At 33.1% G+C, this 137,457-nt stretch overlaps 10 protein-coding genes and 1 non-coding gene across 11 annotated transcripts; 5 read left to right on the top strand and 6 right to left on the bottom strand.

Annotated features, from left to right (window-relative positions):
• Window positions 1-924: 924 nt before the first annotated feature.
• LOC117911150 (zinc finger CCCH domain-containing protein 13) lies at window positions 925-8,761 on the top strand. Its single transcript, XM_034825361.1, has 4 exons — window positions 925-1,074; window positions 4,793-5,054; window positions 6,683-6,743; window positions 7,868-8,761. Exons 1-4 carry the CDS (start codon window positions 1,007-1,009, stop codon window positions 8,509-8,511), a joined length of 1,035 nt encoding a protein of 344 aa, XP_034681252.1. The 5' UTR covers window positions 925-1,006; the 3' UTR covers window positions 8,512-8,761.
• Window positions 8,762-9,082: 321 nt separating this feature from the next.
• Window positions 9,083-20,825, bottom strand: LOC117911149 (dual-specificity RNA methyltransferase RlmN). Its single transcript, XM_034825360.1, has 8 exons — window positions 20,503-20,825; window positions 16,684-16,794; window positions 16,134-16,268; window positions 15,129-15,233; window positions 13,557-13,726; window positions 13,343-13,442; window positions 11,465-11,725; window positions 9,083-9,429 (listed from the first exon to the last, which is right to left on the bottom strand). The coding sequence occupies exons 1-7, from the start codon at window positions 20,755-20,757 to the stop codon at window positions 11,483-11,485; spliced, it is 1,119 nt and encodes a 372-aa protein (XP_034681251.1). The 5' UTR covers window positions 20,758-20,825; the 3' UTR covers window positions 9,083-9,429; window positions 11,465-11,482.
• A 22,960-nt stretch (window positions 20,826-43,785) lies between these two features.
• LOC117911507 (interferon-related developmental regulator 1-like) lies at window positions 43,786-50,544 on the top strand. The gene is made up of 14 exons (XM_034825911.1): window positions 43,786-44,151; window positions 44,806-44,868; window positions 44,999-45,079; window positions 45,253-45,335; window positions 45,421-45,536; window positions 45,645-45,752; window positions 46,222-46,331; window positions 46,796-47,078; window positions 47,501-47,578; window positions 47,681-47,731; window positions 47,839-47,937; window positions 49,086-49,142; window positions 49,391-49,468; window positions 50,158-50,544. The coding sequence occupies exons 2-14, from the start codon at window positions 44,834-44,836 to the stop codon at window positions 50,197-50,199; spliced, it is 1,221 nt and encodes a 406-aa protein (XP_034681802.1). The 5' UTR covers window positions 43,786-44,151; window positions 44,806-44,833; the 3' UTR covers window positions 50,200-50,544.
• An 86-nt stretch (window positions 50,545-50,630) lies between these two features.
• Window positions 50,631-51,487, bottom strand: LOC117911508 (EPIDERMAL PATTERNING FACTOR-like protein 4). The gene is made up of 2 exons (XM_034825912.1): window positions 51,094-51,487; window positions 50,631-51,017 (listed from the first exon to the last, which is right to left on the bottom strand). Exons 1-2 carry the CDS (start codon window positions 51,205-51,207, stop codon window positions 50,799-50,801), a joined length of 333 nt encoding a protein of 110 aa, XP_034681803.1. The 5' UTR covers window positions 51,208-51,487; the 3' UTR covers window positions 50,631-50,798.
• Window positions 51,488-51,599: 112 nt separating this feature from the next.
• LOC117911506 (probable beta-D-xylosidase 5) lies at window positions 51,600-54,743 on the bottom strand. Its single transcript, XM_034825910.1, has 5 exons — window positions 54,021-54,743; window positions 53,627-53,796; window positions 53,431-53,528; window positions 52,567-53,331; window positions 51,600-52,483 (listed from the first exon to the last, which is right to left on the bottom strand). The coding sequence occupies exons 1-5, from the start codon at window positions 54,711-54,713 to the stop codon at window positions 51,825-51,827; spliced, it is 2,385 nt and encodes a 794-aa protein (XP_034681801.1). The 5' UTR covers window positions 54,714-54,743; the 3' UTR covers window positions 51,600-51,824.
• Window positions 51,648-51,721, top strand: TRNAN-GUU. The gene has a single exon. It is a non-coding gene; the product is annotated as a tRNA-Asn (tRNA).
• A 17,311-nt stretch (window positions 54,744-72,054) lies between the features above and the next one.
• LOC117911232 (vacuolar-sorting receptor 3-like) lies at window positions 72,055-82,393 on the top strand. Its single transcript, XM_034825521.1, has 12 exons — window positions 72,055-72,602; window positions 74,787-75,479; window positions 75,569-75,657; window positions 75,810-75,879; window positions 75,947-76,030; window positions 76,149-76,225; window positions 76,303-76,384; window positions 77,769-77,851; window positions 77,954-78,020; window positions 80,144-80,272; window positions 80,384-80,493; window positions 81,882-82,393. The coding sequence occupies exons 1-12, from the start codon at window positions 72,275-72,277 to the stop codon at window positions 81,978-81,980; spliced, it is 1,911 nt and encodes a 636-aa protein (XP_034681412.1). The 5' UTR covers window positions 72,055-72,274; the 3' UTR covers window positions 81,981-82,393.
• Window positions 82,394-84,737: 2,344 nt separating this feature from the next.
• On the bottom strand, window positions 84,738-86,443 carry LOC117911808 (transcription factor bHLH84-like). The gene is made up of 5 exons (XM_034826231.1): window positions 85,828-86,443; window positions 85,493-85,741; window positions 85,335-85,400; window positions 85,172-85,237; window positions 84,738-85,074 (listed from the first exon to the last, which is right to left on the bottom strand). Exons 1-5 carry the CDS (start codon window positions 86,389-86,391, stop codon window positions 84,979-84,981), a joined length of 1,041 nt encoding a protein of 346 aa, XP_034682122.1. The 5' UTR covers window positions 86,392-86,443; the 3' UTR covers window positions 84,738-84,978.
• A 10,808-nt stretch (window positions 86,444-97,251) lies between these two features.
• On the bottom strand, window positions 97,252-105,241 carry LOC117911861 (zinc finger protein-like 1). The gene is made up of 9 exons (XM_034826285.1): window positions 104,979-105,241; window positions 104,560-104,640; window positions 103,565-103,685; window positions 103,356-103,450; window positions 101,531-101,602; window positions 99,099-99,398; window positions 98,801-98,912; window positions 98,219-98,405; window positions 97,252-97,642 (listed from the first exon to the last, which is right to left on the bottom strand). The coding sequence occupies exons 1-9, from the start codon at window positions 105,000-105,002 to the stop codon at window positions 97,555-97,557; spliced, it is 1,080 nt and encodes a 359-aa protein (XP_034682176.1). The 5' UTR covers window positions 105,003-105,241; the 3' UTR covers window positions 97,252-97,554.
• An 8,687-nt stretch (window positions 105,242-113,928) lies between these two features.
• LOC117909154 (mitotic checkpoint protein BUB3.2) lies at window positions 113,929-121,794 on the top strand. Its single transcript, XM_034823060.1, has 9 exons — window positions 113,929-114,125; window positions 114,210-114,340; window positions 117,042-117,124; window positions 118,498-118,764; window positions 119,267-119,342; window positions 119,492-119,572; window positions 121,193-121,271; window positions 121,362-121,462; window positions 121,549-121,794. Exons 1-9 carry the CDS (start codon window positions 114,006-114,008, stop codon window positions 121,622-121,624), a joined length of 1,014 nt encoding a protein of 337 aa, XP_034678951.1. The 5' UTR covers window positions 113,929-114,005; the 3' UTR covers window positions 121,625-121,794.
• A 6,346-nt stretch (window positions 121,795-128,140) lies between these two features.
• On the bottom strand, window positions 128,141-134,310 carry LOC117911411 (ATP-dependent Clp protease proteolytic subunit-related protein 1, chloroplastic). The gene is made up of 9 exons (XM_034825774.1): window positions 134,036-134,310; window positions 132,142-132,257; window positions 131,738-131,938; window positions 131,501-131,605; window positions 131,292-131,354; window positions 130,911-131,022; window positions 128,999-129,060; window positions 128,723-128,905; window positions 128,141-128,634 (listed from the first exon to the last, which is right to left on the bottom strand). Exons 1-9 carry the CDS (start codon window positions 134,271-134,273, stop codon window positions 128,548-128,550), a joined length of 1,167 nt encoding a protein of 388 aa, XP_034681665.1. The 5' UTR covers window positions 134,274-134,310; the 3' UTR covers window positions 128,141-128,547.
• Between the last annotated feature and the right edge of the window lie 3,147 nt (window positions 134,311-137,457).

Below are 137,457 nucleotides of genomic sequence, written 5' to 3'. Positions count from 1 at the left end.
GATGGAGCCATAACCCAAGAGTGGCAAATCCATGCCCTGCTCCTTCAACTTCCCCCCTTGGCTCAAGGGATGTAAATAAGGTTGGTTCGATAAGTTTTTAAGTGAAAAATGAATCAAATTGATATAATTGGTTTTCTACGTGATTGAAATCAAACCAATCATATTTGAAGTGAAAAAACCAAATCGAATCGAACCAAACTTTCTAAGGTCTATTTAGTTCGATTTTCGTGGATTAGTTTCGATCCAATTTAATGACCTTTTTGAGTTTTCAATCCAGTTACAAATTCGAGTTTGTTTTGAGTTTAAAACCAATTAATTTGAGTTTATATTATACCTTAAGTCTAATTATTATTAAAATTAATTTGAAACCAACTTAGATTTAATATTAAAAATATATTGAATGCATTTAAAATTAATTTTATCATAATATAAAAAACAATGAATCACTTTAATATAATCTAATATAAAAAAAATATTTATCAAATATCAAATAATTATGAATAAGTAGATTAATTTTACCATAATATAAAAAACAATGAATCACTTTAATATAATCTATTAAAAAATATATATATTTACCAAATATCAAATAATCATGAATAAGTTTTGAAATATCGCTTTGATTTGGTTTTATAGATAAGAAAATAAAAAACCAAACTGACAAATTCGGTTTTCAAAATCATCAAATCAAATCAAATCGACATTTTTTATTATTAAAAATTGAATCAATACGATGAATTTTAGTTAGTTTGGATTGGCTTGTGATTTTGCTAAATTCTTCAAAAAATTTCATCTATTCCATCATATCGACAAGAAGACCCTACGATTTGGTCATTTCCATTTAGTAATTGGACTGAATGGCTAGGATCATTTCATCGCCCTTCCTATATAAGCTCAAGGTGATAATTTGTATACCATCATATCTCATTCAAGCAAAGCCCCCTTATTAAAGTGCAGGTCTTCGTGGTTGTTTCTTCTGTAATCTTGCAAGGAAGAAGAAGACGCAATGTCTCGACGAGAAGGTCGAGATTCGGACTCAAAGCGACACCGTTTCAAGTACGATAGAGAATCCAGGTACCTCTTCGTCTTTCTCTGTATGCCCATGATTCTTCCACTGTTTTATCATTGTACGTGCAAAAGGGTGTGTTGTGTACCAAAAATTGGAACAACGAACGGTGGATATTGCGTGGATTGTTAATTTTTTTTTCGTCTTTTTTGGTTATATCATTGGTTAATTTGTGGGTAAGTTTTCAGATCGAAGTGGGTTTCTCTGGATCAGGTGTTTGGGGGAGAAAAGCTTCGTTCTTGTCTGCTCATCTGTTTATGATGTGTCCATAGTGGAATGTGGAGGATGACCCATTTTGGTTGTCTTTTATCATCTGTTTTTGGTGTTTTTGTGGGGATTTGTTTATTTCTTCGGGATGATTTGCTTGGGCTTGCTCCTAGTGTTTTGAGAATCATCCTAGGTTGTATGCATCATCACATGAAATTGCCATGTGATTAGGACTGGGAAGAGTGATTTTTGAGGCCGCATTACTTGCATGAAGTTGGGCCCTTGGAAATTGGAACTGAAAATTATGGTTCACATTCCGATGTTTGGTTGCATTATATGCCAATCAATTCGAAAGGAAGTTAAATGTTTTAGACCCCAAATCTACAAAATATTACTTGGGTATGATGGGAATTTTTGATTCCCAATCAAATCCAATTTTCTAGCTCCTATGCAACCTAAACTAGTTTCTTCTTTTTCTTCTCTTAAAAACTTATGCAACAAATGTCCTGAGAGGAAGGTTATGCTTTCAGTTGTGGATTCAGGGTTTCTTAAATAGAAAATGACCTGGAGGGGTTTGGAGCTGCCAGCCTGGACTTTATTTTCATGATTCCATCAGGATCAAAAGTTTTTCCAGAATCATTCCCATTATATGCAGATGCAGAAATAGATAAATTTTTTTTGGGATGCTATTTTCCAATGTTTAAATTTATGTTATGCTATTTCCTTACTACATTCATATTAGTCTTTAATTTAAATTAAGAACTTTTACTAAAATAGTTCATTTATAATCTGAACATGATAGAGGTTTAAAATTTATATATTTGTTGCTTCCACTGTAAATGTATTATTTTCCTTGTATATTCATATTAATGTATCATTTAATTATAGAATTTGAACTCGTTATTCAAATAAGCATTTTTTATATAAGAAGGTGCAGGGAGTGGGCTTTTGCCTTCGCATCTCAGTTCAACAGCATATATCTGAATTTTTTTTTTCTTTGAATCAACTTGGTTTAAGGGTTTTTAGTAATTATTCTCTGATGAATTTGCATATAACAAGAAATAAACCGCAGTTTTAACCAAAACTCTGACTTTTCAAATTCTCTAATGTCTTTGGTTTAACATTTCAATTGTGAAATGTGTTCTTTTATTTGTGAATTCTGATCTTCAACTGCTAACCTACCTAAGCTATAGGCATACACGTGAAACAACTTTTCCTCCTTTATTAGGTGCTTTTCAAAATAGTCTTCACTGCCTATTAGAAAAACACATTTGGAGCAGATTTGTCTAGTTCAGAACTCCAACTTGTATGGCCTTTAATTCTAATAAAAATCTTTGGGTGAAAATATACCTTGATAATCTTATTAAAAATACAACCTGGCAGAGGTACATTAGATATGTAAAATCTGAGGTCTTTCCACATTTTATGGAAAGTGCCATCTGCATATTGTGTTTAAAGATTGACCATGTTATCATCGTACCAACAATTATGGCAGCAACTTGTGGGAGCTCAACCTTACCCAACTTGGGCAACTCAATTTGCAAATTGGGTTAAGTTTGGGCAAAAGAATGTCAAGATGAATTAAATTTGGATTAGTCTTGGTTGGGGGTTCAAGCAATCCAATAGATAGTGTATATGAGATGCATTATTTAATATTTCAAACTCTTTTATGGTTGTCTTGGAAATTGATTACAAATAATCTGACATGAAGGCTTTTTTTTTTTTTTTCTTTTTTTTGAAAATTTTAATTCAGTCTATTGATAGTAGCAAAAATTTCTAATTATTGGATTGATTTAGCAAACTGTGGTTATGAATTTTACATGTTAATTTGCAAAAGGTTCTAGAGAGAATAGATGTTATTTATGGTTTTTCTTTGTTTAGTGTAGTTTGATTTGTAAAAGATCCTACTGAAACAGATATTAAATGTAGGTCAATTTAATATGATTTTTTTGGTTTATAATTCAGTTTCGCATGTTAGTTTTTTGTTTTGAATAATTTATCAATCCACCTTTTGGTGCCATTTGTATATTTTTTGGCGTACTTGGGATGTGTTCTTGATTGAATGTACGCCAATCATAGTGTCAGATGCAAGTTGTTAGTATTTTGATTTAATGTGATTTTAATTTAATAGGCAATAATTCATTGTTATGTAGATGTAAAATCCAGTTACTTGCTTTTGGGCTTAACCCAATCTGATTTCATGGCCCATCCTAACTTTTGAACCCATTCAACACTCACAGAATCCATCCAAAACCAAAAGCATGATAAATAAACAAATCCTACCCCAAATTTTAACCCAAGCTTAGAAAAATAGGTTTGAATTGGGAAAGGAAAGGAAGATGGTTGGTTGTATAGTATTGGAATTGGGATATTGACGACAGACAACAAAAGATTCCCTTTCCCCCACCTCAAAATTTTCATATATTTTTTTGTCTCTAATAACCTTGAGATCTCGTAAAATATGGTACCGGTAATGGCTGATGGGGTTGTGCACCTTATTGACCACCTTTGGATAAAATCCTAGCTGCTTCGGTGATTGTCTTTTAGTTGACCTTCCAGGTCATGCAGATTTTTCTTTTTTCCTTTTTGATCATAGACGCAATGTTTTCATTAAAATGGATTAAAAGTATAAAAGAAGGATAAGAAATCCTTCCCACAATTACAAAATCTGATCAAAACAGAGGAAGAGATAACAAAATTCCATTCCCCATTATTATGTGTTATTTATGTTAGAATAAGCCAAAATGTGTTGTTCACTTATTTTGGAGCCATTTTGATAGTGTAGCTTTGTTAGTATATGTGCATTGCAACAGAGACAACAACACTAGACACTGTCTTAGCTTAAAGACTTGAACATAGAATTCAAATGTGCTTCCAGAAAAGTGCTTCCTATCTTAATTTCTTTTCATTTTTGTGTTGATAAAGAAAAAACTTTTTGGTAAGAAAATAAGAAAAGAGGAAAACAAGGAAAAAAAAAATTCAAAAACAAAGAAAAAGAAAAGAAGGCATGAATAGCAATTTGAAATTGTTTGGAGCAATGGTACTTGGGTTGCCTTCCCTCTTTCTGTTAGGTGAACATTAATATATCTCCCTCTTTCTGTTAGGTGCACATTTATATATCTCTAATTTCCCATGAAAAGAAACCATCAGGAATACATAATGCGGGTTGTATTAGTTTCTTAGCCATGTTTATTTCATGAATTTAAACATCATAACTTCATTCTGCAATCCTTTTACCCTAATCTCATTGGGGTTAAACTTGAAAATTCTGGATGACTTTCTTCATAGTTGTGTAATTTATTACTTGTTTATTTTGTGGCCTATTGTACTGGATGAATAGGTTTCTTTTTTCAAATTAGGTTGTTGACATGTCTCAATCAGAATGGTAATGACTTGCGTTCTATACCTATCAAAAAAAAAAAAAAAGTAATGACTTGTGTTCTAACATTCTAGCAGCCTTTCCTTTTTAATGGGCTTGTAGTTATTACGGTGCTCATATGTCATTTGGTTGGTTAATAGTCCCAAAAGATCTAGGAGGGATGGAAAACCAGAAACAGAGAGAATACCCAGCAGTCTTAATACAAATAATGGAGATCATGTGGACCGTGATCAAAAGCATCGCCGCAGATTACAAGATGCTTTACCACTGGAGGCCCCATTGGCATCGGATTCCAAGGAGGAAATGGAGGCTGTGGGCAAAGAATCTGACAAGAAGACCAGTGGACCTCGTGACAGAACCAAACCCTCTTCTGATATACCGCGACATCGATCCTTTTTTCAGGTGTAGTGTCAATTTGTGAATATACATCAGTTTCAATCTCTTTATGTTATTTCATAGTTGATTGTTAATCTTTGCTTGTATGCTGATAAATGATCTCTGCCTTCTGTATCAACATTGGATCTCAAAGATTTTCAGAGAAGTTTGTTTCAACCTGCAACAGCGAAACACTGAATTGCTGCCAATTTTTTATTTTTATTTATTTTTTGATAGGTAAATACACAGAAAAAATATATATTAAGAGAAAAGAGTGCCTAAAGGGCAACCCAAAGCATATAGGGAGTATACAAGAGGTGCCTAAACGCAAGAATAAAAAAGAAGAGGGGATATAAAAAAACTCACCAGCCCTCATCTAGAACCCAACCAATCAAAAAAGTTGATTAAAGGTAAAAGTCCTACATCTATACATGACTTAGACCAAGACCAATGATTACATACAAAAAAAGAATATTTCATCCTTTCAATTGAAAGTTCCTCATTTTCAAAAGCTATCCTATTTCTTTTCTTCCAAAGCGACCAAAATAAACAAAGTGGAGCTGCCATCCAAACCTTTCTACATTTCTTGCCCACAAAGGATTCATGCCATTCTAGGAGGGTATCTCTAGCCGAAAGCGGAAGGACCCACATCACACCAAACAACCTAAATAGTAACTCCCAGAAAACCCTTGCCTTGAAACAATGGATTCCTCTTTAGCACACCAAAGGAAACATCTGCTAGCTATGGGCCACCCCTTCCTTTTGAGTTGATCCAAGGTTAGAATCTTCCCCCACGAAGCTTCCCAAGCAAAAAAAAAAACCCACCTTAGTGGGGACACGAGGGCTCCAAATGATGTTCCTCAAAAACAGAACCGCACTTCTAGGTTCAAGAGCACTATAAAGGGATTTAACAGAAAATTTTCTGTCCTTAGTCTCTTTTCCTATCCTCCAAATTGATGACTAGCCTCTTTCCTTGTAAAGTCAAAAGGAACCTCTCCACCACCTCCACCTCCCAATCATTGAAAGGTCTAGAGAACTGGGATTCCAGCCTCCCTCTTCCCCCAACAACTCCCAACAGTCCGCTACCCACGCCTCTTTTGAATCCACTAAAGCATTGCTGCCAATTTTATAACTATATGATCATTAACTGTCTTGCAGAATAAGTACTATTCTCTACTGCTTAACATGAAGCATTATCATATTAAAGTGAAGTTGTGAATTTTCAATTCCTTATTTGGTGCATTTGGAAGGTGCAATAATTGTCCTTGATTATTTTTTAAACTCTTTTTTGGATATCTTTTACTTAGTTTTTTTTTTGTTTCACTCTGAAAGATGTGCTGAGTTGTTATTTAGGCAAGGATAGATCCCACTAGTGGTATGGTAAGAGAAAACTGCCTTATTGGCTAAATACCAAATCTAAAACCAAGTTAAAATTTAAAAATTACAGGATTATCATAGAAAAGCTTTTGCCACATGTGAAACTTGATCATTTGCTGAATCAACCATCAATATATCTGATGAGTTCAATTACTTGGTTTTTATCAGTTTGTCAACCCTTTGTTCTCGGTCTCCTAATGGGATTGTTGTTCAATCCTGGTTTCAAGTGCCTCCATGTATATAAGCTTTTTAGTCTTGCTGTGGATGTCTTATGACAGCATGATGAGCGGGATGGTTCTAGGCAAGCGGGCCGAAGATTCAGTCACAGAGCAAATACTGGTAAGTACCTATTTATATTTTTTGTGAGAGTTTATTTATTTCAAGTCATTATTTATACTATTATCACTACTATTATGATGGCAATACTATTAGAACTTTTTTTTTTTCCTGATTAGAGCTACAACTGTTATTTTTGTTATTAATTTTTGCTTCACCTGTTTTAATGTGTGTGTGTATGTTGTGATTCACATCAATCCAGCATAGAAACATTTTCTATACAAATGGCTCTTGATTTGTAATAATTTTTCAAGTGGCAACTTCATTCCTATTTAAAAATAAATAAAAATTAACCCTTTAGTTCTCTAATGATCCCTAATTATACATGTAGGATAGGTTTTTGTGATTGGATATTAGAACGGGATGATATAGGTGTGTGGGTGGGTTGGTGTGTACATTACACATTTAAACATGGGGACATGTACTTATTTCATGAACATGCACATTTTTTACTATATAGTATTACCAATTTAGAAGTTAAACTTTTGTATCTACCTGTGAACTATTAAAGAATCCTTTATTTTGTTAATGAAAACCTATCCATATGAAAGTTTAAGATGTCATTTAGTAGAAGTCCTTTTAATTGTGGAAATCATATGTTCTTAAATCTGGTAAACTTAAACGTTTAAAAAATTAACCAGTTTATTCCTTTCATTAAAACTCTAGTCGGCTTCTCAGAACATCTTTCCAATTCTACCATGATTCTCTCCATTAATGCCTCATACATCTGTTGTTCAGTCATGAGTGTGGTTGAGCAATCAATGTCTCCATGTTCATGGTTTGTTTTGCAACAAAGGGATTTGGAATTAGGTTCTTCAGTTGGCCTTAGGATCTGAATATTGGAAGCTTAAAGGGTTTCTTATTATTTCCTTCCCTTTTAGCTGTATGATAATTGAATTTTGATTATGAATGATATTTGTCCTATTTTTCTGAATTGGATATCGTAATACCTTTTGATTAGAAAGTTATTAGGTGCAAAGATCTTTTCATCATGTGAATATGAACTTTCTCTTTGTTATCCTGTTTTGTACTAATTGCAAAGTTCAAGACCTAAGCATCTACTAAAAATCTTGAAACTTTAGCATTCTTTCCTATGACAAGTGTTATTCTCCCCTTTTCTTTTGAAGAGCGCGGATGGTGGGGGGACTCCAAGGATCAGCATGGTGATAGGGACCCGACGGATCAGCATGGTGATAGGGATTCAAAGGATCAGCATCGTGAAAAGGCAACAAACAAGACAGTGACTGATGATACACAGAAAAGGGATGAAAAATCTGAAGCTCAGGGCAGTGACAAAAACCGTGTTTGGCGCCATGATGGATTCTTTGAGATGGAGTCCAATCCACATCCACCTGCAAGGAAGAGGCCTGCATTTAGGGAGAAGAAGATCCCTGTGGACCATGAAATTGCTGACAAAGCGGCAACAGAGGCTGTTAAGCCAAGCCATCCTGACCGCTCCATGCTAAGTGAAAGAGGAGGCCGTAACCCCCGTCACTTAGGCAGACCGGAAAAGCCATTTTCTGGAGATGGGGCATTGCCCTACCGGGGAGAAGCACAGAGGAGTGGTGGCCCTGCACCAAGGTATGGAAGTGGCCGTGGTGGTGGCAATTATAGGGAAAGGGATAGGTTTGGTGGAAGGCAAGGGCAAAGATCAGGTGATGTCCGAGTCGAAAAGTGGAAGCATGACCTTTTTGATGAGGCTAACAGGAGTCCAGTCAGAAAGAAGGAAGAGGAGCAGATTGCAAAGGTGGAAGCACTGTTGGCTTCCTAAGATTGAAGTTGCTTGAGGATGTCCTTCAGCCTCTAGATCTTCATAGCAAATCCCTGTTGGGTTTGTTCAAATTCTCAGCCAACACAGTTTTCCCCTTAGACATCTCAAGACATTTTCTTTTATGAAAAGGTTGCTTGTACTTTTTGTTCATGAATGATATTGTAAAAGGAGTCTAAATGAATTGAAGAATTTTGATTTACAATTGTTCCCCATCTATTGACCCATCTATCCAGGTACATGTTTGATGCCATAGATGCACTGGTTGTCCAGAAGGTTGTACTTCAGAATCAATCAAATTTCCTCAAGTAGGGTTCGAAACTGAGCCACTGAGGCACAATAGGAGAGTGAATCTTATGGACGTCAGTTCCTGTCCCTAACCCATGATTAATATAGCTTGAAGCTTCCTCTGCAGGACCAGAAAATTTGTAGTAATTCTGTTTCATGCTGTCAATTTATTGAGTTTATCATCATGAGTGTCAATGGAAAATACTGTTTCATGACAGTATTCAACAGGCTCTGAAAGAAGAGAAGTGCAGAAGATGCGTATGAGACCAAGCAGAAGTAGTATTATAGTAGAAAGAAAGTCGCTTTAATTACTTTTCTGTATGGCCCTTATGGGGGGCACAGACTTAAAATTACAATCAGAGCAATATTCAATCTCAATGTTTGATCCCCCCCACCTTTTTTTTTTTTTTTTATTTCAGTTTCTGATCAAACAAGTGAAACCTCAGTGACCACATATTATGAACAAAGAACTGTCACGAATAGTCTCTCTGCCCTCTGATCCTACTAGTTTACAAAAAAGCCCTAATTTTATGGGAATTCACTCATTTAATTAGAAGAAAAATCATTTGGAACTTTTTCCGACATCAACTGAGGGCTACTTCCAAACTCAGCTCAATTCCCTCCACCAATAACCTGCATGCAAAATTAGAAACCACAGGCCTTATCGACTTTAATCATTCCAAAATTGCTCTTTCCAACACTCCAAAATGCAGGAATACTAGTGATAAGATACCTCATCCTCTGTCCTCCATCATAAGTTGAAAAAGAAAAAGAAAAAGAAAAAAGAAAAAAAAAAGAATTGAGGGACAGATAATAAAAGAATTAATAGAAAATTGATGAGATGAATTTTAATCTGGCTAAAAAATCACAAGGTAAAATTTTTCTTGGGGGAATTGCTCACTTTAAAGCAATAACAGAGCAAACACTTGGCATAGCTAATTAAGAATACCAGTTCATCCACCAACAAACCTTACCCAAATTATAGAGGTTTTGGAAAAAGTAGCTTTTCTTCAAAATATATATATTTCATGAATAGATTGGATTGCAAAATAACTGTCAATCCAAAATAATTGTCAAAAGTAATCCATGTGAAGCATGTGGACAAGAGGTGTTTGGTTTTTAAACTTCATCATAAAACCATAATTAGCATTGTTGGTTTTAATTTGAAGTTGAATAAAGCAAAAAACCAACATTGCCAAGTTGGTCTTAGTATATGAACTAAACTGCAGTAGCCAAAGTCGGTTCTATTATTAAAGCCACCATTGGTATTGTTGATTCTGGTGCACAAATATAAGCCGCATTTAACAGTGGTGGTTTTAAGCCAATTTTGGTTTTAGAACAATTTTGACAATTGGCTTAAAACCACCATTGCTAATGTTGGTTTTAGTGTTAATTTAAACTTTACCTTAAAACCACAATTGCAAATGTTGGTTTTAGAGCAATCTTGAAGTCATCTTAAAACCAACATTGCTTGGGTTGGTTTCTAAGCATTTTGTAATTAGCTTCAAACCAAAATTACTAGTGTTGGTTTTGCCACAAAAAAATAAAACAACAACTATCCACATGACCCAAAAGCATTACTTTGGCAATTATTTTGCAACCTAATCTATTCCTACAATATATATATATATTTTAAGAATTACTTTTTCCAAAGGTGATGTGGCCAACATCCTTCATCAAGATATAAGACTTCCACCAAATTCTCATTGGACAAGAAGGTGACATTGGAATAAACTTTGTTTTTAAAAGCAAAAAATAGTAACAACTAATATTTAAAATGTAGGAACTCAAACAAAATTGTATAAGTTTAGCTTATGCTATTCAAAATTAATTTTAAAATTCTTAAATTGTCATGTGATGAAACGTTTTTAAAACCTCAAGTTTTTTATACAGTTTTTAAAAACATTGATCTTTTTATGGTAAGTTATATCAGTTCCTATATTTTGTATTTACTCCTATTTTCTGTTTTTGTTTTGAAGACATAAAACAGAAAGTGCATCCAAATGACAATTGAATAACCTTCTTATTGCAATTTTTTTTTTCTAATATACAAACTCTCTTTCTTTTCTTTTTCCTTTTTTCATTTTTTTGTCCCTACCTAGGACTCAAAGGACTCAAACCTGGAACCTCTCACAACCCAACCTGACTACTTACCACTTGAACCTGCAACCTTCTTATTGAAATTTCATAAACATGGTGAGGTACTTTTATTTAACTTGAACAAGTAGAATGGACTAACTGCTGACAATTAGCATCTTAGTTCAAGCAAATGGATCATCCTGGTCAATCCCAGTGCATCTACGGATGTCGACAATAGGTGGGTCACTTGCTTGTGTGGTGCCACATTGTGCCAAGTTCATGACGTGCAGGGTTGGCAGTTCATGTGCATCCTCTTTAATTCATCACAATTACCAAATATTTATCAATCGTAATTTTAATCATTTCTTTACAGGGATGGCTTTTGCTAGACACTTAAGATATACCTAAAATTGGATATAAGTATTTAGGAGATTCTCGGTAACCTATAGTAATAGTTGGGATTATAGATAGACACAATAATAAAAGAATGAAGGTGCCTGTGTTGATCAGAGATAAATTTATTCCATCATACAAGTTTAACTGGAATTTAATGTTAATACTTCCTACAGTAAAAATAAATCTGCCTCACCTGAAATGAACTGCTGTATCAAAGATGCAAATCTTCAATGTCGGTTAAGAGACCAGCACTTCCCGTAGACCTCTTATCTGGTTGATTAACCACCAACTGACCACATGCACCACTTATGTCTTGACCCATTTGCTTGCGTACTGTTGTCCGGATGTTATAAGTACCTCTAAGAATTTTCTGAAATCTTGCAACTTTCTGTTCGCTACTGGTTTTAAAATAACTTAGATTGCCAATGGGATTGAAAGGTATAAGATTTACAACCTGCTCACAAAGGAACACAATCCACTGAAAAGGTTAGGAGTGGATCAATGCTAAAAATGATAAGACTCTTTTAGTCAATAATGACACATACAATTGGAAAAGTGAGCATTTGGCATGCTTATTGTAATGATTCCAAAATAGTACTGTTCCATTTCAAAGACCCCCCAAAACTATGTCTTGAAAAAAGAACAATGTATGGCCAGATCATTTCAGGCCTGCCAAAATTTCAGACCTTCTAAATGAGGATTATCAAATTGAGTATTCTGGAATGTCTTCCTAGAGTTTTCTCATATGTTCTAATTTCTAACAAGTTTCATCCATCATGGCCCCAAATTCTTCCAGTGCAATAGCAACTTCCATACTTGCCTATATGATATACAACATAGGCCTGATGAACGATAAAAATAGATCAGCTCATCACTTTCAAGATAATGGTGTAATATTCAGTAGTCATGAATAAAACAAGACTCAGCAGTTCTGATTCTGGAAAGGAAGATTTTTGTATGCTAAATTCCGAAGGAAACATGGGGCACAATGTATGACAACTATGCCGCATCAATCACCACATAGAAGAAGATATGAATTTCGGATATTTTTAATACGCAAAAATTGTACTATAAGAAAATGCCAAAAGGGAGCAAACACTAGCACACGGGGAATAAACAGGGGATTATCCAAGGGGAAGAAAGGAAAGACTGAACCAAAAGACATCAAAACTCCATAATGCGGGCGTAGTAGCTTATAGGGAATTACATTTGGTTTAGAATGTTTTTCCAGAAGTTATATTTAATTCTTAAATTGTTATTATTTTGTATTTTTAAATAAAAAAAAAAAAAATCTTCTAGGAAGAGGCTTCACTCAAACATTAACCCAATTCAACCTGATTATAGATGGCTTATATGTTTACATTTTTAAATATTTGAGTTGACTCCATAAGACTTTTCAACCTGCTATCCGTGCTCAGGGCTCTTTTTTGCCCTGGTCTTTTCTTTTGGTTTTCTTGCTCCTAGGTGCTCATTGTACACCCCTGACTATAAAGGGTTCACCCCCTTTGTAAACTCCTGAGTACAAGGGTTTGCCTCCTTTGAGAATTCTCATATCTTTACTTAATTAAAAAAATAATAATTCAATTTAAAAAAATAAATAAATAATGCAGAGAGAGGTTCTTCAACTTGATTATAAATGGGTTAAGTTCAAGATGGAGGCAACTTTAGATCTGGTCCGTGCTTGTGCCCATTTCCAACACTACCTTAAATTCCATAAGAAAAGTCTGCAAATCATTAGGGCTTTGGGAGTCACTGCTTAATATCCTAAGCTAAATCTGCAGCTTCAACGTAATAACCCTAAACCTGAGATTAACTATAAAACCTGTTGCCCAAAAATTTAGCAAGTGTCAACATTATGGTTTGTCATCCTTTGTCTCTGTTGGATAAGTTATTTGACTATGAAATCCACTCTGTGGGCCATACAAACAACTAATTACTTCCCACATATTTAAAAATCTGTTTAACTAACCAGTAATCCACATATTGAAAAATATGCACTGACTCATACTTCATAGCAAAAGCATGATGAAGCAGAGTTTCTGCATGCAGTAATTTGAAATATAGATCTTACCACTTGAAATGTCTCCAGCAATTTCCCGAGCTGGTGAGCATGTTGCTCTTCATCATTCACCTCATCAAGCATTATGTACTCAATAAAGATTTTCTGTCCACTGAAAATCCAACTAAAAATGAGATGTCGGGACTCTAAAAATGACTGGAAAAGAGAGAAAAATGCAAGTTAAAAGGATTTTTCTGCAGATCAGTGATGTAGATCTAATCTTCACCTATTTGTTTGATAGGTCCGCAGGGCATCCATGAGCTTTTCCAAAGGAAAAGCTCGAGCTGCAGGCATTATCTGACAACGGATATCTTGAACTGGTGCATGCAGTGATACTGCCAAGTTCAAATTTGGTAGATCACTTTGGAGCTTGTTGATAGCGTGAATAATCCCTACCTGAAGAAGATTGAATTCAACCAGTATGCTTTTAGTGTAGGAGTAGCCTTCACCTGAGTAATATTCATGGGTTATTCTAAATTTTTTAGGCAGCTTGAAATTATCCTCAAAAGTACACAGGTATAACTTTTCTGGTAGGACATAGAGAAAGGGAAAAAGAGAACAAAATAAGTTCAAAGGAAGAAACCCAAGTTCAGGGAGAAGAAGGGATCTCACCTTAGGTTCCCACTAACACCATGCCATTTCAACATCAAGAAAAGGATGATATCCATAAACTGATGTCTCATTTAGTACTACATCAAGCACACTGAAATTCAGCTCCATCTGATGATTTTGGTCTTTGACCTCAGAACTCAAACTATGGACAGTCAAAGTTTTTTTCTTTTTTTTTAATTTTCCACGAAACTAATGTTGTAACCAGAAGACTAAAAATCATCAAATGAAGCTGCCTTTCAAATGGTGGATTGTGATTTTTTTTCTTCATGCTAACATGGCATGAAAACAACTAACAGTCTGATCAAAATTAGAAAAGAAAAAAAAACTAATATACAAGTGGAAATCTAAGCTATATAACCTTGCCAATTTTCTGAAAAAAAAAAACTCCACTTTTTCCATTCCATCCAAAACAGGTGAAAAAGAAAAGGAACTTAGAGGCCATGGATAAAGAGGAGACTATAAAACATCCTATCCACTCCTATAATGTCTTTTAATGAAACAAAATTATTTGATAAATTATTCTCCTAGGATGCTTGACTCAAAACAAACTCAAAGACAACCAAGTAAACTCCCCACTCCCTTCCAATAATGATTTTAAGGCAAAGACACACAAGAACACATCACTCAATTGCTCTTCAGGTTTATAAATTCTGAAATTATACAGCTTCTTTCCATTTAACATATGAATGAAAGAGAGATGCACTTTTGCAACAGCTGTAGTCATCTTTTTATCTAACCTAGACCTTGCCGCCTTCATTATTTCATACAATTAATCAACGAACTTATTCTGCTTTTCCACTTTCCATCATCCAAACCCACATAGAATTCTCAGGTCAATTTATAGCTTCCAAGGTGGTAGTGGCATACAGTCCAAGGGCAGTAAAAATGTTATAATATCTATGAATAATACTTTGAAATTACAGTAAATATTGTGGAAGACATGTCCTTGTTGATCAGGAAAATAGGGCAACTTTATGATACCGCTTATAAGTCATGGTACGATGGTCAATGACAAGATTTCTGCTACATGAGCAAGCAGGATAATGATTTCTAGTCAATTTAGAAAAAATTAACAACTAAAAGACCTTCGACAAAAATAAAATAAAATGATCCAACAGGTATATAATTTTCATGGAAAATCAAAAGAAGGTTAGGCTTAGGCATATCATGAGTTTGCAGTGTATACCGTTGATACAGTGATTTTCTTTGGTGATAGCTGAAATGGAGATCCTTGCATGATATGGATAGCTTCCACTAAGGCAGAATAGTTATTCAGTGGTTCTCCCATTCCCTGCCCACAAAATGAATAATCAAGGAAAGGACAAACAATTTTAAGGATATTTGGGGCCAAAGTAGTTCTAGACTTATATTTGAAGGCTTACAGACTTATAGTTGAAGGCATTAGGTAAGGTTTCTATCAGAAAAACTATGGCATGCACAATGAGGAGGAAGGGTAGAAAATGGAAGAACTATATCCTCATTTCTGATCGTAATGTAAATATAATAATCATAGAAAGTATATTGAGACAGTAGCATGGGAAATTTAGTTCCAATTATTAAGCATAAGAATCATTGTGGCAATGTACATGCCACAGAAGCTGAGATGCAGAGAGCTCTTCTGCCTTGTTTCTACTGCTTATATATAGTAGCATTTTTTATTCCAATATCTAGAGATTGGTTCAAGTGCTCACACATGGTAACATTTCTAATTCCAAAACCTACTAGCTTCCGGCAGAAGTTCAAGAAAATTAAATATTAAAAAATAATGAGCAAGCTTGGTCAAATACCATAAAGGCTTCCATCAGTTTGCGGTTTTAAATTTGTTTGTTTGTTAGTTTTTTTTCAAAATAAATAAATAAATAACATAACATAACAATAAGATATAATATTTCAAGCTTCTAGAAAATTTATTTTACTTTTTCTGATATTTCTTGTGAGGATCAACTACAAACCCACTTATCAAGTGAATAAAATGGCTTCAAAGTGGCATTCTGGAAATTAGTCAACACGAAGTTCTGGACTCAAGCCAAAAATAGCTGGATTTATCCAAATTCAGAGTTGGAATCATTTCATTTGAGAAACACTGTCAAAAATGAACACTGAAAATAAATTGATGATTTCACAACCTTCACCCCTCAATACCCCCAGATCCGCACACACACGACAACAACAAGAAGAAAAAGGTCATTACCATGAACACAACATTCCGTATTTGCGAAAAGTGAGAAGCATGCACTAATTGTTCCACGATTTCTCCTGAGGATAGATTGCTTTTAAATCCCATGCTTCCAGTTGCACAGAATTTGCAGCCCATTTTACAACCCACCTGTAACAAAAGGAAAAAGGCAAGTGGAATCAAATATCTGTACAAGAAACTGACTCAAATTCGTAACTCATAAGTGGCAGGTGAAGACAGAACTCCAATGACAACAAAGAAAAGGACATGGAAGTTCCATTAGCTGAAATCAATAAAACATGACTAAAAAATTGTCTTGGTTTTGAATATCAAATGCAATAAAAAATTGAGTGTCATTGAAAACCAATATTATTCTCTACATTCCTTTCATAAAGATGCCTCAGGTATGGACCAGGGCAAACCTTCCAGCCATGAAAATGACATGAGAAGTGATTCAAATCTCACCAAAATAGCATATTTCTGGCCTTGGTTTAATGTAAGCAACAATGTCCAAATGATAAGGAGTACTTCTTGCCATGTAATAGAGGAAGGGAAAATATGATACCTGAGATGATATGCACAAGGTTGACCTTGGACCTCCAGGACGAGGTTTTCCACCATACTTCCCTAAACGTGTGTCATACCTCATAATTACAGCTTCTACAAAAGATCCATTCTGGTAAAAATGACATGGAACACACATCAACAAAGAGCCCAACTCACACTTTTATATGAAAAAGGCTACCAAAGCAAAGTCTATCAATTGACAAGAAAAAAAGAAACACTGCTTCAAGAGAGTGGAAGTGAATTTTAAATATGAGCTATCTATGGATATTAATCATATAAAACTATCAAGTGAAACTCCACAACCGCACATCTTGTACACACCTATGACTAAGAATTTGCAATGCAAAAAAGGTCGGTGTTTTGAATTAACCAATTTTCAGACTACACAAGATGAAAGTATGCAAGAGAATTCGTAATGGGCAGGATGTGAATATTGTAGTTAGAATGTGCATCAACAACCCAAGTTACCAAGCTTCATTTGTGTTTGTTTTGTTCCAGGTGATAGGTCCAATATTTATTTTTGGGAGGATATATGATGGGAGATCAGCTCTTAAGCCATCTTTTCCATCACCTCTATTCCCTGTTGAGATATAGTCTTCCCATAGCTAGTTTACTCTTTCATGCATGATTCCCCATCTACAAATGACCTAGCCCCATACAAAAAGAAACGCAAGAACAAGTTTTTGATAATCAGATCCAAATACTCTACATTTTCAAATGATCCAATATTTCCCTCCTCCTAAATGGTCTAGAAAAAGCACAATGGAGCAGCTCTGCATGCCTTCTCTCTTTTCTTTCCTATAAAAGTCCCCTGCTAACTTAAAATGGTCTCATGAACTATAGAAGGCATCACCCATGCTATGCGGACCAATAAAAAAATAGGTACCACAACAATTTTGTAGAGTGATTGGATTCTTGTTAAGGGAGGGTGTTGTTTTTTGTGTTCTCTCTTGTTCAATGAGCTTTTAGGCATTATTTGTATGCGTCACATGTACTTTGGTGTGTCGTCTTTTGACACATTTTAATATATTAGCATTTTTTTCCTTACAAAAAAAAATCAGGTACCACAATGTCCTTATTGTAGCACAATAAAGAAGGATGTTCTTAGCAGATTCTTCTTCAATCCTAAACAGAAAGCATCTATTTGCCAACGTCTAGCCCCTTCTATTTAAGTGGTTTGAAGTCAAAATCTTTCCCCAAGTTGCTTCCAATCAAACTCACTTTGTCGATAATTAAGGATTCCAATTTTTTTTTTTTTTTATAGACTTAAGGATTCCAAATTACCTTCACAGGGAAGTTATTATCTCTATCTAGCTCCATGTAAGAATAGAAACCCTTCACTGAAAATTTTCCATCCTGCTCGAGCTAGAATAAGCCATCCCCCTTGTCCCTCCACACTGATTTCTCTTGAAGCTTCAAGAGGAAAGCCTCTCCAGCATCCAACACCCAATCATGGAAAGACCTTATGAAACAAGACATCTAACGCCCTCCTTGTGAGGTGAGGGATGGGCATGATGTTCGCCTTTGGAAATCCATAAGAAAGGATTGAGATCTTTTGAACAGCAAAATATCTTTCTCAATGGGTAATGGTCAAAGAGTGAGATTTCAGAAGGACAAATGGTGTGGAGACGAACCGCTTTGTGTTTACTTCCCCTCCTTATTTGCCCCAGTTGTTTCTAAGGATGCATTGGTGGTGGATGTTTGAAACTCAATAGTCAAAGGGCAAAGGGGTCCAACACCCAATCATGGAAAGACCTTATGAAACAAGACATCTAATGCCCTCCTTGTGAGGTGAGGGATGGGCATGGTGTTCGCCTTTGGAAATCCATAAGAAAGGATTGAGATCTTTTGAACAACATAATATCTTTCTCAATGGGTAATGGTCAAAGAGTGAGATTTTGGAAGGACAAATGGTGTGGAGACGAACCGCTTTGTGTTTACTTCCCCTCCTTATTTGCCCCAGTTGTTTCTAAGGATGCATAGGTGGTGGATGTTTGAAACTCAATAGTCAAAGGGCAAAGGGGTCCAACACCCAATCATGGAAAGACCTTATGAAACAAGACATCTAATGCCCTCCTTGTGAGGTGAGGGATGGGCATGGTGTTCACCTTTGGAAATCCATAAGAAAGGATTGAGATCTTTTGAACAGTAGAATATCTTTCTCAGTGGGTAATGGTCAAAGAGTGAGATTTTGGAATGACAAATGGTGTGGAGACAAACCGCTTTGTGTTTACTTCCCCTCCTTATTTGCCCTAGTTGTTTCTAAGGATGCATAGGTGGTGGATGTTTGAAACTCAATAGTCAAAGGGCAAAGGGGGTGGATGGGTTCCTCGCTTCTCTAAGTTGTTTAATGATTGGGAGTTGCAAAGTGTGGAGCGTTTTTTGCTGAAATTTCAAGCAAAAAGGGCGTATAGGAATGAGGAAGACATGGTGATTTGGATAGTTTTGAAGAGTGGAAATTTTTCAGTCAAATCCCTCAATTCCATTTTGAAGCCCAATGACCTTTTATTGTTCTCATAGAGCATCATTTGGAGTTCTTGCATGCCACCCAAGGTGGCTTTTTTTGCTTGGAAGGCGACATGGGGAAAAGCCTTAAGTTTGGATCAAGTCCAGAGAAGGAGGTTTTCTTTGGCAAACAATTTTTTTTCCTTGTCACTTTGAAGAAGAAACTGTTGATCACATTCTTCTCCACTATGCAAAGATAAGGATTCTTTGGCAACTGCTTTTTACTCTCTTTGGAGTGTCTTAGGTTCTTTCCTTTTCAGTTAAAAGACACTCCTTGGGTGGCATTGGTCCTTTATGGGTAAAGTTCGTAAAAAGTCTAGGAAGGCTACCCCATTATGTATCTTTTGGACTATTTGGAAGGAGCGGAACATGCTTCCTTTTGATAATCCAGAGTTTTCAATCCAAAGGATAAAAAACTCTTTTGTTCATAATCTGTGGTCTTGGTCTAAGGTGTCTGTAGATGTGGACCCTACTTCTCTATTTAGCTTTATCGATTGGCTAGGTTCTAAATGAGGACAGGTGATGTTTTTTGTTCTCTCCCTCCCTCACTTGGTTGAGCCTTTTGGTGGTCGGTGTATACTTCCTATATGCTTTGAGACATTGTTTGGTGTTTCCTTTTAATATATATTCTTTGTTTTACCTATTAAAAAAAAATGCCCTCCTACACCCGTCTCCTCTCACAAATCCGAAACCCAAGAACCTTTGCAGTGGCAATGGCAAAAAGTGAAGGAAAGAAGGCACTCAAATCCTGTGTACAGTATTTTTCTTCTCCCCTTCCTACCCTGATGAAAGAAGTTGGACCTTGGGGCCTTGCGGTTTCTTTTCCTATAAATATTTCTCCCAACCCCTTTTAAATGTGGATTCACCTTCTCCTCTCCTCTAAACAAGCTGATTGAGAAATTCTAAAACCCCATAAAAGTTCAGGCCTTTGCTTGGTTGGTGGCTAATAAAAAGGTCAACAAAAATTATTTACTTCAGCCCAAGAGGCCTTATAGAGGGCTCTTGCTGTGTCTAAGCTTTTGGAGAGGAGAATGTGCACACCATATTTTCATCCACTGCCCGTTTGTGTTAGAGCAATGACAAAGTGGAGTGAGTTCATAAAATTACCTAATTAAAAAAAAAAAAAAAAAAAAAAAAACCCCATTGTCAAAATAAACTCAGTTCCACACAAAACCAAAATTAACTCATATTTTACGTCTTCGCCATAATCAGAATCACAAGATAATTAAAAATAAATAAAATTAAAATCATCAAATGGAGAATTATGAATGACGATCTTATCCATAAACCCTGGATCATAAAAGGCGAGAACCTGCAACTTGATGAGGAGTTTGGTGGTCACATTGTCGGACGAATCGATGACGGTGTGGAGACTGGAAGTAGAGGGTTTGAAGTGTGACCGAAGGAGAGGGTATGCAGCGGAAGGCAACGAAGGAATGTCATCCCAATCGCAGTTAGGGTTTTGAACCACGTACTTCCAAATGAAAGGGATGAAGTTAGGGTTTATTCCGGCACTGTGAAACTGCCTTCTGAGCTCTCCGCCGTCGAATATTGATGAGATTGCCATGAGATGAGTAGGACGGCGACTGTTTCTGCAGACCGCCGGTGGAAGGGCGGGGCTGGAAACTGGAAAGTGATATTACTCAGGCCGGCTCTACTACTTCCCGGACATTATTTATTTATTTATTAAAAATGAAAAAAAAAATAGTTTATTTGGTAATTGTGTTCAAAACTGATCTGAAAAATAATTTTAACAATTTTTAAAAATTATTATCTGATTTTTGTAAAGTTAAAATTTGTTTGAAAACTTAAAATATTTTTAACTTATTTTTAATATTTTTAAATATATTTTAAAAATAATTTTTATGTCTAGTATTTCATTTTTAAGCACTATATATGTTTATATAATTATTTTTAAAATCTCTTAAAAAAAAAAACAAATGAAAACAACATAAAATATTTAAAAGATGTTTTCTAAATTTTTTTTTGTTTTTAAAAACAAAAAACAAAAAATAATTTTTTATTGTCAAAGTGATTTTTTCTAAAGAACAAAAAACTATTCTAATAAACAATTACCAAATAAGTCCTAATTTTTTAGAATATGTATATTTTTTCTTTTTTTGAAACGTGAGATTTGATTAACTAATAAGAAAATATATGGAAAAAATTTCAAAATTTTAAATCAATATTATCTTCATTTATTTAAAAATAATTTAAAATACATATACTTTTTAACGAATTATCCAACTATTCCCCTTACTTGTCATGTCATCCAAATCAATTGACAATTAGTTTCCTCCATTTAGATATTTCCCATCATTTTAAATATTTTATTATTATTATTATTATTTTATTTTATTATTTAGGATTTTTTTTCCTCTAAAAATATTATAAAGTAAGAATTTGAAAAAAATAAAGAGTTTATTCTAGTATTAATAAGTTAAAAAAAATTGTGATATAATAAATTTGTATATATTATATAATATTAATAATTATTTAATATAATAGATAAAAAAAATTGTTGTAAGAGTTTTTCAAATATAAAATATTTTACAATATGATTTTACTTTGATATAATATAAAAATAAATAAATAAATAATTATTTTATATTAAATAAATTCATCATGATCAAAATAATTATATATTATTAAATTTATTATTTATTATTTATTATTTATTATTTAATAAACCATATTATTACTTTTTGAATTAATAACTATGATTAAATAATATTTGTTTGACAATATTTCCTTTTAAAATTTTAGAAAATAAAAAAAAAATATTAATCCTATTTAAATAGGATTTTTTTTGTAAAATATTTCTTAAACTTTTAGAAAACTAAAATAAGAATCCTACAAATTGTTTATTTCTAGAAAAAAATATTCAAATAATAGCAGTAATAATAATAATAATAAAATATCTATAAAAACAAATATCTATATAAATGAGTCTATTTGTGAATTGATTTGAAAAACATGACAAGTAAAATGATATTTTTGGAAATAATCGGATTATTCATTAAAAAAATGCAAATATTTCAAATTAATTTTAAATAAATGAATATAATACTAATTTAAAAAAATTGGGAGGTTTTTTTTCAAATATTTTTATATTAGGAAATCAAATCCTACTTTTCCCTATTATTAAAAAGAATTGAGTGTTATATAATTATAATTATTAAATACTTAGTTGAGTTTCTTGTTAGGCTCATGTTGTTTAATATCCTAATCAAAGTTGAACCCAAATTAAATTTGGGTTATTTTTTTTCTAAATTACAAAAAGATTGTCCAAATTCACTTAAAATTTGGTTGGGATAAGGGTGAGAGAAATTATAGAGATTGTGTTTGCCATTTAAGCTATGTTTTGTTGATTGGACATAATATGAGATAAGATAAGATAAAATAAAGTTATGTTTTGTTAATAAAAAATAATATGAGATAAAATAAGATAAAATAATATTATATATAATTCCATGTTTGGTAAGTGATAAAATAGGATAAGTTATCTTATTACAATTCTATTTTATGTTCAATCAACAATGAGATAAAATTAAAGTCGGGATATATCCCTTCTATATATGAGATATGTTAATCCTAAACTAATACATAGGATATATCATTACTTTATTTTCTTATCGATTTTTTTATATTACTTATTTTGTAAAATTAAATTTTGTTATTGTAAAATTAAATTTATGATTAAAATATATTTATTATAAGTATTGTTTAATATATATAACATAATATGTTCACTTATATTATATCCAAGTTAATATGGGGATATTGATGTTGTCCAATCTGAACTACATGTCCATTTGTGAGTAAGTAATGGAGGAGTTGCACCGATTGAGAAAGTCTAGAAGATTAGTACCCTTCAGTCCAATTCCAGCGGTTGTTGCTCTGTGTGGAGTTGCTAGTATGTGAAAAAATTGTAAACAGATTGTTACATAGTCAAACCTTATACACTATCAAATTTAATACTACTATTGAATTTATAAGGAAAGATACGAATTTTCCACAATGCAAATCCACGTTGACAATGCCATCCATTCTAGGAGCCCACCTTATTCTTGTTGGCCAACAGAATGATAGCAAAGTCAACTCCTTGAATCTTCATTCCCCAAATCCAACCCAATAATCACACGTGCCAAATTGCTTTGACTTTTACGGCTCTTCAATAATTAATACTAATGCCGTTAGCATGTAATAATAAAATCAGAAAATTAACTAAAAATATCAATTATTTCTTAATCAATCGGCTTCTCGTCCGAGTGCATACTTCATAACAATCCCAAGGTTGAATCTTGTGACAAAATGCACGTGACAAAAATGGTTGAATAGTGGCAAAGTATCCATTCTCAACCAAGCTAATGGATTTTGACCATCCATTCAAGGTGCCACAAAAATGAGAATAGCTTGGAGCAAGAGAATTTTAAAGGGATTCTTCCCAAAATGGATTGTATTTCATTCTTCAAAGCTTATCCTAATAAAAAATCTATGATTGTGTTTGGATAAATTATTAAAAATAAAAATAAAATGAAAATTTTATTATCCTAAAAATTAAAACTTATTGTTATTTAATGAATTATTAAAAAATAAAAAAAATAAAAACTTATCCTCATAAAAATTTGAACCTACTCATACTACGATTTAAACTTTCCTATTTTTCAGAACAAAAAAATCACTTACACTCACTTAAAATAAATTAAAATATTTTTCATCTTGTAAATCGAAAACTCTATATTGTCGAAAATAAGTTTCAACAATTTTATATATTTCCTATAAAAAAATTTTCAAACAAAAAACATCACTTGCACTCACTTAAAACAATTTAAAATGTTTTTCATCCTTAAAACAAATTAAAATGTTTTTCATCCTTTAGAAAATAAGTTTCAACAATTTTAAGAAATGGACTTGTATTTAATTAAAATTTAAAGATAAAATTAGAATTATCACTACGTGTAAAAGTCAACCCTTATCCCATTTTAATAGATTGCTCAAAGCACGGAGTTATTTTCCATATTCACCTCCGATCAAGGAATCTTCATCCAAACAGGCCATTACCATAACAAGCAAGAGGCTAAAGATCTAATCAATTATTTTTACAGAAAAAAAAATAAAATTGTGGAATCCGGTGAGGTCGTTTGCAGCATTGATTGACACAATGACATTGAGCCGAAACAATTGAAAATTGAAATTGAACAATTTTGAATTGGATTTATATATATGAACTACACAATTTGCAGAATTAAAAACCAGAAAGACAACACAGTCTTGAAATCGAACCCTCCACGCTTGTATACAATTACAACATCTACAGAATGAACTTCAGCTGAAGACGTCATCACAATTCAAACAATCGTAAACTCCGACACACATTTCAATTTATCTTCTTGGAGAAATTATTACTGAAACCACCGATCTGCCTTGAGCCTTCTGCTGCGGTACGAGCGAACGGAGAATCCTTATTAACGCTGAGCGACCGTACAAACCCTAGACTCGGCTGCCGATCGGTGAAATCATACTTGGGAGCCTGGAACTCCGACCTGGTTCGTCGATGAGACGAGCCATGGGAGGAGTCCGGCCCGGTCAACAGGCGGTAGCCGCGGCTGGAGCCTTCGGAGAGGCACCTGTAGCCACTGTGAGCCTTCTTGCTCTTGATGGCGTTGAAGAGAAATGGTATGAGACCTTCCATTGGGATTTTGGTATTCTCTCTTTGAAACTTGTTATTTTGTATACGGAAAATGAAGGCACAGATCCCTTTATTTATAGTGTGAGTAGTGAATGTGAGGAAAATTCAAGGGTGACGGGATAGTTGTTAATGACATTAATGTCCTTGATTCAGTATCCTAATCGGGAAAACAGGAATTACAAATTCGTCAATTGAGGAATTCATGGGGGCTTTGAGGTAATTTTGTTTGGTAAGTGGGGTTTTCGAAGGAAGTGAGCAGCAAAATATGACTTTTCCTTTTGAAAAATGAAAAAACAGTATGTGGTGGCAATTTTGACTGCTTTTTCTCCCTTCCCAAACGCGGCTTTACGCGCAAAAGCCCAAATCCAAAATCCATGGTGGTTAAGGAAAAAAATTAGTCAAATACTAATCACATAAATTCTATGTATACTAAAAGAAGGAAGAAGAAACCTTTTTATTTCTAATTATTATTTTCTTCATTTAATTAAATATTTATAATGATGTTAACTACTATTTTTTCGATGATGTCATTAGTATACTATATTCGCAATTTTCTTACTACTTATTTTATTATTATATAAATTAAAGTTGGAAATCAAATTTAAGAAATATTTTTCAAACAACAATTGCTTAAAATAAATTGGGAAGGGTGGTGTTGAGAAAATGCAAACACAAAGTGTAACAATAGATTATTTCAATCTTGGCCTATGGGCATTTTTATCAAATTCCAACCAAGTAAAATTTTTATTATCAAGGGTTTTTAAGCCAAAGTCCGCAAAGTCTTATACTTGGATCATGGTTTTAATAGATCTTTACAATTTCCTTCAAGAGAGACCTTGTATGGATGTAAGTAATTTGTTGAAATAACTTCTTAGTATTATAATTTGATTCAAGGATCTAGGATTGATGTGCACAAAATAAATATGTAAGGTTTTGAACAAAGGTGTACTAAAAAGCACTTTCCAATGATAATTAATATTAGATCCTTCAAAAAACCGAAGAAGGTTAATGACATCTTATGTAGAGATTGCAAACCAGCTAACAGTTAAAAACATCTTCCAAAAGTTTTGGTTAATCATCTAACTAGTTGTTGTACGTTTAATGTATTAAAGGTGATTGCTAGGAGAGATACGAGTGATCTAGTTGACCACCTGATTGAGCCAAAAAGCGCCAAAAAGGTCTCCGCAACTTATTACATGAGAACGAATAACACTACACAATTTGCTTCATTCAATATCTTCCTTGTCTAAACTTTGATTTTCAAACTAGTTGAAGCATTGGAATGATGATTTCCTCATCTTCAAATATCTTGCCTCATAATTATCATAGGAAGCTATCCAAAATTTAGTGCAAAATCAAAGTTTCATATTGTTTTTTCACTTGATTTTTGAATATTTTATTTCTCCTTCATGACTTCCATTTGATATATCTTCTTAAATGTCTCTTTAAAAATATTTATTACTTAACTAACACACTTAAAATATAATTATTATATTTAAATCTAGTATTATTATCATCAAAATTGAAATTAACTAGACCTTGGTTTTACGAAAAATCTATGCCTTAAAAAAAAAAGCTTATGTGAAGTCAGAAATATATTACTTAGGTGGTGTTTGTTTTTTTGGCTTTTTGTTGAAAACCATTTAATTTTAAAATTTAGGTTATTTGTTTTTTTACTTTTTTATGACTTATTATAAACTTTTTACTAAAGAGAAAAAGTCAAAATATATGGTTTTTTCTAAATAGAAAAAATAACATAATGATTTTTTTTCTTTTTAATACTTAATAAAAATAAAATACTACAAAAACAAACAACCTAATATTTAATATTATTAAGTATTAAGGTTCTATTTAGAATTAAGTAAAAAAACAAACACCACCTTAAACTTATATAAATTAGAAGTTAAAAAAAGATGGAGCTAACCTAAGTAACCAAAAATATGAAAAGATATATTTCTCATCATTTTTGCAAACATTTTCTAAATCTTTACCCTAAACATTTCATTCCACCTTCTCCCCTTGATTTTCCCTAGACCTTTTACAAACAATACACATATCTAATCTCTTTCATGATCACGTCTAATATTCACTAAATAAATAAAATAATTCAATAGCAAAATATAATATTAATATCAGTTTTTTTTCCCTAAATAATGAATTTTAAGTTTATTTTCAAAATTAAGTATGAATTTAAGAAAATTGAAAATTCAATCCAAATATTAAGTTATATAGAAAAATTATTTTTTAAGACATATTGTTTGTCCAAGATGAAGTTTTATAGAAACAAATCTTAAAAATTCTAAGTATATTGGTAATATTATCAAATAATAATTTAATAATTGGGAGCAATCAAATTAGACCCCTCCACATTTTAATGTTTTATTTTTTATTTTATATATTTTTCTATTTTTAAATTTAAAAAATTGCTATAATAGTAAATATGTACACTCATTGTTGGACTCTAACCACGTAGGACTACAATTTGGCAAGTTGGAAGACTAATTCTTGGGTTGGGAATTATTTGGCAAGTTGGAAGACTAATTCTTGGGTTGGAAATTCCCAACCCACATCAAACCTGTTGGCAATTCAAGTTCAAACTAGAGTTCCCACAGGTTCTTAGATAAAAAGTCAAGAATGAAATATTCTAATAAATAAAATAATTATTTTATAAAATATTTTATTAATTACTAATTTAAGATAAATAATAACCCATAAACTCAAATTTCAATATTCAAAGATATTTGAATAATTAAATCAAAATAATAAACTCATTAGTCTAATGTAATTGAAAAGTAAGAAATGTTAAGAGTTCGTTACTTATCATTTTTATATTTTTTTATACTTTAAATAAAATAGTAAATAATATAATTTAAAATTAATAATGTTTGGATTTGGGTGTTAGTAGGTTGCCCATACATTTAACACACGTCAATCCCAATATATGTAGGTTAGTATTTTTCTAAACCAAGTCTAATCTCAACCCTTTCAAACTTTGTTCATATTAACCCAAACCTCGAGTTGGGACATAATGTTTGGGTTGGATTTGTCCAAGTGATAGCCCTTTAACCCTTAATACTAGTTGGAATAACATTATTATTAAAATTGAATATAAAAAACTTAATTTTGAACCAAAAGTTCGTATTAAAACTAAATGGCTCAATCAATTAGATGAAAAATAATTTATATTAGAATAACATTATTATACATATTTTATTACAATATGTTTTAAATATCAATCAATCTAAATAAAAAGTCTAAGAAAATGAAAAGAGTGACACTTCCAAAATAGTAAAAGAAAGTTCCATCCATATGTTTTCATTTAGATCTAGAGACATTTGTGAGAACACTTTCCATTCTTTTTATTGTATAGGAATACAATAATAATAATAATAATAACAATATTGTAAAAATAGTATAGGAAATAATATTTGCGAGTATGCTATTAGAGATAAATAAAATAAGTGAATAATGTTAGAAAGGAAATAATTCTAGGAAATTCTATTTGCAACTATATAATTGCTACAACTTATATAAGCAAGAAAAAATCTTTAATAATCTGTCACATGAGAGAATTTCCAACGCTCCCCTTCAAGTCGAGCAATAAATATTTTTTATTCTCATCTTGCTTAAGGTATGGGTACTTCATCACATATTGATGAAAACTCTAGGTTTGAATATGTGTTCCTGGTATATAGGAAATTCGATGTCTTAGGTATATTTACTAAATTTAAGGTGAAATTTGATAACCAATTGGGTAAACATATCAAACACTTTGATTGAATTGAGGTAGTGTGTGTAGTAAATTTGATTCTTTCCATAGGGAGCATGACATTATATTCCAATTCTTTACACCAGGAGCTTCAATGCAAATGGAATGAAGGAAAGAAGTTTGATAGATATAGTGAGATGGGTGATTGGTTTCTTATCATTTCTCATATTCTTTTGGGATATGTATTAGAGACTGAGTTATACTTTCTTTACTTAATACCATTCCTATGACTTCTAGTACACAAGTGTCTTATCATAGTGAAAGGTTTGTGTCCTATGGGTTATGATAAAATAGTGAGCGATATTAGTGCTCATTCTTGATAAGGAACTATGAGGGGATAGTTAGAATCCTTTTGTTTTAACATAGTTTGGGTTCCTATAGAAACACTTGAATGAATAAATGCCATAAGTGTAAGTTAGTCTACAAGAAGAATAGATGAGTTGATGGAAAGTTTGAGTTTTATGTGACTAGTTAGTAACTAAAGGTTATAGTTTGAAACTTTGTTTCAATTGTGGAAAACTTTTTCATCAGTAGTCATACTCAAACTCATCAGAGTACTCCCATCCTTTATAGGGCTTCTCATTTATGAGATAAAATAACCAAATATTTTCATAGCAAAGGACTTTGAGTGTACAAGAAGGTGCATAGAAGCATAATGTTGCTTTAAAATCTTATACGTGGACGACAATCTACTCATTGGGAATGATGTAGAGACATTGTCATTATTCAAGATTTGGTTGTATACTTAGTTCTAGATAAAAATCTAGAAGTGATGTAATATATCCTTGGGATTAAGGTCTTTTAGGACTACAAGAATAGAAAAATTATGTTATGTCTCCTACACTGAAAAACATTTGGTCAAGTGCATGATGCATGACTCCTTTGCTACTCTTAGGTTTGGAGTTGTCTATCTCATGATCAGTGTCCTTAGGCATCTGGGAAGAGAAATTGTATTAAAGTAGTATCATATGCTTCTACAATAGGTAACCTCATATATACGATGTTATGTGCTAGATCAAATATTTGCTTTACTATAGGAATGGTGAGTAGATATCAGTCCAATCCATGATTAGAGTTTTGGGTAGATGTTAAGCATATACTCAAGTATTTTAGGAGAACCTAGTTTCAACTATGAGGGTACCTTCTCATCAATAACCATGTTCAAATTCATCATAATAACTCTTATCCATTGCAACTTATCTTGATTATGAGATATGACAAATGGGAGTCAAGACAACATTCTTGAACGATGATCTTGAAGATAGCATCTATATGATGCAATGAAACAAATTCATAGCAAAGAGCCAAAAACATCTTGTGTGCAAGTTACATAAATCCATTTATGGATTAAAGTAAGCATTTTGCTCATGGAATAGATGTTTTGATAAGGCTATCAAGACTCTTAATCTTGATTAAAATGAAAATGGGTTTTGTGTGTACAAGAAGATGAAGGGAAACATGGTGGTGCTTTTGAACTTGTACGTTGATGACATTCTAGTCATTGTAAATTATATAGGGTTATTGTCATCATTTATTTGGTTATCTACTCAATTTTAGATGAAAAACCTAGGTGAGGTGCAATATATTCTTAAGATTAAGGTTCTTTAGGATCATAAGAATAGGAAGATTGCATTGTCTTAAGCCATTTACATTGATAAGCTTTTGGTTAAGTATGTGATGTAGGACTCCAATAAGGGTCTACTACCCTTCAGGCATGGAGTGCATTTTTCTTTAGTAGGAGGTAGCCTGATGTATGCAATGTTATGTACTAGACTAAACATTTGTTTTGCTGTAGGGACGGTGAGTACATATTAGTTCAATTTGAGCATAAATCATTAGACGACGATCAAACATATACTCAAGTATCTTTGCAGAATAAAATATTATATGTTGGTGTATCATTGTGATCAGTTAGTACCCCTTGGGTACAAGGATTTAGATTTTCAATCTGATAAAGATTCTCATAAATCTACCTTTGGGTTTGTTCACTCTAGATGGTGAGACAATTAGTTGGAGAAGTATGAAACAATCTTGTTTTGTTAATTCCATTATGGAAGTTGAGTATGTTACTGTTTTTAAAGTAGCAAAGGAAACAGTTTGGCTTTGGAAGTTCCTAATGGGACTTAGGGTAATACCCTTGGTTGCATTACCCCTGGTACTGTTTTGTGATAGTAATGGGGCAGTGACACAATCTAAAGAACCAAGAAACCACTAGAATGGAAAATACATTGAGAGAAAGTATCACTTGATATGTGAGATAGTTTTTAGAGGAGATGTAATTGTGGAGAAGATTGTTTCTATGGAAAACCTGACATATCCTTTCGTGAAGACTTCACGAAGACATCGTCTAATTTGTAACGACCCGCACCCAACCATGTGGATATTGTCTGCTTTGGGCCCAAGGGGTCCTCACGGTTTTAAAACACGTCTACTTGGTTAAGAGGAGTCTCTACATATATAGCGCTAGGAACTTGCTCCCCTATCCGATGTGGGACATCACAAATACCCCCCCATGCAGACACAACGTCCTCGTTGTGTCCCATGAGATTGCGGGGCCAAACAGATAAACACCCCTTATGGAGCCAAACAAACCCCCACACCGGGGTCGGAGATCAGCTCTGATACCATTTGTAACGACCCGCTCCCAACCGTGTAAATATTGTCCGCTTTGGACCCAAGGGGGCCCTCACGGCTTTAAAACGCGTTTACTTGGTTAAGAGGAGTCTCTACATATATAGCGCCAAGAACATTCTCCCATATCCGATGTGGGATATCACAAACACCCCCCCATGTAGACACAACGTCCTCGTTGTGTCCCATAGGATTGCGGGGTCAAACAGACAAAGTCAAACAAACCCCCACACCGGGGTCAGGAATCGGCTCTGATACCATTTGTAACGACCCGCACCCAATCATGTAAATATTGTCCGCTTTGGGCCCAAGGGGCCCTCACGGTTTTAAAACGCGTCTTCTTGGTTAAGAGGAGTCTCTACATATATAGCGCTAGGAACATTCTCCCCTATCTGATGTGGGACATCACAAATACCCCCTCATGCAGACACAACGTCCTCGTTGTATCCCATGGGATTGCAGGACCAAATAGACAAACACCCCTTATGGGGCTAAACAAACCCCCACACCAGGGTCGGGGATCGACTTTGATACCACTCTGTCACACCCCAAGACCCATTCCAAGGGCATGACGGTCAATTCACACTGAAAACGTGAAGGCTTACAGTGTAACCTGACCCAAACAATTATCTTGTAATTGGAAGTTACCAATTACCAAATACCTGTTCAGAGGAGCGGAACAAAATCTAAAATCCTTAAAATTCAATTTCAAAACTAAAACATCCACTATCCAAAATCCATTGTCCAAATATTTGCAAACTTAAACAATTCAAGTACTAGAACAAATTTCAAAATCTCCAAAACTCAACTTTGATCCTCTTAGATGGTCATAGAGATAGCTTAGGTGTCAAATGTGTTCCTACCATGCTTTAGGGCTAGTGGGTGTATGTTGGGATTAAGCCTTAGAAATCATGACATGATGTAATAGATTTAAATTCATTTATAAATGTATTTATTTATGTTTTTTGTTTTCCCTCTTATTATCTTATATGCATTAGTTGGACATCTGAGCATACACACTTATATATCTTATATTGTACGTGACTTGAGTATATTAGGAGTTACAAAAAAACTACAAGTAATGAGTTCCTTGTAAGTAGATAATTTGTCTACAACCTGTTCATGGATTTGAATAACCTAGTAGAGATTGTAGTATAATATCTCATAATTAGGATGATGACTTGTCTTGGTTGTTGGAATAAATTTTTAATGGTTAATGCACTAGTGTGTATGGTTACACATTGGACTGGACATATGTTAAATCATGATGCAAGGTTATCAACTATCATGATTCACCAAACTACTTTATTGCATGGACTCTTAACCTTGAGAGAATATTGAGTCTGTGTCAAAATCAATAAGAGGCTTTGACTTATGGGTAAGATCCTAATATGGTCATATATTCCTATGGATTGAGTTATTATTGATGGAGGTGGAGGTTGGTGACAATAGATATTCTCAATAGAGACACTATGATATTTCATGGTATTGGGACAATTTGTCCCATTGGATGATCCAAAGGGCATATGATTTAGAAGACTATGGTTGTAGCATTTCACTTAGTGGAATTTAACATATGTTCCTTTGAACTAAAGTATGTCAATTGATCATATAATAAAAAGAATTTGGAGCTCAAAGATTGGAGAGGTAACTTTGATAGGTGATAATACTACCTTGTTAAATTACGAACACCAACTTATGGGAAGTTTGTATGCAATGGATAATAGGGCACAAACCTAAACATTCACTTTGTTGTAATTACATAGGATACTAGAGTGCAATTGATTTTCTTTAGTGGAATGTTGAATAAACTTCAAAATTGGATTATGAGGAAGCCGATATTTTCCTTTGGGTCCTAATGGTTTTCACTCAAGCTCATAAATGAAGGAGACACTTATGTTGAGGACTGTGGGTCTTAGGTTCATAAGTGTGCATAAAGATGTTTTGGTAAAAATGCAAAGTTGCACTGAATCTTATGAATTGACTTTTTGGCATAGGCTAATTAATTAATTGGAACTCAATAGAGTGAATTAATTAATTAGGAACCAAGTAGGCTGAATTAGGTGACCCAAGCCAATTAGATTCAAATCACTTAAGCCTACTAGGAGCCATATATCTATACCCCTTAGGGTTAGGCTTTCCTACACATTTTTATTGTCTTTTTCTAGATAGCCTCTAAAGTTGAATCTTACTTTTTCTTTCGAGATATAAATCCATTATTTTTTTGTGCCTAGAGCCTTGTGAGAAGTGATCGGGTGGAAGAAAATTGGGTAGACATGTTTTGGAGGAATTTTCTATGGTTGTAGAATCTTCTACAACATCACCATCAATTTGAATATGATTTGGGAACGTCTAGATCAAAGTATGATTTTTCTGTCTCTAGATGATTGTTTTATTTGATTTTTTAAAGCTATTGTTTCCATTAAAATAGTTTCTAGAGAAGCCTAGGGTAGATTATATGCTCCTTATACGATCCACAGTAAGAGAATGAAGAAATTTGGAGTTCCAAGCAAAGTAAGGGGTCAATTATGCCTAAAGAGAGATTCAAGACTTATGGAGCATGATGAGACCTAATTAAGGGAAAAACAAGTGATTCATTAGCATGAAAGAAGAACAATGAATTTTATGGATAGATTTAGAGAGCAAAGAACTATCAGGAAGAAAGTTTGAAGCAAATGCAATCAAACTTAAAATGGAATTTGGAACTTAAACTTGGCAACACCACATGCCTTGACTTTGAAGTGAATTTTAAAGCGCTTTCTATGATCTTTCTAGGGTAAACCACATATGAATTTGAAACTCAAGAAGTCATAAATCGAACACTTCAAATGATTTGTGAATCGAAGGTGAAACGAGGAAGATAACAAATTAAAAAAATTGCACAGAGTTGAAACAAGAAGTATTAATATAAGGAAATTAATATGATTATTATCAAGATATAGATAACTAATTTTGAATTGTTGAATAATAGTATATAAAAATGAGACTTATGTATAAAGAAATAAGACCTAGAAAAAATGGGACTTAAGTATAAAGAAAATGATATAGTTGTTATCAAGATACAAAAAAAAAAAATTGTTTTTTGTCACATGACCTATAATTTTAATGGAATAATACTTTTCTATATGGAATTGAAAAGTGACTTTTGTTAGTTCAAGCTCTCAAGGATTTCTTCAACATGCTTTCTAATGTCCAATTTAAAAATAAAATGAATTGCTTAGGTCCTTTACTTGATCAAAGTAACATAACATTATTTAAGTTGTGGTATTTCCTAAGTAGTAAAGTTTATTTTAAGGTTATTTGATCTAAAATGTATATATCAACTATGAAATCTTATATCCATCAATTTTGTTATCAATGTAAGAAGAACTAAAGACAATTCTTCTTACTTCACATTGAGTTGAAATATATTCTCATCATTGATATTCATCTAGTTGGCTCTCTAAACTTTAAAAACTCAATCACAATCGAAGAAGATATGTGCGTATATAATAGAGCAAAGATATAAAATGTTGCAAAATAAAATCATGGTTACGTTAGGTTTTTTTTGTTTTGTATTTTTTTAATGTTTTACTGTGAGATTGAGATGATGTTTTAAATTTTTTTAATGTGTAAGGTGATGATCTTTCTTTAACATTACTTACTATTTGAATATTTTATAAGATAGTGATGATTAATGGATAGAAGAATTCCATCAATTTGTGTGTTTTTACTATATATATGTTGTATTGATGATTCTGTTATATAAATATGGAAGTCCACTATATATTTTTTTATTGTTTTTGAATATTATTTACAAAAATAAAACATGATCATAAAACATTTTTGTTTTTTGTTTTTTGTTTTTTTTTTGTTTTAGGTTTATTTTATAACTGATAAGTTGTTTTAGAAGTTTTAATTAAAAATAAAATTTTATAAATGAAATAATTTATAGGTTTTATTAAAACACCTTAGTGAGTGAGGATTATTTGGTGATCCTTTAAAGCTTTAGCAATGGCTAAAAAAGATTTATCATTAAAATAATTTTTTTAAATAATATAAAATTAAATAGATAAGAAATTTGTTTTTCCTTTTTCTTTTTTCATAACATTCATTAAATGACTATCATTGTAACCTTTTAGTCCATCATTGAAAAATTTAGTGAGAATCAATAAATGACTTTGATTAAAACCCTTAGGTTATCTAATTATCAATTAAATTTTTTATTAACACCCTTTTTAATGACACTCTAATTATGACTATTATCAATTATTGATAAGTGATAAATCTTATCCTTATAATGACCAATAAACGTCATTAAAACCTTAGTTTATTTTTGCATTTAGATTTGGATATTTGAGATACGTTAATCTCATTAGAAGTAGATAAGTTAGACTCTTAGATAAAATGTTCATATGTATTAAACTCTTAAGTCTTTCCAAGTTTCTATGTGAAATAAATTTTACTCAACTACACTCTAAATAAAGAGATCAATCTCTATTTCATTCTTATGTCAACAAAAAATTTAATATCTACAATATAATAGTTTGTCATTACATGTTGTATGGGTAAACAAACCATCATTAAAAAAATATGATTAACTATATATTGAAAGTTTTGTTTGTAAATTAGTTCTTCACCACTAAATAGTATTAAAGCTAGCCATTCTTAGTTGATGTTTGTATGAAAATAAGTGTCAATAATTTTATTTTATTTTTGTAGTAATAATTGTGTCCAACTACTAGTGATATACTAATGACGTAACAACGCAAAATGTCTATATCAACCTTTTTGAGGTTTGTAGATGACTATGTTAAATAAATTTATTAAAATCTAACAAGGAATCGTGCATTTTTTGTGCAACTTAAAATTAAATTCATATGATATAATGATTAATTATTACAATTTGTAATATCAAATAAGCATTATTTTAGGATTTGATTATTATTATTATTATGACTAAAAATATACCAAATAGTACCAAATATTATTTGATAATTAGTTTCATATAAACACGTTATATTTTCCAATAGGTTGAAATTAAAAATTCAAATAAAAATAAAATAAAATAAATATTAAAACAAAATTTTAAATCATGTTTCATTCAATCTTGACAGAAAATGGGTGAATCTTAACATATATTGTATCCAATTTTCTCATAAAAATAATCAATTTCTTAATATATGTCAAAACAAATCTTGGCACAAGATTAAAAAACTATGACACATATCCCAAACAACCATTATACATATGACACCCAACCTAAGCATATCTTACATCTAATATTCACACAATAGAAATCAACTTTAGCATATGTCAAAACAAACCTTAACAAAAGATTGAACAACTTTTATAGATATCTTCAGCAACTTTGATATATCTTTTATCCAATCTTGATAAATATTGCAATGGTTATAACATATGTGACAACTTTTCTTGATTGATGGTCAATGATGAAAGACACCTAACTTAATAATGTATATATATCAAGATTGTTTGTACCTCTAACTTGAGAGTTAGCATAGATGTCAAATATGAGCATAATGATATAATGATATACACACCTTACCTTGATGTTCTAATCATTAGGAACAACTTTTTATTTTATTTTTCTTATAATAAAATAATGAAATATGTAAAGCATTGTATACTATTATGTCAAATAAATTTTATCAAAAATAAACAAAGATGTGTAACTTAAAATTAAATATATTTAGTATAATGTGTCATTACAAGTTGTATTTGCAAATAAACCATTATTGAGAAACTTAATAAATAATATTTATCTCTTGAATACCTAAAATTTAATGTCAACAAATATGGAAACTAATGATGGATGAAGTTATTGTTTCCATTTTTTTCATTAGAAGGGCACACATTTATTTATTTTTGTCATATATAGATTAAAATTTAATTAAATAATAATATATTTTTATGATACAATAATTGATATCTTTTCTTTTTGACAAGCATTAGTAAGATAGTTGACTATTCATACTTTATAAATAGAGGATTTGTTATTGAGATAGGTGGAGTTGGGGCTTTTTCAGAAAGAGCCCCAAACTTCCAGAGCTCCCTCAAAGACAACCAAAGGATACAATAAAGCTACTTCACTTTTTGTCCGGCTGATTTCTCTTCTTCAAGTGGTATGGTAATTTAAGGGTGTATTTACATTTAGAATTTTGAATCACTTAAGGGATTCAAATCTGTAGGATTAGAAATCCACTAGTGAATCTAGTGCATTGATGGTATTGGTGGTAATGGTAATTGCAGGCTTGCAACATCGATAATAATGATAACAACGATGGTGGTACATGAACAGTGGTGATTGTGATGGTTACTGTGGCTTTGGTGCAGTCAATTGATACAATAATCCTTCTCAGAATGATTGCTGATATTGATTTTCCCAACGATTTGAAGTAAGAATTGAACGATCACATTCTTTTCCCCAAATTCTGAAGAAGAGAATTCCTATTCATCGTCAATTTTACTTTAAAAACTCTATATCTTTTGTTAATCTTAAAGAAAAGTTGTTATCCATTTGTTCCTATTAGAAAAATGTCATTTTTGTTCATTTTATCTTTTGAAATAGAGTTGTTTGATCTTATATCCATGTTTCCATGTCATTAATTTTATAAGATCAAGATCCTAAAATGTTTATTTATTTGTTGTGTTATGCCTTAACATGTTGTTATGTTATCATATTTTATATTTATTTTCATTGATATAACTAATTTTTACTTTGACATAATGATGAAGGTATCTTTGTGGTTATATACTTATTATCTTAATTTCTAGACATATTCACCATTGAATTGTAAGAAGTTATTAGAACAGGAAGCTAGGAATTTGTTATGGATGTGTTAAATCTTAGTACCATAATGGGACATTTTTCAAAGAAAATTAATGTTTATTTGCTTCTCTAAAGTAATGCTTTACACAATTTTGAAAATAAACTACCATGTTTTCTTTTGAAGAAATTTATCCCATTATTAAAATCTTTTCATATTGAAAATGATTAATAAAGGATATAAATATAATTATATTGTATTGTTTTACTCTTTGGTGAACATTAGGAATTTACTAAAACTAATTTTAAAGTGAAGAAATTACTCAACTTTAATGAAAAACATTGACATTAACAAAATTGTTAATTCAATTAACATAGTTAAGTTATCATCGATATCTTTATGCACTCAATTTTGTAACCTAAAAACTCTAAACATAATGAAATTTAAGCATTTAATAGTATTTGAAACCCTAGGGAATTGATTCTAGAATTGGGCACAAGATTGGCACAGGTATGCTCATGGCTATGGGAGTAAACATATGCAAAGTGAAGTTTGTATGAGTAAAGCAAGACATACATAGATTCTTGGTCCTCTTAGTGTGGTTCTCTAAGTGTGCTTATATAGGGCTAAGTGTGCATACACAAAATCATGTGCACATTGAGAAGTGTATTAAGTTAAGCTATGCATATGTAGAGTAGAATGTGTTGAGGACTAAATATACATATAGTTGGTGTGCTCAAGAGTTTGTTTATGCTGAAGTGTACACACAGTTTTGCACATGCACTACTTTATCTTCTTCAATTTTGTTCATTTTCTTGTCTTTTCTCCAATTTTCTCTTTATCCACTTTATCTTAATACCTTCAAAAGGCTTCTACCATGATCCATATTGTTTTCTCCTCTTTGTCATTCTTCTACAAGCTAGCTTCCTTAAATATATTGAAAATGAGTTATTGTTACTCTAATAGTTAATGTTAATAATGAATTAATGACTTTTAAGTTTAGTTTTGACTTTGCTTAGGTTTGGTTGATAAAGGGGTTAAATATGTTAAATTGGAAAGTTGAATAAAATAATTGAAAGATGAAAATTCTTGTAGAGTCTAGATAATCAATATAGTTTGGGTAAAGTGGAATACTGAAAAAGAGAAAATAGTAACATTGATCAATAACATTACAATCTAAAAAAATCAATTACTCTAGGTTGAAATTGATAAAAAAAATTAATTGTACCAATTGTTCGTTCATAAATGGTAAGCAAATGATTGCATAATCACTATTATCATGTGTCATGTAACATTAGGAATAATCACTTGTTTTTTTATTTGGACTTAATGTAGTGTTGGTTTTTTTTTTTAACTTAATGTTGAATATAATTTGCTTTCAAACTTTTGATAATTTGTTCTTTTTTTTTGGGTTTACTTATTACCTATTTAAAATTTTTTTTGTTAGAATGAAAAATGACAAAATATTTTGCTTTTTGTTGAATGTTAAAATTAACTTTTTGAAACAACCAAAACACAACCTCAATAAACCCTATTAATACTGAACATTTAACAAAAATAAAATAATAAAAAATTTAATATTTAATACTATTAAGTTGTATTTAGAATTAAGTTTTATTTTGATTTGGCCGGAAAAAAAAAACCACAAACTATCTATATTCTTATATAGTTATAGTGAGCATAACTAGTATGTAGTAGGGTGATTTGCCGTAATAGTGATTCATGATGGTAGATGTGATTAAAGCCACAAATTTTACTATAATGACACAATTAGAGAGTAAATTATGTGATAGAAAGACTTAACTCATCCTACTTAATTTAAATTGTTTTTAAGACCCTAGCCATGAGTCTAATGTATATCTTGAGTTAAATCCCAAGTTTAAGAGATGAAAATGATGCAAGTGACAAAAACCTTTTTCATCTATGATAATGAAGGAGCTTAATGTATATACAAGGAGCTCCAAGAATTCTCAAGTACGATGAGAGCAACACAAATGCAAATGGAGCAATGCATAGCAAAAAAGATTAGAAATGAAGATCATGGAGAGATATGGAGAGCAAGGAAACACGAAAAAGAAGATTGAAGGTCATAGATTAATGTTCAACATAGGAATTGGAATTCAAACTTGGCAGCAACACATACCCAGACTTTGGCATCATTTTTGAAGCATTTCCTTGAGGTTAATTTTGAGCAAATTATATACCATTTCAAAGTTCAAGAAGTCAATAGTCCAATGCTTCAAAGAGTGTGTAGATTGAAGTTGAAACAAAGAAGTTATAGCTATTTGAATGCAATTGGTAGAACTCAAGAGCCATTTTGAAATCAAAATGATGATTTTGAAAATTTAACTTACGATTTCAAAATCACCCTAATTTTGAAATCACTCATTGATGCTTTGAGGTTTGGTTCTCTACCTTTGGAATTGTATCTTGGGTACTCCATCCACCCTAAGTGCACCCCACATGATTGGAAATCAAGATTTTATTTATTTATAGTCATTTATAGGTAATTATTTAGTACATAAGTGACCAACATTTCACATGTGAGGTTTTTGTTGAAACTATAAAAACTCTATTTTTTAGGTTTTTTTAGGAGTTCTTGGATTTTCTAGGGAAAGAAGACATATTGAAGATTCTTGATTTGTTTTCTATATTTTACTAATTTAATCAGTTATTTCAAATTTCTTTAATTCAATAATGATTCTTTATTCTTCTTTTATGGATTGTGTGAATGAAATTACGACCATGAGAGGCTAAAAAGTCATCATAGGATGTGAAACATGAAAACCTAGGGTTAGAGTCAAAGGAAAACAATGAGTAAAATCAAACTAAAAATGGAGTAAATGAAAGGTTGAGACATAATAAATGAATATAGAGATATCTTCTAATGTTAGTTTGAATAGAGGATGATACAATAGCTCATTCCTTGATACTAAGGATTCTTGATAATTTTCTATCTTTATTTATTTGAGGTTTTTTTTATTGTTATTTACCTTAGGACAAATCTAGATAGAGTGGTAAAAGCCTAAATCCTAAAACCAAAACCTAGATTTCATATTCATTCATCTATTTGGCATTTCAGTAATGAAATAAAATATTAAAAGTTAGGATACAAATGCAACCCTAAGTTATGAAATTCAAGTCAATCTTGTTTGACTCACATTTTGAATATGCTAGGACTAACTAAAATTAATACCCTTGTTTTTCTTAAGGCCCTATACTTGAAGTTAGATTGTGGAACCCTCTTGAATCATTTGAATTAGAAATCAATAATTCTCTTGTTATTTAATTAGATTTATTTTAGTAAATTCAATTTTATTTAAATCAATTTTACACATTCTTAATTTAAGAAATTAGGGAAAAAAACAAATCAATTTTACACATTCTTAGTTTAAGAAACTACACAACTCTAAACTTTGCGGGAAAAAAGACTTGTGATTGAACCCATAACAGTTTAATACAAGTAAGAGAGGTTTTGTTTTGAAAGATGAGTTTTATAAAACTTCTTTTATCAACAAGAATTTATAGAATTGTGGTAACCTTAACTATCAAATAATTTACACACGAGTATTCAATCGGTCTAGAGTGAATAATGACTACATTAAAAGGAACATATCGTTACACTCACAATGCAATTATGCCAAAAAAAAAAAGGAAAGAAAAAATCCAAAAATACCAAACGAAATGCAAGGGCATAAAACAAATTTCCTATTGGAAAGGGCATACGATAGCAATGGTATGAAATGCTAAGCAAGCCTCCATGGCAGACCCACCATTTCTTTTAAGGAATTCAGGCATCAATACATAAATTGCAGTCTAATTCAAATCAAGTTAAAATCATAATTAAAGTAAGCTTAATTATTTACAAAAACATATAAATAAATTAATTAAAGGTTGAGAAAGTTTTTCTTCTCTTTGGCCAACTTTAGAGAGTAGCAAGCATTCTTTATGTCATACTCATTTCTCTTTCAAATAAGGGGGATTCAAATATTGAAAAGACTATTTTTACGGGTTATTCGATTAACAGGGTTATTAGAAACCCAATTTTAAAAATCTAATCATTCATAATTTTTTTTAGTCTCATTTTAATAAAAATGTCCTCATTGTTTTCTTGTAAAAATAATCATTCTTTTAAAACATATTATAAATATTTGAAATAGTTAAGGGCATTTATGTCAAAAATAAGTTACTCTTAAAATAATTTATTTATTTTTTAAAAAATAATTTTTTTGTTTTTATTTTATAAAAAACGTAAGTTTAATTTATGTTAATATTAACTTAAACTCAACTTAAGTCTTGTTAAAAAGAAAAAACAATTTCTAGAAAAAAGACTTGTGCATATGAATGAATTAAAAATAAATAGTTTTTGGTAAATATTATTATTAATCAAAAATAGCGTAAATTGTATTTTTTTTAATTAGAAAGAAGGATAGTCCTTTGATAGGATATTGTAAAATATAAATATTTATATTTTAATAAAGACAAAAATTAAGAATCCATTTGGAAAGTTTCCAAAAATAGTTCTCAAAAAAGAAAAAAAAAAAACAAAACAAAACAAAAAACGGTTTTTAAAAAAACTTTTCTTAAATGTTTTTAGGAACAAAATTTTATTTAAAAATTAAAATATGAAAATTTCTAAAATATTTCTATATGTTCAATTATTACTTATACAATTGAATAAACCTAACAAAACACTAACACTTCAACCAATATTTAAATATTAGAAATTAATTGTTGTCTGAATTGTTTAAGTTTGAAGTGAGCTAATCCCTGATCTAATTATTATATTTCACATGGATAAGTGAAAAAGTTTTTAACACTAAATATTTATTAACTTCTCTTAACTTTACAAAAATGTTTTAAAGTTCTAGAATCCTTTGAATTCAGGGTCTCATATCTAATATAAGAAGTTTTTAAAATTAATTACCTTTTAAATTTCAAATTAATTTTAGAAATTACTAACTCATTTTGGGTGTCATTCTCTATCAATTGTTGCATGCAAATTTTTTAATATTAATTTGATTACCTTTTAAATTTCTAGTTAATTTTTAAAATTATTAGAGTAATTTATAAATATTAGGCATTAACTCTTGTTGTATTTATAGTTTGGTTAATGGGTGTTCAGTAAATCAACTTAATAATTAAAGTGACTTAACAATTTAATATAAGTCATTAAGTAAATCAATAATGTTTAGTAAAATAACTTAATGGTATGACTTAAAATGAAAAAACAACTTTAAATGATAAGTAAAAACAATTAATTTATTCTTAAATCCATGTATTTATTTTATTTTTTTACCCTCATTTACCTAAATTACTTTCACAATCTTTTTTGCTACTTCACTATTACTCGATCTTATTTATCTTAGTTATAATTTAATAAGGATAAATATGTCGATTTGATGACTTTAAATAAGTTTTAGGTTAATTTTATTAAATAACCTTAATATTTAAAGTAAAAATTAAGTAATGAGGTTTAAATAAACAATTTAAATATAATTTAACTTAAAATTAAATTAAGTCATTAAATAATAAATATTAAATTTTACTAATAGAAAATAAGATTATGTGTAAAGGTGAAACCATTTGAATTATTTTGAAATATTTTTAATTTATAAATTTATTTAATTAACACATATTTTGAGTTCTAATTTAATTTTTTTTAAATTAATTCTAAAATTCAAGAAAATGTGAAGAAGTTCAATGTTGACAGTTGAGAGAGAGAGAGAGAGAGAGAGAGAGAGAGAGAGAGAGGGGTAGGATTCGGGAATTTTATTAGGGCTTGGATGGTGGAGAGAAAGTAGGAGAAGAGATGGAGAGAGATTCTTTACCTTCCACGTTTTTGTTTTCAGTTTCTTTGCTTTATATGCTTTCCTTTTGTAGTTAAAAACTACTCAGAAACAATTTGCAATTCCTTTTGCAGAATCGGATTAGGAAACCTTTCGGTAATTCGTGACTAAATCTAACACGACGGTTGAAAACCTATATATCTACAGAAGAAGTGAACAACTAAGTCCATGTTCTTTCTATCTGTTTAACCGCTCATACTCAAAACACCCATTGCTGCTACTGCCCAAATACGCTCTCTAAACTCTTCCGGTACCGTTTTATTTATTTTTTCTCTCCCAATTTTAATTTTCAAGCTATGCAATCTGTTTGTTTCCAAGGAAAATTATTCCGAGAAAGATTTCTATTTTGCTCAAATAATTTTAGTCAAATTAAAGTTACAGATTTCAAAATCCTCTCGGTTCAGTTGGAAAACGCCGGTTCAGCAGGTTTTTGTATAATTGAGTCAAATTCTCATATGTTCGAATCAATGGGCAGGTTCCATCAACCTGAAAAATTAGGGCGTGTCGGTTTCTGGTTTTGTGACTTGCTTTGGTGGGGAGATTAATGGCTTTTGGGTTACGCCCAATTTTGTCTGTTTGGTTGCTGAGAAAAATTAGGAAGTTGTTTTTTGTTCCTAAGAATGCGAATTTTACCTCAACTGAGGCCCTCTCGGTAGAGGGTTGTGTTTTTCTACCTTTTTCCCAGTAACCCAATGGAGCATTTAGTTTTTCTTGGTGATTTTGAGGTGGATTTGTTAAAATCCGGTTTAAATGGTAAAGAAGCCAAGAAAAATACTAGTATGTTTTCAGTCCATGGTATCTTTTTGGTTAAGATACTATAAAAGCCAAGAATGCTGTTCTCTGTTCAGATGATCTATGGTTTCTAATTCTATGCATTAACTCAATCTTGAACATGGGGCTGCAGGTCAGATTTGATATAAAAGTGACACCAAATGGATACAGCTCTAGACAGCTTATCTCATAAAAGGTATTCTCTTTTTTTACAAGTTAGTCATGTTCATACTCTTCTTCTGATATTCGTAGTTTGGACTTCATTTTGTTGCCAAGTATCTTTTGGACGAGATCAGTGTGTTAGCTTGATTTCAATGTTGTTATAGGGGATCGGTAAGGGAGGAGGCACTGTGTTCAATAATCACAGGTTCTACTGTCAAAGTGCAAGTTCAGTTTGCAGAAAAGAAGTAAGCATTTTAGTGATTATTTTGACCTCTTTCTGAATGATGTTTATCATCCAGAATTTCTAGACTTTTTAGTGGCGCCATTCTACTGAGGAGTGGTAACCTGGTAGAACTATTGGACTTGATGAAATAGTGACATCAGAATACTTGAATAACTTTATGTTGTGTTTTTGCAGCTTTGTTACTTTGGTGTATCGAAGCCTAGCTTTACTAAAGAAGGGGTCTCCCAAAGAAGTTTCTTTAGCTACTCAGGCCATTGGTTTGTCCAGTCTTTACAAAAAGAAAGAATTATTTCCCTTATAATGAATTCAGAAAATTTATGGTTCTTGTGTATCCATTGGCAGCTTTGTTTGCCATCACCTTGGGTCCTGGGGGTAATACACATGAAATATATAAAGATTCACTTCCTCCACTTTCACAGGCTCTCGAATCTGGTTCTGAATTATCCAAGATATCATCTGTACGTGAAATAGTCTGTAATTTATCAATAAATTCTACATTTCTCCCATTCTGGGCTATAGTTCTTAAAAAGAAATTTTTTTTCCTGACGTGTAATTTTTTGTTGTAGATATTAGATTGTTTGGCTATTGTCACTTTTGTTGGTGCAAAGGATTTTGAGGAGACTGAAAAAAGTATGCAAATTATATGGAAACTCATTCAGCCAGTAGCCTTGAATGTATGTACACTACCTGACCTCTCTGTCTATGAAAATTGTCTACTTTTTCTTTTTTGAATAAATGCATACAATCTGAGTTAAATATATATAATTCAATATGCTCTTGATTTTATTGACTGAGACAAAATGGCAAATAATTATACAATTGGTAGCAGAATATGCACATTTCAAAAAGAATATCTGCTGCCACCATTACTGCTCTTTGTCTTCTTTTCTTCTTAATCCATACTTAACCCTGTTTCCGAATATCTTCATTTATTTCTTAGTTTTTCTTTTTCAATGATTGACTTCTCAGTTTTTTAGTTAGTGCTTCACTAAAGTTTCCTAAAATTTTGAATTTCCCCAATGTCTAATAATTCTGAATCCCAAAGTATTGTGGTAATCTTGACCATAATATAATTGAGTGATGCTAATGTTGTTGTGCAATCTATCTGCTGTTAATGAAAAAATTTTCTGTTTTAATTCTCAGGGCAATGCAAGAAAACATTCACCAGCCATTCTAGCTGCTGCAATTTCTGCATGGTCATTCATTCTGACAACAGTGGATGGATGGAGGCTTAATTACAAGTATTGCCGAGGGTAAAACAAAATTTCAATCCTGATCACTTATACAAACTGCGATAAAGGTCTCCAAATTTTTAACTAATTGGTTTCTGAATTATGTGCCACCTTCTATGTAAAACCTCATTTCTCATTAAGAAAGGAAAAATGAAAAAAAAGAAAAGAATTTGTTGTGTATAATTCAATAATTCTCAGATATTGTAAATAATTCCCACACGGTTAAAAGAATTACAGCATATGCTTCTTTCAGTGCATTGATTATCCTTCAAATTTTTCCTTCATATATTTTGCTTCTGGATTATTCCCACAATGCTTGCCAATATAGTACTCTTACTTCTCGATCTTCATGATATTTCCACCACTAAATCTTGGCTTCTAAATTTTTTGCAAAGTTGAATATCTCCCAAAGCATGACTTGTCATGCTGTTTCGGTGCACTAGCAGTATGAAGAAATAACATAGTTGTTTTGTAAATTGTTGCAGGGCTATTTCTTATTTGTCAGATCTAATAGAGTATGATGATGAATCCGTCCGTATTGCTGCCCTCGAAGCACTGGCTTTGATATTCGAATCAGGTTGTTTTAATAGCTTGTCAACAGAAGCTAAATGTTCTAGTAGTTGCTTGATTCATGAAGGGAATACTTCCACAAATGGATATTCACCTATACAAGAAATGAAAGACAACATCCTACATCGAGTGAGGAGATTTTCTTTAAAAGACGAAGTTGACAAAGATCGCATGAGTGATTGGTTAAAAGTTTTTGAGGTATTGCATCACTTTAAATTAGTGAAACACCAGGATATTTATAAAAGTGAATAAAAATCAATTGGAAAATCATGTGTATGTCCTCAAAGTTCCTATGAATAACCTTTCTTAACTACTACATCAATTGATTTATTTTCCTCTTCAAATATATGCTTACCAATAAATTTTTAAATATTTTTACTCCATACTAGTAGAACAATATAAAGACAAAAGGTCATATTTGAAACTGGGTTATCTGTGGGACATACTCCATGCAATTATTATCTTATTTTCATTCACTTTATGATAAGATTAAGAGGGAGTTATATGTGGTATTTCACATAATGGAGACTGGAGGCTTCTTTTAACAATTAGATTTGTGTTATATATATATTAAGTAGTGAACGAGTTTATATAGTGAACTTCAATTATTTGAGTAACAGGATGGTTGCTGTCCCAAAACCTTGGTGATAAATTGGCAAAATATGCTCAAATCATTTGCATGGTATCGACTGCTACAGGTTTCTCCCTTCTTTCTTTCTAATTTCATTTTCTTAATTGTCTTTTCTAGAGCTAAACATTCACCATTTTTTGAGATCTTGCTAATCAAAATCTTTTAACAGATTAAGTTTATGAAGCGTATTCTTGGGAGTGGATTTAACAAACACATGCAGGTTGGTCATTTGTGCTCTTACCTTACCTAGTGTCCTTAAAGAGAAGCTAATTTTAGTACCTTTTTCTTTTGTGAATAACATATTTTTTTTTTAAATTGTTCAACCAGGAAAATGAGTTCCTTCATGAACTCTTTGAGATTGTTACACCAAAAAGAGAGGATGTTTCAGGCTATGGGTGTCAACTGTATGAACTTGATAGTAAAGAGGTTAGTCTCTCTGAAAATATGCAGTAGGTATCTGTGAAAACTGCAATGTTTTCTAAGATGACCCTAATGTTGTGCCTTTTTGTAAGACTCTCATATTGGCCCTTTTGGTTTGATTTTTCATCATGTGCCATGATGAGAAATCAAATCAAAATCAAACAAAATCCCTTGCTGGATTCAGTGACTATAATGTATGAACATATGCAATTTGTAGCCTTTCTTTCTGGGACAATCATATCTGATTTATTGCTGAACAACCTGGTCTACATGGAATCTTTAAATTTGTAAAACCTTCAACTACTGGAGTTAGCTGCAGCAGCATAGTTCATGTCAGAAGTACTTGTAATCTTCTGATGTGGGGTAGCTTTTGAGTATCACCTGTTGGGTTATGTTTATTTGATCCATCTATCTATTCTGTTCACCTGTCTAAGATGGGGTCCTTGAGCAAAGTAAGATATCACACATATGTTGGAATGTTGCAGTTATCAAGATAGGATTTATAACCTGTTAGCAGTGCATCAGCCCCTATCCTATTATAAGTGGGAGTTACCCTCCAATTTTAGGTAGGCATCATCTATTTCATGGAACCCCCAGAACATATTCCAGACAATAGTGAAGAGTTAGCATCAAGAGGAGAAAAATGAGCTAGCTTTCTGTCTCTCTGTTTTAATAAGAAAAGGCAAGGAAAGAAAAGTTCTTTGGGAACCTCATTTTTTATCTTAAGTAGCCATATAAATTGAAGAAACAAAGTGTTAACCACGTTGGACCTTTTGCCACTCAAAGGAATTGAAGGAATACCCTGAACATTTCTCATTCCTTTGCTTGATTATATAATAAGTTTCACCCATTTAGCATTTCTTTTTGTGCTGTTAATTTTTAGGTTTTGAGGATCAACTCTTTTTTCCCCTTTGGCTGGATCTGTATTGATTCTATTTAATAGTTGCTATTATTCACATATCATTTAGTTTGTCTTTTTTTTTTTTTTCTCACCTTTTCATTTTCACACTTTCTTTCTAGTTGTTGCACTTGCTAAACTTTTCCTTCTCTAACTATATGCACCTCATTAAGTTTTTATGTGGAAATTTAGACATAAATTCATTTTCATTTTTTCTTTTCTAAATTCATTATATCTAACGTGCACTCAACTTTAGGTCATTGCTGAGTACTACGAACCTGAACTAAGAAAGAACAACAAAAGCAGCATTCAGGTAATTTTCCTGCTTCATAATACTTTGTGAATTTAAATGGTTTTCAGCTTGAATTATAATTGATATCTTTTCAATTTTACTTTCATGCCTAGGAGATCATGACCATAGCTCACCATTATTATAAGGCTCAATTTTACTTTTTTTTGTCACTTGGTTCCGCATTGTCCTTTGGGTTCTCATGCCATTTTATCAGAGTCCAACCAAGCTGTCGTATTTGTAATAACTTCCATATGTTCTTCTCAACACAGAGAATGTTCATGTCACCCAACTCCTTCCACAACAAGGCAATGACTCAGCTACTGAACAAGCGGCGCATGTTATCACAGGTAGTTTCTTCTTTTATTACCTAACAGGAAAATTTATGCTTACTGTCCACTGGAAATATTTTGGTGGTCTTGAAACCACTGAAGATAGATATCATGCCTCTTAAGTTGTCTTTGACTCAGCTGCTGTTAACCTATCATCAAGTTCTCCTATTCTCTGCACCATATAACATTATTACTTAGTGACAAGAAGTCACTAATGGTTCTCTCCACATCCATATTACAGTCATTCATTCAGCAAAAGGGGTCAACATTGATCACCTGCAAAACTTAAGGGCTGCCATTTTCTAGTCATCCTGTACATCACTGTTGTGAAGTGCATTTTTTTAGATGGTTTAGGGAATGTTTGTTTGATATAAAATGTCAAGGCATGTTTGGCCAACTGAAGTTTTCAGTTTTTGACCTATAAATAAATGTGCCTTATCATAACTCTCCTCAAAGCTAATAGCTGTCTTTGCTATGAGGAAATACTTGAAACAGTCTGGCCTTGCTCATGTTGTAAAACTTGGTCATGGTCAACGTTTCCCACAGAGAGTTTCATAATATAAGTTCAATTAGTTTTTTGTTACTCAAGTTTCATGCAAACACATAAATGCCTGCTGCATTCTTAATTCTTACTGATCAGTTTTACATTCTCTCTCTCTCTCTCTCTCTCTCTCTCTCTCTCTCTCTCTCTCTCGTTGTGAGTGTAGAAAAGGCGCAATGGTCACTATGTAGTTGATGATGAATGTTGACACAGCATAGAGCAATTTTGGTCTGACAACCTCTTGAAAGTTAAAAGCTAGGTTACATTCTTGTTTCTGAAAATTTTGTTCCCAAGCATTATTTTCTTCCATCTGGGAGCAGCTACTATACTCGACTTCCAGCCAGCTAAATCAAGATCGGATAGAGAGTATCATGGAGTGTGAAGGTCCAAGCTCTTGCCTGAGAGTTTGCATTGGCACTCGTTTGACAAAGTCTGGGTTGCAGCTTATTTTTTATATATATTTAGTCTCATATTTTTTTCATTAATTTAATGACAGAACCATAAAGATGTTGACATATGATTTGCGTTAATTATAATTTTATTTTTACTATGAGGCAGTTGTTTGGATTCTTCATCATTTCCCCTCTTTCTTTCTGTTACTTTTGTCCCATACCCCAAAAAAAAAAAGAGATTCAAGAACTGTAGTGCAGAGAAAATCTGATGTAGAAATGCTAAAATTTGAGTGAAATATTTTCCCTTGGGAGAGATATATATCAAGCCTATATACTAATGATGATTGAAGAATCAACAGAAGTGACTCACAAATCAGGTAAAAGAATTCCATGTGAATTGGATGGGTTCTTATTACTAGGGTGAGAACATTGTGTCATGGCACATACATCTCCACACTTGGGGATAGTACTCATTCTCTTCCTGCTCTTCTACCCGGACTGTCACTTCAACTGGCATGCAGGGCATGCATTGGTTGCACTTTGAGTGGCAGCGAGCCGGAAACGATCCCCGCCTTGCCTTTTCACTTCCTCGTTCGAACAGGTTTTTCTCCATGCCGATTGGCTCGCCATTGACCTACACAGAATTTAACATTTTCAGAGTATATTACCAAATGATAAGATGGTTGGAATATTGGAGGATGAACACTAACCGGTACTGCAGGTGATGGGGAGCCTGCTAGGTTGCGGGGGTGGACCAGGCGTGAATGAATGAGGATGGTGAGGAAGAAAGTGATAATGAGGGTGGGCTTTACTTGAAGCTCCATTCTTGTAAAAGACTGTGAATGGCACTGAGACTTTGTAGTGGGTGTCTTTCTGAAGTTGATTGAACAGGTCTTTTACACACATGGGGAGGTTATAGAGTGGTTGATGCATTGTGGAAATGGTCAAGCTACCTTAAATGGGTGTGTGAATGTTGTTTCAAACCTGTGACAGAAAAAAAAACAACTACCATAACATTCAAATCAGAGGTGGGATGCCTTTGGGAGAGCATCATAGGAATAAATCTATTAAGAAATTGATATTATCTTACTGCATTAAAATGCACACATCAACCACATTACATCTGACCATCATATTTCCACATATGGGACCTTCATGCATATGTACCTTCTAAATTTATACTGACAATTGCCTTCTGAGTTCTAATATTATCACATCAAACGAATTATAGTGATATATATAAATTTTTTTAAAAAATTCAACAGCTGGAGTAGCTCAGTTGGTTAGAGCGTGTGGCTGTTAACCACAAGGTCGAAGGTTCAAGCCCTTCCTCTAGCGGTTTTCATTTTTCACTTTATGGCTCAAATTGTACCATGGCTCATTTTGAGCAAGCCTAATGTTGACACGATGCCTTACATTACATTAAAGTTTCTGCCCCACTTTACATCATATGGGGCTCACTTTTAGCAAGCCTAAAGTTGACATGGTGCCTCGCTTGTTGCTCACTTGAAGAACCAACCACAAGTGTATGCATCCCCATCACCAACTTCCTCTTCCCTTCTTCATCCACATTACTTATTTTTCCACACACATCCAACCTCATTCCCACCATCTCTGTCTTCCCTCTCTTCACCTCCACTCTCTCAAACCCCACCAGCTCCACTCCTGGTGCCCCCCTCACTCCTAACCTTGGTGGCTTCCAAAACGCTAGCACAACATGCGTACCATCAATTTCGCCCGCATTCTTCACTCCAATCACTATATCAATATTGCTCAAGTTCCTGCAGTCTATGGCTGAGATATCAATGGCTTGGCCATTTGTATTGGGGTTTGGCATTGTGGGGTAATTGGAAGAGAAAATGTTAGGCATGTCCATCTGGGGCAGTAAATGGACTAGAACAGTGGTGGGGGCCGATTTTATGAACTTGTAAAATGTCGAGTAGCTTAGGCCATGCCCGAACTGGTATAACGATTTCCCTGTATAGAAGCGGTAGGTTCTTCCTGGGAAGTTTGCAGTGGCATTAGGTCTCATGTTCATATCAGTCATTGGAACTTGATCCACATACTCTTGAGGGTACCATGTAAATGGGGACCTTCCACCTGACAGCAAAAACAATACAGTGGCTCATTGTGCTTGCAGAAGTATTTCATCAAATGTTTGATAGAATTAAAATTAGTTTAACCTGGATTGTAGTCTCCAAATATGACTTGAGATATGGCATCACCTCCTGCTTGACCTGGGTACCCGACCCATAGGATCCCCCCAATCTTGCTCACATTCTTCACAAAGGAAATGTCAACAGGGCCAGCTGACATAACAACAAGAATCACTGTCCCGTTTGCTGCCTTAGCCGCTTCCATCACAAGCTTCTCTTGAAACCCAGGTAAGGTCAAGTTCACTCTGTCAAGGTCTTCTGCCTCAATGAATAGATCAAGGCCCACAACCACCACAGTGGCATCAGCCATGGCTGCAATGCTGGCTGCCCCCTCAATCAGGGTTTCTTCACTGCAGCTCACATTGGCACACCCTTTCTCATAACTCACGGCTGACACATACTTCTGCAGTCCTTGTAAAGGACTAGTGTATCGGCATGGTACACCAGCATAGTTGCTTAACATGGTATTGGTTGCATCAGCATTAGGTCCTATAACAGCTAATGTCTTGGTGGTATTTGGGGACAATGGAAGGGCTCCATTGTTATGCAGCAAGACTATTCCCTGCTTTGCAGCATCCAGAGCCAACAGTTGATGATCAACGGTGCACACGTCGGATGGCCCCATTTTCCCAAATGGGAGCATTGTTGGGTCCCCATCAAAGAAGCCAAGCCTCATAAGGACTATGTAGTTGTATATCAAGGCCTGGTCGACAATAGATTCTTTTACCTTTCCCAAGTTAACTGCATTCTTAGTATAGTCACCAAGATAAGATCCACAATTCAAGTTTAAACCTGTATGATCATGTAGCTAAACTTAGTAGACAGACAACAAGTACTAAACTCCCTTTATCTTTACTATGATTAGCATTCACATGGGAGCAAGTATGGTACCCGCTTTCAAGGCAAGAGCCACCGCATCTTCTGGTGTTTCTGTGTAATTCATCCTCTCGTGATATACCATTATGGAGTCACAATCAGAAACAATGTATCTGTTTAAAAGCAAAATACTGTATCAGTATGATCACAAGCTCACTTTTAGCAATTTGATCACTAGTCATGCGGCTGAAGATTTGGGGGAGGAACAAACCCATCTAGACCCCATTGGTCTCTGATCACCCCTTTGAGCAGTTCTGGGTTGGCGCAGGTGGGAACTCCATTTACTCTATTGTATGAACACATTACACTGCTTACGTGCCCCTCCTCTACACAGCTCTTGAATGGTGGCTGATATGTATCTTCTAGGTCCTGCAATGTCACCTGCACCAACACCAACAGCCTTATGTTTGTTATTTTCAATGGACAAACACATCAATAATGTTGTGTTTGCTTCAATTATTCTTAAACTATTTGCTTGTTTTCCCTTATGAATCCTGTTTGCTTCCCAATTTTCTTTGATAAATAGTCTTGCCTTCAAAGTGAATACAATGAATATTGAAATGAATCAAATGTGATGTATCATGTATGTATTTATGTATATATACCTTTGCGTCAAAATGAAATCGATCAACCCCTTTCCACTTATCAACATCATAGGCAGTGTAGTGTTTACAGCAGCTTGAAACCTTGAGGCGATCAGCAGCAAAGTTTCCCTCCTTACCTACTTCTTGTAAACCCCGGACATAGTTTACAGCATACCGTGAAACAACCAGGGGGTCCTCACCTGGAGTCTCCTGGCCCCTTCCCCATCTGGGGTCACGAAAAATGTTAACATTAGGACTCCAATATGTCAGCCCAGCTTGACCTACATTATACATGGCTCTACCTTCAGTGGACACAACCTGCCCCATTGTGTACCACAATGACTCATTGAAACTAGCAGCCGAGAGAATCACTGCTGGAAAAATAGTCACAGCAGGGATGGGGTCATGAAAATGCACCCCAATCCCACTGTTTGAGACCCCATGAAGTGCTTCAGACCACCATTCGTAATCGGGCACACCAAGCCTAGAAATACCTGTGGCACTGTTTATTAGTTGCTTCGCCTTCTCTTGGAGGGTGAGGCGCGACACTAGGTCGCTGGCTCGGTCCTGGTAAGGTAAGGAGGTGTTACAGAATGGGAATTGGCTCGAGTTGGGATCGGTTCTATCGCATGCGTATCGGTGAGTAGGTTGTGAGATTGCTAGGAGCGGCAGTGACAGGAAAATGGGCAACAGAATTAGTTGGTTCTTCTTCATGGCTTCTTTGCTTGGGAGATGATCAGAAGCACTTGCATTGTTTTTTATAGTTGAAGGCCAGCCAAAGGCCATCTGGACTTCACTAGGGTTTATCTTCTATGCTAAAAAAGGTTGGTTACTTGTTGTTTGAGGCACACAAAGGTGAGTGAATGCCTTGTTTAGGAAGAGGTTATCCTTTTGTTGCTTAAAAGTAGGAGTAGGAGCGGGAATATTTGTTGGTGGATTGTGTTGTGTCATGTCAAAGCTTAGATATTTTATTACATAACTCAACCAAATTCAACATAAATAATAATTATATAAAAAATATAAACTCAAATACTACCTAATAATTAGACAGAAAATACGTAGTGTAACCCATTTGACCTGTTTAATAATCAAGTTGAGTTAAATCTTGAATATATTTATATGATTAATGTCTCAATAAAATATGTTTATAATTTAATTAACCTATTTATTTAAAAACATATTTAAAATGAGTTAAATGTGAATTAAATGGTTTAAAAATATAATTAGGTTAATAGACGGATTATTAAATGCATCAATTTGATTCAAATTTGTGTTACGTAGGTTAACAAAAAAATTACCTATTTATTAAATAGGTTATGCACTTTGACACGATTATGATCCAAACTCATTTTTATTTAATCCAAACCTACAAAAAAACGTATTGTATTCGTATCATGTTGGCGAATGATATCAAACTTTATTATCCTTGCTTAAAAATCTAAACAAAAGGTTAATGTTCTAACTCTGATCAATGCTAGTTATATGTATAAATGTTGGTTCATGCTATGGTTCGAATCCTAAGTGGAGAGAACAATGAAACATTATTTGTCTAGGAACACCAAGAATATTGTCCCAAGGCCAATTGGGTGATGCTTAAAGTGCTAAATGGGTGTATTTAAATGCTAGGAATGTACTTAATGCATAATTTTACTCAATTTTTATAATAAGCATTAATCATTTTTTCTCAAGGTATATGCATATTTAACTTTATCAAATTCATTAAGGTTGGCATAAAAGTCTTCCAAGTAACATTTATAGTATCGAATCACGACATTGTCACCCGATTTACATAGTTGGACAAGAATATAGCTCAAGTTATGAACACATAAATATGGTCATTATTAGATTAGTTTATGTGATTGTTTGTGATTAGTCTTCCATAACTAAGATTGTCTATGAAGAGAATTGTACTCTAAACGTAAATCTTTATATGTAGTGCATCATGATTCTCTTGGACTTACTATTTTGACAAGCTAGTAATGTTCATGACAAAGCAAAAGATCTCAAATTCGTTCAAATTAAGAAAGCAGCCTATTTTGATTGAGAGTGACATTCGATGACTCATTAAGGGGTGCCTTTGAAGAGATTGGGGACAAGTAACATGAAATTGAACTGCTCCATTGTATTTTAGGTAGCATTTGGACATATGATAGTTATGTGTTTTAAATTCCATACCTACCACAAGTGTGCAGCTCTTAAAATACATATATATGGTTTCGTGAGGATCAAAATGATCAAGAATGGTTGAGAGAGAGAGAGAGTTTTCTGAACATTTAACTTTATTTTAAGCTATTTGAGCTTTTGTGTTTTTGAGATTACATTGATTGAAAGTTTGGATTATTAAATTAAAATTTTCATTTAGAAGTAGGGTTTTTTACTTTTTTAGATTTTTCTATATAACTAAGTCATTCCTTTCATATTTTTCTTGATTTCTTTTTTCAAACAAACAACCAAAGAACTCAGTATAATTCTTTTGTTATCCAAATCCCAACCCAGCTTTGATATGGCTTCATAATATGTTGCTTCGACTTGCTTAGGTTGAGTTTGTATTAAAGATAGTTTAACACTTCAAAAGAAAAATGATTAAATTCATTAGTCTATCACACAAAATATATATACAAATCGGTGTTGTTGATTGGTTGAGCTTTATGAAAGCAAAGGGACTAATAAACTCAATGGTCTAACATAATTAAAAAGAGAAGTTAGAATTTTATTTTATTTTTAATATTTTTTATATTTGAAAAAAAATGATTTAATTAAAAATTGATAAATAAATAAATAGTGCAGGGGGTTTGAGTTTTGGCAAATAAATGCCCACACTTTCAACCTATGTCAATCATAATATTTTTGGGTTAATTTTTTTTAACTTGGGTGAACCCCATTCCCACCTTATTCATACCAACCTAAACACTTGATTAAACATAGGTTGGGTGGATTAGGCTTGTCAAAACTATTACAGTGACATATGGCATTAGATCATGGTGGATCTTCCAATGATAGCACACTCTCCTCTCAATCCAATCAAAGCGGGTTTAAGCATGGTCTACCCTCTCTCGAGGATCTGCAACTCTATTCACTTGACTAAAACCCTTATCCTAAGAACTCAACAACAGGAAGGCTAAGTTCACCACTTTGAAATGCACCAAATACACACCTTGATTCGTGTTCCTAGCTTAAGTATAGGGAGTGAGAAGACTAAGTAGCGAGGTCATTAAATGAAATAAATGTAATGACCTAAATTTAATTAAGGATTAATTTAAGTTTATTGAATCCCTTAATAATGATTATTGGTTTGATTAGTGAATTAATTGGTTAATAAATTAAAGAAGATGATTTATTTATTAATAAGATTGTTAAATTAATTGAAAGATGATTAAGAGTAAATGGTGTTCCTCTATAAATTTTTCTAATAATTAATAAGTTGACAACTTAGTTAACTGCTTGTTTGAGTGAGTGGTTAAGAGTTCGGCAAATAACAATTATTAGTTTGGTTAGTGAATTGATTGATTAATAAATTTTTTATTTTTTAATATGATTGTTAAGCCAATTGAAAGGTGACTAAGAGTTGGTGTTCCTTAGTAAATTTTCTAATTCTTGGTGAGTTGATAGCTTAGTTAACTGCTTATTTGAGTGGGTGGATGGGAGTTCAACAAATTTAATTCATTCATTTGGTTGTAATAAAAGTCATTTACCACCTTAAAATGGAATTAAAAGAAGCTAAAGAGTTGTGAAAAGTTGATTAATTGTGGGATGCTAAGGTTGTTTAAAAATTACACACTTGATAACAGCTTCTAGTGAATAAATAGTTTAAAGCCTTAACTTTTGTTTGTTTTGAAAAATCAAAACATGTGAACAACAAAACTTTCTTCTAGAAGGAAACTGAAGTTAGGTTAACCAAATTGGTTAAAGAGATAGGGATGTTTGTTTGAAAATATTGTTTTAATTTCTTGTTTAAAGCTTGAGTATTTGATAGACTTGATGTTTGAAACAAATTGTGATATGCTCAATTTGGTTGAGATATACTCTATTCTTGTTGAAACTAATTTGTTATTGTAGCTTCGGCGATATGGAACAATGCTGAGAGCATTAATGTAATTTTTTGAAAAGGCACCTATAAGGGTAGCTTGAAAGATAGGTAAAAGCAAATGAAAGAACAGTCCTGGGGTGAAAATCCCCAAAGGAAGAAAGGTAGAGTACCTTAGGATAAAAGACTTAAAGCTTCCCTAGGAAGATCCATATGTATATTAATGAGTTGGGCATGAATGCATGTCCCTTGGTGAGATCTCCAAAATGTTTTTTAGTTGTTTGCAAATAATGAAAGTTTGGATAGAGGTAAGTCATTAAGCTCTTTAAACCCAACACCCTCATTCATAGAAGCTTTTAAGGTTGTTTTCCTATGTTTCTTTAAAGTAAGCAGAGACATCTCACATACTTGAAGTAATCCAACAATAAAGTGGATTGACTATACTTGTTGTCCTCTATGTCAGTAACCTTAAATAACTATTTTGAAACTTGAATTGACTATATCATTTAATTAAACATAAAAAGTTTTCACCTTAAATTCTTATAATTTCAAACTTGACATGAAGCATTTGGATTTTGGACAATTTCATAGTTGAAATTTCCTCTTGTGTGACAAATCAAAAAATATTTCAAGCCTCTTTAGCAGGTTTACATCCTATGAAATTTATCAGAGACATTTACTTCATTGTCATTGTTATTAAGTTTATTTCATTCATATTTGGGCTTAAGTTTGCCTGTTGATCTCCTAACACCATCCATCCTTAATGGAAGCCTCCACCCAAATTTAATCGATCAAAATCCAAACATCTTCAAATTGCACTTTTAAGGCAAAAGAAAATCCATATAGCATTCTAGTAAGTATAAATGCTTCTATTAAAATAAGAAGAAAATTTTATCCATGATAAAGAGCACAGACAAAAATTGAAATTTTTTTATTTTTAAAACTTAACATGCTATTATACCAATTGAAATTTTGATGTTCTTAATTTGTGAAACTACCAATACCAAGTTCATAATTTTTCCCAAACCCAAACACTATCTTCTTCCAAGGGACTTACTTTGGTAAGCCCCTACTCTGTTTTCATGTCCACAACATAACATCTCATTGTTTACCCCTTATTAAAGGGATATGATCAGCTACCAATTTTACTCAGACCTTTAAATAGGCTTTGAGAGTTTGAGACAAGACAATAAAATCGGATATTTTGAAAATCTAGCAGGCCTGTATCTTCTTGCCCTATCCATGGGAGGTTTCTCGGGCTGAAGGGACTTGTAATAGCAGTTAAGAATAAGAATTGTTTTAAGGACTGTGGTACAGGAAGTATGATCATGTAGAAAGCAGAGATGGGAGAGAGCGAGAGAGAGGGTGAGAGAGAGAGAAAGGGCGTGAGGGAGAGTGAGAGCGCGTGCGATGCAAAGACGATGAGAACGGTGAGGCGAGTCGAATGCGAAGCTTCACGGTGGAATCCAAGACATTCGAGATTGCCCTGGATGAAAAAAAAGGAAAGCGCCAGTTTCTCATTGTGGAGAAGAAGCGTGGGGTCTCGACATGAGTTTGATTAGGGTTGGAAAGCTTAGGGCTTTTCAAGGAGGGGCTAATCCATTACATAAAAGACGAAAAATAAGGGAAATGAGAAAAGGAGTGGAAAGATAGAGGAAAGTTGTACTCACTGTCTCGTGGTTTCAACAGAGCGGGAGGATTTTTAAGGCTGGGGGTTGTGGATCTGGAAAGAAAAAGGTTCTGTATATTCTTATCGAGAGGTAGAAGGGATAAAATGGGATGGACGGCTATGGCGGAGATAATACATCAAATGAAAGATTTGGTTGGTAGAAGAACAGACCTACAGGAAGTAAGGGTCGCCGGAAAATCTACACTGGCGAAATCATATGTGGAAGTAGTCAAGAGAACAAGCTGGAAAGGCTCAAATGCAATCAATGTGAAGGTCAAAAGGGAGGAGATTGTTGGAAATTTATAGAAGCTGGAGCACTGCCTCGTTGTGAGCTGGAAGTCCAACACAAAGGAAGAAGAGGACTTGGAGAGGTTGGGAAGGTTTTGGGCGAATTCTTGGGGCCTAAAAGGCAAGTTAGGGATGGCTAAATTGGAGAAAGGCAGGGCATTGTTGGAGTTTGAAGATCTAAAAGAAGCAAATCGCGTGGTTTCCTCAAGGAGCAGAGTGATGGGAGGAATCCACTTAGGGCTGGAATACTGGAACCCTAAGACGGGCTGTTGGGTAGAAGAGGAGATAGAAAAGGAAGTTTGGGTCAAAATTTTAGGGCTTCCAATCTCGCTATGGAGCCCGATGATTTTAAAGAAAATAGAGGAGGAATGTGGGGGTTTTGTTGAAATTGACGAGCGGACAAGGACGATGGAGGAGATGCAATGGGCTAGGCTACTGGTCAAAACGAGAGGTGATTTTAGACCGAGTGTGCTAGAAATTGAGGTAGAGGAGAAGGTATACACCCTATCGCTGTGGTGGGAGATCAGGCTGGTGGTGAGACGGATATTCATTGAGGCGGAAAATAGAAGGAGAAACGAAGTTAGGGGTGACATGTATTCATGCGCGGAGAAGCGCGTGGGGAAGGAACTGGTAGGCGCGAGAATCGAGAAGCTGAACCTGCCAGACAATGGGAGGTTTCTACAGGAGAATGGGCCGGGTCTAGAGCCCAAAAACTAGATCCATGGCCCGGTGCCCCGGGATTGGGCTTTCACAGATGGACGAGTGGTTGGGTCGTCCTCACTTGGCCCAATCATGGGTCTTAAAGAGATGGAGACGGATATCGGGCTGGCTAAGACCAATGGGCCTTTGGGCCAAAATTTAAAAGATAAGGTAAATGAGGTTGGTGGTTCAGAGGCAGGCCCATCGTCTAGAAGATGGGCTGTTGAATTGGACTGTCACTCGATAATTGAGGTGAAGGCTTGGAAAGGGCTGGCCCAATCCCTCCCCAAGAGAAGGCTGGCTTTTTGAGCCGTTTTATCTCCAGAAATGGACCCACTTCAGAGGAGCCTTTGATGATCTAGGAACCAGAGGAGCTTAGAAGGGAACAAATGAAAGTTGGCTTCTCAATGATGGACCGAGCACTTGAAGAGGAAGCTCAGAGGTATGATTTGATTTTCCATCCTAAAGGAAAAAGGGTTCTGGGGATACCTTTTCTTCTTTCTTCTAATTCTAATCGGGCTCCGGAGGGGGAGTCTTTCGATCGTCTAAGAGGAATAGAGGAGGAATCATGGGGGCACAAATCAACATGGTTAACAGTGTATGAGGGGAATGCTGAGAATGAGAATGGATCCTGGAAGTTGGGAAAGGCCAACAAAAACAGAGGTAAGGTTAAGGGCGTGGAGGGGAATCCTGGTGCTTCTGGAATTCAAGATACCGAAAAGGAGAAAGAGGAAATATGGGAGGAATGTAGTTTGGAAAAATTCAGCCAATTTTTTGGATTTTCAACAGATGAGTTGGAAAAGGAGATACTGAACTTTCTGATTAAAATCAGAAGGAGGCGGGAAAAGATTCACAGCAAAGAGCTCCTGGAGAAGTCAAAGTTTGAAAGGAATTAAAGAGGCTGGAATGTACTATCAATTATGAAGGGGGGAACAAGCAAAAAGATCCTTCATAGGGCAAGGGGAATTAGTTGGTAGTTATCCAATGAAGCTGAAGATTATAAGCTGGAATGTGAGGGGAGCAAATGACAGCTCTAAGAGGAAAATTATTAAGAACTATATAAGGGATCAGATGGTGGATCTAATTTGTATTCAGGAAACCAAAATTCAGGAGATGTCGGAGGGTATTGTAAGAAGTCTAGGCATGGGGAGATTTATAGATTGGAGAGCCTTAAATGAGGAAGGGGTTGCGGGTGGTATTCTGATATGCTGGGACAAGAGGGTCCTGGATATTATGGACTGGGAGGAGGGTCAATTCACATTGTCTTGTAGATTCAAGATTATAGAAAATGGGGCTTGTTGGGTGTTTACGAGAGTGTATGGTCCATTTACCAAAGTGGAAAGGCAGGGCATGTGGGAAGAATTTGGGCGATAAGAGGCCTTTGGGGTGACCCCTGGTGCCTTGGTGGGGATTTCAATATCACTCTGTTTCAACAAGAATGAGCAGCCAGAGAAGAATCAACTCAGCAATGAGGAGATTTGCAGAGACTGTGGATGACCTAGAGCTGGTGGATCTTCCACTTCAAGGGGGAGAGTTCACTTGGAATGGGGCCTTAATAACCAGGCGTGGGCGAGACTAGACAGATTTCTAGTTTTCCCTAACTAGTTAGATCAGTTTAATGGGGTCACTCAGAGCAGATTGTCTCGGCCAATTTCTTATCATTTCCCAATCGTTTTAGAGGGGGTGGAATAAGAAGAGGTCCTACTCCGTTTAGGTTCGAAAACATGTGGTTTAAGGTTGAGGGGTTCAAAGACATTGTTAGAACCTGGTGGTAGGGAATTGAAGTCAGGGGTAGCGCTAGCTATAGATTGGCTATTAAAAATGAAGGAAATTAAAAAAAAAAAGTTGAAAGTTTGGAACAAATAGGTTTTTGGGAGGCTGGAAGTTAACAAAGTTTCAGCCTTACAACAAGTAGACTTTTGGGATCGGGTGGAAAGCGAGAGAAACTTGACTGTGGAGGAAACTGAATTAAAAAAAGAAGTAAAAAAATCCTTTAAAAAGTAGGTCATGTTGGAGGAAGCCATTGGAGACAGCTTTCAAGAGAGATTTGGCTAAGAGAGGGGGCTAGAAACACGGGCTTCTTTCATCGAATAGCAAGTGCTCATCGAAGAAACAATGCTTTGGACAGAATTAAGGTTAATGGGGAGTGGCTAGCAGAGGAGCAGGAGGTGAGGGAAGAAGTTGTGAATTCGTTTCGGTAGATGCTTTCTGAAGATATGGAGTGGAAGACGGATATTGGCAAAATTCAGATGGATTGTATCAGCCGGCAAGAAGTAGAAAGCCTGGAGATCCCATTTACAGAGAATGAGATTTATTTGGCGTTGATGGAGATGAATAGGGATAAAGCCCCTGGTCCGGATGGCTTTACTGTAGCCTTCTAGCAAAACGCCTGGGATTTTACCAAATAGGAGATTCTGGATATGTTTAAAGAATTTCATGAGCATAACTCTTTTGTTAGAAGCCTCAACAATACTTTTCTGGTTTTGATTCCCAAGAAAAGCGGGGCTGAGGACCTTGGAGACTTTAGACCTATCAGTCTTTTGGGGGGGCTCTATAAACTTTTGACTAAAGTCTTAGCTAACAGGCTCAAAAAAGTGATTGGTAGGGTGGTCTCCATTGCTCAGAATACCTTTGTAACGAGAAGACAAATTCTGGATGCGTCCTTAATTGCTAATGAGGTGATAAATTCATGGCAGAAGAGAAAAAAGAAGGGCCTTATTTGCAAATTGGATATAGAAAAAGCTTATGACAGCTTCAATTGGAATTTCTTAATGAAGGTCCTTTAAAAAATGGCTTTTGGGACTAAGTGGGTGGGATGGATGTGGAGCTGCGTGTCCTCTGCTAAATTCTCAGTTCTTGTTAATGGAGTGCCAACTGGTTTTTTCCCTAGCACTAAAGGGTTTCGTCAAGGGGATCCTCTATCCCCTTATTTCTTTGTTATGGGAATGGAAGTTCTGGACGTCCTTATCAGGAGAGCGGTGGAGGGGGGATATCTATTAGGATGCATCATTCGGGGTGGTAGTAGAACTTCTTTGAATATCTCCCACCTATTTTTTGCTGATGACACAATAGTGTTCTATGAGGCAAGTAAGGAACAAGTTTCTCATCTAAGCTGGATTCTTTTTTGGTTTGAAGCGACTTCAAGTCTTCGAATTAATCTAGCCAAAAGTGAAATCATCCCAGTTGGAGAAGTGGAGGAGATTCTTGAACTGGCAATTGAGTTAGGGTGCAGGGTGGGATCCTTGCCCTCTCACTACTTGGGACTCCCCCTAGGGGTTCCCAATAGGGCTACTTCTATGTGGGATGGAGTGAAAGAGAGAATTAGGAGGAGACTTGCTCTTTGGAAAAGGCAGTACATTTCCAAAGGGGGGAGGATCACTCTTATAAAAAGCACCTTGGCTAGCATGCCAATATACCAAATGTTTATCTTCCGAATGCCCAAGTCTGTTGCTAAAAGAGTGGAGAAAGCTCAAAGAGATTTCCTTTGAGGGGGAGGAAACTTGGATGGGAAAGTTCATCTAGTTAAATGAGATGTGGTTTGTACAAAAAAGAACAAGGGAGGGCTAGGCTTAAGGAAAATAGCCATTTTGAACAGAGCCTTGCTCAACAAGTGGTTGGAGGTTTGCTTGTGAAAAGGATAACCTTTGGAAACAAGTGATTACTACGAAGTATGGGTAAGAGGATCATGGATGGAGGTCAAAGAAGGCTAGTGGGGCGGCTGGAGTAGGGGTCTGGAATGAGATTCTGAAATAATCTGATTGGTGCTAGGAAATACTGGTTTTTCTAGTTAGGAAGGGCTCCAAAATCAAATTTTGGAAAGATATTTGGTGCACTGATACATCATTGTCCTATTGTTTCAATCATCTTTTTGTCCTAGCCACGTATAGGAACGCAACGATTGAGGAGATGTGGGACCAAAATTCGGGTCAAGGAGATTGGAACCTTGTCTTTGTGAAAGACTTTAATGATTGGGAGTTGGATATGGTTGGGGATCTGCTCCACACCTTGAGGGGTCATAGGCCTTCTCTGGAGTAAGATTCAGTTATGTGGAGGTAAGGAAGAAATCGTCTTTTTAGGGTCAAGGAAGCTTATAGGCTGCTGGACAATCCTAATGCCATAGTTTTTCCTTCAAGGAGCATATGGGTGGATAGGGTGCCAACTAAAGTTAGTTTTTTTGCTTGGGAGGCGACGTGGGGGAAGGTGCTCACTCTGGACAAACTCCAGATAAGAGGGGTGCAACTCCCTAATTGTTGCTTTCTGTGTGGTTGTGAAGAAGAGAATGTAAATCATATTCTTTTACATTGTATAGTGACTAGAGCTCTGTGGGATATTATTTTTGGGTTAGTAGATGTTAAATGAGTCTTCCCAGAAACTGTAAAGGAGGTCTTAACTTCCTGGAGGGGTCCATTTGTAGGGAAGAAAAAGAAAAAGATTTGAAAATCCATACCGTTGTGTATTTTTTGGACGGTTTGGAAGGAAATGAATAGGTTAACTTTTAGGGGGGGGGGTGTTGAATATTCAGAAATTAAAGAATTCTTTTGTTTGTAACTTATGGAATTGGGCCAAAGTGTATTTAAGTGAGGAGTCTCTCTCCCTTATAGACTTTTTGGAGTGGATAGCTTCCACTTAAGGGGAGGTAGTTTTTTTGGTCTCATTTCTTTTTTGAGGTTGTAGTCATCTTGTATACTCCCTGTATGCTTTGTGGCGTTTAACCTTTTCTAATGCATATCTTGTTTACTTATCAAAAAATAAATAAATAAATAAAATCGGATATTTTGTAAGGAAAATCGGATATCAGGCAGGCCCAATACGAAATCTGCAACGATATCTCCTTCCACCGAAATTTCCATTTATTTCGGCATTTTTCACCCAGACACCCATTCAGCCTGCATGGGCCAATCAAGCAGCCCGCTCACTCAACCCAAAGAGAGTTGTAACCCACTGAGTTGGGTTTGTCTTTAAATTCAACTAAACTTTCTCTCCTATTCCAAATGTGAGCTTTGTCCATTTGCAACCACTGAACCAATGTTTTATTTGTGCTATGCTTTTACATGCAAATTAATATATATTATATAACTTAATTAAAATAAAATTATTATAAATAAATCAATTTTAATTATTTTACCATATCTTTAATATAATAATTAAATATAAAACAAATATAAATTTATAAATAAAATCATCAATATTTTTAAATTAAAAAAACTTATTCCAAACTAAATATATTATAATTATAAATTTAATATTCTTTTAAATTCTATATATTATTACAAAATGTCATAAAATATATTATACATATATTTTTTTTTTAAAACTTAGATATACATATTATTTCTTATTCATCATTGTTTAGAGTTTTTCAAACATTTTTATGAAATTTGATTAATTTTTGCTTTGCCAATATTTTGTATTCACTGATATTTTAAAAAATGTCATAATATATCCGTAAAATCAAATTACCGATATATCCATTAAAAACGATGATATATCCGTCAAAATTGGCAATATATCCGTGGAAACTGATATTTTCATCCTTGGTACTTTTATATTGCCGTTACATGTAATTTCTAACGAATTAATGAGTTAAAAGTGATGAAATAATCCTTACATTTGTGAATTTATCACCTCTCATGTTTTTGTTTTAAGAGTAACTCATTTTTTGCATTAATGTCTTTGACTATTTCAAGTATTTATAGTATATTTTAAAACAAATTATTATTTTTACAAGAAAACAATGATGATATTATTGTCAAAATAAGACCAAAAAAAGATGAAGTGTTAGATTTCCAAAATTGGGTTTTCATTTTCCAATGACCCTTTTAACCAAATATCCCATTAAGTAATAACTTAGTATTCGGAAAACAACTTATGCTTTTTTAAAACTCGAAAATGACCCTTTTTGGACTAAATTACCCCTAAAAAAATATGGATGATTAAAACCTTTCAAATTCAAAAAAGCAAAAATGAAGAGAAATAGCGGAGAACGAAGGGTTCGTTGGAACGTACACTTTGGTCTTGTGCTTTTGGAGGGACATCATGTCTTTGGTGGGGGATCTTATGTGGGTTTAGAGGGAAATAAATAAGGGTAAAAATGTCTAAATTAGGTCATCTTTCAAAACAATTAATCGATAAGATTATTTTTATAATTTTAGCCTTATTTTGAGTCACCTATCCAAATAACCCTTACGAAATTATCATGCAACATACTCAATCTGCTAGTTTAGTACATGATGCACTAAACCTTTGCCAAAAAAGTCCCATGGAAAAATAAGTAAGGTGGTGTGGTTGTAAAACCAGAAAGGGGCATACATTATTAAGAAGCAAGGAGGATGAATGCTCATAAAGATCCAGGTTGGCATGGAAGCTGAGAATTAAAGACAATTAATGCATGGGATTTGGTGATGGGAATTAAATCTGGGCCTGGAAATTTCCTTGCAAGTTCAATGTAAAAGATGGTTTCTTGCTTATGTTTGAAGAGCAAAAGTAACTCCACATAATCAGATTGCCAAATAGGTAGGATAATGTGTGAGGTCAAGCCAGTGAATAATTAGTTAGATATGGGTTTGGAGGTTTCTGCAATGGAAGCTTGCAGGAAGGTGAGTGGCAGAACATATGGTGGATTTTGGAGCATGTTGGGACAACTTCCATATTGGAAAATATGAGGACAAAACTTGAAGTTATTTTTAATGATTTTATTTTAATTAACTTTTTATTTAAATTTTCTTAATTTTAAAAATTAAAATCCTATTAATAAATTTATCATCATTTTGAAACTTTTTTTATCACCTAAACTTCCCATGTAAAGTAAGTATTAAAATTATTAAAAAAAAATTATCATGGAACATTTTTCATTTGGAAATTGTTTTCAAATTTTTATTTAAAAAAAATATTTGACATTGTCTTATTATTGATTTCTTTTTTTAATTGCTAAGATGGTTGAATCTTGTATTTATAATTATTTTTTGTTAAATTAATTTTCACAAAATCTTAAAAACCTTCTTTAAAAAAAAATTAAGATATTTTATTTGGTTTTACATTTTAAGATATTTTAAGATATTATATATATGTAATTTATGAATACAACACAAAGGGTTGTATGGGTTCTCATTATATAAAGTTTAAAGTGGCAGTATTGGAAATTGACTTGGGACATTGTTAACATATAAGTTAAAAGGCACAAAAAATAAATAAATAAATAAATAAACCTTCATAAAAACAATGATAAATGTTAGTGCACTCAACCAGCTAAAGAAAAATTATTGGTCAATTTTTAAATAAATATAAAAATACATATTATATTATATTGGTTTATGATGGTATTAAAAATTGAGAACTCTTAAAATATTATTATGCATGTTTTTATGCCCAACACCAATTTTAAATGAAAATAAATGTGTTGGATTTTTTTTAAAGAAACAATTGATTTTGAATTTTTTATTCTTGCTCACAAATTGGATTTTATTTTTTATTTTTTATTTTTTTGTTGCATGAGGAATTTTAAAAAATTATAGAAAATTTGTACCTTTTTTCTCTCATTTTAATGGGATCCAAGTTGTAATATTATACCTATAATCTTATAAGTAAGATCGATTCAAGTGAACAATCTAATTAGATCTAATTAAGTGATTCATACTCAAGTTGAAATCAAGTCATCATTGATTTGCATAACTTATGATTCACGCTTGAGATTCATCAAGGTTACATCAATCAATATTTTAAACTATAAAATAGGTTTCAATGCAGTGAACGATCAAATTAAGTGATTCATACTCAAGTTGAAATCAAGTTGTTATTGATTTACACAATGTTCAATTCATGTGCGAGACTCATCAAGGTCACATCAATCCATATTTTGAACGATGAAGTAGGCTTCAATATGTTATATCGAGCTACTACTAATAAGATAAATGCTAATTGAATATATATCAGGATATTTTATTTTGTGCATGTAACCTTGTATAAATAGATATCATGTTATTCAAATTATTGAAAATACATGAATTAATGAGTCTAAAATTAACAAAAATAAAAATTAAACTCGCAAATAAGGTTGATTAAAGCTAAAGTTTGACCTAATATCGTTAAAATGAATTTACTCTAATCATATGCTTATGACTTAGTTAGCAATTGTCTCATAGGATACAACGATAATTTTTTGTGAGAGTAGCATTCAAATCACAAGAAACAACGAATCAAACAACGTGTTGTACTCTCTACAAAAGTTCGGATGCTATAAAACTATAACTCACACTTACTTTGGGATAAGATTCCACATTTGGGAACAACTTGGAATTGAACACCCTACTTGGTTGGCATAAATGATATGTTGTGGAGAGGTCCCCTATTTATAGTTGTATCTAGTGACTATTAGAATGGTTGTGTCTATTAGACACTAAACACGAATATTAGAAAAGTTGTGTATTAAAATACTAAAACATTTTTTCCAAAAAAAAACCGCCTTTTCTAAAAATATGCGTCTTATCACTTTGAACTTGATTATTCACCTATAAATGATTTCTTTTCCAACATATCGCACTTTAAATCCTATGGTAACATAATGAGTACATGTTTGAAACATTGAAATATGCATTACCATTTTTACATTATTTTTTTAGAATGAGAATGGAAATCAATACTTTATTTGGGAAGTGTTTTTAAAAATATTTTTAGAAAATAGTTTTTTCTAACAATTTTTTGAAATTATCCTCTAATGTGTTGTAGAATAAAAATCTATTTAAAAACCTAATCTAGTCTTTTTATATATAAATATATTTTTAAATACATTTTAAAAATAACTTTTATATATGGTTTTTCATTTCTAATCATTTTTCATATTTGTATAATTATTTTTTAAAACAACCCTAAAAACAAGTTAAAATAATTAAATGATGTTATCTAAAAACACCGTGTTTTCTGTTTTTAAAAATAAGAAACCATTTTCTATTTTCTGGATTGTTTTATAAAAAAATTACTAAACATAGTCAAAACTTCACTTTTATGAAAATCAAAATTTATTATTATTATGGAGAATTTAATTTCTCTCTTCCACACTTGTACTTTCAATTCTATTTCTATTCTCACTTCTAGTGGGCTTTGCTTGTATGGTGGAGCAAAGGAATAAGCAGTCACCCAAGTCTAAAGGTAAAGGTGACAATGCAATGAGAGTGCATGGCCCCATTTGTCATGAACTTCTCACAAGCTTTACCAATGCCTCATACCATGCAATACATAATTTACAAACAAACAAAAGCAACATTTGGAATACATAATTATTGCACTCCATTTCATAACTGCTTACTAGTAGTAGTAATGTCAATAAATAAAATGTTTCTGCTTTCATCACTTGCAAAACCATTTAAACTGACCCCTCATTTGAGTTTAATACCATTTATAGAAATTATTATTATTATTATTTAAAATTGTTACTTATAAAAATAATTATATGAAACTAATAAAAATATATTTGACAGTGTTTTTAAAAAATATTACTAATATAAAAGTATTTTTGAATAAAACTCAAACATTTGGTAAAATTTAAAAATTATTTTTCAAAAATTTAAAAAGGGTTTGTAGTGTTTCTTGAAAAAACTTTTAATAGACGATTCTCCCGAAAAAAATACTTTTTGAGAAAACATTTTTAATAAAAGTATTTCAAATAAAAATACTTCTAAACATACCTACACATTAACCATGTTTGGACTTACTTATTGAAAATGAGAATAAAAATTTTTAAAAATAAATTTACTTAAATATCAAAATTTTTATATTTACTTTTTAAATTCTTCTTCACATGCTATTATAATTCATATTTAATTTGACTTATATTTTTTCTCTTCTTGAGTAGCACATGGCCCATGGTGCATTTAAAATAAGTTTGACAGAATTTTTACTCAAAGTATTTTCAATAAAAGTGTTTTATCTTTGAGTGTTTTTAGGAGAATCATTTATCAAATATTAAAAAAAAAAACATTATAAGTGATTTTTCAATATTATAAGTGATTTCTTAAAATTTTAAAAGTATTTTCTTAAAAAAAAAAACACTATCAAACATCATAAAATGAAAATATGGATGGATACGAAGGAGAATATCATGTCTTCGAAGGGAATCAAGATAACATTAGGTTTGGATGTTTCAATTTTATTATTACTATTTTTAATTATTATTCAAACAAAATAATAAATATAAAATGGAATGAATTTCTCAATTTTATTATCAATTTTAATATATTATAAGAAAAGTTGAGCATAAATAGAAATTTCTAATAAGAGTGACACTAATAACATAAGTTAATTATATAACTACTGAATAAACAAATAATTGGAACCCAACATGTAGTATGGGGCCATGGGCCGTGGTCATCAAGATTTCATCTCATTTATATAAATATATTTCTTCACGACATAATAAAAAATTTAAAATATGGTGGCACTAGTAGGACAAATATGAGACTCAGGATTCCCTTTTTTTTTTTTCCCAACTTGCGCCACCATATTAATTTCAAGTTTATATATATATAAACGAGAAGGAAAAAGACGATATTAAAACTACTCCAAGTTTAAAAAAAAAATCATAAAATTACCTCTAATCTGTCTATTTTCAGTTCAAAATTCATCTTATTAAAGGTGCATACATTTTAGTGCATCAAATTTATGAAAATAATTTAATTTTATTGACTTTCAGTAAATGTTTAAGGTCCGATTTAGATCAACGTTTAAGAAATCAAAAGGTTTTTTGAAGCGGATAAAAACTTTTATATTTATTTGATTAATTTTGTTCAAACTTCTTATGACTCAAAAAATAAAACAATATGAAAGTGAGTAAAATATTTTTTCTACTAAAAAATTTATTTTAATTTATATAAGAAGTATTTTTATATTTAATAAAAAAAATTAAAATACCTATATTATTTTTTAAAAAAATATTGTGACTTTATCTTGAACTTCAGCTTTAGTTGAAGTTAAAAATATGAAGCTATCCGAAAACGACACTTGGAATCTAATAAATTAAATACTATAATTATATAATAAAATTAATTTTGTAAATGATTTTCAATAATTCAATTTGAGGAAAAAAGACAATCATATTTTTTCACATTTATAAAATGAATCTACCATATATGTCAAAAATACATTTGAATTTGTTCCAAAACATTTAGTTAGACTGTAATTAATCTAAATAATTCTATAATAATGTTTTCTAAACATTAACTTAATTTGACCTCCGAATGTCAGGGAGAGGTAGCCTTCAATCCTTCAATCAATGGCAGCATCACAGTTTCATTTTCACCTTTATTTTATTTTTTATTTTTTATTTTTTTTATTTTTAAAACCATAATTTATAGATATATCTGTATTCCATATCCATACTCTTCAATTCTGAATATGATGATTTTTCTGTCTTAAAGCTCCAAGATACTGAGAGCCCCTCACAAGTCACAACAACAAAAATCATCATCACACCAACATTTCAACGAAAAAGACCAAAACCCAGAAAGGAAAATGCAAAAATAAAACAACCCATCTCGCAATCTGAAGATACAATTTTTTTTTTCTTAAATTTTCTCGGTATCCAATCAAATCCCATCAATATTTTCTATGCAATTTCCGGAAATGGGGCTTCTGAGATCAGTACTGGCACTGTGTCTAGGGTTTGTGGTGGTGTGTCTGGCAGTGGTGCCTCCTGCTGTAGCGAAGTTTGTGGTGGAGAAGAACAGCTTGACGGTGGTATCTCCGGAAAGCATCAAGGGAACGCACGATAGCGCTATTGGGAACTTCGGAATTCCGCAGTATGGGGGGAGTATGGCTGGTACGGCTGTGTATCCCAAGGAAAACACCAAGGGGTGCAAGGGTTTTGATGAGTATGGGATTTCATTCAAGAGCAAGATTGGTGCTCTGCCCAGTTTTGTTGTGGTCGATCGTGGAGGTACCCATGTCTCATATTGGACTAATTTGCTTGTTTTTGGAGTTTTTAGGTTTTTGATGGTTTGTTTTGATTGATTGTGGAATACCCTTTTTGTTAATTTGTCTTTTGTTTGCTCTTTGTGTTGAGATTTCGATTGGTTTACGTTGGTTGATTGAGGTGGTACTTTGTATCATTTTTTTTTTTTTTGGTGCTAATTTGCTTGCTGTTGGCGATCTATGTTGGTTGATTGCCGAAACCCTTTTCGTAGTTTTGGTTAATTATTTTGTTAGTTACACTTTTTTTCTTTGAAATTTGATGGTTTAATTGGCCTTTTTAGATTGATTGAGGGTGCCCTTGTTCATAGTTTTGATTGATTCACTTGTCCATTACTTTCCTCTTTTAAACTTGAGAACATAAAGGGTGTTTGATCAGTTTGGTTGTTTGTTGCTTGTACCTATTGAATTTTTGGGGGCTCAGTTAGACGTTTTGGTTCATTGAGGAGGTACCCTTATACTAGTTTTGATTGATCCATTTATTTTTAGCTCTTCTATTTTTGGCAAAACCCATGCTTTTGCATCAATCTTAGCATCAACATGCAATTTACCTCATTCAAGGCTGAATCTGCAGAAAACTGTATGTTAAAACCAGAACATGGGGGAGAATATGCTGATATCTGATAGTTATACCAAAAGAACTCTTGATTTTCACCTTAACTCTCCAAAAATGTTCATTGTTTCAGTGAATCATTCTTGTTTAGTTTCAAATGACTGGTAGAGATATTTGAAAGATGGGATATATGGGAAAATATATATATATATATATATATATATATATATATATATATATATATATATATATATATTCAAGAAAAGAAGATTATTATGGAGTTGGAGTCGTCGCTTTATCTTAATGAGAGATGGGAGGTGTGGAGTTCTACAACCCTTGGTTGTGAGAAGAGAAGTGAAGGATATTTTGAGCCGGAGAGAAAGTAAGAATTACAATTTTTTAGTTAGATCCCTTTATCGCTCCTACACGAGGGCTTCTAGAGATCCCTTTCCATGGAGTATCATTTGAAGGTCTTGGGTCCTAGTGAGGGTGAGTTTTTTTGCTTGGGAAGTGCCTTGGAACAAAATTATGACTATTGACCAGCTGAAAAGAAGGGGATGGAAGTATACTTTGAGGGCATTGCTTTTGGTGTCTCCTCTTTTCTATTTATACTACTTCTCTTTACCAATCAAAAAAAAAAAAAGGAAAAAAGAAGTGGATGGAATATACTGAATAGGTGCTACTTGTGCAAAGAAAAGAAGGAAACCACTGACCACCTAATCCTGTTTTGTGGCAAGGCTAGAATTGGTTTGCCCATTTTGGTGTGCATTGGGTTATACATTCCTCAGTTAGGAAGAATCTATTAGGTTGGCATGACTCTTTTGTGGGTAAAAGAAGGGAGAAAGTGTGGAGGGCTACCCCCTTATGCTTAATGTGAACTTTATGGAAGGAAAGAAATGGCAGAGCTTTCAATGATGTTGAGCGGTCCAACCAAGCTATTAAATCTTTTTCTTGTATATTTTTGTCTATTGGGCTAGGGTGTATATAGAGGATCATACTTTGCCCACAATTGACCATATAAATTGGTTGTTTGTCAAGTAAGGGGAAGACTTTTTTTTGTCTCCTTATTACCTAGTTTTTTGGGGCATTGTTTGTATACTTTGTGTGTATTGTTTTTGCCGCTTTTAGGTGTTTCTAATGCAAGTCTTTTATTTACCTATCAATATATATATATATATATAGATTATGGTAAAGTTTTCTAACATTGCTATTCATATAGTAGAAAGGTATAGTTAAAATATGAACTCTGTGACATCTGGGACATATTCCTACACTTTACTCAGTTAAAGAAAGTTTATATCTTAAAATATGTTGCCTTATACATCAATATGAGATTAAGCAATTGTAGATGATAATTTATATCTTAAATTATGCTATTGTGCATATTGTTATTTCCATTATTGTAACATCTGATTAACTAATTTGTATATAATACCACAGCCCTTGAAGTTATTTGATGGTTCATATCACCATCAAAGTTATTGAAACTTGCCGCATTTGTTGGTCTCCTGTGATAGTCTAAGCCTTCATCTTATCTGTCATTGCCACACAACAGGAGGAACCCTTTTAACAGATTTAAATATTTGTCTTTCTTTGCAGATTGCTTTTTTGCGTTAAAGGTTTGGAATGCCCAGAATGCAGGTGCTTCTGCAGTGCTTGTTGCAGATAACATTGAGGAAGCACTGATAACCATGGACTCCCCTGAAGAGGATGGTTCATCCTCAAAATATATTGAGAACATAACAATACCATCTGCTCTTATTGAGAAAAGTTTTGGTGAAAAACTGAAGAAAGCAATTACTAGTGGGGAGATGGTTAATGTGAACCTTGATTGGAGAGAAGCTGTTCCGCATCCAGATGATCGTGTGGAGTATCAGTTGTGGACAAACAGCAATGATGAGTGTGGAGTTAAATGTGACATGTTGATGGAATTTGTAAAAGATTTCAAGGGTGCTGCGCAGATACTTGAGAAAGGAGGTTTCACTCAGTTCACACCCCATTATATAACTTGGTACTGCCCTCAGGCATTCACTGTTAGTAAACAGTGCAAGTCCCAATGCATTAATCATGGAAGATATTGTGCTCCTGATCCTGAACAGGATTTTAGCAAAGGCTATGAAGGGAAAGATGTAGTTCTTGAAAACTTAAGGCAACTATGTGTGTTTAGAGTGGCAAATGAGGGCAAAAGGCCCTGGGTGTGGTGGGACTATGTGACTGATTTTCAAATTAGATGTCCCATGAGGAAGAAAAAGTACAACAAGGAATGTGCTGAAACTGTCATCGCATCTCTAGGTAAATAATATATCCTTGCATCCTCTGATTGTAAGGATACCAGTCATATTGATTAATAATTTTTTATTTCTAATGTTGGTTCTGCACAGGGCTTGATAGTAAAAAGATTGAAAAGTGTATGGGAGACCCAAATGCCGATTCTGACAATCCTCTTCTGAAAGAAGAGCAAGATGCTCAAGTAAGCATCTCTTCTTCATATATTTTTTATTTTATTGAAGTGCTTCAGCAACCCTTTTGTTGTTTGTTGGGCTTCTGGCTTTTATACGCATTGTCTTGAGATTGGTTATTCCAGTTCAATCAAACACTGTTTGACAAGAACACTTCCTACAGGTTGGGAAAGGAACAAGAGGCGATGTCACTATATTGCCCACCCTTGTTGTGAACAATAGACAATATCGAGGTTCGTCTTAGTGTTAATGTTTCTTAAAATGTCAGGATGTTTCCCTTCCTAAAACATGTAGTTGCAGGAAAGTTGGAGAAAGGTGCTGTTCTGAAGGCCATTTGTTCTGGTTTTGAGGAAACCACTGAGCCAGATGTTTGTTTGAGTGGTGGTAAGCTTTTACCATAAGTTAGATACTAAGTTCAGTATATCCAAATCTCTTGATTGACTCGCTTACTCATCAGTTTTCCTTCTAATCTATTTTTTTAATGGATTCTTTTTCCTGGCAGATGTGGAGACAAATGAATGCCTGGATAATAATGGTGGTTGCTGGCAAGATAAAACAGCCAACATCACTGCATGCAAGGTAATAACCAAAATTCACTGGGATTACACATGCTTAATTGTTAATGTGCCTATTAACAGTTGCATTTATTTACTCAGGATACATTTCGCGGGAGAGTGTGTGAATGCCCCTTGGTTGATGGTGTGAAGTTTAAGGGAGATGGTTACAGTTCCTGTGAAGGTAAAGTTCACACTTGATATCTTTGTTTGCATAAAATTTAATAAATCTCTTCAAGAAACACCCTTGGCTTTTGCCTATGATCATAATCTAGTGAACACTTATTGAACATGCATGGACACAATTTTCACCTCGTACATGAATTGCTGAAAGATTTTGACAAACATGGGTTTGCCTTGATCATTTGGAGTATTTTTTATAACTTTAATCATTGTTGTGAAGAATATTTTAAAATTAGTTTGTAAAACATTTTTATGAACAAACAATCTTAAGGTTTTCTAGATTAGATAGGGAAAAGCCTTTTGGATTAAGCATGTGTTAATATTTTCTTTTTATAGATTAGATAGAATTTATATTAAGAGGCTCCTAATGGGGAACCTACCACCCAGGTGCACAGCAGGATGCATGAAGCACCCAAAAAAACAAAATGTAAAGAAAATAATAAATGTAATAATAAAGAAATAATATAAAGGAGGGACTTCTTACACATTAAGGACAGCCAAAGCATGAATGAAATCTACAAATGATAGGCTCCCATATCCTACAGATCTCTGGGACCATACAAAGGATAGTTTTTCATCTTTCTTTTCTGTGGAATTTGTGCATTATTTTCTCATTCGCAAATGCCTTCTGATTAGGTTTGCTTCGTCCAAACTTAATTAATTTTGATATATTAGACCTACCAAAGAAAAAAAAAAAAAAAAAACCAGTGAGAAAAGTAGGTTTGTTCTGCATACTTAACTGCAGCTTCTGATGAATTCGTATTCTTGGGATGTGATTCTAAATCAGTATAATAACTAGATTCAATATTTGGTACAGATGATGGGAAAAAAAAATTCTTAAATCCATAACCTTGGTGTGTTGGAAATGAAATAATATCATGTCCTCAACCTTTTGAGCTACACAGTAAAATATGGTCAGGACTCAGAAGATTCTGGAAGATCTGATTTTTACCATGTTAATTAGACTAAGGAATTTCTAAACCGCCCATGCCCCGCCCCCCGCACCCCACCCCCCCCACAACCAAAAAAAAAAAAAACGCTGAAGAAAGTTAATGGATTGAATATTCATAAATCATGGGTATGTGAGGATCCATTACTTGCTACAGCCAAAGTGACAGAGTATTCTTTAACTGGATCTTCCAGCGTGATAGTTTTTGGCTTTTTAATACCTCTTAGTGTGGCCCATCATTTGTTGAAAATTCATGCTTTGAGTTTGAATCCTAGATGCAATAAATGTCATGTTGAAAATTAGGACAGTTCAAGGTTGTTTTTTTTAAATGTTAGATTTTATTTTTATTCTTATTTTTTTGGTCTTGAAATTTTCATGGCCTCAAACATCATGGTCGTAGATTATACTTTACATCCAAGCATCTATTTGCTCGCAGCTAGTGGGCCTGGGAGGTGCAAGATAAACAATGGAGGTTGTTGGTATGACTCCCAAGATGGACAGAGCTTCTCTGCTTGTTTGGTTGGTGATATTGACGGATTTATTTTTATTTATTTATTTATTTATTTTTGTTCTTTCCAACAGATAGATTTGGATGTAAATTCTTCTTTTTACTATCAACAGGATATTGATGGCGGTAAATGTGAGTGTCCTCCAGGGTTTAAAGGTGATGGTGTCAAGAGTTGTAAAGGTAAGAGATGTTGACAGTATTACTGCATGCTATTGTAGGCTTATAGCTATGCTAGGATATATGATTGGTGTTCATAATTGTTAAAGAGCATTATATACATTATGGACCCAAATCCTAAAAGTTTAAGTTTTTAGGAAAATTGGTTATCCAACATAGTATCTTTGTTTGGTGGGAGGTCATGTGTTCAAGCCTCATCACATAATAGTTATTTTCCCAATTTATTTATCCCTTGTGTAAGCCCAAAAAAGGTTGGTTGTGGTTGTTAGCCTATGGGCCCATCTATCTCTCCATCTGCAGGCATGGGGCCACACGTAAGGGAGAGTGTTAAAGAGTATGATGTACATTGTGAACTCAAATCCTATGAGTTTAAGTTTTTAGCAAAATTGGTAGTTCAACAATAATAAAATGGGAAGAGCCCAAGTTTAGTAGGTCACACTAAGTTATATTTTGAAAGAAATCAACATGACTGAATTTGGAATGGAAGAAAATAAGGCCTTACAAAGAGAAGTTTTTGGAACCCATATTTATAGTTTAATGGCTCAGATCTTCTATTTCTTTATAAGTAATTGTAATCCATATGTATATATATACATACATAGATATATATATATATATATATACACACACTTAGTTCTATTTGAGAGAAATCAACATGACTGAATTTGGAATGGTAGAAAATAAGGCCACACGAAGAGAAGTGTTGGAACTTATATTTATATTTTAATGGCTCAGATCTATAATTTTTTTTATAGGTAATTGCAATCCATTTATATGTATATATATAGGCTGAACCCAGTGCAGTGCATAAGGCAGCACCCTGTCTAGAAAACAAAAAGAAATGGAGAACTAAACCTGAGCATTTATCTGCCACCCAACCTATCCAAAAAATTCTTAAAAGGAGCATCTCCTATGCCACCCTCTGGTTGGTTATCTCCTTACATGTTGATTTCATGCACATCCCATACATCATGCATAGTGAGTGTGTGCATGTCTCCCAAGCACTAGCAGCACCTACCTGGCGATGTTCTTTCTCACAGTTAAGCATTCTATCTTCCCATGCTCAGCACTCTTGTTGCACACCCTTCAATTTCCAGCAGAAAACTGACCTCTCTGTTAAATTTCCTGAAAGCAGCTTCACTTCACTTCCTTCCCTAACCTCCAAATAAGACCGACGTGGGGCTGTCACTACCTTGCACCTACCACAGAGTGGGGTTCTTTGCAGCATGGAAATCTCCTTATTGAGGACAAAATCAGGAGCCTGGGGCTTCTGTATGGTCTTCTCATCTGTGTGTCCTTTACTAGGTTCCCACTAAAAATCTGCTACTCAGATTAAGATGACAAATCCCCTTCGACCAGGTTCTCAGGCAGCAGAAAGAAATTCCAGCCTCATTCTTCTCCTTTTTCATCTATATTCTTCTCTATTTTATGATGAACCCAGCTCTGAGCCACACATCCATCTACTTTGGGTGTTGCAACATCTCCACCAACCACCTTGAGGCATATCTTTCTAGGTACATCAATATGCTAAAGCCTCATCTTTCAAACACTACATCTGTATTCAATGAAGGATCACTAGTTTGAAGGTCTTCATTCTGTAGAAGTTACCCTGCACTCCTGCCCTCCTTCTGTTGAGTTTTTCTATTTCCTACCGCTCTGATAATTATTGTTAAGAACATCTGGGTGGTTGCAATTACTGCACCCATTGTATGCAGGTATTTTTCCAGTATAATATGACTTTTCATGCAGTAGTTTGAAACCCAATCCAAGAAGATTGGTCAGAACTAGAAGCATGATTATGGAGCCTTGCATTTAGTTCGTGTGGAACAGTACTCTAGGTAATTCAAAAACAAATGTGGACCTCATGTCTTTTTCTACCTGGATAACCCATTAGGTTCAAATGTTCAATCAATGGATCGACTCCGGATCTCTATTCTTGCTTTTCAGATATTATGTATGGAGAAAGGGATATTAGCTGTTAACACCAATTCAAAATGGATTGAGTAGCCCTTCACTTGAAACTTTCTATTTTCAGTTGAAAGCATGTCAAAGAGAAGTCAAAATTTGTGAACAGAATCCTAATTTGACATTGCTGTTTTTATGTAACTGTTTCTCTTACCTCACAGATGTTGATGAATGCAAAGAAAAGAAAGCCTGTCAGTGCCCTGAATGCAGCTGCAAAAACACATGGGGTAGCTACGAGTGCACTTGCAGTGGGGATCTTTTGTATATCAGGGACCATGATACCTGCATAAGTGAGTTAAACAACCAGAGTTCTATAACCTATCAAACAAAATAGCAACCAGACTTCTGTAAATGTCTGTTTGCACACAAATAATATACTTCCCCTCCATGGTCATGTGCAGGTAAGCGGGCAACTGAAGTGAAATCTGCATGGGCTGCAGTCTGGGTAATTTTGATTGGCTTGGCTATGGCTGGTACTGGAGCATATCTTGTGTACAAATATAGAATAAGGGTAAGCTTGGTGCAATACTTTTCTGTGTGCTGACTTTACTCTGACTGCAGCTTTGGAGCCTTTAGACTGTAGGTGCTAGCATTGGCCTTCACCCTTACTGCACTCATTGCATTTCTTCTTCTTGTTGCTAGCTTTAGACTTTACCATTACTACAGTCGTTGCATGTCCATTGCATTCATCACCGTCATCATCATCTTCTTCCTTCTTCTTCTTCTTCTTGTACTTTTCTTTCTAGCATTGGACTTTACCCTTACTACAGTCATTGCATTTCATCATCATCATCATCATCTTCTTCTTGTACTTCTCTTTCTAGCATTGGACTTTACCCTTACTACAGTCATTGCATTTCATCATCATCATCATCTTCTTCTTCTTCCTGTTAGTATTGGACTTTAACCTTGCTACAGTCATTGCATTTCATCATCTTCTTCTTCTTCTACTTGTGGACTTTACACTTACTGACTGCAGTCACAAGAGCCACATGATGTTGGTAACACAAAAGCTTCTTCTTCTTCATCATCATCATCTTCTTCTTGTTGCTAGCATTGGACTTTACCCTTGCTACAGTCATTGCATGCTTCTTCTTGTTGACTTTACCCTTACTGACTAACTGCAGTCACAAGAGCCACATGATGTTAGTAACACAAAAGCTTCTTCTTCTTGTGTGGGTGTGTCCAAATTTTTTCTTCTGTGGACTTTAACCTTACAGACTAACTGCAGTTACAAGAGCCACATAATGTTGGTAATACAAAAGCTTGTTTTTGTTTGTTGGTAACACAAAAGCTTCTTGTGTGTGGATGTGTCCAAATGCTTCTTCTGTACATGGATTGCTCACACATATATTTCTTCTTCTTGTTTGTCTTCTTCCTGTGTGTGGGTGTATGTTGGTAACTGAAAAACTCTCTATGGGTTGCACATGCACATTATTTCCTTCTTGTAGTACAAGGCCCAAATTTTGTTTTTCCCCCCAATTAATTAATATGGTTACATTACACCTGGGGAATATGCATATACATATAGAAGGGGGATGGCGATGCCATGCATCCTGATAACAACCAAACCTGAGCAACACAAGAGGTCGGAAGTTAGGTTGGGTTGCTTCAGATAGCCCATTTAACCCTGGGGCTCTTAAGTCCTTCAATTGGGCTTCAACCTTAGCCAACCTGCCTAACTTTCAGCTCCAAAAAAGTGTTTCTGGAAGGTAAACCTTCTCTGAAGTAAAATGCTTATGCCCTTTAGAAGGGGGTCACTGTTGTGGATGCTCAACTGGCTGTTTTGATACTTGTGGAATGTTTTAATGAGTTGAGAAATTGCAATGTAAGGTTGACAATATTTGTTGGTTTTGCACTTTTGGATTATTGATTGATGTTTCATGGTTGCTTTTTCAGTCATACATGGACTCGGAGATCAGAGCTATAATGGCACAATACATGCCCCTGGACAGCCAAACGGAAGTCCCAAATCATGTCTCTGAGGATCATGCATGAAAGCAAAAACTCCTTAAATTAATCTAGGATCTTGGAGACTGCTGTGCCGTGGATTTGAGAATAGATATTTATATCTTTGTAAAAATATGTTGGGCAATAAGAAAATGCAGATTAGAAATTGTCCAGTTGTTCATCAAGAATGTAACATGAACAACAGTAGAAATAGGGAATGGGATTTGGGGCCAGTTCTTGAAGGATTGGTGCTGTAGCTTGTGGCAATTTCTGTTCCCATCGTCTGAAAAATATGTTTCCTAACTTGCATGTTAATCTGTAAGCCACGATTGCCTTCTTTCTTAGGCTGAATGCTTTTCATGATTGCAGTTTTGTCAACTTAAAAACGAGAATCACCATTGTTGTTCCCACAGAATACAGTCATGCTTCTTGGTTTTTGAATGAATATGCATGCCATTCAATTGCTGTTTGTTTGATTCCACTGTTGCACTCATCTGTGTGTGTGTGTGTTTTTTTCTCTTTCTGATGAAGATTTTCAACATCTTAACCATGATGAATGGTTCATTTGCTCATTGCTTTCAGCATACTAAGCCTCCAACCCCAAAGAGATACACACATGTTGGATTGTTGATGTAACTAAAAACCCTTGTGATGTTCCTTGAAAGTTGAGTTCCTAACTTACTATCACTATAGATTGTACTTCCAAGGGTTTTGGGGAGGAGCCCAAATTTTGAAACCATTGCTGGAAATGGGTAAATCTGAGATGTACTAAGAAATGCTGCAGACAAGGAATAGGGAGTCCAGCCTACAAAGAAATTAATTGTAGGGTATTTCAAGACAGGACATGACATGTTACATGAGGATTGTTTTTAAAAATAGAAAACAATAATCACTTCCATGTGCAGTGGAAGAAATCTTTTAAACGTACCTTTAAAAAAAATTATGGGTATTAAAAAAAAATCATTACCTTACATTTTAAAAATTATAAAAATAAATTTTAAGAATGAAAGGTAAATTCATACTTTTTGCATAAAAGTTATTTATAATTTTAAAAAATATAAGACAAATTTATACTTTATATAAAAGTCACTGTATTATTACCATTTTAAAAAAAAAAAAATTATGAAGCGTTTTAGAGCACAAATAAATTACTTTTTAAAAAAGATATTATTTATACAAATAGTGATGACAATGGGTCAAGTCATGTTGAGATAAGAAATACTAAAAATTTGTTTAATTTCAACACAACATAACATAACATATATGATCCTATTGGAATGATTATTACATGATCGATTTATTTTACAAATAACACAACACAATCATATTAATAAATGGATTGGATAATTCATTAATATGATCTACAAAAACAATTCTAGCCCATTTAATCATGTTTGAATGATTTAATATAAAATTTGACTCATTTATTACACACAATGAGATTAATAAATGAACTTGATAAAACAATTCTAACCCATCAATACTATGTATTATATAACACATTTAAACTAGTTAATATTTTAAATTTATAAATACATTATTTTAGAATACTTTTTAATTAATTGTAACTTTTAAATATTAATTTTTTAAAATCATTTTATGCTTTATAAAACATAAATTAGTTTTTAAAAATCTTGATTAATTTAGTGCTCTTTCAAATGCCTTTTTTATTTTCTATTTTTGTAAAATTTTATGGATAAAAAAAGGGATAATTGTCTTTTGGACCCAGTTGAGTCCAAAAATTAAGATTTGACTCATAAAAATTGCATAATTGATGGAAATAATATAAAATATGAAGAGACCAATATATCATTCAAAACTATTTTCTATCACAATGTTTGAGAAACTTTTTTATCTTAATATTTTTTTAATAATTATTCTAAAAATTTATTATTTTTAGAAAACTAATTTTTTAAAATATATATATATATATATATATTATTAAAATATATCATTTAAAAAAATAAATTTGACATATTTTTAGTTATTTTTTATATACACAATTTTTAAAATATATATTTTCCAAGATATTTGATTTTTAAATAATAATAACTTATTTTTATTTTTTTGGAAAAAGGTGTATTTTTTCCAAATCACTAAATTATATTAAATTTTATTGAGGTTTGCAAAAGGAATAAAATTTGAATTAATGTTTTTCTACTCTCTTTTTTTCATAGTCAATATCATTTTTTAAAAGATAAATACTTCATATCATTCTTCTCAATTTTCATACTTCCTTTAGGTCTTGGGCTTAAATAGTGAACTTATATGAACCAAGACTTAATTTTTTTTGTCCAACTAGGTCCAAAACACAATTGTCCATATAAAAAAATATCAATACCTTCTATTTTTAAGATTTGAGGCAGTAAAAATCTTTTTATACTTAATTTTTTTAAAATATCATCTTTTTAAGGCAAGTCTCAAAGACTTCATGTGTTTTCTATAGAAGTTACCATCATTTTTCATTTTTTAAAAAAATAAAATAAGAAGTGTATCCAAACATACCTTAATTATTTAATTTTTAATTATAATATTTCTATAATATAAAAATAAATTAATTTTTTATTTTATACTTGTTTATAATTTTATTTAATGTTTTAATTATAAAAGTATTTTTAATTTTAATAATGAAATATATAATTTTTTACTTTATTTATTTTTTTAATTTTTTACCTATATAATATTTATAATTCAATAGACATGGTGCTATACTTCAAATAGTATTCTAACTTCCATTGTGTTAATGGTTTGTCTACATGAATCTCCACACCAACTCAACACCTAGTGCTTCTTGAAACATTAATAAAAAGAAAATGGCCATGGCCAACACTTTATGCTGATCAAACTATGTTCATTGTATTTAGGTGTTACAATAATCAAATACATTTCACTTAGATCAATCATTGCCCAGATGAATATGATAGAACAAATTTAATTTATACCTTATGCAGTATGTTGGTAATTGACTTTGATTTTCCATTTTTTTTTTTTTTATAATTGAATATGAAATCCTAACTGAAAAGTAGGTTCAGGTGACATCCTTCCTTCATTTTCTTGGCATGGCGATCTTCAGATCAAGGCCAATGTCCATTCCATTGTAAGCGAGTGGAGCATACATCCATAGATCATCTGAGCTCAAGAGCTACACAGAGAACATGGAGACCGAAAAATGAGATGATTTTCCGGGGTGTTAATTGAAGTTCAAATGAAAATCTAGTAGGATTTTGTCTTGTACATACCTTGATCTGGAGTTGCAAAAACTTCACGTACTCCACAGCTTCCTCAAGCATTGTGCTGATATCAACCTGTCATGCCGAGAAGGGCGGTTTTCAGGATCATATCAGAATTTGGATTAGGATTAGAAAACCATTACATGCAGAGTTGACATGGAGGACTGCCTACCTTTGTTCCATTTGGGACAAGGTTCTGTAAGATTTTCAGCCTCTCATTGATCCTCTCTCTTCTTTTCTGCAAGAAGATGAACCAATGATCAGTTCTGTGGGGAAAAAGAAAAATCATGGAAACTGGGGAAAATGTGATGGCATTGGTAGGTTTCTTACCCTTGCATAGAGGCTTTGGGGATCAGTGGCTGATCCTCTACTGGCTCTTGCTTTGCCTTTCGAGTTGAGAGCTGCAGACCCTTTTGGGCTTGAACTTGCATTCAGCTCCTGGGAAGCAATGGATTCATCCTCTGAGCTGCAGCTGCTCGAGCTCTGCCCATTGACCACCCCGCCATTGTTGTCTTCCTCATTGTTGCTAGAGACACTCTTCTGGTTTTTCTTCTTCACATTCCTCTTGTTCTTTTGGACCTACATTGTAAAACTACAATGAGAGACCTGCAGAAAATGTAAACACCTCCATAACTAGATATGAAGAACTTTTTCTTTATACTCACATCTCCTGAGTCCCGCATCCTTTTCTTGGAATTCTCTGGCATTTTGTTGTTTTTATCGTCTGTGGCTGATGGCAGTTCTGGCATCTCAGGAAAGTTCCTCCTATATTCTTCCACATTCAAGCAGTACTCATCGCCTTCCATTAGGCTATCAGCAAAGACTTGAACTGCCAAGCTGTTGTTTTTGTCATCCCCAATACAAAAATCCATGGACATGGCACTGTTATTTCCCCCCAAAACTTGTTGAGAATCACTCAGATAGTAGTTCCCTTGACTTGAATTTGGAAAAAGAGAACTACTACCACCACTATAACTACTACTCCCTTGTGAAAAACAATATAGATTAGTGTTAGCAGCATCTGAAGAACAATACAAACTCTTATTCACTGATTCATGGCCAGCTTCCCAGAAGGCGGATGGAATGCCCAGGCTTGACCCTCCATCAAGCTCATTAGGAAATGATGAATAATTACCCAACAACTGAGCCATGAACTCAGCCTCCTCAGTGGTGTACATTCCACTAAGAGAGCCCCATTCTCCCTCTGAAATGGCTCCAACAGGCTCCATCTTCTGTCTTACAAGTGGAGGAGAGTTTGTTGGGTGTTTTGAAGTAGTAATAGAAGCACGATTTGGTCGATGCTTGGAGGGGAGAATGGATTAAGAGACATATTTATACCAAACACCTATGAAGAATGTCACAGATGATTAGCTTCATTCACATAACATGATTACAATACTTAATTCCCAATGATTAACATGCAAAAAAATTCAAAAATTCTCTGAGACTGATTCACACAAAGTCCGTAATGGGGCCAAGAACAACTCATGCCGGGACCAAGCTCAGGCAATCATGGAATAAAATAATGCAACCTTTCAGCAGCTTTAAACGCCTTGTGGCTTAGCCAGAAAACAGGAGGGATGAGTAACTGATAAATTGCTAATTAAGTATCCAAACAGACCATCATATTAAAATGAGAGTGAGATTTGGGGCAGGGGGAGGAGAATCACACCTGGCAGTAGAGAGAACGTGGGAGTCTTCTTCAATATCATAAACTCATAGAATTTGTGTTAAGTGAATGAAGATGATGTAGCTCAAGGACGGCGAGAGATCGTGGAGCTGAGTCTGACATTCTCATTACTATCTGGAAGCCTGGCATCAGACATAATATCTTCCAACTTAGATCCTTGTCCCCATTCTCATCTCAAACTACAGCCTCAACAAAATTTCTAAGTCTCGGGATTCGACTAACGTGACAGTGACATTTTTCTTTTAAAACAATTTTACAGGTTTTAGTATGCTATCAAAGTTATAATTAAGTAAAGATCTCGAGTTTGAGTCTCGCATGTTGGATGAAATAATCAGAGAAAGTGTTTGGTAGAAGTAAAACATTGAGTATAGGGTAGAATGATAGGGCAGTGGATTAGCATTGCTATAATTAAAAAGGTTGAATGGGGAGATACTGGTGTCAGAGTGGAAGTAAATAAAAAAATAACATGTTGTGGCAGCTCTGTTGGGAGCTTAGCTAGAATGAAATCTAATGATTGGATTAGTATTGGGGCCATTAGCTAAACATGGCACCTCCATGACTCGTATTACATTTGCATGAATGCCACAATCTTGGATGAAGGGCCTCTCCAATGGTGACACTTGCCTCTTCTTCAATGCTCTTTTGACGATGAGGTGGTGTTGGGGTGGCAATTTGTGTTAGCGGATGGAGCATTCATCTAACTACGCCAATTCAAACACAACACGAATAATAATTGGATTAAAAGCATAAATTCAAATACGACATACCTATTAGATAGGTAACATGTCATATAATCTATTTGACAATTAGGTTTTATTCAATAATCAAATCAATAAGATCAATATGATATGTTGATTATAATCAAGTTAATCAATTCAATTATTAAATTAATTAATTCGAATGAAATTCTTGTTACATGGATTGATGAAAAAACTTGCTTATAAGAACATGATTCATCCTATATAGATATTGTTTAATTGAAATATTACAAGACAAAGACGTCTCTCATAGGTTGAATAAATAGAAGTCTCATCAATGTTAATGTTCAACTTTAATATCACTTATAACAATTCGTTATTATTTTTTTTAGAGTTAATAAACTAAACTCTCACAGTTTTATAACACTTATGCATAATTAAGAAAAATTCATACATATATAATATTAGAAAATATTTTTTCTTATATGATATGACATCATATTAAACTAGTTATATAAATCAATACGAATTTAATCTAAATATGATTATACTCAAATTAGATTAAAAAAACATTCCACGCCCCCTCACAGACCAAACAACCCCCACGTCGGACACTTAATCGTCAATCGGACAAACACTACTCATAGGACCAAAATAAATAAATCCCCACACTAGACACTCAATCGTTTATATATTATTCACTTTAAGTTCAAAAGATTTTCACGGTTTTAAAATATGTTTACTTAGTTAAAAGAAGTACGAGAGAAACTTTCTCCCAACAAGGGGCACCACACTATTTTTCTTAACAAATTAAGGGAAAAAATAAAATAAAACAAAAGCGACAAAAATGTGCTTCATAGGGAAGAAAGAAAATATTTTCACATTAATTACTTTTATTTTTAATTTTCCCAAGCCTCCCATATCTCTAATTATCAAATCCTTCTTCAGTCGAGCTCTACCTGAAAAGGAAACTCTAGATTTCCTGAAAAGGAAACAGAGAAACACACCAACCCTTCGTCTCTCAATCTCTACCTGAGATTCCGGCAAGGTTGGCAGTTCATTGAAATTTATGCCGGCCATAGAGATTAGAAACTAAAACCCCATGTATTAAAAATGGGAGAGAGGAATAAAATCAGGCAAAAGCAATAAACTTTGAAACCCTAACTGAAAAAAAAATGGAGATATCGTTGAAGCATGAGAGAATAAAGAAGAGAAAGAAATGATAGGCCAGGCCAGGCCAGGCCTGCACGACCCTTCTAGGGGGTAAAGAGCTGTCAATTGGCTGGTTCCCGACCCCCTCCCCCCGCCCCCATTAATCCTTTCGAGATTCCAAGAGCTTTTATGCCATAAATTTTATTTGTTTATGGTGTGCCTCCCGGATTCGGACACGCTTTTCCTCCACTTCAATGCCACGCCATCCTCCCATTTCCACCCGATAAGTCATGTTGGGAAGATGTTAGGAATTTTTTTTGGGCTCGAATCAAGATATGAAAAATGCGATCCATCATCTCTCCACCAATGAAGGAAAATAAAAGTTGGTCTTAGTTTATAAATTTATTCTTTACCTTAGTCTCATTTTCGTCTTAAATTAGGTCAATTAAGGACAAAAATTTCCTTCGATCCCAATTCTTGCTCACACAAAAAAATGTTGATTAGTTTGATTAAGGATGAAACTATCAAATTAGAGATCGAAGAAAGCTTTAAAAGAAAAAAATAATAATAATATTCAATTGTGATTTAAGGGTATCGATAAAATTTAATATTTATTACTTAATTATTTTAAGTTAAATTATACTTAAATTATTCACTTAAAATTTCTTATTTAATTTTTACTTATTAAGGTTATTTAATAAAATTAACTTAAAATTTGTTCTAAATCATCAAATTAATATATATCTTTATAATATTTAATCATATTGTTAAGTTATTTTACTTAATATATTTAATTTAATTAATGCATTAAATTAAGTTATTAAGTTGATTTACGAACACCCACTTAATTTGGACAAAACTTCAATCATGATTAGCCACTATCAATTATGGAGGGGTTTTAACTTTTGGTTACAATCATGGTCATTGTAGGGACCCCTCCCCCTAATGACACATGGCGCGCATCGCTATCCGGAGCAACTCCATCCGGACTCTCCAAGAGGACACGTGGCGCGCTCCCCTATCCGGACTCCCTCAGGGAGAAGCACACGGCACTCGCGAACATCACACCCGGACAATAGCACATCCTATCCGGATATGTTGTCCAAGTCATTGACTAAAGTAAGCCAGCCTTGTTACGTCATTCCGACAGCTTGACACAGCCCACGTTCCGCCGCCTGCAAAGCGAAAGGACATGAATGATGGCAAGTCACCTCCCACGATCTCTGACAACCGTCTGAAATGTGATGATGACCCTGCCACCACCTAGAGGCATCATAACGAGCCAAAAAGTCTTCCCACCATTAAAGAGGGAGGCAGATCTTCTGATACTATATAAAAGGACATTCACACAAGGAGGAAGGTAAGCTGACTATCCTTGGAAAAGCCTGATAGCTTAATCTCTTGAGCCATGGCTAACAAAACCATCGGAGGGTGTGTCCGGACATCCTGTCCGGACATCTTTTGCAGGGAAGACTGAACCAGAACTCAATCTTGGTTGAAAGCGTGCGTCCACTTGGCAACTACGTGAATCATTGGGACACAAGGCATCAACAGTCATGGGTCTCTCTCCATGTTTGGATAAGAGCGTTAGCCATGGCCCAAGAAATTTATGGTCGGTCCAACCTCATGTGATGACCTCAAATAAGGTTGGGTGATGGCTTTATTGACAAATGGACTTTCGTCATGCTTCTGCATTAAAATTTTAGTATATAAACTAAAAATTATCATCTTTTGTAAAAAAATTATTTTGATTTATACAAGAAATTTTTTCATAATAAATAAAACTTTTATAATATTAGTATTGCCTTTTAAAAATTATTACTTTGATTTTACCTTCGATTTCCAACTAAGACCAAAATTAAGAAATTATCCCAAATGAGAGACTTGAATAATCTAAAGCTATGTTTAGTTCCCAAAAAGTTTGAAGGAAAATATAACGGAAAGAAAATAGTGAGAGAAAGTTAAAAAAAAAATGAAAGAAAATTAAAAATAAATTTAAAATCAATAAATTATTTTGATATATTACTTGAGACTTTTTTTATTTATTTAACTCTTCTATATAAAAATTAAATAATTTAAATGTATAAAAAATTTTAATAATTTTAATTATATTTGATTTTCTTCTTATTCTCCATATCAAAACGAAACATAAGAAAACTATTTTCTTTTAACTTTTTTTTTTCTAATATTTTATGAGAACAACATAGCTTAAATATTGAAATTAACGGAAAATAAAATTAAGCTAGAAATCATGTCACTTTGAAATTTGAATGTTGGGTACTTAACCAAAGGACTTGCCTTATAAAATAAAATCAAAATAATTTACCAAGAAAGTTGGTGACACACTCCTGCATTCATTTTAGGGTATGGCCCACAATAGAGATTTTCAATCCCTTATATATATATATATATATATATTTTCCTCCACAAGATTTTTTTAATTATTATTATTATTATTATTAAATGAGAGGAAGAGAAGAAAAAGTCGCTACTAACTCTTTATGGAATGGACGAGTCTTATCATGTTGAAGAAGAACTAAAAAAAATATCACATTGGTGTTATTATTGATACTAATTTATTTAATTTTCCCTAAATATTGAAATTTTCAAAAAAAAAAAAAAAAAGGTGTCATTGAGTGATCAATTTATAAAGACAGCTATTGTCAAAATAATATTATTATTATCAAGACGGATTGTGACATAAATTTGAACAATAATTTAATTAATTAATAGGAGAATTATGTTTTAGGGGTAGATGAGCCCCAAATTAACAAAAGGTCGGTGTAACTCTTCAAATTAAGCTCAAGACTCAATGAAAATATGAAAATTGAGTTGAAGGATATTATCTTTCAGTATTTCCAAAAATGACATTTGTTGATTTTGAAAAAAAAATTAATATTTTTGAAAAATACTTTTATTTAATTTAATATTTTTTAAGAATATTTTTTATTTAATTTAATATTTTTAAAAAATACTTTTATGTAATTTAATATTTTTTAAAAATACTTTTATTTAGTTTAATATTTTTTTAAAATAAATTTATTTAATTTAATATTTAAAAAAATTATTTAATTTAATATTTTTTTAAATAGTTTTATTTAATTTAATATTTTTGAAAAAAAAATTATTTAATTTAATATTTTTGAAAAAAAAATTTATTTAATATTTTTTAAAACCACTTTTATTTAATTTAGTATTTTTGAAAAAAAAAATTATTGAAAAAAATTTATTTAACTTAATTTTATAAAATATTTTATATGTGTTCTTAAAGGGTATATTTGTCCGTTACTATTTCATATCCTTCAACTCAATTTGAAGAGTTATATGGACATTTTGTTAATTTGGGGGCCCATCTACCCCTAAAACATAATTCTCCCTTAATTAATTGTTGATTACAATAAATTCCTTTTATTAATTAATTAAAGGAAGGGATCTATCAATACGAAAATCTCTTCTTCTTTTTTAATTATTATTATTGATTACAATAAATTCATAATATCTCATAGTGTTTTTACGATAATATCAAACAAAATACTCAAACAAAGCATTAGAAGTAAAATTCAATTTGGATTGGTTGATCCTATGAAACTCAAAATCAATAATTTCTTACCAATATTTCTCTTTGATCCTTCTTAATTTGAAGGATAATTTATGGAATTGTTCTCGTTTGTTTAAAAAAAAAACTCATTTTTGTTAAATTTGCCTTACAATATGATCACATCGAGCCTCTAATTTAATATAGAGTTGAAGTTTTAATTAATATATAAGGTTGTATGAAGATACCTCACTTTATTTATTAAATTCTAAAAAAAAAAAAAAACTTTTCTAAATCATGCCATCATTGAAATGCAAGCTTGAGATGTCTTTGAGATCTTATCAATCAATTCGTAAACTTATATATATAAACACGAGAGAGATCTTTGAACAGATTGAAAAAGTAGGTGGTTGAAGAAAAAAAAAAGTTCAATTATAAAAAACCAATTGACATTTTCAAAACCCTAATATATTTTAAGCCTTTGACTATATATTATTTTCTATAATCTAATTTCATATATAAATTATAGTTATGTCAAGGCTAAGATAGTGGTTATTGTGAAACTTTATAGTACTCATGAAACTACCAATCCTTTAAATTTTCAACCATGGGTATACTTGAATAGCATTTTATCTGTTGTATGACTTTGAAGTTCAAACATCTTCGAGTTCGATGGTAGGATGATATGAAAACACATATATGACAATGTACTATCATTTAAAAGTGTAATTTAGTTTAGATTGATTTATGAAAAACTCACAATCAACAACTTCATCTTGTTTATATAACACCTAGTTTGATTACCGAAGTAGCTCATGATGAATTTGAAAGATAATTTAATTAATAGCATCATTCCCATTTGTTTACAAGAACCTGATTTTGGTTAATCCCGCCTTATATAATATGGTCACGTCAAGCCTCTAATTTAATATAGAGTTGAGGGTTTAATTTAATGTGAGCTTATGTCTCTACTTTAATGGAAGGTACTTCTTTATTTGATTTATTAAATTCTAAAGGAAACTTTCTAAATAGTTTCATACAAACAAGGTAATTTGTGGATCATTTGAGGTAAACCATCCCTTATTGGGATGAGAATTGGAAGATACTAAGTGTGGGATGGGTTTGGGCCAAATTTTAAAACCTAAATCAAGTTCTAGCCAAAGAAGGGTTCTGTGTCAACTTGTCCCGAATAAGTGTGAATCAACTAAAATATCCCTCAAATATTAAAAAAAATGCAAAAAAGTTTCCTTCTCATTAATAGTTGTTTCTTCTACTCCTATCATTCATTTTGCCCAAATTCCTTTTGCCCTAAAACCATAACGCAAAGTTAATGCTCTCTCATTTGTACTTTTCCCATTTTATTTTGCCCTAAAATCATACCATAGATGACAATTTGTCTTATTTATACTTGATTTCTTTACTAAAAGGTTTGCTCGCTCTAACTTATAAGTAAGGGTTGTCTCAAATTTTTTTTTTTTTTTTTTTATTTGGTTTCTATACGATAGAGGCAAATACTCATGAACGCTAAGATCAATACTAAACCATTGATGGCTTTTGTATGAGAAAGCATGCAAAAATTAATGAAGATGTTTTCTAAGGTTTAGAAATTAAAAATACTTCAAACTGAAAGCCATTGTGCATAAAATAAAAACATGACCCTAAAAGAACTAGACTAGATATAAAAGGAGATAACAAAGGATGAGAACATATGAGGAGTCTATTTCTATCAATTTTGAGTCCATGAGTATAGAGGTTTAACGTAATATTAATCGAATAAAGCTAATATTTATCCTCCTTATATCATGAGTTGTGGTTAGTTTTCTTCAAATAATGGGATGGATTCAAGTTTAAATTATGATGAATATGGTATATTTAGCTAACCTGCTACACAAATGTCATATGGTGATTCAAATCAAACGGAAGGACGTTTTCAAACAAACATATAAATAAACTTGGCTTTCAAATATATTTCATCATAAAAGATGCTACCCCATTACATAAAAACAAATGAGGGATTGGTCTTTAATAATACTATATTAATCTTAATCATCCAATTTGAGTGCATGTACGATTAGGGGTAGAAATACGATGAAAATGATAAGAGATGTGAATCATAGTTACATATGGAAGAGAAAAATATAGAGTTTGTTTTGTAATGTTTTTCAAAGTATTTTTCAATTATTTGTCAAAACAAAATTTTGTTTGATAACTCAAATATGAAAAATAGTTTTTCCATATGTTCTTCGTAGAAGCCATGTACAATTACATACAATACAAAAGTTTCAAATCTATATGTTTTATATGTCTATAATTATTTCCTAAAACATTCTATAATAAATATATGGAAACATGCCAATTTTTTTTAAAAAAAAAATAATCATGTATGTTTTCGAAACAAATTCTCAGCAAATTATTTTCAATCAAGAATTTATTAAATATGTTTTTTAAGTTAAAAAAATTATTTTAATTCTAAATAACAAAACTATTTAGCCTACCTAACCAATAACAAATATATATATATTGTTTTTATAGAACATATTTTAGTTATTTTTAATCATTTTCACTTATTTATTAAAGACTACTTTAAAAAATAATTATACAAATATAGAAAATGTTTAAAAATAAAGTATTTCAAATAAAAGTAAGAATATTTCAAATTTTCAAATAGACTTTTATTCAATAAAACATTATAAAATAGATATGAAAAACAATTCTCATTAATTACTTTTTAGAATTATTTTAAAAAATACTTTTCAAACCCAACCTTTTCCCCCCCTAACTTTTTAGCACACATAAAATTAAATAGCAAAAACATGATTAACTATCTATAATAAAATAAATCCCAATTAATCTAAAGCAATTTGCAAGCTTGCATTCCTAATTCCACTACTTCAAAATCACTTTCAAATTTGAATATGGTTGGGTACTTAAGACAATGGCTCACCTTATAAACAAACAAAATAATTTTGTTAGGAGTTGGTGGCTTGCTCGCGCATTCATCTAAGTAAGAGGCCACGATACACACTCTCCACCCTTCAATTTTTTTTCAATAAGATCAATTTGAATAAGTATTTGTTATTATTAAATGTAAGGAGCATCAATCTCTAGACTGACCAAGAATAGTAGTCACCATGAACCCTTTATGGCATAGAGGAGGCAAGATCTTCAATAAAAATCACAAAAATGTCCAAATCATTGTCATTATTGATATTAAATTATTCATTAATTAGCTCAATTTTTCATTTATTTAAATTTTTTTCCTTCATGAATAAATTTTCAAAGAGGTGACAATAAGTGACCAATTTACTTACACAAATATTTTAACAATAATAATTTTAACACAAATTGTTGCATTTGATTAAAAAAAATAGCAGTCTATTAGTACGAATGTCTTTTTTCTCGTGATAAGTAAAATAAAATTTCAAATATTTCATAAAATGTTTTTGTGACAAAGGATTTATCATTTAATCATTTCAACTACGAGGGTTATTAGTTTCTTGGTTGTTAGAGTTGTATCAAAACAAACATCTAATAAAAGTATTAGCATTTAGAAATGCAATTCGATTCAGATTATATCATAACAAACTCACAATAAAAATAAAATAAAATAAAATAAAAATCATCTTATTTTTATAAGATATTTCTTCTTAATCCTTCTAACTTCGCTATCCAACTAAGTTACAATAGATTAGAAAGATAGTTTCATGATCATTCTTACTTTTTTTTATAAGATCCCTATTTTAGTTCATTGCACTTTATACCATCATCACATCAAGTCCCCAATTTAATATATTGAAGCATTAATTTATTGTGTGATTATGCATCTATTTTATTGTAAATGACATCTTTGATTTGATTTCTTTACTTCTAAAAGGAACATCGTTGAAAAAGAAAGTTCAAGTTGTCTTCAAGATCTTATCAATCAATACCTAAATTCAAATATACGTAGTACATGTATACAATAAAAAATGATTTTCAAATAAGATTAGAGTATTAAGTTGTTGAAAAAAATATTTGTCAATTATAAAGTATCAATTGGTCCAAACTCTAATATATTCATTATGAACTATTATTTATGTGTAATTTTTATTTATAAATTATAGATAAATCAGGGTGTTTCTACAAATTTCTAAGATAATTAGTGGCTATCATGAATTTCATGGTATTGTAAAACTATCAAACCTTCAAATTTTCCCCCTTTGAAAACTATTTTACCTATTAATTTTTAGTGACGAAGGTCAAAATTCAAACATTAGACATCTTACCATCTACAATATACTCTCATTGTTTCATAAGATGGCACTAAGGGCTTAAATGTTATATGGTAAAAATTATCTTCTCCTTATTCCAGAAAGGAGCTTTCGATTATGTCACCTTTTACATTCTCTTTTCCTTAAATAAAGTTTCAGACATAAAAGATCGACGCAATCTCTACTAAATTTTTTCAGGTGTACTTTCCATATAAGAAAGGATCTTGACTTCTAACGCGGTTTCTTCTGGTTTCCTTTTGGGCCCCCAAAGTCAGCAGTAGATGTCACCATTCTGAAAAGATTTGTATTTTGTACCAAAGGCTGTCAGAATTTTGTCATTCCCCTCTATTCCAAAGTCTAGCGGTTGATGCCCTTAGTGCTTCTTGCATGGGCAAAAGCATAAATAGTTATAAAAAAAAAAAAAACCTATCATTTTATTCTACGAATTGTTTGTTACTCCTTTTTCACCAGAACTATCTCATAGATCTCTGAGAGATAACCCCACATAATCTCTCAGAAACTAAACAATAAGGACGAGACTCATTTAGAACTGAGTTGGTAAAGCTCTAATTGTTGTTTTTGTTTCTGTATTCCTAATTTATCCATTAGGTCAGTCTGGTTGGCTCTCTGTGCCTAGTTTTGGTGCAGTAACTATATTTCGATTCATGCTCTTTTGCCAAGGGTTTCGTGATTGGACGTTGAACCCATTTCATATGTTGCAAGCTTATTGACTGGAAATAGATAATTACAAGCACACCCAGTTCTGAGAAAGTGTCTTGCCTCAAACCTGATTCTCCAATTCAACAGCACAAAATGGTAAGCAGAAAAGAAAGGAAGATTGAAGAGTGAAGATTGTGTAACATTATGCTCCAGCAGACAGTGAAATGAAAATTCACAAGGATTATGTATTTGTGTGATTCACTGAAACAAGCAACGTATCCATGAGAGGCAGGAACTGAACAAAAACAAGAAGCAGCAGAACCACCAGGCACTGCAGCACAGACAATCTGCATGTTAAGTGAAATAAAAATTGTCACCCAAATTTCAATACAACCTTGTATGATAAATCACTGCTGCTCATCATCAGGCATCTCTTTTCCCAAACCACGTTGTGCAAGTCTGTAGTACAGAATACCCATAGTTGCCATGCATGCCCTGCGCACGATTATGGAATATTTACATCAGTTAATATAGTTTTGTTCTTTTTTGTTCCCAATTTTACTGTTTGCTTGTGTTGGGACTTTAATGATAGTAATGACTATGACCACCATATCAGTATCAAGGTGGAAGACCTTTTATGTACTCCAATAAGGGCATCCATTAAGTCATACAGGGCAATATCCACACTAAGATGATCCCATCATCTACTCATGAGAAATCGATATGGCTACCAGTAAAAAGATGTGTCTTAGTTGAAACCATCCTATTGAGAGGATTTTAAACTGCATCAAACTTTGATCCTATACATGTTCATCCACCATAGTGTGCCAAAATCTGTGTCATCCTAGAGTAGTCCCTCATCTAGCCTATTTACCATGGAAACAGAGCCTTGAACCACTTGATCTAGTTGTTAAACATTCATATCTTGCCTTTTGTTTTTCTTTTTCGTGTCCCTCTTCTGTTCCTCCAATTTTTCTTGTTCCTTTTTTCAAGCTATTCTCATTTCAGGAAAAACAAAAATATAAATTGCAAAGAAGAAAGTGAAAAAAGAGATGAGTGAGTTGACATTACATTATTGCTATGATAAGAAGGACTTTTCTTGGATCCATCCGAGAAGATCTCTGATGCCGTGGACGAGATTCCAGGACATCATCTGCATTTGATGCATCTTTCCGTGAAGGTGCAGTCACTGGTAAAGTTGGCAGTGCAGAAGACCAGAAAGGCAGCAATGCTCTAAGAAACTTGTGGTGGAAAGGACCTGCAATTGAAATTCCCATTAGTTTAAATTCAAATTTTGCATTCAATCAGCAGAGTTGCAAGAAATGACAGCAAAAGCATGCATTAAACAAGATTAAATAAGAACACAGTAAAAATGGATTAAGAAACACCCTCAATTATTTTCTTTGATACGTTGGAATAAACAAAAAAATGAAAACAGAAAAAATGGATTAAAAAACACCTTCTCTCTCTTTTTTTTCTTTCATTTTTTTATTTTTTATTTTATATCAGGGTTAACACCAGGAAGATATGAAATAATTTTGATTAGTTCAAGATTGCTTCATTCTAATGGAAGCTCTGGCAAAATCTGTCCTCAAGGTGGTCATATAATTAAGTCCTAGCAGTTGCAAAACATGCTAAAAATTTTATACCCACCCCTTCGAGTGTACTTCTTATGCGTCCCATCTTCATCATCATCAGCATAATAAGAGATTTCGGAGTTTTGCCTTTCAACATATAATCCACTCTTTCGCGTTGTAGCACCAGGCTGTGTTGCAAAACAATAATCAAATCAGATTTGTACAAGACAACAAGTTAAAAACATATATGAAAAAGCACATCAAATGTGCACACCCATACTCTTTTTCATCAAATTGGCACATATATGCAATCAGAGAATGATTTGAATAGTATATAATCTAGATGCCATATTTTAACAGCAAAATCGTCTTACACCAGAGGGACTTGTGCTTTTCATAAAATTTGTCTCATGATTAGAGATCTGCGCATTCCCTGCTGAGCTAGGACCATCTATTTCCACAATATCTGATACGGAAAGTTTAGAAGGGCCAGTTCCATTGGCAGATGAGTAACCATCAGTAAAGTTTGTTTCATCCTTTGCTATTGAGGGTGATGAGCTTGTAGCAGAGACATGCATCAGAGGATCTGAGGCAAAAGCAGGAGGAGGACTACGAGATTCCACTGCTGGTAATGAAACTGGATGATTTCCAAATAAGTTCTTTTCCATGCCAGTCTGCACATAAGAGCAAACCAGAGTTATCCAAAAGCAGGGAGTTTAGCAAGATCAACAAGGTCAGCTCTCCTGCAAAGGAACCTTCTACTTATTTAATACACCACAGAGTTCCCCAGCTTATTATCCTGCTACATATTTTAGCCACATATTTATAATTTGTAGCATTGCTATAACAGTTGATTTGAAATAGTGATCCACAAACAATGACTACAGTATATGGATCTATCATGTAGTCCCACATGCACTCTCCCATTTTAAAATTACACAGAACCATTAGAAGCAACAGAGATCAGCCCTTGGTTTGCAAATATCATCTCGAAAATTAAAAGAAAGAAGAAGAGGAGAATAAGAGCCAAAGTCATACTAAATCTAAAACCCCAAAACAGGGGATATACCAGTGAGCTTCAATCAACTTTAGATTAATCTCAGCAACCCAATAGGGCAAAATTTCATACAAGGAGTCCACAACATTCTCCCAAAATCACAAGTGAGCAAAATGTTGCCAATCAATTTTGAAAGAAGTTCTTATACCAAGGTTTTAAAGTCCAGCAAAGTAGCCAACCAAAATGATCAGCAGAGACTCCAAAGATATGACAACCAGCTTCACCTTCCCACATTGAAGGATATGAAGATATTGGAAGATTTACACCACTTAAATACGATAATCAAGACTCTCAAAATTTCTTCTTCTACTGGTGAAGAAAACTTGACATTAAAAAACTGTATGATTCCACATTGAAATTTTTTCCACTGCTAAATGAAGAAATCTTGATGTTTGCAAGCAGCTTCATGATGCACATACAACTCACAAACAAACAAGAAATATGATGTGAAATCCATAATATCAACTACAATAAAAAATTCTAAGACCCTAACCAACTTTCATGACAGCACCTAGATTTTTATAGGAACATTTGGACCATAGATGCACCATTGGGCAACATATCATCTTAGAGATTTGGTTAAATTAACAGAATTTTTAACACGTTGATATTTTGATATATTTCAATAACCAACTATCAGAGTCCCCTCAAAAGGCCTTCAGCCCATGGATATCCTTTTACTTCCCCCTAGTTTAATGACAAAATGATGCCTTGGAAACCTAGTCATACAACCATGCATGTTGGAATGCTAAGCATGTAGCTAGTAGGGAAACCCATGGAGAAGAATTCAAAAATGGATGTGCTTCCATAAATTAGAACTTATGTCACATAGACACTGCAAAGTATGAGAATCACACATGTCAAATATTGACAATGGTTTGGATATGGAATGTGGTATCCCACATTGGACAGGGGAAAATGTTTTTGCCCTCTATATATATATATGAGCTCCTCTTAATCTTGTAAACAAGTTTTAATGCCATGAGGGATGTTTGGGCCCATAGTGAACAACATCTACACAGTTTGGAGCAGGTTGTGATGTATCAAAGCTGATCCCCAACCCAGGTGCAGGGGTTTGTTTGGCTTCATAAGGGGTGCTTATTTATTCAACCCTGCAATCCCGTGGGACACACAACAAGGACATTGTGTCTTGTGGGGGGGGGGGGGGGGGGCGGGGGGCTTGGGGTTAGGGAAAAAAGTTCTTAGCACTATATATGTATGGGCTCCTTTTAATCCCATAGATGCATTTGAAAGTTGTGAGAGCCCTTTAAGCCCGGAGCAAACAATATCTACACATTTGGGAGCCAGCCGTCACATGGAATATGTGTCTGACTTGCCCAATGACAAATATGGATCCGATAATGATGCCAAACAAAGATAAAAAAACGAATTTGGCAATTCCAAATTCCTTGCAAGTAAACTTAGCCTCAAGTTGGAGGATGTTCTTAGTCATACAATTCAATTTGACAATGTACTCGTGTCCTAAGATCTAGGAATTAAATCTATCTAACACTTAGCGGATAGGCAAAACAAAGAGTGCCTAAAAAGGGAGGCAACCCAAAGTAGCACCTGTTGGCATTACAAGTTACAACTCAACACGCATAATGCATTCTAATACAATGCTAAAGAAGTTCAGCAGGTCAATAGAACAGTAATTGTACAAATAAAGAAACAGTAAATAGTGATTGTCACATTTCATTAAAGCGAGAACATGTTTACAATAATCTAGGAATGTGGCATGGACTTTACCTGCATGATAGCTTCCTTCAATTTTGAATGAAGACGTGACCCTGAATCTCTAATGCTTTTAGGGGGCCATATCTACACAAACAAAGCATCATCAGAAATGAATTAGACCTAAAACCAGCATGGAAGGAACAAAGGTCTAAAATAACACCATAAAGACTTGTCAATCTACCGATTAAACCCAAAAGCTTAAGTTGTGAGTTGATGAGCCAACAATGTATGTCCAACTAACAAATCTCTTGCATGAAGCCTCCTCTTGTTTGTGAATGGGTGAAATCAATGAGGGATAATATATAGGCAATGGGGTTCACATGAAAACTTTGATACCATGCCAAGTTACTAGTGTTTAACTTAACAGTTTAAATTGTTAAGTAACAAGTCAACAATGTATACCTGACAAATATTTCCGTTAAAGTCTTAACATTGACAAAGCCAAAATGGTCAACATAATTTGTTGAAAATTGACAAAAGGCCGGAAGGAGGTAGCATGATTGAGTGTTTACTATTTTGCAAAATTCAGAACACATCTTGTTGTAGATAATGATCCATTAGGAGGAATGGCATTAAGCATTTAGAGATCACAAGATAAATTTTAATTGCTTTCACTTTTCATATGCAACTAGCCCTTAAGTGATGGACAGGAACCTTGTAATAAACAATAATAATAATAATAATAACAATAATTGTCGTAGTAGTAGTAAAACATAATAACGTAAAAACATCTTTGGTGAATATTTGATCATCAAAAGGGCTATTATTATCAGATTAACATTTTTCTTGAAGAGATGAAACAGACCAACACACAAAATTTTAGCCCTGTCAAAGTCATTTTTTATATAAAAGGGCAAAGATGGTCTAGAATAAAATAATTACTTGCAGAAAAAATCACTTCCCATAGAAGTTGATGAGGAATGAAAAATATATAATCAGAGAGAAACTTTAAATGTTTCTTTCTTTAGCACTAAAGAAAAAGTTATCGTTCCAATACAAGAATTATATGTATGAGAAAGAGAGATAGATTTAATGGGACTACTTCCCTAATATAACAAACTAAGAGAAAGAGGGGTAATAGATAAATTAATGGGAATCAACAGTGTAGGAGGGTTACTCAGAACTAATTAATTAAAAAACTAAAAATTTGAAAATATTTCACTACCAACAGACAAGTAGCCAGTAAATATCAAGGATGTCTAAATGACGCCAGAGACAGACCAGAAATCACTCAAATTACTTAGAATCCCAGTGTCACATTGGACTGCAGCGGGACAGTCATAAACTAATTATCCACTGAGAGACTTTTGAGCCACTCCAAACAGTAGTAAAATCTTCAAGAATTGAGCCTCTTTCAATTCTAAATTAACCAAAAATTTTAGCTTCTAGGAGTTCTAAATTAACCAGAACCTAGAGCTTCAGTAAGAGCATTTACATTAATGCAAGAGACTCACTGCAGTGAAGCAGAGTCCTTCAACAATTGATTCGCCAATAGGAAACCACTTTGCCTTGTTTGATTTTGTATCTCGGTGTTATGCAGTAGTTGCCCATGTTAATCTGCTGCTCATATGCATCTTTTAGACCTTTCAGTTCTTTATCTTTAAAAACACATTCAGTAGTATAAAACTAATTAATTTTTAAACAAAAGAGAGAGAGAGAGAAGAAAGGTAACAACACATTGTGAAATTTTAAAAAATGCTTGTTATTACTAATTTTTTCTCCAAGAATACTAGCAACTGCTACCACTTCCAGCCATGATTTATTAATTAAGAAGGAAAAAAAATGAAATCAACCAAAGTAGATAAAATTATGGATAACTTCTAAAGGCAATACTTACCGAAGTGGAACATGCAGGACATGCATATCCAGCTGGTGCAGTGTGCGGAGGAAAACTTTTAATATGTGAAACCAAACAATTTGTGTGTATGATATCTAAAATAAGCCAAAAAGAAAATATTAAGTTATGCAGAATGACAATAATAGGCTTTCTTTCAAAGAGAAAAATTGCATATAGGAGGCAATGACTAAATCAAACAGAGCACATACGCAAGCAGCCTAATCGAGTCGTTTGAGAATCCGTCCCCTCTTGGAGTGCCGCTTGACAAAGACAACATGTTGGAGGCCAATCATACTCTGCATCTATCACCCATTCTGAGTACGTACGGACCTAGGATAAATGTCAAGATAAATTCAGCATGGTGCCTGAAATTGCTGCGACCACCATATGGACAACAAGAACTATTTTGGTTGCATGAATATATGGATGCAGCAGATGCACAGACACACAAAAGGGAAAATAGCAGTCATGTATTAACACTGCTACATGGATCCAGATGCAGGTGAATGCAACTCAGAGTTTTCCACAAATTATTACCCTTATAAACCTATTCTCTATTATGTTAATTAACACTTGACAGAAACAGTTACAGCTTCAAGTCAATCTATCTAAGCAGTTTAATTTAATACCCAAAAATAAATAAATATGTAAAATAAAGCAAGACCAAAAAAGTCTTCCTAATACCCTATTAAATCATATCTAAGGTGAATGAAATTCATTAAAAAAAATCATTAAAAACATTGGGATGAGAATTTCTCAGGTGAAATTAGTTGAGTTTCTACAAATTTATTAGCCCAAAAAAGAAATCAAGGTTGTTCAAGGAGCCCACTAGAATATAAAACCAACTTACATCATCAAAAAAGGCAAATACCATTCAATAGAATAATAAGAGACATGCAATCAAACTGAGCCAACCACTGTTCATCCATCCTCATGATCATGTACTCTTTCTCAAAATAACAAACAACAGTTCCCATAATCTCAACAAAAAATCCCAGTGTAGTATTTCATTCTGAGACCAAAAACTCTTCTTAGCAAACTCCAAAACAATAGATTAACCAAACTACAAATTTTTGCAACACGCACAAAATTCAAATGGTGGTAAATGATGGAAAGAGACATAAAACATAATCCAAACAAATGCTTGCGAAAATCCGCAGCACATAAAACATAAGTCAAACAAGCAAAAATCCAATATCCGTACCACGCATATTTGGTGCTCAGGAAAACAGATGCATTCTCCACAAACCGGGACCTTGTGCACGAAACAGTACAACTTGGTTGCCTGAAACGCAAAACCTCCTCACATGTCAGTCTTCAAAGTTGCAGTTTAAACCCAAATTTCGAATTAACTCCAAACAACAACACCAAAAGCTAAATTACATCACACCAAGCTACACAAACAGCATAGACCAATCACAATTTACAAATTTCAATAAATCTAGAACCGAACACCAATCCAAACAGTCCAAAAAACCCAAAACTCGGAGATCGCCGAGACAATCAGATCTGAAACCCACACCACCAAAAGCAATCACGCATTTCAACACCACAACAGAAAACACAAAATTCATACGAGTTTCAATCAATCATCAATTGATGCAGGGATACATGGATGTGTACCTTTCGGCATTTGCAGACCACCATCGCATTTAGTGCAGAGCGAGGAAGTGGAGGGGATTAACGGATCAGAAACGCGTAGAAGAGTGAATTGGAAAAGAAAACGGAAATTGAGATGGAAATTGAAGAGAAAAAATGTAGGGTTTGAAGAGAGTGGGATCTGTGAGGAAGAAAGGGAATGGGCTTATAGAGCTGTGTGTGAGTAAACACCAAATGCCCTCATTGGGTTCGCCGTTTTGGGTTTGTAGAAATTAGAATGTAAAGAAAGTAGATCCGTTTCCGTTCTCGTCAGATTTTCATAGACGGAAATAATCATCTCCTATCTATACATGTACATTCATACATATATATATATATATATATATAGCTAAGCTCCAAAATAAAAAAAATGAAAAAGATAGAAAAAATATTTGATGAAATTTTAAATCTTTATAAGATTTAGATACATTTAATTGAAACTTTAAAAGAAGTTAATAAAATTAACCTATTAAATTTTTTCTAAGCAGTTTTTAAAATCATTTATTTTTTAATATTAGTCTCGAAGATTATTATTATTGATAAAAAATAAACCCTTAAAGTTGTTAATTCATTAAAAAGGTTACTTATACTTGTTAGAAAAATATTAAAATGATATGTTTATTATAATTATAAAATATTTTTTCTTTGAATTGGTATATGAATTTACTATTAATTATAAAAATCAGGTTTTAAATTAATTTTAATTATATTTAATATTTTCACTTTTTTATGGTAAACCAAGAACATGGAAAATCATTTTTTTCTTAATTATTTTTCTTTTTATTAGTGTGTCTCTAGAATCAAACATATAGTAAATTTCTTTCCTCAAATCCTTTCAAATACTCTCTCTCTCTCTCTCTCTCTCCTAGTAATAATTGGTATTTTCACTAGACCACCATGTTGCCTTCTTGGATAGCAACATAAGGGAGTATTAGACATGATATAAGATTAGCTCCATTGCCTACTCTAAAAAAATTCAATTGTTTTGCTTATAATTAGGTTTAATAAGGTTGCAACTTGGGCAAGTTGGTTAGATTGATGGTTAATCCAAACTTATCCCAAATTAAGAAATAATCAACATAAACTCAATCATATTTTATTTCTAACTTAAGATATTCAACCTAAATCGGATCGCAACTCATTTTTTAAAACTTTGGTTGAGTTCATATTGTTCAAGTTAGGTTCAAGTTTATTATATTAGACTCAAGTTGAATTTAGGTTGATGAAGTTGCATAATTCAAAATCCATCTATAATAATTAAAAAAAAAAAATTGTATTTATATGAAAATTTAAATAGTAAATAGGACAAATATTCAAGATAGCTACCAAAAAAATATAAATTTATATATTTTTTTTAAATTGAAAAAGTATATAATATAATATAATATAATTTTTTTTCTTAAAAACATAAAGAAAAATTAATATTATTATATAAAATAATATATATTATAAATATTATAAAACACATTAAATCTAGTTCAGTTTAAGTTCTAATTATTTGAACCTTGGTCAAAACCTAACCCAAATTGAATTCGACTTGAAAAATTTTAACTCAAACCCAACCAAAATATTGAAAATGATTGTCCAAACTCATCCAAACATCAAGTTGGATCAAATGAACTCACTCAAGTTACACTTCTACTTCCCATAACTTATCTACCCGGGGATTACAATATTCCATTTATCAATTATTTTTATTGTATTGATTTAGTTTGTTAATTATTTGAGTTATATCACAATGGTCTAACCAAAGTATTTGAAACGAGTATTGTCATCTTGGTCTTTTTCCTTAAAAACAAATTTTTAGGTGGTGCTATATATACACAATTATTTTTAATAATTTTATTATATATTTTTAATTAGTGTTAGATTTAATAAAAAGTTGCTAATGAGAGTTAGGTACAAAGAAAAGTGAATAAGACATGAATGAAAGGTATATATATATATATATATATATATATATATATATATATTTGGTTATTTTTTATTTACTATATTTTTCATATACTAATGAAAAATGTAATCTTCAATGGCAAATATCAACACTAGAAAATAGCAAAGGTGACTTTACAACTAATATTTTTCATACTATTTACTCATGGGCAATTCAACATGTATGACAATTGAAGTGTCTTGTGAGACATCCAATAGATAGTAGGATGCCTTGGATTGGGAAACAAGCTCCATCCTCAATTGTCTCTTCTTGTGTCTCCTGGTTCCAAATCAACTTCAATTGTCACTCGTATGCTTGGTCTATGACAACTAACTGCTTCTTTAAATATAAATATGAGATTACTTAAATAATTTCTTTTAAATTTTATATAAATATGAAGCTTTTATTTAATTTGTTCCTTTTGAAACGATGTCATCAATTTTATGTTGTTTAAATTATTGAAAACCATATGACCTATAAGTCTATAAATAAATAAAGTAAATAGAAATTAACTTCATAAATAAGTTAATCGATGTTAGAATTTGATTTTTTATCCTCATGAAGAATTTGTTCCTCTATGATACAATGATCACTATCTTGTGATAGTAGTGCTTTAAATCAATCAATGATTTGTATTGCCTGCAAAAGCTTAGGTTTTAGATTCTACATATTTGTAACTTATACTTGGAATGAAATGAGAATGACTTGGAATGGAACATTGTACTTAAGAGAATGATGAATGAAAGTAGGGATGGCAACAAGGCGGGCCCCCATCCTAACCCTGTCCGTTTATTCAAAATAATTATCATCCCCATCCTATTTAAAAAATTAAACAGGGCGAGGCAGGTCTAATAAATTTCCATACCCGCCCGGCCTCGCCCATTTAACTTTTTTTTGAATTTTAATTTTTTTTAAAATTTTAATTACATTAAAATAAATCTATTTTATAAATAATTAAATAATTATATTTTTTATAACTTATTTTATTAAAAATATTTTATTATTATTATATATATATATATATATATATATATATATATATATTAAAAATAGTAAAATAAAAAATAAATTAAATTAATTTTAAAGTTTAAATTAAATTAATTTTAAATTTTAAATTAAATTAATTTTATATATAATCGGGGCGGGACAGGGCAATACCTGAACCCGCCCCGGGTTTTAAAAAAAATTCTCAAACCCATTCCAGATCCGTTTATTAAAATTGATCCTCGTCCCATTAGGGGTAGGGCGGGGCAGGTACTCGAAAAAACCTGCCCCATTGCCATCCCTAAATGAAAGTCGAAATTGATAAAATTTCACCTTATTTATAGTTGTAGGTGGTGGCTATTGGAGAGGTCTGGTCTCTATGACACTAGATATATCTATCAGAAAGGTTTTATTTTAAGACATTATAACATTTTTTTTTAAAAAAAACATGATTTTTTAAAATACATGTCCAAACACTTTGAACTCAAATTTTCATTCCCTTGTAAATGCTTTGATTCACTTATAACATTTCTTTTAGTCATTCATAAGGATGACAATGAGATGAATTTTTTTTTGTATCTACTCTACCTGTCCTTAATAGAACGGGTTTAGGATTAAATAAATAGGTTAGGAGAGGATTTGAGATTTTATTTTTTAAAACCCAAGGCAAGTTCAGGGCATGTTTGAGTACTATCTTGTCACCCCACCCTCACTCGTCCTGATTATATATAAAGTTAATTTTAAAAAATAATTTAATTTAATTTTTTTATTTTTCCCATTTTTAATACATATAAAATTTTAATTTTTAATGATATAAGTTTATAAAAAAAATTGTAATATTTTAATTATTTATAAAATAGATTTATTTTTAATGTAATTAAAAAAAATTTAAATTATTTAAATAAATAAAAAACTAAACGGAACAAGGAAGGGCAAGTATGGGAAATCTACACACCCGTCAAACCCTATTTTATTTTATTTTACTAAGGCAAAGACGAGAATTATTTTGAATAAATGAGACAATATCTGGATTGAAGCAACTTGACCCATCCCGAACACACCTCGTTGCCACCCTAGGTCATTCATAACTTATTTATCTCTTTGAAATAAATCTCTAGTCAACTAAGTTGGATTACCATTATGAAGACTTTAATCATCATAGGCTTTAATATCATCCTCCTCAATGAGCAGTTAACTCGATCTTTGGACAAACCTTGAATAAGTGAATACATAAGATTGTCCTTTAATTTGATATTATGAATGAAATTTATTCTATTTGAAAGTAAATATCTCATAGTATTTGTATCTTCAACATATATGTCAAAATTTACCATTATATATATAATTTTATACCTTCCTAATAACTGATTGATTATCACATACTTGTTGATGCCTTGTGTCCCAGGGATCCACGTTGCTGCCAAGTGGACGCACGCTGTCAACCAAGATTGAGTTCTGGCTCAGTTGTCCCTGCAAAATATGTCCGGACACACCCTCCGATAGTTTTGTTAGCCACGGCCCTAGAGATTAAGCTGTCGGCCTTTTTCAGGGATAGCAAACTTACCTTTCTCCCTGTGTGAAGACCCTTTTATATAGTGTCAGAAGCTCTGCCTCCCTCTTTAATGGTACGAAGACTTTTTGGCTCGTCATGATGTCTTTAAGGTGGTGGCAAGGTCATCATCACCCTGCAAGCGGTTGTCAGAGATCGTGGGAGGCGACTTGCCATCGCTCCTATCCTTTCGCTCTTCAGGCGGCGGAACGTGGGCTGTGGCAGGCTGTCGGGGATGACTTAGCAAGGCTTGCTCGCTACAGTCAATGATCCGGACAATGTATCCGGATAGGATATATCATCGCCCGGGCATGATACTTGCTAGTGCCGTGTGCTCCTCCCTAGGGGACCCGGATAGGGGCATGTGCCACGTGTCCTCTTAGGGAGTACAAATAGAGTTACTCCGGATAACGATGCGCGCCACGTGTCATCGGGGGAAGGGGTCCCTACAATACTTACTTGAGGCTCAAGTTTTTAGCCAACATGGTATATACCCTCTTGGAAATTACCCTGCTTCATCTAATGCTATAAAAGTTTTTAAATGTTTTGTTTGCATTATGCATAGGATCTAGTAGTCCTCAGTATAGTTTCATGCACATAACAAGATTCAAGGCCTAGGAAGAAAGTAATTTGGAGTTCAATACAAATTTCATACTAAACTTTGCTGATTATGAAGTTCTTGAAACCATCATTCTTTATATTATACTTTTTCCTCAAGGACTCCATAATTCTTTTATATTGTTTATTGGACTATACACATTATCTAATATATTGTTCAAGCCATTGATGATGTAGTTTTTACACATGAAGTTAGAATGATTCAAAGCTTCCGTAACTATTTATATTTGCACAATACTTTCGTTGTCCTTTGAAACAGGGGCATCTTTATACAAGACCTGAGCAAGATTTGGAGTTGTGAGGTGGAACAACATCATTTTTTTGTTACCACCACTTAAAGTTTGTTCTAATAAACTTCTCTAAAATTTCACCATAGACAATGTGTCAAAATAATCATAATCAAACGATAAAATAGAATTCATCTTAAGATTGTTGTACTAATTATTGAAAACTGTACAAACCAATAAGTGTGTGAATGAATAAAGCAAATAAAAATTAAACTCACAAACAAGGTTGATCGATGTTAGAGTTTGACTCTATATCCTTAAAATGAAGTTACTTTGCCCAAACACTTACAATTTAGTAGCAATTATATTTCAAGATACAACAATTACTTTCTTGTGACGCTTCAAATAGAAAAAAATAAAAAGATAAATCGATCAATAGTTTATACTCTCTACAAAAATTTAATGCTTTGAATATGGCACACTTGTAGCTCGCACTTAACTTCAAATGAAATAGAAGATAACTTGAAATGCAATACTATAGTTGAGAGTTGAGAGAGATGAATGAATATTGGAATGGATGAAATTCCATGGAGGAGAACCTTGGACACGTCTTTTCCCAAAGAACATTTCTTTTGAAAGTAGGTGTACATACAATTTGAACTCAAATTTTCCTTCATTTATAAATGGTTTTAAGTCTTTTTTTTTTTTTTTCAAAAACCATTTTCCAATACTTTATTATAAGAATGACTCTAAAAGATGTTTTTTTTTTTTTTTTTTAATTTCTTAACTATAATCTAATAGAATGAAATGACATCACAACTTGAGCAAGGGGTTGGACCAAATTTGTAACTCAAACCCAATTCAACCTCTAACTTGGACTTATTTTCTCAAGTTTTAATGAGGTGAAACTCAAGTTAATATGATTGTATGTATCAAAATATGTTCAGGTCGGGTTCAAGACACTCCCAATATTTTCTTGCTAAATTTTTTCTCTTTATACCAAAATTTAAATAATAAATCGAATAACATATTACAATAATTACCAAGCAAATAATATAATTACAATTTGACTTTATTTTTCCATTAAAATTCAAAAGCCAAACACAATGAATATTTTTATATAAAATTATAAATATCATAGATTTGTTTTAGGTTAGAGTTGTTCAAACTTTGACTCAATTCTGATACAAATTAAGCTTGAATGGAGAAAAAGAACTCAAGACACAAATATTGGAATCTTTGTTAATTTCAAAGTGAATTAGAAACATGTTCAATTTTGGACCACTTTCAATCATTTTTTTAGCTTTTTAGTGAAAATAATTTATCTTCAAATTTTAAATAATCTGTTTTTAAGTTTTTTGTTCACTTTTTACTTATTTCTTAAATTTTTAATTGAATAGAAAAAAAAATATTTAACTTTTTCTTAATGCTAAAGGTAATCTGTTAATTTTTTTTTTTACTTATTAGTACTTAATGAAAATAAAATATTAAAAAAATAAATTATTTAATACTTAATATTATTAAGTGCAATTTAAAAGTCCTATTTAGAATTAAGTTAAAAAATTTTTAAAATACTAAGTTAATATTTAAATATTAAAATTATTTCTTTTATCAGTTTTTTACTGGTGATGTGACAGCAATAAATGGGGGAGCTTTGACCCAAAATAGTGCGTTTTAAGAAAACATTCCAAAAAATAAAGTTGTTTTCAAAATAATGCCCGATCTAATACGTCTGTGCCACATAAGCTGCTATGTCATAAAACCGTAGTTGGTGACTACGGTTTTATTTTTCTAAAGTGGTTAGAAACCGTAGTTACCAACCACGGTTTTAACTTTAAGTTTAAAGTCGTAGTTGGTGACTACGACTTTGACATTTTTTTAAAATGGTCAAAGCCATAGTCACCAACTGCGGTTTTAACTTTATATATATTTATATATAACTTTAAATTTTTTAATAAAAATATTATATTATTTTGATTTTAAATATACTTATTTCATTATTTTAAAAATAATAATATACGAAATTAAATAATTGATATTTTTAATTTGATATAAAAATATATTTTTAAATTTTATTAAAACAATAGGCACTATATTTAATATAAATATAATTAATTAATTAAAATAAAATATAATAAATTATATTTATTTAAAATAAATAAATTATAAATGCCTATTTAGAAAAATAAAAAGTAATATAAATTATTATATTAATTAATAATTTTTTATATATTATATATAAGTGGTATATAATACCTCACACACACACACACACACACACATATATATATATATATATATATATATATATATATATAAAAGTTTAATTTAAGTTTAAAATTTATCACATTTTTATTTAAATATATAAATAAATTTTATTAAAACAATTGACACTATATTTAATATAAATATAATTATTTAATTAAAATTAAATATAAATAAAATATAATAAATTATGTTTATTTAAAATAAATAAATTATAAATGCCTATTTGGAGAAAAAAATAATATAAATTATTATATTAATTAATAATTTTTTATATATTATATGTAAGTAGTATATAATATCACACACACACACACATATATATATATATATATATATATATATATATATATATATATATATATATAAAAGTTTAATTTAAGTTTAAAATTTAGCATATTTATTTAATATTATGAACTTAAATTAAAATATGATAAATTTTAAACTTAATTGAACTTATATACATGTGACATTATATACCACTTACATATAGTATATAAAAAATTATTAATTAATATAATAATTTATATTATTTGTTTTTTAATAGGCTTTCATAATTTATTATATTTTATTTATATTTAAATATAATTAACTAAATATATTTATATTAAATATAGAGTATATTGTTTTAATAAAATTTAAAAATATATTTATATCAAATTAAAAATATCAATTATTTAATTTCATATATTATTATTTTTAAAATAATGAAATAAGTATATTTAAAATCAAAATAATATAATATTTTTATTAAAAAAATTAAAGTTATATATAAATATATATAAAGTTAAAACCGTAATTGGTGACTACGGCTTTGACCATTTAAAAAAAAAAGTCAAAGCCGTAGTCACCAACTACGGCTTTAAACTTAAAGTTAAAACCATGGTTGGTAACTACGGTTTCTAACCACTTTAGAAAAATAAAACCGTAGTCACCAACTATGGTTTTATGACATGGCAGCTTATGTGACACAAACGCATTAGATCAGACATTATTTTGAAAACAATTTTATTTTTTGGAATTTTTTCTTAAAACGCACTATTTTGGGTCAAAGCTCATAAATGGGACTAAGATTAAAAAGCATATAATAAAAGGAAAATGATAGATCTAAATGTGACTTTTTTCATTATTTTTGTCACTTTGTTATTAGGTGGTATATCCCATAGGATCCCAAAACTTTTATGCGTTTAATAGATGCAGAGTACTTGTTGTCATGGTAAAAAGTTATTGTTTTACTTTTACCACCTCGTTTTTTTACTGCGTCTGTGTGTTGGGACTTAAGCCAACAGTTTCACTCCTTGAAATTTAAATTCAAAAGGCAGTAGGGTTCTCTTTCTCCATTTTCATTTTCAAATCTCCTTCCCTCTCTCTCTCTCTCTCCCTCCCTCCCTCCCTCCCAAAACCCTAACTCTAAACGCTACTCCACTAATCACGCTATGACAGCTGTGAACCCCCCGGTAATCGGCCGGGAGCTCGTGAACCCTCCGGCAGATGGGATCTCCAATCTCCGCTTCTCCAATCATAGCGACCACCTTCTCGTATCCTCCTGGGACAAGGTATGTCGCAAAACCTAGCTCTGTTTCTTCAATGCTTGGATCTCGAAGCTCAATTCGATGTTGAGGTTTGTTTCGATTTTTTAGAGTGTTCGGTTGTACGATGCGAGTGCAAATGTGTTGCGAGGAGAGTTCATGCACGGAGGCCCTGTTTTGGATTGCTGCTTCCATGACGATTCCTCAGGGTTCAGTGCCAGCGTCGACAATTCCGTGAGGCGGTAAGACTGATTCCTCACCTAATTTTCTGTTTGGTTGCTCAGGAAGTACAGGATAGTAAAAAGTATTGGAAATTTGGAGTTTATACTTTTTGAAAGTTTCTAGAAAGCGTTTTTTCTTTCTCTCAAGCTCCGTATGTTGGAAATTTTCAATGAAACTTCAATTAAGTCCCTCGGAGAAAAAGTAATTTTTCGCAGCTGGAAATTTATACATATTTCTCTAGAAAAATGTTTGTAGGAAATGAGCTCTAATGTATCTTCCCTGGATATTATAGCAGGAAGCTGGATGAGAATTTATCACTTCAATTGCGTCTGAATAAAAAAATCTCTGTAACTAAAATTGTATTTTTTTTGAGAAAAAATTTCCCTGCTAAACAAATTGGCCTTACCATAGGATGAAACAGTCATGAAAATCATTTTCCTTGACCATGTAAGGGCAAAAAGGGATGGGAGACATTTGAATCTATGCTGAAAATTATTGTGTAATGACTTGCTGATACCCATTATGGTGTAGAGATTATCTCAGTTCCTGATTCTTAAATGCACAACTTTCATTTCCATGACTCATTTCTGCTGATATTATTATTAATTTATCTTTATACAAGTTTTCTCATTTTTATTTTTTTAATATTTTTATTGGTATTTTATGAGTTATATTATTTTCAAATTCTTCCATGCTATTTGTGTGGTGCAATCTTTTAAAATTCCCATGATTGTTTCACTACTTGCAAGAATGAGAGTGAATTAGGTAGCTTAGATGCTTCGCATACAAAAAGCAACAAGTCTGCCAAATTAATCTATCACTGGAGCAGCTATGCATGAAAAAGAGTATTGTTTGCAAGTTTCTTAAGTAATATTAGGCCTTTTCACAATTTTCAATGTGCGTTTATGTGACACTCCCATCGATCACACAGTGCAGTTTCACCTAAATTATTTGTGAAAAAACCACATTTTATGTAGAAACATATACCACATAGTGTTTGTTGTTTCACGTGAAATAAATGATGGCATGCTCTTGACTTATTTCTGGTGTTTTTTCTAAACTTTGTCTTTGATATTCATTGACAAGAGTGATCTTCATGACGACATATTTCTTTAGGCATTTGTTATCCCCGGCTTATTTTTTATATTAACCTTTTTAATGCCACATTCGATTTTTGTGCACAGCTTGTGCCATATACTACAAATAGGATATCATATTTGGATTGTAAACACAAATGCTTGAATAAATATATTGTAGCAGCATCCCATAAGATCTAAGTTTTGGATCTAAGATTGAAGCATGAAGAAAAACATTCATAGCTATTCTTGCATTATCAGATTTATGCTCCGTTTGTTGTTTGTTTGCAATCAAAATTCTTTCTTCTGCATCAGCCCCATGTTTTAAGGTTAATGGGGCTTACACCTTGAGGCTCACCTCAAGGCGATGCTTTACAACTTAGCCTTGAGGCTATAGTCTTAGTTAAGGTAATCAAGGCTTAAGCCTCAACCTATCGAGACTTATAGCTTTGAGGCTATAGCCTCAAATATTCAAAGGGTTTTCGACCTTTATGGGCCTTTGGTATATGTTTATAAGAGACTTAAGTCTCAATATTCGATCAGTTTTGATGGGTTCTATAATCTATGTTTTTATGGATTTTTTTATATAAATTTCTTGAATTTTGCATTGGGTCCCTACTTGGTTAAACCTTTCAGAAAATAAGGGCTTACTTAACTTTCAATTAACTTTTAAAATGGAAGGGAAAAGGAGATTGAGAAGATTAAGGGATAAGTTGACACTCCTAGTAGTTGATTTCATATGTAATCTAATTATTTATAAATAAAAAAAATACCACTACATTTGGTGGACAAAGAAGAAGACGGACGACTGGATATTGACACTAATGGGGAGGATAATATAACAATCGGATATGATCATACTCATGGAAGGATCCTAGTAATTGTAATAATAATGTTGAAAATTATGTGGTAAATCCATGAGAGAGATCAAAATTTTGTGAGAGAAAAAGGAACTAAATTAAAACTATTAATAATGAAAAATAATTGATTTTATCATTATGAAGCTTATGTCTTTTTTATTATTTAATTTTATTGCGATTTTATGGTTTTTTTTTAAATAAAAAATTGATAATTTTTATTTATTTGTTTGTTTAAGTTGAGGCTTACACCTCATTATACCTTGAGGCTTTCACCTTGCCACACATAGGCAAAACTCCTTAAGACCGTCTTTAGCTTTTTAAAACATTGTATCAGCCTAAAATAGCTTGTTTAACAATTTCCCAATTTCAAATGTAGTGATGCTAACCAGTATTTGTTCCTGACTGATGTGAACATGGGTGAACATTTGAGTTTTATACACTTGTAAAAGGACATAATTTTCCCTCAATTTCATTCCTCTGTTGTCTTACTAACATCTTGCTTTCATTTTGGTGGTCCATGTGTATTAATTTCTATGATAACCGGTTGTTTATGTGAACTTTTAATGGTTCCTAAAAGAACTAAATTGAATAGTCTCTTTAGTTTTCTACTGAGATTCATTTGTTCGCAGATGATGGCCTAGAATTTTCTTACTAACACTTCAGTTCTTGTAGAATGTGTTTTTGTCTTATTGAATTGTGCTTCTTTTCCTTCCATTTTGTAATGCCAAATGCCACATCAGATTGTCTAGTCAAGCTAATATAAGATTCTGCTATTGATTTTTCAGGCTTGTTTTCAGCCATGGAAAAGAGGATGTTTTAGGAAGGCATGATGCACCTGTGCGTTGTATTGAGTACTCTTATGCAACAGGTTGGTTTTAATTTGAGTAGTGAGTCTAGTGACAACATTCCTCTCTCTCTCTCACACGCACACACACACACTTCTTTTTGTTTTTGCTAGTGTGTGTTTCCTTGTAAACTGCAGATAGGCGAGCGTAACTGCTCTCTCGCTCTCTCCCTCCCTCTCTCTCTCACACACACACCTTTTTGTTTTTGTTACTGTATGCCACTTGAAAACTTGAACAGTTTTCCAGAATGACCAAAGACATCTTTCCTTGTAAACTGTGGATAATTGTCGAATGATAACTGTTAGTTTGAGGTTGTTGGTCTATCAGCGCAGCGACTTTCTTTAAAAGCATAGGCAGGCCTAATTGCTTAACAATTTGAAGACTCCTCCTGGTTAATTAAGACTAAGTTGAGTTGATTAAATTCAAATAACTTTCTGAGCACAGTATTGACATGATATTATATCTGACATTCTATTATCGGATACAGCTTTAAAATCTTCATGTATGTTGTTCTGTTTGTTAGGTAAGATCTATGTTTGATTTTAAGATAGTGGATAACAAGAAATGGGAAGTTTTGCATGTTTGAGCATCTTCTTGTTTCATTAAGTAGATCAGTTAAATATTAGTGATGACAAAGAAAATAGAGATTGTTATATATTCTCACTTTTTACCTATCAAAAAAAAAGAAAAAGGAAAATAGAGATTGTTGAAAAGTTAGTCATTGGTGATTGATTTGCTTCCTAACATATGTGAAGAAATTGATTAGGCCTGATGACTAGGGACATAGCACAATATGCCATTTATTGTCAATGTCTGTTGTCATGAAAAGATAAGAAGCAAACAGGTGTGTCACCAATTTATGATGACATTCCCTTGTAACTAGATTTTGTAATCCTTCACCCTATGTTAAGCTGGTGAGTTAATAAATAATCGATCCGTTTTTGTGGGGAGGAGATAAATAAAGAAACAAAGTCATTCGATTCCCGATGAGCCCTTTGCCACAGAGCAGCCCCATAAGGTGCAACTTCAGCAGATGATGTGCTGCTCCCATTTCATTTTCTTTTTCTTTTGCTTAACTCAAAAATTGGTCACTCATTTGCTCCTATGGCCTATCTTGCAGCAAGGCCAGGTCCCTTATTGAAAGTAAGGGTTTAAAATGTTTGATGGTTTTTCCCATTGGATTACAGTAAATTATGATCCCAATTCAATAAATGTGGCTTTATCATTAATCATTTATTGTCCCTTGTTGTTTCTCATTAAAATGACATGTTAGTTCTATAATTGGTTTCTTTAAGTTATTTTATATTTAAATCATGCATCAAATTCTATTATTTTTGTTCCAGTTAAAAATGTGAATACTTAACATTTCTCTTGTCTGTTAATGGTTCGAGTTTAGGGCAAGTGGTAACTGGTAGCTGGGACAAAACACTCAAGTGTTGGGATCCTAGAGGAGCAAGTGGGCAGGAGCGCACTCTTGTTGGGACATATGCACAACCTGAGCGTGTTTATTCTCTATCTCTTTTCAGCAATCGATTAGTAGTAGCAACTGCAGGAAGACATGTAAATATCTATGATTTGCGAAATATGTCTCAACCTGAGCAACGAAGGGAATCTTCATTGAAATATCAAACTAGGTGTGTGCGTTGTTACCCCAATGGAACAGGTATTCATCTGAACACTAGATGTTTGGAACACTATCTTATGAAATCTTTAACTATACCTTTTAGCAGTTGATAATTTTCCAAATCATATGGGGCACTCTAGTTGTTTCTCATTCAACATGGTTTCCGTTTTTTTATTAGTTTAACAGTTGCTGTGAGATCCTTTTCATGAATTCACTGCAATACTAAAATTGCATCTCTTTCTCACACTCTACTTCTGTATCATTGGAAGCTTCTTACGAAGTCTTTTTCTTTTCATCACTAGTATGAAAGAATCCTCTATAGTCTTATATGGTGTAACATGGTGCCTTCATTGAGAGGGAAACATGACAAGCACCAAATAATGTACGGTTTCTTGCTCAGCCTGTGACTGCTGGCATTGAACTATGACCAGTTCTAGTAAGTAATAAAAAATCAACTGATAACAATTGTTTGATCGGTGCATTCATTCTCTAGTTTGTCTCAGGTTAGAATGTTTTGTAATCCAGACTGTGCTGCGTGCAGGTTATGCTCTTAGTTCTGTTGAAGGTCGGGTTGCAATGGAATTTTTTGAACTCTCTGAGGCCAGTCAAGCCAAAAAGTATGAAATAGTATTTCTTGTGCCTGGACTTAGATGCTATTCACAGGCCTCCCCCTTACATCTTTATGTTTTTCCCTGTATGTGTTTTCCACACTGCAAAATTTTTGTCTATCATTTTACTTCTTATTGATGGTTTTAGCATTGTGCAGATATGCATTCAAGTGTCATCGAAAATCAGAGGCCGGAAGAGACATTGTGTATCCAGTAAATGCAATTGCATTCCACCCCATGTAAGTATTTATTTTTATTTATATTTTTTATTTTTCTCTTGCTGGAGGAACTATAGGCTAACAGGATTATACATCAGTGATCACCTTCTCTGCCTTTTGGTTTTGGGAATTACTTGATGGAACCCCAAAGCCCTGATGCTGCATTGAAAGGGTGATCTCTATGATCAAAATAATATTCTTGTTAAGGATGATCCCCTCAATGTAATTTTCAGTAGTCAATTTGTCCAGGAGTTCTTAATAATTTGAATGATTGAGAATGGATAGCACATGCACTTATTGATGCAAAGAAAGGCGACAACCTGTTCCTATGATAAAGAGATAGCGTGTGTTGTATTGCTCTTTATCAGAGGAATGGTTTCGGAACCCAAAATCTCACTTGACCTGTTAAGTTAGCAGAATAAAAAGAATTTGGGAGCTTGACCGAATGGATATACATCTTACTGCATTGAAAAGTAAGATAAGCAAATTTTTGTTGGTAGTTAAAGCTGGCCTTGTCTTACTAGTTTGGTCCAAAAATCTTAAGAACATTTTATAAATCTGTGTACCTCGCAAGTTCCTTGAGATTGCATTTGGTTTGGAATTGATCATGATTTGAAATGGAGGATCTGCTTGGAAGAATGAGATCGGTTTTCCATTTCTGAAAACAGACAAAATGATACAGAGAACATGTTTAATAGCTTACAAAAACTGTTTTGAAAATGTTTCTTATAAATGGATCATTTTTGAACTGCAAGACAGTGAAAATGGTACAGAGAGAGAGCATGTTTAATATCTTTACAAAAACTGTTTCGAAAATGTTTCTTGTAAATGGGTCATTTTCAAAAAGCATTTAAGTATTGTTTTCCATGTTTTCAGTAATGCAAGCACTTTTACATTATGAAAAGGATGCAAAATGAACACGTCCATTGTTTCATCTTGAAAAATGAAAAAGATTTCTGAAAAACCATGTTCATTTTTGCTACAAAAACGTCTGAAGGGAAAGAAAATTCCTTCCTACGAAAATTTGTCTTTATGAGTGTCCTAAGTTTCAGTGAATATGTTCGTAATAAGGTTGTAATGGTGAGAATTGTGGTTATGGTACAATTTTAGTGGTTGCTGATACTTACAGCAATGGTAGGGTGGCATGGCATGGTAGTAGTGGTGATGGTGGTCAGTTGGTAACTTTCTTTGGTGTTTGTGGCAATGGAAAACTGTGGTGGTTGTTGGGTGGCATGGTAGGATGGTGTGGTGGCCACAACAGTGGTATAAGGATGGACTATTGTCTCTCTTTTATACTTGAGGGTGTGAGAGAACACGTTCCCCATATTATTTTAAAATGCTTAGATTTGTAGATCTCAAGTACCCTAAAATTAGAATCCTTCCTAAGAATGTCCTGAGCTATCTGACTAGAAAAATGATTTCTCAAATTCATATTTCCTCAAATTCCTTCCTTTAAATCCCTTGTTCAATTGCGCTATAAAAAATTGTGACTGGCAATGTTCTGATGTTGCTTGTGAGTTGGTCCAAGGCTTGGATCACATGACTCATGTTCAAGTATCAATTAGTATTTTGAGTAGCTTCTTTGCACAATACTTGCATATTAGTTAATTATTGGACCATGCTTTCAAATTCAACCTGCAGCTACGGCACATTTGCAACTGGAGGTTGTGATGGTTTTGTGAATGTTTGGGATGGAAACAACAAGAAGAGGCTATATCAGGTAAACAACTGTGGAACAAATTCTGTCTTCTAATTTCAATCGGAGAAAATTGAGTATAACTATAATTTCTGCTATGCATTTGTCTTCCAGTATTCAAAATACCCTTCAAGTGTTGCAGCACTATCGTTTAGCAGAGACGGTCGCCTGTTGGCTGTGGCATCAAGTTACACATTTGAAGAGGGAGACAAACCGTAAGAATGAATCCTGTCTCTCTGTCTCTGTCTATATATATAGATATATTGTTTTTCCCCTTAGCAATTGCTCATTTGTTTTGCAGCCATGAGCCAGATGCTATCTTCGTACGCAGCGTGAATGAAATGGAAGTTAAGCCAAAGCCAAAAGTGTTACCCTAATCCCCTCCCAAATGACTGAAAATTGTGGAAAGGCTTGTTTTAATGATATTTCTGTCTGTGTTCATATGTTATATTACATTGCAAGGTTTCACTTCCTCATGAAGCTCATTAAACTTGATATGTAAACTGATTTTGAATCAAAGTTACATGATATTTCCTCTTTGGCCTGATATTATCCCCAACAGAAAACTCCATGGTTAAAACCCTCTGCTAAATCTAGTTGTGGATAAATAGCATAATCATGAGCAATCATTTGATGATCCATTGGCGTACAGAGTATTCCCAATGATGCCTGAGTGCAGCTGTGCCCTTCAAAATTAACAAGTTCTGTGGTTATCCTGTAAGACATCGGTTTACAAGCTTTGATATTTGTACAGGAGATGAAATATTGGGGTCCCCCAACCCCGTTTGCTAGCTTCTCTGGTTTCCCGTTTCCACGATCTCTAAATTGTTTTATTTTGGGTTTGACATGACAAGCTGACGCCTTGGAAAATACGTATATGGATGATATAATTGTCACAGAAAATGATCCAAGGGAAAGGGAGTACGTCCAGCGATATCTTGAAGGGAGTTTAAAATAAAGGAATTTGGGAAATTAAAATTTTTCCTAAAAAGAAAAAAAAGAAACGGATATTTTTATACCTGACACTAGTCACTATTAGGAACTTTGAGAAATTAACATGCTTTCTATTGCACATTAGAAAAAATATTTTTTTTATATTTAATTTTTCAACAAAAATATGTAACAAATCTTCTAAATGAGATGGGGAAACTGGGTTGCAAGCCTCCAGTCACCCCTATAGAGCTAAATCATAAGTTAGGAGAGGAAATAAATGGTATGATGGTTGATCGAGGTATGTATCAAAGGCTTGTTAGTAGACTAATTTACCATTTACAAATAAGATTAGACAAAATTTTCATGCGTCAGGTGCAATATCATTGAAAGAAGCATACAGAAATTGATAAATATTTCAAAAAGTTTTAAATGCATCCACCAACTTTTCATGCATCCATTCCTTTTTCCTTTTTTTAAAAAATAAAATTTTTACATTCAATACCAAGATGTTATAAAATGATACCCGCAACAATAATTTGAAAATAATAAGAAGAAAAATAGAGTAATAAATAAAACAATGAATAAAATAATGGATAAAAATACTTATATGGTAAAACCCTTTGTTATGAGGGAAATCTCCATAGGGCTAGACAAAAAAATATTCACTATATGAAGACAAAATTACAACATCTCTCTCAATTAAGAGAGAGAATATAAAAGATTACAAAAGGATGAAAACCTTTTATGGGATGAATAGCATAAGGGGGCGAAGAACTCTTTTTATAACACAAGGAAGCTCCCTTTTTTTGTCTTCTTTCAATGTGGGATGAGTTCAACCTTAATATTCTCTCACTTGAAGTCATTCTTCTATGTCCTGCCCTATAACATGCTACTTACATTACTGCTAAGCCATAAGAGGACTACATCAACTAAATTTATCAGTATTAATTGGTTTTGTCAATACATCTACTAAATTTCCTTTGTATAGATATTTTGCACATTCACAGTTCCTTCTTTCGCGACTTCTTGGACAAAGTGATATTGAATCCCTATGCGCTTAGTCTTGGAATGAAATGCTAGATTCCTTGCAATGTGCAAGGCACTTCGATTGTCATAGAACAAGAAAATCTTCTCTTGTTTGTGTCTAAGCTCCTTCAATAACCTTTTAATCCAAATAGCTTCTTTGTAAGCTTGTGTAGCTGTCATGTACTCTGTTTTTGTTGTAGATAGAGCCATAACAATTTAAATTTTTGAAACCCAGTTCACAGCTCCTGCAAGCGTGAGCACATAGCTCATAGTAGATTTCCTCTTATCAAGATCACCTATAAAGTCTGAATGAACATAACCTTTGACGATGAATTCTAATCCTCCAAAACATGATGTAACATTTGAGGTCCCTTTGATGTATTTAAGGATCCTTTTAACTATATTCCAATGCTTTCTCCCTTGATTTGCCATAAACCGACTTATCGTTCCTACTACTTGTACAATGTTTGGTCTTGTACAAATCATAGCAAACATTAAGCTTCCCACTACCGATGCATATGGTATTTAAGATAGTTCCATCCTCTCCACTTCATTACTACAACTCACACTTAAGGATAATTTGTAATTCACAAGAAGTGGGGTAGAAACTAGCTTACAATCATGCATGTTGAAACGACATAAAATTTTCTTGAAATAGTTTTTCTGTGAGAGCAAATCTTTCTACTTTGTCTATCTCGGAGAATTTGCATCCCTAGAATTTTGTTTGTTGGTCCTAGATCCTTCATCTCAAACATCCAAACCAACTATGCCTTTACTTCTTGGATTTGATCTTTGTTGAGGCTTGCAACCAACATGTCATCCACGTACAACAACAAGATAATAAAATCATCACCCTCAAACCTATTGTAATATATACAATGATCTGAATTAAGCCTATTGTACCCAAGGCTTCATATGAAGAAATCAAGTCTCTTATACCAACATGTGATCATATAGAGATTTGGTTAACCTATAAACCAAGTTCTTTTTCCCATTTTCTTTAAAATCTCCCGATTGGAGCATATAAATTTCTTCTTCAAGCTCTCAATGAAGAAACTTAGTTTTCACATCTAACTGCTCAAGGTGCAAATCAAATCCAGCACACATAGCCAAAACTATTCAAATTGATGTAAGTTGAACAATTGGAGAAAAAATATAGTTGAAATCAATACTTTCTTTTTTAGCATATCCTTTAACCACTAGTCTTGCATGATACCGTTCCACTTGGTCATTACTATCACATTTGATCTTATAGACCCACTCGTTTCCAATAGCTTTTCTTTTAGGTGATAGTGGCACAAGTTTCCATGTCTGGTTCTTATGCAAGGCTTCAACCTCCCTTTCATTGTTGCCATCCATAAAGATGAATCCAAACTGTTTATGGTCTCCTAATAATTTGAAGGCTTTTCATCTTCTATAAGAAGACCGTATGAAAGATTGGTTGTCATAACAAACTCTAAGTGCCAAGAAGGTTCTCTTCTTTCTCGGATTGACCGTGGCACTTCAAGTATCTCAGACTCAACTGGTACTTGTTCATTGTGCTTTGGAACTACTTCAAAATATTTTGGTTGTTCTTGTTCTGATTATTTGTTTCCAATGAAACTTATAATATCTATCTTTTTCATCAGTGTGTTATCTCATTTTTCACTTTGTAGCATTTCTTCTACAACGATGACATTTCTACTAATGATAACCTTGTAGGTTGTGGGATTCCACAGGCGATACCCCTTTACTTTATCAACAAACCCCAAGAATATGCATTTTCTAAATTTTGGATCCAGTTTTGTTCTTTCTTAGTCATTATACATCACATAAGCAGGACACCCAAATATGTGTAAGGAGGAATAGTCCACTGACTTACTAGTCCACATCTCCATAGGTGTCTTCATCTCAATTGTTATTGATGAAGACCTATTAATTATATAGTAGACAATTTTGGTTGCTTTAGCCAAATATGGTTTGGGTAGTCCTGTAGTCTTCAATATAACTTTCATTCTTTCTACAAGAGTTCTATTTGTCTGCTCTGCTACGTCATTTTTTTTGTAGATTATAAGCAATAGTTTTCTATTATTGTATGTCTTTTTTACTACAAAATGCATCAAACTTCTACCTATAGAATTTTCCTCCATTATTTGTCTTTAAACATTTAATATTCTTTCCCATTTCAAGCTCCCTTTGTGCTTTAAAGGTTTTGAATAATGAAAAACATTTGACTTTCTCTTGATGAGGTACACCTAACATCTTTTGGAATAATCATCTACAAACAACACTAGATAATTTGTGCCTCAAAGAGATGTGATCAGTGATTCTCAAACATCAAAATGAACCAAGTTTAGAATACTCTTACTTCTTGCATTAGATATACTAATCTTAATCTATGTTGCTTACTTACAATTTTGAGTTCAAGAAGCAACTTTTGATCAAAGAGGATTTTCAATCCCTTTTCTGACATGTAACCAAGTTTGCGATGCCACTTCATTGTCAATTCTTTTCCAAAGTTTGCAACAACCCATGCAACATGTATAGATTTACAACAATCTCCTCTGCCTTCATCACCAGAAGTGCACCTCTAATAACTTTCATAATTCCTTTTTCAACATGGAATTCATACCCAAGGTCATCCGGTTGTCCTATTGATAGCAAATTCTTCTTTAAGCCCTTCACATGTCATACCTTTGGAATAATGTGAATCACACCATCATCCATCTTTACTTTGATAGAGCCAACACCAACAATCTCCAAGGCATGACCATTACCCATGTAAACTGACCCCCCTGCAATAGGTTCATATTGGTGAAACCATTCTCTATGAGAAGTCATGTGTCATGTTGCTATTGAGTAATTAATCAAACTTTAGAAAATCTCTTTTTGCCTTTCACAATTGTTGCTGCCTCACTATACAAGATTTCGTCTTCATCCGAAGTACTTGCTACATAACTCTAAGTATTTGATGGCTCAAATTCTTTCATTTTCATGTTTTTGTCTACCACTCTTTTATAGTGTCAACACTCCTTTTTTATGTGCCCTTTCTTTCTACAGTGATAACATTTAACTTTCTTTTTACCTTGTGACTTTGACCTAATCTATTTGTGACTCCCACTAGAAACATGTTATGTTGATCTTCCTCTATAAATAATTAGAGCCTTAATTTGTTAAGAAGATGATATTCTATCTTCCTTGTTTTTACACCTACTTTCTTCCTCAAGTATAGTAGTCGCAACATCATTAAAGACTAACATTGTTCTTAAAGCAGCAAGGCACCATTGGCCACATTTATGATGAGATTATGATATGAATCAGGTAGACTTTGGAGTAAAAGTTCAAGACATTTCTTCTCTTCTATATTATGCTCCATAGTTGATAGTTGAGAGAACAGAGTTTTCAAGGTGTTAATGTGTTCAGTCATTGAAGTAGATTCTAACATTCAAAGAGTGTGGAGTTTTTTTTTTTTTTCTTAAGAGGATTTTGTTTTGCAACAACTTGACTTCATATAGGCTTGTCAAAGTATCCCAAATTTCTTTTGTCGACTATAATTCTAAGATGCTTGATAGTATATTATCTGCTATTGATAAATGTAAGCTTGAAATGGCATCCGTATCCATTTGCTCCCATTTTCTATCTTCAATATTTTTTTAGCCTTTCACCAATTGCTTCTAAGCAATTTTCTTTCCTCAAGATGACTCTCATTTTCATTTTCCATAGCCCAAAATTACTCCCATTGGATTTTTCTATTTTAAATTTCACCACCATTTATTTCACTTTTACAATGAATAGTAACCCATGATAATAGTAAATGTATGTGTGGGATACACGAAGAAAGTCCCTAGGAAAGTGGAAAGGTCATAGTGGTCCCACTTAAAACTGGCTTTCCTGAGGCTCTTATCACCCTTTTGACAGAACTTTCCTAGACATGTACAAACCACACAAGTAACCACCTACTGTCCTAGACCTAGGCTTTGATACCACTGCTATGAAATGATACTTGCAATGATAATTTGAAAATATAACAATAAAAAAAATAAAGTAATAAATAAAATAATAAATAAAATAATGGGTTAAAGTACTTTCGTAGTAAAACACTCTATTATGAGGGAAACCTCCACAAGCAATACAAAAAAATTTCCACTATGAAACAAAATTATAACCCCTTTCTTAATTTAAGAGGAGAGAATATAAAAACTTATAAAAGGAAGAAGAAGGTAGTTTTATCATTTTATATATCAATTTTATTTAAAAAAAAATTAAGTGGATGTAGAGATGGGTTTAACAACTCACCTTCACAAAGAGAAGTTGGAAAGTAGTCTGATTTGCATACCTTACAAATCAATAATGCTAACAACTCTCCTTCAGGATAGGAATAATTAACAAGCAGAGGAGATATTCAGCCTTGTATTCATGAAGGAAATTATTATAAAATTGTGTTAAGTCAAACTTTCTATGAGTGTTCCTAATTTATAGGTACAATTAGAGTCCGTTTTCAATGTCAAAGTCAGTTTCCAATTTAAATTTTGAATTTCCAATAAGATTATGAAATCAGATAAATATGCACAACATGATGTAATAAGACGGTTTTAGCATTTCTCACATCAGTACTTGTATCCTTCAAACTTACTTTTGATTTTATGTTTTCTAGTTGGCTCTTTGATCATCTTTTTTGTGCTGCAAAGGTGAGAAGTATGCCATGGCCCCATTAGTTTGAATGGGAAGCAATTGAGTAAAAGAAATTAACTCTTTTTGCTTCAATGGAAATCATTGAAGTTTGCCAACAAGGGAATCTTTTCCCAGAATTTTCCCTGAAATATTGAGTGACACCAGGCAGACTGAAAATAAGATATGAGGGCAGTAGCTAGAACCCAGAAATTAGGGGAACCCTCTCAGCTTTCTTTGTGACTTCTGCCATTGTCACAATAGACCAGGAGTACGTGCCATGTTAAAGGGGAAAAAAAGAGTAGAACTTGCATAGCATTCTGTTTCAATGTGGTTTCTTATGCCACCCCCACTCAAATCATCTTCTTTACACTGCCATCTCCAATTCTAAAGCAATCAATCAACTGACCGGAGCTGAGAAAATATGAATAAAAGCCAATCCCACATGATAACCGCAGGTAGTAACTGAACTTGACCATGTATACAGCACTAAAAAAGTATTGGCAGAGGCAAGTGCAACCTGGCCATGAAAGGGGGCAATACATTTGTGTCTACATATAAGCTATAATTTCAAACAAAGCCCCAAATGGAACTACTTTCTCAGTATCCAAACGTGTCCATTTTGCAGTTCTGTGACCATTTATGGTGTGCAAAAGATTGGATGGCCAAATGCTTCCCTTCTGCGGTTTTGTATTTACCTAAATCCAGAGGGAGCTGCTTGTGGGCCAGCTCCTGGTGCTCTCCTCATGGATTTTGCTTGGGCAAGCATCTCATCATAATTCTGATCAGTAACAAAGTACTGTTAGAATAGACATGGAAAGCAAGTGATGTTAACAAAACGGGAGAGAAAAATTTAATAAGAGTTTTACCCGTTTCTCATATGCTGGATCCATTGAGCTAATTATCTTGTCTGCAAGGCCATAGTCAATGGCTTCTTGAGCTTGCAAATATTTTGGGCGTTCGACATCTTTTTTTATTTCTTCCTTTGTCTTCCCAGTTCCTTTAGCTAATAGCTCAATGTAATACTCCGAGTTTGCATCTAGTTCTTTGGCCTGATGGAGGAAATTCTTTTAAAAAATAGAGCATAGAAATAAAAAATAGAGCATAATAGATAGACACTGAGCAAGAGAGAGAGGGAGAAAGACCTTAATCCACATATCTATGGTAGCCCCACTTGATCGGTTTACTTTAGGTAGATATAATTTCGCTGCAATTCAGCCAAAAAAATAAGGTCAATAGGGAAGGAAAGAACAAAGATGTGCTATATTCCATGAACTCATAGAGAACACATAGTCCAACTATTTCAACTACAATTCTAAATTAGCAAGCTCCACTAGTACAAATAGAGAATTAGATTGGCACAACTGCCATAACCATAGTTACTGGAAAATGAGTTCCTAATCTCAATGGGCATTTGGAGAGAGGACTCTCCAGAGGGAAACAAATCTTAAAGCATTTTCTGGACATTTCATATCATTAAGAAACAAGAAAATCCCGAACAAAAAATGGTCAATCATGTAACTCTACAAAAACAGTGATTATCATCATGGTTATATCCAATAAAAGAAATTAATATGTGATGCTGACCAAAATAATGCACTCTCTCATTATGAAGTAGATGTATAAAAAAATGGTAAAGCTGTAGGAAGTTTAAAAAGGTGTAAAGAAATTTAGAGCAAGAGGAAACCACAACAAACTAAACCAAAAGAAGATTTGAAGGCCACTACTTCCAATCGAGGCAAGGACTCAACAATTTTATTTTTTTATTTTTTTCATTTTTTATAGCAAATAAAGAGTTTTTGATTAGCAAAAAAAAAAAAACAAAAATCAACTTTTATTTATTCATCTTTTTTCGTTCAAAATTCATCATACTCCATGCACCTTTTTCAGATTTCAAAATTAGTCATAGTCCAATGCGCTGTTGCTAAAGCCCTCAAAACTTTCTTTGCAGCTTGAGGGCATGTACACTAATATGAGAAACCAAGAATATAGAAATCATTCACCCCCTCTTTGTGTTTAAAGTTTGAACAAAAGACAATATATTGGCGTCAAAAAGAATAAAAAATTCTTTCAAACAAAATCAAAATGAAAGGAACTTCAGAAACAAGTCTCAAGGATGTGAGATTACAGAGAATATGGGGGTAAAATGAAAATAGCCAACCAAAATAACACTTGAAAACCATGGTTACTTTCATTCAAAAGATGCATAAACTATAATAAACCCAATTTACCAAATTAACTTTGGCAGTCCATATATTGGACAGCAATTTGGACCAAAGTGGTTCCATGGTGGGGATGCCTATTGCTTTGAAGTCCTACATGGATTGGATGGAGCAGTTGGGACCACTGGATGCATGGCTAAACTTTCCCTATCTAATACAACAAAATCAGTGCTTCTGAAAGGACTCAAAAGTTTTCCAGTCATGTTGTGGCAATAGCATCATGCAGTGTATATGTAACCACATTCCTTTGCATTTACTCCAATTTCCAGCTGCTGTTACCTACTCTATTGTCCAAGGCCTTGATTGTACTAGTTTTCTTCATTTGTTAAAATTTTGATGGGTTATAAACATCTTCCTCACTCTCTCCAATTGTTTCAACACACATTGGTTTCTAGGCAAAGCAATCTTAATAACCAGGTTAAAAGCTGGCTATTTGAAAGATAGGGTTCAAAAATTATGAATTTGAATGTGAAGGAGTGGGATCGAAGAGGCGATTCTCCCCCCATTAGGATTAGGGATCCTGATGATCTACTTCCCTCCAGACCCTGGGAGACTGCTTAAACCCTAAGCCATCAACCACAGCATGCCAATAAGCAGAAAGTTGGTCCAGACTTCAGTACAGCAGACTGCTTCATCAGGCAAGTCGCCTGAATCTGAAGTGCCAACTATGCAACTTTCCTGGCTTCAGCAACAAGATTTCAGGTAACTTGAAGAGTCATGAAAAAGAATGATTCAAGGATGCAGAAAGCAGCATTGTCTTGACAACTTCTAGGATACAAATAAAATTTACCAAAAGAAATAATTCAAATCTTTTAGGAGAGAAGTTGATTCATACTGGAGGCATTTGGCTGTAGACCACGGTAACCCTTGGCTCCAACTGATAGAAGCATTGCTGCTTGACCATATGCTGTGCCACAGTTCACTGTATAGACGTCCGACTTGCAGTACTTCAGGCAGATAGAAACAGATATTGCACATGTTAAATTTAAAGCAGGCCAAATGGATCAAAGATTAACTTCTGAGATCCTATAAAAACAACTAGCATATCTTCTTTGGCATAAATATCAACTAAATCTTAATCTGACATGGATATGTGCTAAATTGTATACAAATAATCTGGTGGAACAGCTAGGAACCTTTCACTTGATTCCAAGAAACATCCATAATTAATAAATATAAGCAAAAAATGCCACATATAACTAATGTTAATACTTACCGCCATGGAATCAGCAATAGCATATGCCTCAGTTTCAGATCCAACAGTCTCCATCTTCTCATTCTAAGAATTGCATCATAGAACCAAATTGAAACAGATGGGATACAAACTTTGAAGATGAGAAAAACTAAGGCAACCTCAGAAAATTATTTAGTGTCTCAAATAGTGAAGAAAACGGTATTATTAAAATAATGTATTCCAGAGCTAACCTGTGTTCCAGTTGAATTTATGTAGAGATATATAGGCTTTGAGGGGTTGTCAAAATCCAACCACATAAACTGAGCAACAAGAAGCTCAGCTACTGCAGGTACGATCTGCAGAAAATTAGAGGGGAAAAAAAATATCAAGGCAACTAATCAAATCGAAGCAATATGGCAAGAGAAATAGGGAAGTTCCTAGCCAATACCCAGAGCACAGGATAAGTAAAGAGAGAGAGAATGACTTACTGGCATGCCCAGATAGCAAATCCGAGCATCTAAGAGCAAAGATGGCAAATCAGGAGGAGCAGTTCTGGGTCTTCCAGATCCTCTGCCTCCACGATACATGCTTACACTCATACTATATTTTGAAGGACCCCTGTCATTCACTCCTGATAGACTCCACATCCCTCCATTATCCAAATAATTCCGAGCAGATGAGATGCTTTCCTGTTAACAGTTATTGAAGAATAAGAATCCCTCCTGGATAAAAAATCCACTGATATAACAGTGAGTTCTATTTTTTTCCAAGTGAATTATTAAGCAATAAAAATGGACTACTAAGATGATTTAGTTATTCTGGGGCTTCTTTTAGAAATCGTAGCCACTTGGATGTACAGTGAGCTGAGATTAGGGAGTTTTGAAGAAATGACCTCTGTAACTCTTTCTGACTGCCGGCTAATGGGATTATCTTCTGTCATGAACATGTCCATTTGTGAAGGTGTAAGGCCATAAAAATACTGGGGAACATTTTTATAGTTTTCCATCACTGCAAAAGAGAACATAGTTAGGTAAACATTAATTCATATAATCCTGATTTAAAAATAAAAATAAAAATCAGGGATGCTTGAGCATTTCAAAACAAGGTCATGTATCATTCAGAACAAGAAGCTCTCTCAAGTCTCAAGTTCTCATATAGGAAATTCCTACCTTTTTTGGAAGAAGGAAAAGGAATATAAGACAAGTAGGGCCTGTTTGGCAATGTTTTTGAGAAAAGTTCTCATAAGACAATTTTTAAAAACAATTCTCAATTGTTTTCAAGAACAAAATTTTATTTGAGAACTCAAATATGAAAAATAATCTCCTTGGATTAATCTCCATTTAGGCACTATGAGCTTATGCACCATGTAAAAGTTCTTAAAGTATTCTTAATATTTTCAATTATTTCTTAAAACACTAAAAAAAAACACCTCAAATTTATTCTAAAAAACAACAAACTTTCAGAACAAATTTTCAAACAGCTATTTTCAGAAGAAAAACAGTTTTCAAAACCAATTTCCAAATAGACCCTTCATTTCAGGGACAATGAGTACCAAACTGCAAAAACTGATAGAAAGATACAATAATGTCCAAAATGAACATCAAAGAATTTGTAGTGCCATAATTTGCATCCAAAGAATTTCATCAAATTTGAAGGGTCTATGGTTTAGCATTCTGAAATAAATTTTCTTGGTATTACTTCTAAATTTAGTATCAATTTCTTCCTTCCAAATCTGTTTTTCTCTGGGTAGCCAGATTGTTGGTTCAAGGGTCAGAGCTCATCTTAAAAATATTAAGTGTTTGGCAAATTTTGAAATCACTGTTAAAAATATGGAGATACACACACGCACACACGAACGAAAAACACTATCAAAATGTTTTTTTTTTTTTTTAGTTTATATTCAGACACTAAGCGATTCTTTTTAAAAGGGTTTCTAATGGAAGAGCTCTAAATTTGATTTGAGCACCAAAATGAATTCCAAACTTTTGTTAAACTGAATTTGGCAATTTTAATTTATGTTCAGTAACAGAACATCTAACTACAATCATTCCAATATACACAATAATAGACTAATCCAATGGGCAAGTAATTGCTTTATTGAAACTGAACCACACAGAAATAAATATTCGTATAATTCCCAAATTAATTGCAGTTCCTACACGCCTTCTGTTGTGAAAGCAAAATCATCACAATGGGGACTCTCAGGTTGAGTTCTGCTCAGGTGTTTGAACACATAAATAAACCCATAGGTGGAATTGAATTGCCTAATAAAGGGAAAAACACCTACTCTCAGTAATCATAGTAGCAAAACCATAAAAAGAAAAGCAAAGGGGGAAAACCCCACAAAAAATTTTCCATTGAAGAACACAAACAAAACCCAAACAAGAATCAATGAATCAAAACAGGCTAATAAAAGCATAATATCAAACAAGGAAAAAAAAAAGGAGAGAAGATGTATATAATCGAAACAAAGAAGTGGAGTACCCATCTGAGCACTCAAAATTATTCTATTCAATTCAAATTTTTATCCAACAAGAAACCGACCAAGAAATGAAATACCCGTCCAAGCATTCAAAATTATTGTATTCAATTCAAATTTTTATCCAACAAGAAACCGACCAAGAAATGAAATACCCGTCCAAGCAATCAAAATTATATCCAACAATAAACCGACCAAGAAATGAAATACCCGTCCAAGCACTCAAAATTATTCTATTAAAGGCCCAAAATTTCAACCCCAAAAGCCAGTAAAAATAGGCATAATATGCATAAAAAAGAGGAATTACATCCATCTTGGAGATTTCCCTCTCTGAACTGTTTAGGTATGTGGTCAAACGAGGCCTTTGCAGATGGAGACCTGAACCCTCTCCGAACTGCGCTTCTTCCGAGTTTGGGAGCAGAGAAGAGCTTTGTGCAGTGAAGGAAAGAGGATTTGACGGCACCACCGGCGGAACCAACATCGTGAGCGTCCACGGTGGAGGGTGAGATAGGAGAAGAGAGAGGTGAGAGTAGAGAGGTGGCCATGGCGGCTTCACTCTCTGCAGTTCGCACTCTCTGCTTTTGCTCCTATGAGTTTTGAGGCTAAGGATTGGTGATCCTGTGTGGCTCAGCCCTGTGACATTTTTTTACGGGTTCGGCCCACCAGATTAGGCCCATCCCATGTTCAATTCATAAAGCCCAGTGCGGTCCATGTGTTTCTATATTAAAAATAAATAAATTGGTGTTTTAAGCTTATGGAAAAAAAAATTAATTTCGTGAAAAATATATTACGAAACATAAAATTTTCACGTAAGATTTTTCATAAAAATATAAAAAAAATTAAAATTAATTAAAATTAATTATATACAAAAAAAAATTAAATTAAATTTTTTTTAAAGAAGCATATAAGAATAATGTATTAATATTACCTCATAAGGAGATTGATAATTTAAGAATTGCTTAAAATAATAATTATGTTGATGTATTAATCTAAATTGATAATTTTGTTTTATTTATGCACATCTTTAGATCTTACCTCTTAAGTGTGGGGGGTTTCTCTCCACGTGTCTTCTCCTAAATAAAAAACACGGATTAACCAACACAGTCGGAGATTTCAGGCATTTAGTAGATGTATAATCGCACCTAATGTCTAGACAACGGCCTAGACGACATTTATGCCTAAAATTCAATGAATACTAATTGTTACGCACAATCAATAACATTGAAAAACGTAAATGCATAGTCAACTACATGGTTCGAGACTCTTACTTGACAACCAACAAATGACACAAGTTAGCGGATTTTGTTTAGTATGATTGCCCAATCCACGCAAAAATGATGGTGTTGACTGTTTTGCTAAGGCTTGATTTTCACCCTAATGACAATCATCATCACAAAAAAAAGGCATGAATGCACCATCAACGTTATGACAATGGTGTCATTCGTTCTATAAAAACCCCTTGAGAAGCATAAAACAGGTACACGCGTACATTGCCATTTGAAATAATTGGATATATCCTTATTACTTTCTGACTTAAGCTTCGGAGGGGCGTGCCCGAACCACCTGTCCGAACATCCTTTAGTACAAGAAAGAAGCCCATCTGACTCCAAAGAAGCTAAACAAACTTAAATTTGGTTGGCACTACACCAACATTGGCGTTGTTTGTGGGAAACGAAAAAACTAAGGATGTCAACATTCTCAAGAACTCAATCGTTAGCTATGGTTGGCGAAGACTATTTCGTATGGTGTGAAAGCATGGAGAGGCGTCAATGAGAAAATGATCAGCAAATGCGAACTCTGCTTCGCTAAACGAAATGACTCAAAGAAGAAAATAAGGAGTTACAGACTCAAATGTCGACAACGGGACCCTCTCAAAGTTAGCACACTCAAAGAGGGCACAAAGTTCTCCTATGGCAGTTATTTAAGACAGTCCAAGGAGGAATCTTCGCCGAATCGCTGAGTACAGCCGGATGAAGAAACCATCTCTACCCAGGTATCCAGGAATATGAGGCGCGACAAAAGGTCGCATTTATCAGATGCAATACGAGCCCGACTAGGACCTCAAGTGCCAAGCGCGGAGGGGCAATCACGCATGTCAGAGACTCTAAGGGCTCATTTAGGTCCCCTAGCCGCGACACTTATGTTAGAAGGACCTTCTCAACTATTAAGGCAGCAAGTTAAAGTATAGTTGATGAGAGCTCCACCCGACTTTATCAACCGACGGTTGAATGACATGTTCTTCACGTCGTTTGGCCCCCATATCATCAACTACAAGACGCCCAGGGGGTTTGTAGTGCCAAAATTCACGATGTACGACGGAATGAGCGACCCATTCGATCACATTATGCACTTCAGGCAACTCATGATCCTTGATATAGGGAATGATGCACTGATGTGTAAGGTCTTTCTAGCTAGCCTACATGGCCCGACTCTCTCATGGTTCCATCGTCTCTTGCAAAATTTCGTGAACAAGTTTTGAGATATCTCGGAAGCCTTTGTGGGCCACTACCTATGTTCCGCTCGCCAAAAGTAGAACATAAGCACCCTGCAGAACATCAAGCTACAGGAGAACGAGTCGCTTAGATACTTCATGAAGTGGTTCGGGCAAGCAGTACTCCAAGTGGAATCATATAGTATGGATGTCATCCTGTAGATTTTCAAGCGAAGCATTAACCTAGGCACGCCATTATTTGAGTATCTCGCAAAGAAGTCGTTTGCAACAATAGATGACCTGTTCAGACGGGAGGACAAATATTCTATGCTCGAAGATGACGTTCGAGCAACATCTCAACAGGTCTTGGTTAGTAGTTGATTACTACTAAAAAAAGAGCATATTTTATATAATAATTCTCATGAATTTTACATCTTTTGAGTAGTAATTATGCCTAAAACACTCAATTAACATGTTGTTGCCTTTCAAGAGTTACTAACAAGTTTTATGAAGTTTTAGAATCATTTTAAGGTATGCTTTTGATAAATTTGTGCCAAAAGAGATGAATCAAATTGAAGAAAACAAATAAAGTTGATGATGATTCAAATACACAATGAAAGAAGTAATGTAATTGGTTTGGACCGATCTTTGGGGCTTAATTGAAGGTGATGGGGGTGGATTAAAAATAAAGAAATGGGAGAAATTGCAAAGAGGAGTTGGAAAAGCATGTTTTTCAATTTCGCATGACCATGCGAAATTTTCGCACAGTCATGCAAAATGCTCCAGAAAGATGAAAATGAAGCTGATGGATTTTCCACTTCTCACCATCATGCGAAATTGTTGAGGCTCGTGCGAAAATGTATTTTCTTCAGATTCCTTGATGAATAAGCATCCGGAAGACCTCTTAGATGATGCCAAGTGTCCTCTTGACCTTGGCCTATAAATAGAAACATGATTGACTCATTTAAAAAACTTTTTTACATTTTTCTAATTGTAAAACTTTCCAGATTTCTTTTTTCTCTATATAATTCTCTACTTTCCATCATTTTCTCGATAGCCAAACATGTCTTGTGAGATCAAATCTCCAAGCATGAGTGGCTAAATCTCGTTTTTCTCAGATGATGAAGGATCTAGAGGCAAGATCTATGGTGAATTAGAGAAATGAACTTGAATTGCAAAGGTAATTTGATCCAATTGATTGATTAATTGAAATTTGGGGATTTTTCTCTTCAAATTGTCTTGGATGATTACTACAATGCAAGCTAAGTAAATTCATCAAATTCTTAATGTTAGATTTG

The sequence above is a fragment of the Vitis riparia genome, chromosome 3, assembly GCF_004353265.1.
Source record: "Vitis riparia cultivar Riparia Gloire de Montpellier isolate 1030 chromosome 3, EGFV_Vit.rip_1.0, whole genome shotgun sequence".
In the NCBI taxonomy this organism is placed as follows: domain Eukaryota; kingdom Viridiplantae; phylum Streptophyta; class Magnoliopsida; order Vitales; family Vitaceae; genus Vitis; species Vitis riparia.
This window is presented reverse-complemented; position numbering and strand designations above follow the sequence as displayed.

Coding starts and splice junctions, on each gene's coding strand:
- LOC117911150 (XM_034825361.1), top strand. CDS start 1,007: ATGTCTCGACGAGAAGGTCGAGATTCGGACTCAAAGCGACACCGTTTC. Junction 1,075..4,792: donor AAGTACGATAGAGAATCCAG/GTACCTCTTCGT, acceptor GTTGGTTAATAG/TCCCAAAAGATCTAGGAGGG. Junction 5,055..6,682: donor GACATCGATCCTTTTTTCAG/GTGTAGTGTCAA, acceptor GTCTTATGACAG/CATGATGAGCGGGATGGTTC.
- LOC117911149 (XM_034825360.1), bottom strand. CDS start 20,757: ATGGCAATCTCATCAATATTCGACGGCGGAGAGCTCAGAAGGCAGTTT. Junction 16,269..16,683: donor CCTTGTGCATATCATCTCAG/GTATCATATTTT, acceptor CTTTTGTTACAG/GTGGGTTGTAAAATGGGCTG. Junction 13,443..13,556: donor CGGACCTATCAAACAAATAG/GTGAAGATTAGA, acceptor TTGGATTTTCAG/TGGACAGAAAATCTTTATTG.
- LOC117911507 (XM_034825911.1), top strand. CDS start 44,834: ATGGATACAGCTCTAGACAGCTTATCTCATAAAAG. Junction 46,332..46,795: donor AATTACAAGTATTGCCGAGG/GTAAAACAAAAT, acceptor AAATTGTTGCAG/GGCTATTTCTTATTTGTCAG. Junction 47,938..49,085: donor ATGAACTTGATAGTAAAGAG/GTTAGTCTCTCT, acceptor ACTCAACTTTAG/GTCATTGCTGAGTACTACGA.
- LOC117911508 (XM_034825912.1), bottom strand. CDS start 51,207: ATGGAGCTTCAAGTAAAGCCCACCCTCATTATCACTTTCTTCCTCACC. Junction 51,018..51,093: donor CCCCATCACCTGCAGTACCG/GTTAGTGTTCAT, acceptor AATTCTGTGTAG/GTCAATGGCGAGCCAATCGG.
- LOC117911506 (XM_034825910.1), bottom strand. CDS start 54,713: ATGAAGAAGAACCAACTAATTCTGTTGCCCATTTTCCTGTCACTGCCG. Junction 53,529..53,626: donor GACCAATGGGGTCTAGATGG/GTTTGTTCCTCC, acceptor GCTTTTAAACAG/ATACATTGTTTCTGATTGTG. Junction 52,484..52,566: donor ATTTGGAGACTACAATCCAG/GTTAAACTAATT, acceptor TTTTGCTGTCAG/GTGGAAGGTCCCCATTTACA.
- LOC117911232 (XM_034825521.1), top strand. CDS start 72,275: ATGCAATTTCCGGAAATGGGGCTTCTGAGATCAGTACTGGCACTGTGT. Junction 72,603..74,786: donor TGTTGTGGTCGATCGTGGAG/GTACCCATGTCT, acceptor CTTTCTTTGCAG/ATTGCTTTTTTGCGTTAAAG. Junction 75,658..75,809: donor AAGAAGAGCAAGATGCTCAA/GTAAGCATCTCT, acceptor CACTTCCTACAG/GTTGGGAAAGGAACAAGAGG.
- LOC117911808 (XM_034826231.1), bottom strand. CDS start 86,391: ATGGAGCCTGTTGGAGCCATTTCAGAGGGAGAATGGGGCTCTCTTAGT. Junction 85,238..85,334: donor TTGTCCCAAATGGAACAAAG/GTAGGCAGTCCT, acceptor TCGGCATGACAG/GTTGATATCAGCACAATGCT. Junction 85,075..85,171: donor TTTTGCAACTCCAGATCAAG/GTATGTACAAGA, acceptor TTCTCTGTGTAG/CTCTTGAGCTCAGATGATCT.
- LOC117911861 (XM_034826285.1), bottom strand. CDS start 105,002: ATGGTGGTCTGCAAATGCCGAAAG. Junction 101,603..103,355: donor GTCCTGCATGTTCCACTTCG/GTAAGTATTGCC, acceptor TTGTTTGTGTAG/ATATGGCCCCCTAAAAGCAT. Junction 98,913..99,098: donor AAAGCACAAGTCCCTCTGGT/GTAAGACGATTT, acceptor TTTGCAACACAG/CCTGGTGCTACAACGCGAAA.
- LOC117909154 (XM_034823060.1), top strand. CDS start 114,006: ATGACAGCTGTGAACCCCCCGGTAATCGGCCGGGAGCTCGTGAACCCT. Junction 114,341..117,041: donor GTCGACAATTCCGTGAGGCG/GTAAGACTGATT, acceptor TTGATTTTTCAG/GCTTGTTTTCAGCCATGGAA. Junction 117,125..118,497: donor TGAGTACTCTTATGCAACAG/GTTGGTTTTAAT, acceptor GTTCGAGTTTAG/GGCAAGTGGTAACTGGTAGC.
- LOC117911411 (XM_034825774.1), bottom strand. CDS start 134,273: ATGGCCACCTCTCTACTCTCACCTCTCTCTTCTCCTATCTCACCCTCC. Junction 132,258..134,035: donor GGGAAATCTCCAAGATGGAT/GTAATTCCTCTT, acceptor TCTCTTTTGCAG/TGATGGAAAACTATAAAAAT. Junction 131,023..131,291: donor CTATTGCTGATTCCATGGCG/GTAAGTATTAAC, acceptor ATCTGCCTGAAG/TACTGCAAGTCGGACGTCTA.